At 40.6% G+C, this 122394-nt stretch overlaps 1 protein-coding gene across 1 annotated transcript; it reads left to right on the top strand.

Annotated features, from left to right (window-relative positions):
* Positions 1-23862: 23862 nt before the first annotated feature.
* On the top strand, positions 23863-112286 carry ARHGAP8 (Rho GTPase activating protein 8). The gene is made up of 13 exons (XM_065862590.2): positions 23863-24168; positions 48927-49038; positions 52268-52405; positions 60535-60622; positions 63337-63468; positions 66571-66657; positions 70397-70495; positions 71630-71740; positions 82336-82409; positions 94960-95037; positions 95587-95715; positions 98649-98752; positions 106559-112286. The coding sequence occupies exons 2-13, from the start codon at positions 49002-49004 to the stop codon at positions 106754-106756; spliced, it is 1275 nt and encodes a 424-aa protein (XP_065718662.1). The 5' UTR covers positions 23863-24168; positions 48927-49001; the 3' UTR covers positions 106757-112286.
* Positions 112287-122394: the final 10108 nt, after the last annotated feature.

Consider the following 122394-nt stretch of genomic DNA (forward strand, 5'->3'; position numbering starts at 1 on the left):
TGAACTCACCTGTCCTGGTCCAGCCACCTCCTAGACAGCAGAGTCACCTGCTAGCATGGACAAGGGAGCATTGGGTTGCTGGCAATAAGATGGAGTTATGTTTTATTTTAACTTCTCGGTCCTTGAGATCATTACGCTGGAAGCAATTCCGTGTCTTCAGAAGTTTAGGGACAACTGAGGCAAGTATTGCTGCACTCTGCTTCAACTAGTTGATATGTAGCTGTAAATGCCACAGCCTCTTTTCAAAATCTGCTTCCACTTCAGGCCTCTCTGCAGCCACCTGTGTGTGGTGTCCTTGAGCCACAGTGGGATGTCCTTGAGAACCATGGTTTCTTCTTGGTACTCCTCTGTAAAGCCATACTTCTCCACATCTTCCTGCATGATCTACTTTATTGCAAAGATATCTCGAAGAAATCAGAAGGCCAAAATAAGCTATAATTATTGAGGGCAGATGTTTCCTAAAAAGCCGTGTGAAGACCAAAACTGAAACCACCTTTGGGACAAGAGAGTTACATAGCAGCTAACCTTCAAGACCATTTGATCTTGTTTCCTTTTGTTGTTCTTCTGTTTGTCACTTCTTCACTTTGGCTTCTTGTTATGAATCTAATTTGAGATGATTTGGGGCAGAGTATGGCTGCATGTGAGGGATACTACATACAGCACATTTCTGCTCAGAGCTCTCCTGTACCAGCCTCTTCTTCCCTTCTCTTGTAAGGACAGTTTTTCACTCTTCCAAGATTTCTAAAGAATTGTAATTGACCCTATTTTAAACCTTTTTGGGTTGGTTTGCTTGTTTTTCCCACAGTACTAAAATTATTAGGGTTTCACCAGAAGCCTAGGTGCTAGAAGCATCACCTGATACTTCAGAACGGAGAGGAAATGGCCTTCAATAACTACCATGTTAAGCAAAGAAGCTTTACCTATGAGTGTTCTGCTTCATGCTATACTTGGACAAGAAATATCCGTGCATACCCAGCTCTCTGGAGAGCTCCCCTCCTTGTTCTCAGGCTCCAGCTGCACAGACGCAGCTTTGAGATGCACTCTGCCATGTGGCTCCGTCCTGACTCGCTGGCTTCCAGCTGCAGAGCAAAGCCACCCTATTTCTCACTGCTAAACGATGATGCCCGGTGCCTTGTGCCCCAAGCTCACTGGTGCCTGTCTCTGGGCATTCATCTGCAGAAAATAAAAAGCTGTCTATAAAGATGAAATAGCACTGTCAAGAAGGGACACTGTTGGAGACAGACTGCAGGGAGGAAGAGATATTATCAGAGCTTGATTCCCTTTTGGATTCTTGCCTGCTATGTGCTACACAGCCTTTCCTCCTGCCCATTAAATACTTGGCTGCAAAGTACCATGTGTTTGGATTATACTTCTGTAAGGCCATCTCTTGTGTACAGACTTTTTTTGAATCACTAGTAGACACTGTAAAAGTGGCTTAGTGAGTTTTGACAATGGCTGGGAAGGTGTATTTATTTTCTGCCAGTATTAGATTATATGTCAAGTAACAACCACAAATAACTTACTGACAATTCATCACTTGGAGGATTTGTGGTTTATTTTTTTTTTTCCTCAGTGTGAATTCTGCCCTTTGGGAGGAAGAAGCAAATTAAAATTTCTATCCAGAGAAGAACAACAGTAGAAAGGAAATCTCATTTCTGTTGCCCAAACTGTATCAGTCTAACATGGTGCAACAGACCATTTTTTCCTTTGGTCTCCTTACTAAGGTGGCTCTAGTAGTTTTTGGTTGTGGTTCTTCTAGTATAGATTACAGACTTCTAGAACTGGATTGATGCCAAAAGAGCTAATATTAAATGTGTTTTAATTATCTAGTCAATATCATACTGATTATTTTCGTAGTCCTTAAGCCAAAGCTTTCAGATGCTACAGCTGACGTAACTTTTTAAGATGAGGCAAGTGACTACTGTGTGTTGAAACAATAGATTGATTTACCAGCCAATAGAGCTTCCTATCCAGAGTTGTTATGCTCCCGCAGGTGGTCAGATGAATCACTAGAAATAAAGAAAATGTGGCCTTTGTGGGCTACGGTTAGCTTTTGAGAAAGCATAAGCAGAAACAGAGATGGGCTGAAACCATGATTTTCACAGGCTATGTTGCTCTGTTATGAATAAAAAATAAATTGACATGTTAAGCTGGGAGGAATTCTCACAAAATTTTTTTACTACAGAGTGAAGTCCTAGCCTTGACTCAAAGTGGGCAGTACATTATAAGAAAAAAAAATAATATTTTATGCATTTCTTCAATCACGAACCAGGCCATATTATGATGGAAGTTTCAAAAAAATTTGGGTTTCATCCTGTGTGGATTCTCTGGAAACCAGCAAGATTTCAACGGCCTCTGTGAAGAGGAAGAAAATCTCATTCTTTGATGTTTGCGCAAAGAAGTACGCTAGAAGCCCAGGGCAGAGATGAAATTTGGAAAACTTTGTCTTCTACTCCATTAAGTAATTCCACCTAAGTAGCACTAATAACACACCAGCACTAACATGCGCATACAAGAATCTACTCAAAGGACAAGGCCCCAGTGCTCCTTGCCTGCATGGACCCGTTTCTGTTATTTTCTAAATGGCAGGCCTGGTTTTGATCTCTACATCGAAGCACAGCAATGTTTTGGGTTGTGGGTTTTTTTGTAAAGAAATATTTATCTCTTCTAATATGCTGCTTCCTCTCAAGAAAACTTCTTAAGCTGCATCTCTCTTTCATCACCAAAGCACAAAAGATGCTTTCATCTTCCATCTCTAGTTATACTTCTATCACTCCCATCTAAAAAAAAAAATAAAAATAATCTTTTAGTAGCAATGCTATTCAGAACTTTGTCAAGCAATTCTTTGCCTGTGGTAATCTCTCAGTTTCCTGAAAGGAAACAGGTAAACCCTCTAATTTGAAATGGATGTGATAAAATATCTGTGCTCGGCTTGTGGGAAGCACAAAGATAAATATATACTTTGCAACATCAGTATCAGCCTTCACCACAAATCAACTGCAGAACAGAGGATGCAAACTGCAAAGCAGGGACCCTTTCTAGATAGGGAAGTAACGAAGATTTTCTTAACAACTTCAATAATTATTTTGTTTTATCCCGGAGAGAGAAAGGAAGAAACCACTCAAAATTGTTGGGGAATCTGAAAGCACCTTCACAGCACTGAGGGCTGCTGCACTAGTTCGTATTGCAACAAAGCGGATGTTGCTGATTTCATTTTTCCACATTGAAAGAATAATTTTTAAAATGTCGACGTATAATACGTGCAGATGTTCAACTTCTTCGCCCTAAACGATGCATTTCAGTAAGAACATAAATGCTCTTCTTCTGTATATGCATTGTTGTGGCATTTCTCCTCTGGGGTACATAATACTTGGCTGGTGGTAAATGAAGACAGTGCCCCATTTCCCTAATCACTGTGAAGCACTAAGGGCATCTCAAGGATGCTGCAGTATTGAAAAGAATAGCAAAAGGAATAGCCTATGGTCGTTACTCCTGCAGGGTTCTTTACTTTCAAGAGACAACATTTTTTGACTGTTTATCTACATCTAAACAGCAATTCTACAGGTTGTTTTTTGTTGTTTTTTGCTGTTATCATAGATCCCATATGTAAGAGTTACCTATACAAATAACAGACCTGACTTTTTTCTTAGTATCTTTTTATTGAAGTTTTGTAAACCCGAAGAAAAATGTTACTGGTTTGTAGTGCACACTTTTCTTTTTCTAACACTTAAGATTCTGATTTGGGCTGTACTTCATTATTTTCATTTATACCAGACCAGGACAAACTGTGCAAAACTGTTGGACCAAAATAAACTTGGTTTCAACCGAAACAAGCACCCAGCCAGCCTTTTGCACAGGTTTGACTGAAACTGTTTAAAGTCATACATCTTGGTAGACCTCATTTACATTAAATACTTTAGAGTGAAAGGCCTGATGCTACAGTGGTGGGCTGGTTTTGGCTGGATAGAGTTAATTTTCTTTATAGTAGCTGGTGTGGGGCTGTGATTTGGATTTGTGCTGAGAACAGTGTTGATAGCACAGGGATGTTTTCATTACTGCTGAGCGGTTCTTACGCAGCATCAAGGCCTTTTCTGCTCCTCACTCACCCCACCAGTGCATCAGCTGGGGATGCATGAGAAGCTGGGAAGGGACACAGCAGGGACAGCTAACCCCAGCTGACCAAAGGGATATCCCATACCATATGACATCATGCTCAGCATATAAAACTGGAGGAAGAAGGAGGAATGGGAGATGTTTGGAGTGATGGAGATTGTCTTCCCAAGTAACCGTTTCTTGTGATGGAGCCCTGCTTTCCTGGAGGTGGCTGAACACTGGCCTGCCCATGGGAAGTAGTGAATTAATTCCTTGTTTTGCTTTGCTTGTGTGCACAGCTTTTTCTTCACCTCTTAAACTTTTACCTCAATCTCTCTCACGCATTCCACTGGGGTGGAGTGAATGAGTGGCTGTGTGGTCCTGAGCTGCCAACTGGGGTTAACCTATGATGGACAGTCTTTGGATTTCACTGCAAGAATGAGGGCTGACTACAAACTGAAAAGCTAAAAATGCAAGAGAAAAAAATGGGAAGAAAATTAAGACAGAAAGATCCAGGATCCAGGTTACATATTTATAAACTAAGCAGCGATTAACAGTTATCCTGGTTTTGTTATAAACAAGACCAGTTTCCCTTTTAGTGAATTTTCCTTTCAGCTACATTTTTCTAAGTAACTGCACTTTTCTGAATTTGGCTGCTTGTTTTTGCAGACAGCAGCTGATAACATAGGTATGCAAGGTCGTTGAAAAAAAATCCACATCCCATAAGTGAGAGGGGTGTATTTGCAAGGAGGGTCGAACAGTTGACCAAAATTGACGAACTAAGTATTCCATCCCACACATGTCATACACCCTATAAAAGTGGAAGATCACAAGGGTCTCTCTCTCTTCAACCATGACCAGCATCTGAAGAGGACCCTGCCTGTTGTGCCTGCCATCTGAGGCCTGATTCCAGACCCTGCATCCCTGAATCCAGTTCCAGTTTGCTGTGGGATCCAGCCCAGGACTTTCAGGTGCCTGCCCTGCAGCTACGAGAGCAGCTGGCTCCATTGCTGGGCTATGCCGGCAAATTCAAGATTGGTTTTGTATTATTTTCTCTATTTTATTAGTAGCATTAGTAAAGCATTTTTCACATTTTCAAACTTGCAGGTCCCTTTCTCTTTTCCTCCTATTGTCTTTTCCTTGGTAGGGAGGGTTGGGGAGAGGAGGGTGGGTGACGGAGAGTATCTGCCATGGTTTATTGTTGCCTTGCATTAAACGGTGACAATAGTTTAATTTAAATGTTGTGTTGTTTTATTTTTTTTTTCTTACTAGAGAGTGTTTACTATGTAGTCTTGTCTTGTAATGTTTTTTTTGTTTGTTTTTTCTTTGTTTTTTTTTTTCCTCCTCTGAAGCCACAATGCCTGTGACCTTGTATTCAGGAAATATCAGCTAAGCCTTTTTTAGCCTCACTGTAAACAGCTGAATTCAGTGCTGTTAAACTTTTCTCAACTTTGTTTTACAAGATGTATAAACATTGAAATGTTATGGCATATTTAAACACTGAGATCAGTTCAATTGTCCTTATCTTTTTGTTTAATAAATACACAGTGTTAACTCTGCTTTGTCAAGTTGAGGTATGTGAATGCACATGTGTGAGAGGAAATTCAATGTGCTGCAGTGCAGAGGGCAGCAGATTATTTTTTGTTCTTCTCAAAGCAAATAACTGTGATTACATTCATACACATGCCTACCCCCCAAAATACAGACTGTTAATGCATGTCAGACTCTAGATTTCCAGTCTGCTGCTTTGAAACCTGACATGGGCAGAATTGTGTGGTATTTTTGAGTTTGTATGGTGGACTTTGAGTAATATTCAGAGCCACAGTGATGCTCTCTGCATGCTGTTGTTTGTTAGTGGCTCAGTATCATAACTTGGCATTCACTGAGTGGATCTTGCACAACCAGAGGCAGATATACTGAAGATAAAAATCTGTCCCAAAATGCTAAACCAAAATTTTGTGTATTTTGTAATAATCTCAGACCAGATATAATTTGATGTCATATGAATTGACAGAAAGAATCTTCAATTAATGTGAAAGTTTTGATTCTGAAATAATAATGACATGAAACAAGCTGCATTTTTGAGGCAGAAAAAAACTATTAGAATTTTAGAATTCTAGGTGATATATCTTAGATCTTGAGATACAGGGTACAGTACAAATGCTGTTATCCAATATTTCTTTTTTATTAACACTATATGGTTTTATGGGGAATGTAGTCAGAAAATTGAGATCTAGTTAAATTCCAGGGCTTACCTGGAAGTTCAGGACTACTCAGTAAAACCTTTTATTCCCATTCCTGGAAATGCATGCATTAGCTTCCTAACTCAGTTTTGGAGATTGCTTCCTCATGTATTACCTTAACAGCTGATTGACACTTTTGTTTCTACTGGCCCATTGTAGCATGAGCTGTGTGTAGTCTATTTTATTTGATTACAACGGAGCTGAGATCTGCTTGACTTCTACCTTTATCTGGCTTTGTTTAGTCTAAACCAAAATCCAGCTCAGTCCAGTGAGATGCTGAGCCGTCCCCAGCCAATAAAGGCTATTTAATTTTGAGCGATGCTTTCTACCATGTATTACTGAGACCACCCACCACGTGCTAAAGTGCAACAGTCTGGATGATACGAGGGTGCTGATTTTCAGAGGTTGTCACTCCAGTGTTAGGTGAAACCTCAGAAGCATTACAGCCATCCCTCTGTTATTGTCTCTGCAGCTGCTGTAAAAGACGTGGAGTAAGCATGGCACCAGGGGTGCCACCTCTCTCCAACCAGCCATAGGGAAAGCGGTTTCCTTGCAGTGCTCAGCAGAAATTTAGATCCAACCTTCACACATGTGGCGGTAGAGAAACCAAGCAGCAATTTCCCTATTTCAGCAGAAACAGGGAAAGCAGGAGCCCACAAACACCACCTCTCAGTCAGTTTTCTCTCTTTTCATCCTACCTGGCTGTTGCTCAAACCCTCTCTCCTGTTCTCTTCACACTTATTTCTCCAGTTTTCCCTTTTTTTTTTTTTTTTCTTTCATTTCCACATACCACTTCACCTCCAGAGTAAACCCATGAGAGGAAAAAGCAATAATTGTAGAGTTGGTGCTTACCGTCACCTTGTCTGTTTAGCCCACTGGATTATAAATGTGTTCTGCTGAGTACTTTGGAAGGCAAGGATCTGTCCCTGTGTGTTTGTTATGCACTGCTACCCTAACGTTCATTGTAATAAAACTTTATGCCAGCTGAGGATGTTATTATTAGCACTAATTGGTGTAACTTGGTGTACTTCACTTGACATGAGTGCAAGTGACAGTCTCCAATGCTTAAGGATCCCTCTATTTGTAACAATGCTTCGTGCAACATCTTTGTACGACCTCTCACATCTGCCAGGGGTGTTTGCAATATCATCAAAAAGCCTCCTCTAACTTTTGATCATGGTAATGATGCTGTATGAGTTCCAGCAAAGAAATTGCTTTTCTTAAATAGGCTTCAGAATAATACTGCCTTTCATGGTACACACTTTAATGGTTTTAAAGATTACTTAGCAAAACAAATATCCCTGGAACAGCAATATGTGAACAGAGATTAATGTTTTACATCCTGGGACAAGTTATTTCAACTGTGGCCATGTCTTGCCAAAAAATAACAATTCTAAAATGAAATTGATAGTGTGGAAATGATAGCACTCTCTTCTCATTTCTAGCCCTGTGTACCCTCTCTTACAAGCTACAGAGTCCTCAGCAAATCGCATTTCACCTTAAACATGGAAAAAGAGTTTCAAAGACATGGAGTCTTGTCCTTTTAAAGCATTAATGACAGACAAAGTGTTAACATAAAGGAATGAGACAAACCAAATATTTCACTGAAATCTATGTAATGTATGAAGGATGAATGCACTTCAGCTTTAAATAATTACAGACTCCTTTATGTTCAGCATTACTAAAATTACTTGAAAGATGGGTGAACTCAGTCCAGGGGTTTTTGTCTAAATATAACTGATGAGTGACTTAAATAGGCTTTTGGTCTGTTCTTCAACTTTCAGTGCTTTTCTCAAGGTGACCGATCATAATTTACAGCAATGGAGAGCAGCAGTTCCTAGAAAGCCAGCAGTGCCATTGATTTTGACCTAAGCTTTCAACTGGCAAGCTACCAATTACTTCTATAAAGCTTTCAGCTGCTCAGTGTAGAAGTACACAAGGTGCTGGCTTTTTGGCAATTTGAGATAGCAAGATAGCCAATGTATCAATTCTCCTCTGTTGACAAAGCTCCTGGGCAGTAGCTGCTGTAGTGCTGCTTCTAGGTCTGGAGATTTTTTATCATTTCAGATTTAATGAGTTTCCCAAGCGGAGGGAGGACTCAATGTGCATATATTATTTAGCAGTAATACCCAATTGGCAACAGACACAATAGATACTGATTGATGGGCTTACAGAGATGTGTACTAAGTATACACTGTGCCTAAAAATTCCCCTCTTTTTGTCAAAGATGGATCAAATCTAAAGTATCACAAAGAAAATATATCAAAGCATACTAGGCACATCTTGAATGAAAATCTAATTGAAATTCACCATACAATGCTTGATTATCTATATAGGCTTAGAGATTTTAGTGCAAACTGAAAGGTTTATTTGCACAGGTTTGGAGTCCTGCTTTTTGTTTTGGCCTTTTTTCCTGGGCACTGAGGAGTTTATCTAGCTTTACAGCTTCTAAAGACACTGGATAAAGGGTTCTAAAACTACCTGTAATCCCAATAAGCAGATTTGCAAAATCCTTTCTCTTCTGTGCAAAGATCTTCATCAGACATAGTACTGAACTACTGGGAAGGCTATTTGTTATCTGCTTTCACTAGAAACTCCAGCTATTTTTATTGCTAGAATCAAACTTTAAAAAAACCCAAAACAAAACAACAAACCAACCAACCCCAAACCTGCTATCATACTCTAAAATGCAGGCACACATGATACAGGTTGAGTATTAGTATGACACAAAGATGAGCCTTTCTTTAGACCAAAATGTATTTGCAAGTTACTAGATCATACTTGTATTGGTTTGGAGATTTTTTTGGTAGGTTGAGCTAGAAGATGGTACTTGGCCTGCACTGTTTGGAAGACCTTCTATTATGATAGCCCAGCTCATTGCTGCCCCTGCCTTGCTGCTTGATTTCTGCATGTTTCTTAGACTGTAAGTTCTTGGGGGCCTGGTTCCCTTCTATTCTGCATTTATGAAGATCTAGTGCAGTGAAACCTGAGGCTTGAGTTCCTCTAATGCATATCAAGAAATAAAAGGCTATAGCCCAGAGTTTGAGTAATACCATCTACAGAGTACATAGAATTTCCCTTGTTGTTTGGGGATTTTCTGAAGGAAGTTTCTGTGTAAGTACAGAGATAGTCAAAGAACTTCTAAGCACACACCTTCCTTTTAATTTTTTCCTGCTTTATTCCAAATGGCTTTTGGCTTTTTCATGTGCAGTAGTTGTTCATAGTAATAACCCCTAAGAGAAAAGGCAGTGTAATGCTTCTGAAAATACAACAGATGCTTGCAATATCATTGCCCTTTCTACAGGGACTTCTGTAAACTGATTCCTTGCTACACTCAGCATGTTAACAGCCAGGAGCGGAATATTGTTTGTGGAATTTATAATGGGACCAGGGATTCAAAAAATTGATCCATGGGGTCTTATAACTACAGGAGCTCCAAACTATACATTATCAAGCTGCCTTGACTCTGCTGGTTTTCAAACACAACTCGGTTTGCATTTACAGCCTATTCTGAATAATCTTCACTTGGTACATCCTTACTCAGAGACTGTCAAGGAGAATGATTATCTGCCAAGTACTGATGTGTTTGGGAATATTCAGCACAAGTTTTGATGTGTTATTCAAATGAATGACTTCTTTTGTCACCCTTGAAATATGCATTGTCACTCTGGCAACCTCTGTATCCTGGAAGGTGTGCAGTGCAATGAGATGTATAAATGAACAAGAGGCAGGCAGAACGACATACATGATGAATGAGAAAAATAAGTCATTAGGAAAGCCTGGGATAAAAGCAGAAGGGACAAAAAAAATCTCTTATGCGGGGGTGAGGTGGGAAAATGGGCTTGGTTTCATTTTATTCTGTCTTGGCAGATTTCTGGGAGTGCATACAACGGCTTAGAGTGAAAATATGCATGAAAAATGCAAAAGTCCATTAAAAAACATAAACTCCTCTTTTCCAATGTTCAGTTCTTTTATGGCATCATTTTGTCTTCTCTGACTCTCTGTCATTTTTCACTGATTTCTTAAACCTTTCCATGAATAAAGTGTAAACCCCTACACTGCTCTGCCAGGCTTTGTAGCTGCAATCATTTTTCTGATCCAGAAGCCCCTTCCTCCCCATGAGCTCGTTGGTTATAAAAAATGATTTTCAGCAAATGAAAACTGCAGTGGGTGCCCACAATCTCTGTCACTGTATTCCTACTGCCTCCTCACTCCACTTGCAGACATTGATGAGCATTAGCTGTCAGCAAGCTTATTTCCAGTACATCAGCTCTAATATCCAGCTCTGCTCTAAGCCCCCAACATTGTCTTTCCATACAGCCTCTACCTATTCGATGGAGTATATAACAAACATATTTCCCTCAGGAGCTGAAGCGGAGGCAGGTTTGCATCCTCTCAGCTAGCATTTCCTATTTTTCCTGATCAAAAATATTATTTCATTAAGCGACATGTACTCATATTTTTTTCTCTTATACTTGTTTCCACAGTGGTATCTTTAGATCATGATTAAATGGATGAAATGAAATGCTTTTCATATTAATTTTTATTAAAAACTCTGCTACTGGAAAGTGGGATATTTCTGTAATAGTGTGGAACTTGGACTAAATGTTTTCAAGAAAAATGTGTTATGCTAATTTGCTTTTTAATGAATAATGATTTAAAAATTTACATGCTATAAGCTCCTACAGTCCTGTGATTTGGGAAAATTCAAATCCTAGTGCAAATCTGTGCTATATGTATATTTTTAAAAAAAACTCATCTAGCTTACTAACTTAAATCCGAACTTTCTCCTTTTGGTATATGTGACTACCAATAAGGTTCTTGAATATGTACAGGGACAATACATGACTAGAATAGACTATTTCAGTTGAAAGGGACCTACAATGATCATTTAGTCCAACTGCCTGAGCAATTCAGGGCTGCCCAGAAGTTAAAGCATGTTGTTAAGGGCCTTGTCCAGCACTTCTCAAGTTCTGACAGGCTTGGGGCATTGACCAACTCTCTAGGAAGCCTGTTTCACTGTTTGGCTACCCTCTTGGTAAATACATGCTCCCTAATGTCCAGTCTAAACCTCAGCTGGTGCAGCTTTGAGCCATTCATGCAAATCCTGTCACTGGATACCAGGGAGAAGAGTTCTGCACCTCCCTTTCCACATCCCCTCATCAGGAAGCTGTAGAGAGCCATGAGGTCACCCCTCATCCTCCTTTTCTCCAAGCTAGACAAGCCGAAAGTCCTCAGCCAATGCTCATAGGACATTCCTTCCAGCCCTTCCACCAGCTTTGTTGCCTTCCTCTGGAGATGCTCAAGAACCTTCACATCCTTCTTAAATTAGTGCTCAAAATGAGGTTGCACCAATGCTGAATACAGTGTGATAATCACCTCTTTTGACCGGTTGGTTATGCTGTGTTTGAAGCACCCCAGGATGGGGTTTGCCCTCTTGACTGCCAGAGCACATTGAAAACTCACGTTGAGCCTCCTGTCATCCAGCACCCCCAGGTCCCTTTCTCCCGGGCTGCTCTCCAGCCACTCCTCCCTAAGTTTATATGTACTCGGCGTTACTTCATCCTAGGTGCAGAATCCAGCATTTCAACTTTGTAATTTCATCCCATTCACCATAACCCAATGTTCCAGTCTATCCAGACCTCTCTACAAGGCCTCCTGTCCCTTAAGAGAGTCAACAGCACATCACAGTTTGGTATCATCAGCAAACCTGCTAACGGTGCATTCAACTCCTGTATCCAGGTTGTTGCTAAACATGTGGAACAGAACTGATCCTAGAATTGAACCCTGAGGAACACTGCTGGTGACTGACGATGAGCCAGATGTAGCTTGTTTGCTACAGCCCTTTAAGCTCTGCCCTTCAGCCAGTTCTTCACTCAGCACACTGTAAACCCGCTCATCCCGCAGTTGGACAACTTGTCCAGAAGGATGCTGTGAGGGACAATATCAAAAGCCTTCCTTTCATCAACTAGGCAGGTGACCCTATCATAGAAGGGTATCAAATTAGTTAAACAGGACTTTCGTTTTGTGAATCTACATTGGCTGTGCCTGATGATTGCATTATCCTTTAAATACCAGAAAAGGAGAACTGCCAAAATACCTTAATCATTCCCAAATCTAAAATCTTCTCCAGATTACATTTGCAGAAAGATGTCCCATGGCCAAAACATGTGATAGGATATAGGCATCATACAGATTTAGCACAAATTTATTTGGGAAGACAGTTTATTCTGTTCTTCAGGATTACGGAGTCTATGTTTAGAGACTGGTCTTGTGCTTAGCATGCCAAGTGTTTAAGCATTTCGTCTTCCATGCTCGTGCTCTGACATGTCCTTGTCATGGGATGCTGGAAACTCATCCAGAGCAGAGGGGTGTTGGACAGAATGGGAGTCTGAGTTGTGTCCTTTTATATTATCTTCATTATCTAGATGAGCTACTTTGAGATCTAGGCAATTCACCTTTTAGAAACTTCTGACTAGTGGTTCACATGTTCTCTACAACCACCCCTTAAAACCCCTTTTTAAATTATGGGTTTGACCTTTGTAGTTCCATAGCACTAAAGTATTTAATTTTCTGCGCCTTGATTTGCCCCTTTCCAGGCTGACACTGCAGAGGTAGGAAAACTAGTGCCATGAGTGCAAGCACATTCAGAAAAAAATGCTAACAACCCCCCACCACTGGATAGTGATTTGTCTTTTTGGTTTCTTTTTGGCAAGGCCCTAGGGAATTTGCATAAATCGAGAGACAGGTAGGCATAAAATGGTGACAAATGGCTCCCCTGGCTCAGCAGCAGCTCCACCTTGAGTGATGAACCAAGGGTATACAATGATACTTTTACAACGGTAAGATACGTTTTTGCAGGGTGCTTCTTCAGCACTGACAATTATCTCTGTTAACGATGCATTTGCAGCGAAGCGTGCTGGACTTTTTGGACCCAGCTCAGTCCAACCACAGCACCACCAGTGTCAGCGGAACTCTGCCCATCTAAAGGAAGTGGGAATTTTTTGCACCGTGATTTACAGCACATGTTGCTTGGACGAAAGAGAATTGCAGTTATATGCCGGCTTTTAAAAATATTTTCACTCTTGAAAGAAGCCTGATTGACAAAGGATATGAGCTATTGAATTATAACGCACCAGATTTTACTAAGAACACTCTAAATATGCAAATTTATGGGAGGGGAAGCAATATTTTTACTCCTATTTAAGATGGATATGATAGACAGAAATAATTCTCTTGTCACTTGTTACAGAGAAGAATTATTAATTTTGCTTTGTCTGTAGAAAGGCAAAAACCAGCAATCATGTCACAAAGTAGGTTGCATAAATTGGTTGACTTTCAATGCCTCTTTCCCCATCACATCTTAGGAAGAAGAAAAGATTTCTTAATGGTGCCAGGTTCCATTAGAAGAGTAGCACAACATACTTTTAATTGACACATACCATGTCTTAGAAAAATAACAGGCAAACTCCCTGACCATTCAATTACCATATAAATAAGAATGTGCATATCTCTCCTCATATCAACATTTTGCTTTTTTGTTGTTGTTGTTGATGAAAATATGTTAATGGGTAAAAGCAGCTTTTCATTTGAATAATGATTTAATGCTGCTTTGAATTTCAGATAGTGGATTAAGCTGTTTCTTTAAAAGTTTGCAATTTCCCTATAGTTCACCAGCTGCCTTTGCTCAAAGAAAAAAAAAAGAAAGGCAAATGGGAGACTTCAAACCTCGGCACCTGCTAGGGTGCTGCTGCGGTTTATAAATCTGTTTAAGGAAATGAAGCATGCAGGTCATCTGTTGCTTCTTGTTCAGAAGGTTATCACTAAAGGGAGAAGCCCAGTGGTGTGTGGTTTATGGTGCTGATCAGTTTTCTTTTTTGTGCCTTGCTAGTGGAAGGTGATCCTTTGCATTTACACACTTCAGGTTTACAAGATCACCGAGGAAATCTTCTTCTGACTTGACCATAGGAGAGGCACCAGATCTGAGTCAAAATGAACTACTTGTGGGGCACTAATGTTAATTGTTCAAGTAGATAATTATTTATGGGGAAACAGTACTGGCTGTGGTAGTTGCATGGGATGCCTCCTTCATTCTGCACTGCAGGTCATTCCTGCTGCCAGAATTTCTGTTGTCTCACTTCATTTTTCAGTGGTAGGAGGATGGAAAACCTATTTGCTTGATAGTGGATTCCTGAACAGCAGCTGTCCCATTTTCACTCAATTTTTCCCATGCTTTGGTCACTCGACATCAAACTGGCTTTGACACAGCTGAAAAATCAGTAACACCCCAGACAAAATAAGAAAAACAGTGGGCAACAGCAGTTAAACCAACCATGAGACTTGTGTCCTGTAGTGTGTAAAGATGTGGTTCAACAGCCAGCCTCTAGGCCCTTCTTGATTTCTGGACAGCTCCAAGTTCAAACAGTTATTGCAGTTAATCACTTTCCTATTTTAGGAAGAAAAATAAAGGCAATACCACTATTCCCAGACCTCATTTCTGAAATAATTTAGACTTGAGTACTGATTGCTTAATAGGAGTTTTGGTCATGCCAGAGAAGGTGAGGAAGTGGCTTGAGGCTGGAACGTGTATCAGTAGAGCATCCCAATCTACAGTTATATGCTGTGATATACAGAAGCACAGGGCTCTGCGAGTGGTGATTATTAGAATGACATTGCTACTAAAATTGCAAACAGTTCTGCATCAGCTGTTAAAAAATAAGTTTCCACTAGATGGAAGACTCTTCTTTCTGCTTTCTCTTCATCTGGAGAGCTGCCTGGCAGAGGGATCTAGGGGTGTTGATGGACAGCTGGCTAAATATGAGCCAGCAGTGTGCTCAGGTGGCCAAAAAGGCCAACAGCATCCAGGCTTGTATCAGGAATAGTGTGGCCAGCGGACTAGAGAAGTGATTGTGCCACTGTACTAAGCACTGGTGAGACCACACCTTGAATCCTGTGCTAAGTTTTGGGCCCCTCATCATAAGAAGGACATCGAAGTACCAGAGAGAGTGCAGAGGAGGGTGAGGAAGCTGGTGAGGGGCCTGGAGCACAAGTCTGATGAGGAGCGGCTGAGGGAACTGGGGCTGCTTAGCCTGGAGAAAAGGAGGTTGAGGGGAGACCTTATCACTTTCTACAACTCCCTGAAAGGAGGTTGTAGAATGGAGTGTTGGTCTCTTCTCCCAGGTAGCAAGTGATAGGACAAGAGAAAATGGACTCAAGTTGCACCAGGGGAAGTTTAGATTGGATATTAGGAAAAAATTGTACACAGAAAGGGTTGTCAGGCACTGGAACAGGCTGCCTAGGGAGGTGGTGGACTTACCATCCCTGGAGGTATTTAAAAGGCGTTTAGATGCGGTTCTTAGGGACATGGTTTAGTGCTAAAGTTGGGTTAGGTTATGATTGGACTCGATGATCCTGAGGGTTTCTTCCAACCGAAATAATTCTATGATTCTATGATCTCTTCCCCCTACTTGCTCAGTCTCAGACCTGAAAGCCACTGCACTTTGATTGTACCCCCATGTCACTTGGAAAAGCACTTGCAGAGTGAATTGCCAGTGCAACATAAGGGACATCTTCTGTGTCTGATTTTCAAAAGGTGTACTTAGCACATCTGTCTGAAAAATCCAAGCTGTTAATTTATAGCTCCAAATTATATATATATATATATATATATATATATACAGGCTGAAAGCAGAAAAATCATCAGGCTTTTCACAATAGTGATTTGTTTCTTCCAAGTGAATTCTTCAAAGTATCTAGGTCTTTCTATCCTTTTCAGTGTGGAATAAAAATCTATGTTCAGTTGTCTTGCTGGAGAGGAAAATAATCTGCGTTGCACTGTACACTTAGAACAGTGCAGATAAAGTAATGTGCATTTGCTGCCATCAGCCTTTGTGTTTCTCTCCTAAGGTTCAATATTGCAATAGTAGCGCTATAACAAAAGGATCTGTTTCATTGGTACAGAAGGGGCTCTTCCGATAGTGGAGTAAGATTTAGCTTAACCATCTTCATCAAATAGAAAAATATTAGGTAGACTTCATGAAAGCATGACACTGATATGGAAAAAGAAGTATCTAGTTTATGTTCTTTTTACATATGTTCTGTATTTTGAGGCCACTGATAATACACTTGGATTCCTAATTTCATACACCCATTTTGAAAAGCAAAATATGATATTCCATAATAGTATACAGAGAAGTTTCAGCATAATAGACAGAAGTCAACAGAAGCCATATGGAACATGAGTAGGATTGTCTCGCTTTGTTGCCCATTATCATCTTGGTCTAGTTCCATATGGTAGCTGAGCTCTGTTTACATGACTTTGATGTGTAGGCATCTATGTTATTTGAGTTGTTAACCAATTAATAAAAATGTACTGCCATATGTGCCGATTCTACAGTTCACTGGTTTATTTGCATTGGAAACTGATTTGGGAAGAAATAATTCTGTTCTCATTTCTGTTCTGATGACAATAATGTCTTCTTATACAAAGACTGTAGTCACAGTCCTAATTTGTGCTTATTGAAAGGGAGCTCTTGACGCAATTTCATGAAAAACTTTGGAAGAAATGCAGTTCTAAGCAGCTCATGGCCTGAAACAAGCCGATTCTTCTTGTCCATAACTTGGGAACAAATTCTGATGAATGAATGAATGTCAGAAAGCCAAGTTTAGGTCACAGAATAATAGAATAATTTAGGTTGGAAAAGACCTTTAAGATCATAGAGTCCAACTGTAAACCTGATACTGGCAAGTCCACCACTAAACCACTTCCTTAAACACCACATCTACATGGCTTTTAAATACTTCCAAGGATGGTGAGTCCACCACTTCCCTGGGCAGCCTGTTCCAATGCCTGATAACCCTTTCTGTGTACAATTTTTTCCTAATATCCAATCTAAACCTCACTTGGTGGACCTTGAGGCCATTTCCTCTTGTCCTATCATTTGTTACCTGGGAGAAGAGACCAACCCCCTCCATGCTACAACCTCCTTTCAGGTAGTTGTAGACAGCAATAAGGTCTCCCTTCAGACTCCTTTTCTCCAGGCTGAACAGCCCCAGTTCCCTCAGCCACCCCTCACCAGCTTCGTTGCCCTTCTCTGAACTCTCTCCAGCACCTCAATGTCTTTCTTGTAGTGAGGCGGCCAAAACCGAACATAGTATTTGAGGTGGGGCCTCACTGGCGCTGAGTATAGGGGGGCGATCACTTCCCTAGTCCATCTGGCCACACTATTTTTGACACAAGCCAGGACACTATTGGGCATTTGGCTACTTGGGCACACTGCTGGCTTGTGGCCCAGATCCTTTTCGTCCAGGCAACTTTCCAGCCACTCTTCCCTGAGCCTGTAGCATTGCATGGGTTTGTTGGGACCCAAGTGCAGGACCCGGCACTTGGCCTTGTTGAACCTCAGCCCAACGATCCAACCAGTCCAGATCCCTCTGTATGACCTTCCTACCCTCAAGCAGATCAACACTCCCACCCAACTTGCTGTTGTCTGCAAAGTCACTGAGGGTGCACTCAATCCCCTCATCCAGATCATTGATGAAGACATTAAACAGAACTGGTCCCATTAGTGAGCTCTGGGGAACAGCACTTGTGATTGGCCGCCAACTGGATGTGGTTGCGTTCACCACAACCCTTTGGGCCTGGCCATCCAGCCAGTTCTTTATCCATTGCAGAGTACACCCACCCAGGCCATGAGCTGCCAGCTTCTGCAGGAGAATGCTGTGGGATACGGTGTCATCACCGTGTGTGTAATTCAGATAGGTGCTAAAGATGAGTTAGAAAGAAACTCATTAACAGGTTCCTGGACAAGGACAAAACTGAAAAAAATAACTTGGTTTTGAGATTATTCACAAGTTCTTACAAAACTTAGAAAGGGATTTAAAGTTCACACTTTGGCTGAAGACCAGATCCCTCATGGATTCCATTAAAATCTTAATGAGGGACAGATTTAATCATATCTTCCTACTGGGAAGTTTATGACTATTTTGACATATCTGGTGTTCACTGAGAGACGGGGTCTTGGCTGGGTGGACCACTGCTTGGGGCCAATGTGCTTCTTTCTGAAGTCTGTGGTTGCAGAAGGTATTTCTCAGAAAAATCCATATCTGTAATCTTTCTCCATTGATCCTTACTTATCTCTGCCCTCCAGGAATTACCAGCCAAGCTCACTTTGCCTTTTGTTTACATTATCTACTAAAGCAACAACTATATTTGTATAGCAGTGCTTCAGTAGTACTCCTGGGTCATACACCACACTCTTGTGGTTATTCTGTTCCTCATAATAAGCTTGTTTGGAATGAGTATATGGATGATTTGCCAAAGTAAATTGTTTTGCTGCTAAATTCAGTGACACTAACCCAGCAAAGGAGGATTTGGCCCATATTAGCATTTATTTCCTTTAAAAGGGAATGACTTTGAAAAGAGCCTGTGGATTTGCAGGACTGTTATTACCATAGCTCACTAATGATAATTACTGTGGAATTTCCTGTTTGAGGAAATCCAACTGTGAGTTCATAAACATGTGTGAAAGCAAACAGAGAGGAAAAACAAAATTCAAGCAACTCTTCATGCCATTAAATCTTGCTTTCAATTCACAGCTTTCCTTCAGCATTCAATTCTATTTTGTAGCAATGAAAGGCTCTGACAAGTTGCATGAATGGGGAAAGAATTAAAGAAACAAAACCAGAAAACAATCAATTATTTTTTACTGACATACATTATTTTATGCTCTAAGTTGTATGACAGGAATTTCTTCTCACCTTTTAAATTATATTTTTGCTTTATTATCCATACACTAGTGCCGCACTGCCATTTTAGAAATTACAGACACACTGAAAGAATACTGGAGGCTCCACTGAATCTATGTATTTATGTTGCATTCTTTGTGGTAACTGATACATTATACATCATAAATAACTCTAATACTAAAGGACACGGTGCCCATATTAAGTCATTTTGCATTAGAAGGCTCTCATTCGCAACTTTCTCTAAAGTAAATTTTAACAATAGTGAATTATGTTCCTTAAGTTAACCTGTATATAAATTACAGGTTTAGAGATGACAAATAGCATACATTTGGTTCTTGTTCATATGAAATGAAAGGCTAGAATATACCCACACAATAGAGTCAAATTGCATACAGTTTATTATATAGTACTCTCTTTCAAAAAAAAAAAAAAAAAAAAAACAAATGTTGCATGATTTATCGAGCTTAACCTGGTGAGATGTCACAGCCTTACTCAAAAACATAACCTTGCTGTTTCTGTTGATCTTTCCTCCAGTTTGCATATGGTCAGCTGGCCTCAACGCTGAGTCTTATCTTAGACACCCACCATGCAAACCTATTGCATCCTGAGAGAAAAGAGAGGTGATTTTCTACCAAGTAAAAATCTGCAGCCTGATGTTACTCCACTACTTTATCAGTAAACCTTGCTTTCTGCGACCTAAGTCACATAGCTACACTTAGCTTTAGACCCTACCTACAGAATATCATCTACCAGCACAGTTAAAATAACACAAGTGACACACATCTTGCACAGGTCTTCTGCAAACAGGAGCTGATGAACAGCTGAATTAGCACCAAAGTCTTCCAGCAACGATCCTGCAGTCCTTACGGTCATCGCTGCTCTGATTTAAATTTTGCTACTCAGAAGATCTCAGTGACTGGCAGGTCTTGTCTTCAAAATTTCTAGATAGCCTCTTTCTACAAATTCAGGTCACTGCTGTTGGTTGTGGTCCATGTAAAGATGTCACTAAATAACCCATTTATTCAGACATGCAAAAGGACATACTAGGTACAAAAGGGGAGAGTTTCATGCCGGGTGAACGCTATGGAAGTATGGCGGTCCAGACAAAAATCTGGACTTGCCTGCCCTCCCTCCCATTTTTGCTACTGCTCTGAGGAATTATATGCCTCTCTCAGAAAGGACTTCACCATGGTCTTCACTGTCTGGAAGAAAGCAGCCTGGAGTCTTGTATCAATTGTGAGCTAATTAAGAAAGCAGCAAAGTCCATGGAAAAAGATCTCTTTTAAGACCAAACTGACACTAGAGAAAAAGCTCTCTCTGGGCTCTGTAAGACAAACTTAACACTTCATTTACCCATAAGCTTGACTTCTACATCTGAGGTGGCAGTTGGCTGCAATCAGAGAGGGGAAAAATTATTTTGTTTCAAAATCATAAGGTTTATTCTGAATCCATTGACTGGACATGTTCACAATGAGGAAAGTAGAAGCCGTGTTCTTCAACTTTTTGAGTTGCAGACAAAATTTTAATACAATAAAAATACATCTATAGAGAAACGTATTTGAAATGGAAAAGAGGTAAATGCAAAGCAACGCCCAAGCATTCAGGCTGTGTACATAAAATCCCAAAGGCATGACCGTAAATAAATCCAGAAACTAGGCAATCTGAATGCGTGGTTTTGTGGAGGAAGCCTGTGAAGCAGGCTTCAAAGTAAAAAGATAAAAAAATTGGCTTTTTCAGCCTGAGGGGTTAGTCTAAAATCAATCACAGGCATGCTGTGCCTTAATTTCAGGTCAGACCTAGTGGTCACAGCATCCCAGGAAAGACAATGAAAAGCCTACCAAATTTTGTGGGGGCCTTGTACTTGTTGAGAAAACAGGCTGATCCAAGCAACTGCAGGCTCTTTCATCTGACCTTATTAGTACACAAAGCTTTAGAAAAAAGGCTGAGGGAAAAACTAATTAAAGATGTGGAGGTATATGAAAAACTAGTTAAAATGCAGCAGGACTTCACCAAAGAAGTAACATATCAGACTAAGCCACTATCTTTGTCTGATAAATCATTTTCTCAAACAATTAAGATATGGTAGATCAAATCTATCTGGACTTCAATAAAACATTTGAAAGGATGCCATGCGAGAAAATATTAATTAAGATGGAGAGATGTGAATGAATGTAAGAAATGAAAAGTAAGGACAATAGCGTGTGCTGAAAGAGAAACTCTAGATGGAAGGAGGTTACTAATGCAGTTCCATAGGGACTGGTCTCAGAACTAATCTTAGTTTTATTTCATTAGTGACCTTGGCACAAAAACCATGAGTGTGCTAATGAAATTTGCCGATGACATAAACCCAAGACCTGCTGTTACAACAGAAAAGGACTGGAATGCCCTATGGAAAGAACTGGATGAGTCTGCACACAGGAGAAAGAAATGACATGCAATTTAATAGTAGGAATACAAACTTGTGCATTTAGCAGAAATGCCTGTTAATTCTAGTAAAATGGGGTGAAGAGGTGGCTTCTCCAGATGGACAGAAGAAAGAAAAGATACTGAATGAACTAATCACTCAGAAGCAGGAGTGCATCCACAGTGGGCTGATTTGTTTGGAAGGGGCAGTGCAAGGGGTGTACCATGCAGCCAGAGCAGTAAGGGCAGTCACACTGGGTCAGACCCTGTGTCCCATAACCGTCTTCCTGACAGTAGCCACCAGCAGAGGCTGAGGGAGGCAAGGCTGGAAGGATTTTCCCAGCACAGTGGAAGCATCCAGCTGGTGAGGGGTCTGGAACACAAGTCTGATGAGGGGTGGCTGAGGGAACTGGGGCTGTTTAGCCTGGAGAAATGGAGGCTGAGGGGAAACCTTATCGCTGTCTACAGTTACCTGAAAGGAGGTTGTAGCATGGAGGGGGTTGGTCTCTTCTCCCAGGTAACAAATGATAGGACAAGAGGAAATGGCCTCAAGTTGTGCCAGAGGAGGTTCAGACTAGATATTAGGAAAAAATTCTTCATGGAAAGCATTGTCAGGCTGCCCAGAGAAGTGGTGGAGTCATCACCCCTGGAGGTATTTAAACGGTGTTTAGATGAGGTTCTTGGGGACATGGTTTAGTGCTACAGTTAGGGTATGGTTGGACTCAATTACACTGAGGGTTTCTTCCAACCGAAATGATTTTATGATTCTGTCTTGTGACTTAGTGTGGTAGTTTCCTTGTGCCTCTAATTGTGGGTTTGCCTTTTTTTTTTTTTTTTTAACTTAGCATTGATTATCTCATCTTACTTCCTGCTCCTCTACTGGCAATGACAATTTCCTAGTATGAGTTTGAGGTAGTATAAAGAAAACAGAACAATCCCGGTGAAATTGTGGGACAAAAGATCAACCTGGAGTCTTTTGTCAGGATGATGATGATGGTACTTTGGACCTCTCCTAACTGCATGGGGACACTCAAGTAGACCTTACAGGAGCTACTGATGTCACATGCTTGTAAAAAAGGTGTGTGAGAAGAACAAATGTAGGTCGCAGAGACTGGAAAATGACACTGGGCAGATATTGCCTGTTTGCTTCCTGGGCAGAGGGGCAATGGCACTGAATGCTTGCAGCACAGAACCCACCAGCACGCATGGTCCTTGCAGCGAATGTCTGGCTACTCTACATTACTTAAATGAATTACAAAGGGTGGGTCTCCCCTGGAGTGCTTCGTCACTATATTCATTGCTCCCCGCTGTAGTCAGGTGGTGAAGCTTGAAAACTTATTAACTAATGGGCAGGAACAACCCCAGGTTCCAGTATAAGCTGGGGAATGACCTATTAGAGAGCAGCGTAGGGGAAAGGAACCTGGGGGTCCTGGTGGACAGCAGGATGACCGTGAACCAGCACTGTGCCCTTGTGACCAGGAAAGCCAATGGCATCCTCGGGTGTATTAGAAGCAGGGTGGTTAGTAGGTGGAGAGAGGTTCTCCTTCCCGTCTACTCTGCCCTGGTGAGACTGCATCTGGAATATTGTGTCCAGTTCTGGGCCCCTCAGTTCCAGAAGGACATGGAACTGCTGGAGAGAGCCCAGCGCAGGGCAACAAAGATGATTAAGGGAGTGGAGCATCTTCCTTATGAGGAAAGGCTGAGGGAGCTGGGTCTCTTTAGCTTGGAGGAGACTTAGGGGTGACCTCATTAATGTTTATAAATATATAAAGGGTGAGTACCACGAGGATGGAGCCAGGCTCTTCTCGGTGACAACCAGTGAGAAGACAAGGGGCAATGGGTATAAACTGGAACACAGGAGGTTCCATTTAAATTTGAGAAGAAACTTCTTCTCAGTGAGGGTGCCAGAGCCCTGGAACAGGCTGCCCAGGGGGGTGTGGAGTCTCCTTCTCTGGAGACATTCAAGACCTGCCTGGACACCTTCCTGTGTAACCTCATCCAGGTGTTCCTGCTCCAGCAGGGGAATTGGACTAGGTGATCTTTTGAGGTCCCTTCCAATCCCTAATGTTCTGTGATTCATCCCCTCCCCCCTCCACCCCCAACAATAAAGAGGCAATAAAAAGAGATTAATTGACACATCTTGCTTTTGCATCTGGTTTTTCTCCCCGCTTCAGTCACCAAGCAGGCCTGCGGGACCCGAGCTGCCTCTGTCCCGCTCCTGTGGGAAACGAAACCGAAAGGCTGGGGCCGGACGTCGCCTCTGACACCCGCCGGCAGTCCTGGTAAAAGCTGCCTCCCCTCAGTCCTGGTTCACCTGTGCGGACCGAATTCCTACCACTCCGCCCCACCAGCCCGGGGCAGATATCGAGACCCCCGCTTCGTCTCCCCCGCGGAGCCCCTTCGAGCCCCTCACGCCGCCTCCATCTCGGTCAGCGGGGGCCGTCACCGCCCCGCCCCGGGCCTGAGGTGAGGGCGACCACAGCACGACCCCACCGCCGCCCGCCTTCCCCCACTGCTGCCTGCCAGGGGCGGGAGGCGCTCGCCGTGTCCCGTCCCGCTGCCTCGCCCCTCCTCCGGACGCCCGCAGGTGAGACCAGCCCCGGGGCGGCGCTGCCGCGGCCCGCCCGCCTAGTCTCGGCCCGGAGAAGCACCTGTGGGACCTGCGAGTTCCCACCGCCGCCAGGTACGTGAGGCCGGCCCGGCTGCTCGCCCCGAGGAGTGCAGGGGGCCCAGGCTTGTCTGTCCCCGGAGGCCCGCTCCGCCTCCATATCCTCGGGGACTGCGGTGGTTTCGCCCGGGGCGGCAGCGGTTTCCTCCCGCTGAGGGAAGGTGAAATCAGCTGCCCTGGGAGGGAAGAGAGAAACTCGCAGTCGGTAGGGATTTGAGGGGTGGCTGGGCAGCGCGGCCCGGGTCTCCTCGCAGGGACCCCCGAGGCTCTTCCAGAGAGCGCCTGGGAGATGTGTACAGGTATATGTGGGTATATGGGGCTGTTTAGCCTGGAGAAAAGGAGGCTGAGGGGAGACCTTATCGCTTTCTACAACTACCTGAAAGGAGGTTGTAGCATGGAGGGTGTTGGTCTCTTCTCCCAAGTAGCAAGTGATAGGACAAGAGGAAGTGGCCTCAAGTTGCACCAGGGGAGGATCAGATTAGACATTAGGAAAAAAATTCTTCCTGGAAAGGGTTGTCAGGCAGTGAAACAGCCTGCCCAGGGAAGTGGTGGGGTCACCATCCCTGGAGGTGTTTAAAAGACGTATAGATGAAGCTCTTAGGGACATGGTTTAGTGCTAGAGTTAGGTTAATGGTTGGACTTGATCTTGAGGGTCTCTTCCAACCCAAATGATTCTATGATTCTATGTCAAACCAAGTGTTCTTGTGCTTCTTGTTGTAACAACCTGTTGTGCTGCCCTTTGGGTGAAAGGTGCCCTAAAGGCAAAGCCACGAGTTGTTTGGTCTGCGATTTGCACACCTCCCCTTCCCGCCTCCCCGTTTTGCCCATCAGGTAGTGGCTGTACCAGGCTCACCCCACAGAAGGTGCCCGAGTAGGCAGGCTTTTAGTGTGTGCTTTCCGTGGAATGTTTTAATTTTTATTGTTTCTCACGCTAATAAGATTCAAAGGTCATAACAAGACACAAGTTTATACTGTAATAGGTATTATATGAGGCTCTTGGTTTACACTGGTGCTTACACTTTAGTCTGAGAACTGTCTAGTGATTATTTGCACAAGAATATTACTCAACTGAATAGGCTTCTTTACATAAAGAATATGTGAAATAGTTCGCTGGGCTTGATGGTTGGTAGGTGAATTTGTGTTCTTGTGGTCATCCCCACTGACTTTGTGGGAGAACTTCGTAGGACAAAAAGTTTCTGCCTGTGAGTCCTATTGCAGAAGTGAAGCTTGTGTCAGTGTGAAACATCACAAGAAACGCTTTTCTGTGTCCAGGGTAAAGATTACGGTAAACATTATGTGTTTGAGGTTCAGTACTATAAGCCATAAAACATCTCTTAAATAACATCTCTAGTTATATATTGATATGTTGTGATATGGGGTTCTCTTTAATTTTCTTTGTTACCAGTCCTTTGAAAATTAATTCCTTGTCACCCCCCCTTATAGTAGGTACAGCTATATTCTTTGTTCATTTTTCAGCATTCTTTCTATGTGTGTTGCATCATATTTTTTGGCATGTAGCTAAAATCTGTATTGGTGTGCATGTGCATAAGGAGCTGAATTCATGTTGTATATGAAACTTTTGTTCTGACCTTGCCCAATGTCTGAGTGATGACCTTGTTATTTTGCAGTAAGTTTTCCAGGCAGAAGGTGGCACCACGTTTAGTTAAGGCCGATTTGACTCCTAGTGGGACCGTGGTAGGCTGGGACTACAGATTGGAACCGGTTCCTCTCGTTCTTTGCCATTAGCATTCCTGCAATTCCTCCCATCCAGTCCCCCCTTCCAAGAAGTCATCCACCAAAAGGCTGAAACCCTTTAGGGCAGACAAAAGAAGCTTAGCCTCTCATCCCACACTTGCACAGCAGGTAAGCAGCTCCCCTGACATGCAAGGGAAAGGCCCATTCCCACAAGGGTAACTGAGTGTACAGCTGGGAGTTTCCTGTCCTCGGTGCTGTATGATGTATTGATGGCTTTGCTGGGGTTTGAGCATTTTTTTTTCTCTTTAACACAAATGAGCTATTGGCCTATGACTCAATCTCTGAGCTGAATGATTGCTGAACTTCATTTCATCTGGTCTTTTACTTCTGCAAGTCCAGCCTAGGTGGCTGGATGCAGGAGTAAAGCTCCTCATAGAGCAGTAGTCAGGGCTGCTGAAAGTAGGAGCCTTGCTTCTGACACCAAAGCCTCTTCCAAGAAGGAGTGACCCCTGCTTTAGGGTGGTATTTTGGCATGTAAGTGTGATTTTTGCCACTGGTGTGTTATAGCGTTTGGTAAGCTGCCTAAAAGAGGTAGCCGTGTTAGCCTCAAATCTAGCAGTTTGTTGTGAGGTCTCTGAATAGATCTAAGTCAGGCAGTGATGTTTTTGTAACCAAATAATTTATTTTTTGAAGCTGCTTTTACACAAGTCGCTAATTCCATTGTCATCAGACAAAAATATGGAGTAAATGTAGGTGGAACTAACTTTAGGAAGTGAAACGAACCTAAATTCCCTGTGTGGTTTTCTTCATTGTTAGAGCAGGAATTGAAAAAATAAATAAACATGGAGAGATGTAAACTGTATTTTTGAAGTTCTGGACTGGGTAAATGTTTCATAATAGTACTGCTGAGGAAATCTGTAAACAGTACTTTTTGTACTCCCCATGAAATCTTAAGCTTTTTTTTTTTTAAGAGTATGAATAGAGCCATGAAGTCATTGTGTGACTAAGCTGAGTAGTCTATATCCTACATGGGTATTGGTTTTTATTGGTTTTAACAGGTGTTTTTTCAGATAAATTGTTCAAAGTCAAAACAGTCCTTGGTATAAAGTGTTTGTGTGCAGTATAGCCGTAAGTGTTTATGCCATGCTGGCTGGATTGGTTTAATTTTGAAATTCAGATACAACAGAACAGTCGTTTAATAGTCATTGTGTTACTGAAACTATAATTTGCATTTTTAAACTTACAAACGTTTCAATTATTTTTAATAAGACTTAACAGACTAAGATAAGGGTTCTCCTCCCCTATACCATATAAACCACGGTCCAAGATGTTGCTGTGACTAGGGATGTAGGATGCCTCTCTGAGAGGTGGAATAAGGGGTCTAGGCAGGTAGCTGCTCGGGAATGCTTTCAGATTTATTCCCAGCCTCCACACCATCATCACCCACTGGTTTTAATTGACACCACTTCCTCCCCTTCTCCTCCCCCCCCCAAAAAAAAAGTGTGTGTTGAGGCGAACAACAAAACAAATCTTTAGAATGTGAGTAAAAGTACTGATGATGGTAAAGTTTAAATCAGCAATGTCGAAGACTGAAAAGGAATGAAAGTGCAGAGTAAATGTAAAAGTATTGCCAAAGACCTTTATTTTAGCAACACTGCTGGATATTACTGTAATAAGGCGCAAATTGTGTTTTAGGTATACACTGCTCAAGCCTGACAGCTTAAAAACTGATAACTCAGTTGGTGCCTTTTCAAGGAGACAATTATCAAAAAAGCTTTCTTTGCATCAAATGAGGGGCTGGCAGTTAGTATTACCAGTATACTAAAGAGTGGCTTAGTTGAACCATCAAATTTTCCTTAACCCTAACTAAAATAAGCTCTCTTGTTATGAAATATAAGGCAATTTAAAAAGAGAACTAAATACAGTCATTGACTTGTAATATCTGGTTTAAGCAACAAGAATATTTGAAGGAAGAAAAAATAAAGAAGAAATCATTATTTCTTCTTTGCTTGTAGTAGAAGGCTTACTTTGTTCACACTTACTGAAGCCTTCATCCTTTGTTACTGAATTCACTTTATATGATGTTGATGCAATCCATATTCTTTGAGAGTTGGTTTTTTTTCCTCCTCATGCTCACTCTGTCTTTTGGAAGCGTGAGCTTTGATCTATGATGACAGTAATTTTCACGACATGTGCAGACAGTGGCTGCAGATGGGGAATAAGTAGCATGAGCTGACGAACACGTAAGAAATAACAATCCTCTAATCAAATATGGGATATGATGGGTCAAACCATGCATTTGTAAGAAATTTTGAATCTTGTGAGTGCTGACATTTATTACATCTGGGGCTACAGGTGCTTCTGGGAATCAGGGACTGTGTCCAATGCCAGGCACTCAGCACTGAGTTCCAATGTTATTTGGGTTTTTCTGTAGGTGTGTAGCTATATTCAGTTTGCTTTTATTGTCAAGCCTATTCTATATGTCAGGCTAGTCTCCACATTCTTAGTTCTTTGGAGAGCAAAGCATCTATACATACACAAATGGTTTCAGGGAAACCCAACTATATGTAGGTAATTCCTTTAAGCTATTTTTTCATTATTTTAAACTGTTCCAAAAGTAGGGATTATATTTCTGTTTTCACCATTCAGGGAGCATGGCAGATCTGTCAGTCGGGGGAGCAAGCTAGGATCAGTTATCCTGAGGGAACTGCCCTGTTTATATTATTTACATGTCTCTTGGCAAACTCATAGGTAGTCTTCAAACCATCTAAGAGAAAAGTTTTGTTTAATGACTTGCAAAGTTTCTCACTGGAAGTCACTGGCAGAGGCAAAAGTGGATTCCAGATCATCCATGTTAGCTCTGAGACTATCCCCTATCCATTTTCTTGCGTGCAAGCCTTGCCTCTGTGACTGCATCTGCATTACTTAACGAGAAGGAAAGACAATAATCTTTTCATTAGAAATTAATCTTCAGATCACGTTATCCCGTGCAGAAGGCAAAGAAAGAATTACATGGAAAGAAAAAATACTGTTCTGAGCCTGTAATTAAAAATAAGTCTTTGCACATGTGTGTAGAGACCTATAATCACATTGTTGAGGCAAACTCATCTCTGGCACTCCTGAAGGCTTGTGTGCCAAGCTTAGGGAGCGCATTGAAATTCCTGTAACAAGCTCTGTAACTTTATATCCATATATAAACTTTTAATTGTTAAAAAACATGGTTATTTTATTGTAGGATCGTATTGACACCAGTGTAGGTCATCATCAAGGCTGAATCTCAAGGTTAGCTGTATGGACTTCTGAGTCTCCATGTGATGGAATAGCTGATAGCAATTGTAGTTTGCTATTTCTGAGGCCAAGCAATGTAAGAGGATGTAACAGCTGATGTGATGATAGGAAAAAAATGGTGAGACAGAACAATCTTGAGTTTCATTTCAAGCTACATTAGTGGGCACAGATTTTCTGCTTATTATCCCCAGTTGGGACTCATTCAACTTCTCTCTTATCTCATCTCCTCTCTCTTTATCTTGTTCAAATCCCATTTCTTTCACTTAGCCTTTTCAGTAACCCTTCCTCAACTCCCATCTTACTCTCATGCTTCTTTTGAGGTTGGAAAATTTCAGACCACAAAGAAGAACTGAAAATAGGGTCTCAGAAGTTTCAGGTGATACCAGCTAGACTATGATCCCAGTGCTGACCATAGTAAAGAAAATCCCCAGTAGTGTAACTTCATTGCCTTTCAGCAATGTCTGCCTTAGGGGCTTTTTCTTTGATTTGTTCACTCTAAAAGTCTCTTTTATACTTCTTTACATTAATATATTCTGGGAATAATTCTTCTAACTTAAAATTGTTAGCAAGACTGTAACTGATGTGTGCTGTGCAGGACTTGTATTTCACTAGGTTTTTCTACCTTTGCAAGTAGGTCAGCTGAAAACTTTGGGCTTCTTTATGTCTCCCACAACCATCAGGGAATATGCTGCCTTTGGCATGGTGCTACAGGATCATGGTGATACAGCTGAACATCTGAGCTTCAGGAAGAACTTTCACCAGGAATTAGTTGTTCTGTGACATACAGTGACGTTCTGTGACATATGGTGACACCATAGTGCGATGAAGATAACATAATGAGTTACAATGTATACTGAGTTTCTCTAGATAGACACTTTAAAATGAAATAAAATATTTAAACTAAATTGTAAACTTCTTTCAGAGTTCTCAGGCATTCGCATGCCCTCATGGTAGTCCTCAATGGGCATTTTGCTGGCCATTGCAGGCTTGTGCTGATGAGAAACATGTGGCAGGTGCAAAAAGGGATGCAGAAAAACGTGATATGGTTGTTCACAAGGAAATAGGCCTTGGATGAGGGACTAGAGTGCACTGTCAGCAAGTTTGCTGATGACACCAAGCTGGGAGGAGTGGCTGACACGCCAGAAGGCTGTGCCGCCATCCAGCGAGACCTGGACAGGCTGGAGAGTTGGGCGGGGAAAAATTTGAAATATAACAAGGGCAAATGTAGAGTCTTGCATCTGGGCAGGAACAACTCCAGGTTCCAGTATAAGTTGGGGAATGACCTATTAGAGAGCAGCGTAGGGGAAAGGGACCTGGGGGTCCTGGTGGACAGCAGGATGACCATGAGCCAGCACTGTGCCCTTGTGGCCCGGAAAGCCAATGGCATCCTCGAGTGTATTATAAGGGGGTTAGTTAGTAGGTGGAGAGAGGTTCTCCTTCCCCTCTACTCTGCCCTGGTGAGACCACATCTGGAATATTGTGTCCAGTTCTGGGCCTCTCAGTTCCAGAAGGACAGGGAACTGCTGGAGGGAGTCCAGCGCAACAAAGATGATAAAGGGAGTGGAGCATCTCCCTTATGAGGAAAGGCTGAGGGAGCTGGGTCTCTTTAGCTTGGAGGAGACTGAGGGGCGACCTTGTTAATGGTTATAAATATATAAAGGGTGAGTGTCAGCAGGATGGAACCAGGCTCTTCTCAGTGACAACCAGTGATGGGGCAATGGGTATAAACTGGAACACAGGAGGTTCCATTTAAATTTGAGGAGAAACTTCTTCATGGTGAGGGTGCCAGAGCACTGGAATAGGCTGCCCAGAGGGTCTGTGGAATCTCCTTCTCTGGAGACACTCAAAACCTACCTGGACACATTCCTGTGTAGCCTCATCTAAGTGTTCCTGCTCCGGCAGCGCAATTTGACTAGATGATCTTTTGAGGTCCATTCCAATCCCTAACATTGTTTGATTCTGTGTGTGACTTTTCATATCCATCTTTATTATTAGCACTCAGTATTTTAATCTACCATGTGAGGCAGAAAAAAAAAAAACACCACAAATAATTTTATTTGCTATATAAATAATCTTTCATGTGTTCACTCATACAAAACATGTAAATAAATGGAAACGATTTAAAAAGTAGAGTTTTATGGGCTTTTTTTTTTTTCTCTAAATAGCACTCTCCCTTCTCTTGTGGTAAACGTTACTAATGAAAGCATGGAAGCTGTCCTAATCTTAAGAAGCCCTTTGCTTGTAACTTAAGTTTGAGGCTGAAATTCGAAAGTTTGGAGTGTTCCCTACAAAGCTGACTTTAAAAAAGCCTGTGCGCTAAGGGCTTATCTCTAGCTTCAGAGAATACTGATGCTCCCAGCAGCTCATTTATATTTAACTTCAGTAAGTGGTAGCATGGAAACCATGGTAAATCTAGTTTTAAATCTCAGTTTGATATAACCACACTCTCTTGCATGGATATAGTGCTTATTGTAATGAAACAGGAATGAAAAGGTCACTTTTCTGAAAAATATTCTTTTGGTTTAGGTTTATGGTGTTTGCACCCAGTGTTTTAGAAGTTTAGAACTGGCAGCTTCAACCTACTTGTTGAATGTTAACTGGGGTTCTGTTCATGGTGGGAAGCTGGGGAGTCCCCTGCTGAAGCTGGGTCCTGTGGGGGTGACTTGCCACAGAAGATGGGTAATGCTTGAACTCCTCAGAAGAGAGTTTTTAATATAAACAATGATCCTGTGCTTGGGAGGAAAATATCTGACAGCACAGAAGTGGGATCTTATCCCAACTCAGTCAAGGTCAGTGTGAGTTATGGGGGTTTTCTTGGGCATAGAACCCTATTTTGTGTATGCAAGAATGCTGTTAAACCAGTACATGAGATTTCATGTTAAACTCAGAGGCCAGAAGTAACCAGTGCCTGAAGGCTGAGTATCATTTTCCCTGCTCTGTTATGTCCGCTGTGTCTTGTTTATTTGGCAATATTTTTTTTGATTTTTGCCTAATGGTAGGAAAATTATTTTGTGACAGTGTTCAGGTAGCAGAGTAACGTTTGGTTGTGTTTGCAGCTTTGTCTTTGCATCTGGACTTGTTATACATACCGTTTTACTTGACAGAAGATTAAGCAGACTTGACAAACTTGCAGTTGTAACCTTATCTTTGCAGTCGGAAGTCTACAAGTGAGGGTAAAAGATGTTATTAAGACTTGCAAGGGAAAGTGCTGCAGGAAAAATGAAAAGGAAAAATATTTTTTGTGCTTGATTCAACAGCTGTCTTTGCAAGCAGAGCTTGTATTACTGTGTATTTGTGTTATACAAATGCAAGTGATATTATAGGTCTCTTACGAGTATTGAGTTTAGTTCTGGGTATGGTGGTCTCACTGATTGTTTACTGTGACCTAGTGACATCCCACATATAAATATTTAATGATCTGCTGTGGTTAAAATGGAAAGAAGAGTAACAATGAAAGCTAGTAATTTTAAAGTAATTAATTGTAATTAGATTCACATATTGCATTTCATATTTCCTCTGGCAACCTGGTAACTTTTTTCATCCCTTATTTTTATATCACTTAAAAAAGGCTTCTCTCCCTTTTGCAAAAGACCCATGAAAGGAAACTGGCCATTTACTGAAAAACCTGTGAGGATATCCAAGTATAGAATGGTATTAACTAGGAACCATTAAAAGTACCAACTAAAAGGAATAAATTGTAAACCGTGGAAGAATCTTATCCTTAATTTCTTGTAGTTATCTTTGCTCTTAATTGTACTAACAGAAGGCAAAAGTTTTTTGACAGAAATGCCATTTTAATTGTAAGATGCCTTTGAATGATTAAAATAGCCTCTTGTTCCAGCTATAAACCTAGTAGGACCCAATTATTGTAAATGGCATTATTATAAATTCACCTTTCAGTCTCTTTTATTTCCTCTCTCTTCTTTCTTTCCCAGCAGACAAAAAGTGTGAATGAATTGGCTCTAGAGCCAAATGATCCTTATCTGCCCTTGCAGTAAGTTACTTAAAGCATTTTTTTCGGAGGATTTTTAAGTCAGATGACAAGAAAAAAATTACATTAATGTTTGAGAAGCCTCATGAAAGCCTACAGAAGCCTGACAGGGGGGAATCATTGCAAGTCCTGTACCAAAGACTGGATGAAAAAGTTGTAGTACTTTACTCTCAAATGACACTTTTCAACAGAAGCTCATAAGGAGCTCTGCTGCAATATGGTTACTGACATGGAATAGTACGCTTCTCCTCGAAGAGTCCTGTCTGTTTTCACCAAGTATCTACCAGATGAGCACAGGATGGGGTACAAGGAGGTTTTGGTTGTAGCAGCTGTAGTCAGGGAGAGGGAAACCGAATTTCATTGTAATCCTAGTACTTGTGAAAGTATCTTGAAGCAAAGTACATCTCAGCGTGAACTAAGAGTGGCAAGATCTGATCACGTGAGGAGTGACAGAACTGCCTCCCGATTAATCAAACAGGTAATACTTCTTTGAGGCGTTGATTCATGTAAACCGTGAGCACATAATTCGTTTTAGCTGGACTTCTGTTGAGTGTATATGTGAGCTGGTGCTTTATGACTGTCCAAAATGTTTTCCTTACCCTGGGCCTAATAGGGCTATACACCTATTTACTCTGAGGCATGGCAAGTGTTTGTTCTTAATATGTAAACAGAATTGAAGAAAAGGATAAAAATCCATGTTTGGAAGGAGGCAGAATATGTTGTCAAATGCTTTGTTGCATTGGTGGGATTCTCTGAGTTTACGCTTGAATGTGTCACTGTTCCTAAAAACTAATCTGGTAAGCAATGTGCAAGGTTGTGAGGTTTGTTTGTTTTAGTTTGGGTGTTGTGTGTTTGGTTATGTGTGTGTGTGTGTTTTTTATTTGTGTGGGGTTTTTTTTGTTGTTTGTTTTTGTGTGTGTATGTGTGTGTGTTTGTTTATTCCTGTTGTTTTGGGGTTTTTTTGTGTGGGTGAGTGATGTATAATTTTAATTGACCCTCTGAGAGAACGGCCCTTCATCCTGGACCTGGATTATTTTCAGGGTTTGGCATCTAAGTTACTTAACAAAAAAAAAAAACAAAGAAACAAACAACCACAAACCTCATTTAGTAATAGTCATTCCAGTTGTTTCATATGGCATTTATTGATTATGGCCAACAACTAAGACAAAGACACCACAAAAATATATCAGTCTAAAATAAAGTTTTTCTTGCCAATCACATTAGTAAAACAAGTGTGTTATGTAGAATTTCTGGTGAGGTAAGCTGGGCATTTACATCTTCGGAATGAGTATAAATGTTGTTCAAGAAAAACTAGGTATTTATTTAAAAGGCTAAATTTATGGCAGTTAGAGGGGAAGAGCCTTGTATAACAACCTTATTATTTCTGATAATTGCATTAATGAATAATTTGTATGTTCCTCTCCTCTGCTATATGGCCTTGCTGTTTTCCACAGCTGACTTATGGGTAGCCTGTTCCCTTGCTTTTTTCTCAGACTCTTCACTCTTATGTTTATATGCTGCTTATTAAATATTTATTAAACATATCAAAGGGAATATTGTTGGAAGATGCATAATATGATAAGTTGCTGTATGAACAAGCTTCTCTTTCAGGTTACCTGAATGGCTTGAGTGCCTGAAAACCTATGAGTGTTTATTTTAACCTTGCTTCATTCTTTGGCTTAATAAAACCATTATGTTGCCCTCTGTGCTTTGCTTAAATTCAAACCTTTGTGTTGCTGCTGTTGTAGTAGTACTTCAGCCTTTAACACCAGCAAAGACTACTTCAACATGTAAGTAATATAAAATTTCCGTATGTTTTCCATTTTTTTGATGTAGTGACAGAGAAGAGTCATGAATAAACAATGTGGTCTTGTTAGATGTTAGCATAGGTTGAAGTAAGTGTGTATACAATGGATGCAGTCATATTTTTAGATTTGTGTAGCAATTAGCATACGTATGTTTGAAAGTTCAAAAAGATCTGCATACCAGTGTTGTTAAGTACCTGAAGAGACTTCTAGTAGTGTTTCATGGAGATTAATGGGCTAATATGCATCATTCCTGTGATATGTTACCAGTGTTAGATTTCTTAGGTGGGAAATAGGATTTATTATTTTTCAGATGTTAGAAATTTTGATTCTTTCCTAAGATGAAAATTTATGCCTGTTTGAGGGTGCAGTTAAAGAGAGAAAAGTAATAAACCAGGTGCAATGACAGCAAGTAATTTTACATGACAGCAGGGAATTGGCAGGATTTCTTTTGCAGTTGACTTTTGTTAAGGTATGGAAAGGGTCTGATAGCAGAATGCAGTTAATAATGATAAGTCATCATTTCAGCCATGATGCTGCTGCTACCGCTTCACTTCTTGTTCAACAATCTTTTACCTGAGAACTGCTCTGTAATATGCGTGAGTATAGACAAATACATTTGGATAAGGTGATGAAGTCTTCAGGGTAGAAGGCTTTATAATGGACAGTGGTTCCAAAATCATTATTACCAAATATACGTGCAAGCAGATCACACAGCAATAAAAATTAATGCAGTGATTCACAGTCCCATTTCTGTCAATTTAGTCAAAGTACATCGAGGCAGCAAAAAAGCATAAATCCTGGTATATGTCAGTTTCAGGAGGTCAAGAGATACTTAATACCACATAAATCTTTCTGATAAAAAAGTTAACCTGCCAAAACTGTTTGAACAGATTTGAATTTGTGGAGATCATTTATGTTGTGTCATTTCTTTCTTTCATGTGACCTCAGTTTTTCTGAGTTTTTCTGACAGGAACTTGAAAGTCTCACTTAATATATCACTGAACCATGACACAAGACACCTCTCATGCAGATATTAGCTAGTCTTTTTGGAGCTAGTGTTCTGTAAGAGAATCACAGTTCTAAAAGACATGGGCATAGTGAACATAGGACAGGAAGCTTTTTAACCATATTTCAAACTTTAACTTTAGGGTTGGGTGTGGGGTTTGTCTTTTTTTTTTCTTGGCCTTTACCATTTAGTATGGAAAGGTCTGCCTTTTCCTCCATTTTTCTCTTCTATTTATATTTCTTCTTCTAGTTCCCATTACTCCATAGTCTTGGCTGGCAAATTTATTATTTTAGTCCACAGTTTTGCACGTACAAGAATTCTTTTTGCTCCTTTACAAACATTACCTATCACAAAATTTACTTATAAAAGCCAGCAAAAATGAAATGTGTTGCCGGTGAGTTTTAGTTTTGGTAGGAAGATAAACAAGGAACATTGTGATATGGTCTTTACAATTGTAAAGAAAACAGCTGAAGCTCTTGAAATGTACAATAGTTTTCCAAATTTTTGTTCACTTGTAACTCAAAAGCATCTATAGAGATCTAGTGTGGGATGTGATTTTAGAAATTAAAGATTCTGAGGATGTGATGTGCTCATGTGAACAGAGGGGAAATTTGAGGTGGACTGAATATGGAAGTTGGGTTTAGGTTTAGATGAGATGCAGCTGTTGTTGCTGCTTGATTATATTGATGGTATTGAACATGTGAACCGTTCTGGGCCTTGCTGCACCTCTCGGCACAAGCAGATCAATGACTGAGTTCTCATCTGAAGCACCTACCAGGCAGCCTTGTCAGCTCTGTGGACGTGGTGCGTTGATCTCTGGTAGTAAAATGCTACCAGGCTTCATGGTACTAAATTTCCTGCCTTACACAGTACGTTATGATAACTTACGAATTGTCTGGGTGGAAGAAGTTTAACCTTAGTACTTGTGAATTAATGGAGAAATAATTATTCTGGGCAAATCAACAGCTAACTGTGTCTTCAGTGCAATGATTAAGAAACAGTCCAGTGCAAATGGAGAAACAGTGGAATGATAGGTGCTGTTATCATCATTTAACTCAATTTTGAACTGAGATTTATATCTAAACATGGACTATATGTTTGCCATATAAGATGGCTTTTGAAACTCACCTCCTGTACTTCATAGTACTATTTCATTTTCATGTAGATCAGAGGTGGGAGATGTGATGTGAAGTGTGGGTATTGCTACATCTAGACAAGAAATGGAGACACTGGCCTGTGTTGCATAAATATGAAAAGAATATTAATTTATTTTAAAAGCCGTAATTTATTCCAGCCAGCAGAATCCCCAGTGAATAATTATACAATTAAAACCCCTTTTTTATCATAATACATGAACCCTTTGTCCAGTATCTTGTCAGATTAATTTAATTAAAAACCACAGTCTTAAAAATATACTTGTCTTCAATTGAAAGTGTGTAATCCCTTGGGATAGAAGCGCTAGTTAAACATGAGTTCAACCCAACATAATTCTGCCACATTAGTGTGTGTTACAGTATATTAATTTAGAGAACAAGTTCCATAGATGAGTGATCATTAATGTTTATTAGATTACATTATAGTAATCCTTGTTTAGTCAATAAACATTTACGCTGAATCAGAAAATGATGGTGTAGTGTGTCATTGCAGCTACTTATCCATGTTCAGATAATTTTGTCCTAACGATACAGCAAGCTTACATGCTTTTCTGTTAATTGGTTATACATTAAACGCCTTTTTTTTTTTTTTCCCACGTGCTTACACTGTGCCAGGTGAACAAGTGGATGCGATAAGAAAATAGCTGCACTGTTTCAGACAACAAAAGAGTATTTCCAAAACCTCTTTGCTGGTAATGTGTAGAATTAATCCCTTTACGTTAGTGCTTTCAGAACTGGGAACAGCTGATACGTGAAGATATTTTTAAGCAGCAGGGAAACAATTTTTATTTCACTCTGACATGCGTAATTCTTCCCATAGATAGATTTTATTTTTACTTCTTCCAGCAGAGAAGTTATGGCAGTGCAGGGGAGAGAGACTGTGCTTACATATTGTGTGGTCACTGAATGGCTTCCCAGTAGAGGAGGAAAACAAGTGGTGGGCAGTCTGTAGGTTCAGACTATAACCTGCTCTGTCTACCTGCCTGCTCCAGTGAGGTGATCACAAGCATTATAGAGGTAGGCAAGTTGCAGGACACTTTGAGACTGGATATAGTTTGTACCTGTGGGAAGATGTTTTATGATGTGTGCGAGGTCTGCATGGCAGCCTGCGGTCCAGAGTCAGCTTTCAGAAGAAAGACAGGAGTGGGCAGAGTTGGGCTTATGCATCCCAGGGGGGTTGTTGATGGCCCAGGAGGGCCCATAAAGGACATCTCAAACCAGCACACAGCCCCTGCTGCAGGAAGGGTGTGCTTGTGCTGCACTAGGCAGTAACCCTCTACTTTCCTATCTCTGTCCCACTCCAGCACCTGTACTATTTTAGTTAATTAGGTCATAAATTTTCTTCTATACAAACATGTGTATGTGTAAAAAAAAAAAAAACCCTAATGAATACGTTGCTCTCCCGTAACGTTCTCTCTGAGAGAAAAAGTAATTCTAGCCAACAAAAACTAAACTTCTCATTTCACTAGTGTGCTACACAGTGTTTACCATCCTCCCTGCTGAGAATTGACTTTCTTGCACGGTGTAGAAAATATTGCTGTATCTATTTTATATACAGTAGATGTTTGCTTTAAATGAATGCAGTGCTGTTTAAAAATTACCCATTTGATGGCACCAGAAACTGAAGTCTGTTTTACCATCAGAACAAGTAGCATGTAGGCACCTCTTCCCCTCCCGTCAACATTAATAAATTTTTGTTCCAAACAGCGTTTGAACCAACAGGGGTTAAGGAGATGCTTCAAAATTACATTTATCATCTTTGATAAAAATGCTTACTCTTTCTCTTAAGTTGCTGGTCTCTTCTGGTTTTGCTGCTGTACATTCATGTGGTGAACATAGAGTTTGCTTTCTATTCACACTGAATTCACTCTGTTAACTCAGTGATGAAAATTACTTACCTACCGGGTTATTGAGCCATCAAGCTTCACCAAATATTATACCACAAATGGAAACCGTTGCTTAGAAAATTACAGTTGTGGTTGCCAGTATAATTGTAAGTGCTAAGGGAACACAAATACTTACACTCATTCAGTCAGGTTTCATCATTAACAGTTTAAGTAGAAAAATTAAAGTGGGATGAATTCTTAAGCCTTAGTAATTTAGGAAGTTGTACAAACAAAAGAAGATCTGCCTGTGAGTTTCAGACAGAATTCTGTTCTAACAAATATGAGAGTAATGATAAGAAATGTAGTGCAATAAAGAAATGCTTTTTCTGCAGTTAGGGACCTTTGTTCCCTTTGTTCCTGGAGGGTCTGCAACCTTTATTTATGTGCAGCCTGAAAACTCGAAATCTGATTGTGCTGGGAGTGGAAGAGATGAGAAGAGAGAAAACTTTAGGTAGAAGAACTTGGACATCAGCAAAGCAGAGGTATGTGTTAACCAGCAGATTTGGTGGTGGTAGTTGCAGGTGAAAAATTATGCACAGAGGAACTAAGCCACAGTGAAGGAATGAGGGAGGTGAAAAACAAAAGACTCAGGGTGGAAGGGAAAACAAAGAGATGAACAAAGGGGAAGGCCAGGCAGAAGGAAGGAGAAAGGAAGAACTTGGTAGATGGGAAGACAGGAAGACAAAGTGAGAGGAGTTAAATCAAAGGAGGAATAAAGAGCCACTTGAATGGGCATACAGAAATATGATTAAAAACACATCATGGAGTGAATAGCAAGTAGCAGGTCACTGACTCCCATTCCTTCCCATTGCTGGCAAGGAGCAGTTTTAACAGAGAGTTGGCATTTGACAGAACTAAAGACAGGATTATCCCACCCGATCTTGAAGTGCGAGTGTTAAGAGCACGTCATGGTTTAACCCAAGCTAGCAATACCATGATCACCGCTCACTCACCCCCCCCTCCACCCTCCAACAGGGGAGAGAATCGAAAAGGAAGGGAGAAACTTGAACTGAGATAAACTCAGTTTAATAAAATAACAAAATACTAACATACTACTAGTAAATATATATATATATATATATATATATATATACATATACATATATATAAAAGATACTGAAGGCAATTCCCTGTGAACTTCAAGACCAGAAGCTCCTGACTCTCCTTAAATATGAAGCATGACATTAATGGGGTGCAATACTCTTATTGATCAGTCTGGATGTCAGTCAAGCTCTGCCCCATTTGTGCCCCCATTCTCGATGCCTCACATGTGTGGGCAGGGTGCTCAGAGTGTCCTTGGCTCTCAGACCAGAGCAATTGAAAACATTAATTCTGTGCTGGGGTGTTATCTCTTGTTCTCAAACTAAGTCCGTATAATGACTATGCCAGCTATGGAAAAGAACGGTTTCTAACTGCACTAAGAAAATTAACTGATTTTCAGTCAAACCAGCACAGAGCATAAGCACAAAAAGCCCAGGGTGAGTTTCTGGCAAATATTGACTTCAAAACCAGAGTCCCTAGATCTAAGACAATAATGCTGTGGAGTAAAGAAGTGGGTCTTGGGTTGCAGCCTCTGTAGGGAAGTCCTGCACTGGGGGGGTTTGCACCACAAAAGTGCTAGATACCCACAGCACACTGTCCACAGTAATTGCTCTGCCAACTTGAGACAGCAGACAGGATTTCTGGATGGTGCTGGGCTATGCTGGGTGGCTCTGTCATGGGGAGTTATTTTTTCGTGGCTCAGATTTACAATGCAGATGTGCTCTGAGTGGCCCAGGCACTGCAGGAGCAAAGCCACATTTCTGAGTGGCTTCAAAACACCAAAGAAATAAAGCAATTCAGGTGTTTGGGGCGTTGGGTAATTAAAGAAAAGTGCTTTACTATTTACCCAGGAGTAAATACTGAAAAAACTGCTGCATGAACTTGAGCATCTTTCCAAGTTTAGAACAATATATGTTACCACCAAGTAAACACTGTTTTCCTGCTTTCCAAGCAGTGAATACATGAACCTAGTAGAAAATTGCTTTCAGGGAAACCAGTGCTCTTTGATCAGTGTGTAGTAACTTGGTGTGATAGAGGAACGAGAGTCGTGACAGAGAAACTGTCTTTCTTTCTTTCTGATTTTCAAGGCTGTGTCTAAATCAGTTGCAGGAATCAACCTTTATGTGAGTCCCTCCTGATCATTATTTGAAAAGGAGCTCAAAATCTCCACAAGCTAATGTGATAGAGAAAGGATAAAGTCTTTGGATTCTTTTTAAGGCTACATGCATTTAATTTTTATTTTTACTCTTCCATTTTAACAAAGTATTTTTCATCTTAGCCTTGAAACCAGATAAATTCTTCCATTATTTCTGGGACAGAGCAGCAATGCTACAGCACAGTGTTACTTTATACAGAGTTAGGTAGTTTTTACCATTATAAATTCTTTACTCTTTTTGTGAAGTCTGGAAGAATAGAGGTGTCAAGTTAATATGTAAGAGCTCAAACCATGTTAAAATTTATGCACAGGGTAAATGCTGAACAGTTGCAGGAATATTCTAGCTTTAAATTTTAGCATGACATTATTGTCTGTTAAGTGATATGGAAATCAATTTATATGGACACAATTAAGAATAGTGATTATGCTTTTAAAGTCAATCAAAATACCCATACATAGTTGGATAGCCTTTTGTGAACTTGCACTGAACTTTTCAAAATATTAATTTTCTAATTGTATATTAATTTACTAATCTGTGTATCATCATACTTCAATTTTTTTTTTTCCAATTTGCTGAATTATTTTTTTCCTTTGAAAATGAGTTTTTCATGGAAAGTTTGGTTAAAGATGTTTTGACATTGCAGAGAAATGTGGCCAGTTATGGGAATTTGTGTATATTTATCTTTACTGCACCAAATCAATGGAACTTATTACTGTAGTAAAATTAATTTGGAATTTGAGTGTTTAAATTTTCCTGAATTTCAGGGTTCAATAACAATATTGATGTGTGGAAGTAACCCTACAATATTTACTTTTCCAGGCTTCCCAGTATTTTCATTTTGAAAAGGATATTTCAGTTCTGTGCAAGGCTGGAGAAGCTGCCCTGCAGCTTTGCTTACTGGATGCAAAACCTCATCCTTGCAGAGTATGAGAGGCCAGGCTGTAGGGTGAAGCTGTATTAGTTCCTAGTGTGGAAGGAGAAATCATTGCCACAGACAGGAGACCCACTTTATTTTCAGAATGGTTTCATCTCTCTGTCTGGTGGTTGTTTTTGTTTTGTCTCTTTTTTATTGTTGTTGTTTTGTTTTGTTTTCTTGCATGAAGGCCTGACTTTAGGACCCTGTATACTCCCCAAAAGAAGCAAGCTGCTGTCAGATAAAGCAGAGAGCGTCGCTTTAGGTGTATAGACTCCCTTAGATGAGGTTCTTAGGGACATGATTCAGTGCTAGAGAGAGGTTAGGTTATAGTTGGACTTGATGATCCTGGGGGTCTCTTCCAACTGAAATTATTCTGTGATTCTATGATCCCTTGATGTTGAGTGAAGGTACAGCAGCAAGCAAGGCTGTACTGCATCCCCTCCCTACCTGCAGCCTCTCATTGTGCAGCAGTAGCAGCCCAGTGTCGTGATGCTAGGGCACCAGCTTCTACAGGAAAAGTGGTGGGGTTTTGTTTCTTGTTGGTGCTGTGGGTTTGTGAGTTTTTGTTGGTTGGTTGGTTGTTTTTTTCTTTTTTTTTTTTTTCTCAGCAGAAGTACTGCACCAAATGTCTCCCATATTTTGGGGGAATCTGGGTCCTATGTGTGAACCCTGTAAACCTCTGCTACTTGTTTGGTTACATATACAGTATAAACAGCTGCCTGGCACAAAGAAAGAAGAGAAGCAAGAGAGAGTGGTGGGAGAGAGAGAAATGCAGGTAGCTTAGAAGTGTTAGTAGGGCAGCTACAGATTAAAAAAACAAACAAACAAAAAAAATAACAAACAAACAAACCCACCCCAAACCAAAACCAAACCCCTACTTGCTGCCGAGTGAAACTTAGGAGTTTCTATGGTCCGGTATTTTGCAGAAAGTCCAAAGAAAGTATTTCCTATATTTTCATCTGGATGTGGATCTCAAATAACTCCAATGTTAAAAAGTACTGGTATTTTATAATGAGTCAGTGTGTACTCCGTTCTCTCAGGTTGCCCACCCCCACAGCATTTTTGCATAAAATGGGGAGCAGAAGCCGAGAGAACAAGAAGAGCTGGCCAGGGGATCGGGGACAGGGAGCCCGCTGGAAGCCAAGGCTGCTCTGTGCAGAGGCGGTGAGCAGTGAGAGGGAATGCTGCCATTGCATGCACTGCTCCTGTTCCTTGCTTGGATGTACAACTGCTCTGCTACCGAGCCAGTTGCCTTTTTAAAAGCTAATCCGTGCATTGTATGTGTGGATATATGGTAACCTGCTTGATTTTATTTTCTGACACAAAAATTGGTCTAGGTACCTCAAAGTAGCAAGGCAGGCTTTTGACACTAGTAGAACTAGACCTAGATCAGTCCTTATAATGAAGGGGGCTTAAAGAACCACAGGCCTGTGTACTGGAGAGGAAGCCATATGAGGAGCGGCTGAAGTCACTTGGTTTGTTCAGCCTGGAGGAGACTGAGGAGAGACCTCATAGCAGCTACAGCTTCCTCACAAGGGGAGAAAGACGGGCAGGCACTGATCTCTTCTCTCTGATCATCAATGGCAGATCCCAAAGGAATGTCAGGAAGATGTGCCAGGGGAGGTTTAGGTTGGACATTGGGAAAAGTTTCTTCAAGCAGAGGATGGTGGAGCACTGGAACAGGCTCCCCAGGGAGGTGTCATGGCCCCAAGCCTGACAGTGTTCAGGAAAAGACTGGACAACACCCTCAGACACATGGTATGAATTTTGAAGTCGTCATATGCAGGGACAGGAGTTGTACTTGACGATCCTTGTGGGTCCCTTCCAACTCAGGACATTCTACAGTTATATGATTCTTCCTGGCACTTCATCCTCTGTGTGTCTAATTCCTATACACATTTTATCTGATTTTCACCAACATATTGCCAACAAAGAATGGTAGGTCAATAAAGAATGTGAAAATCAATGATGTCAAATACCTGAAACAAACTGCTGATGAAGAACATGGGATTTTGGTTTGGTAGCCATTGTGTGGGAAATACACCGAGGAAAAATTTATGTTGGTGCAGACAACCTATGGGAAGAAGAGCAGGATGCTTTGAATACGCTTTTCATTAGTATATTGTTCACTCAGCTCATGCGTTGCTGTGTTTATAAATTCCATAGCAAAGTTCCCACAGTACTATAAATAATAATATTCTGAAACCACTTTACCTGGTTTTGTAGACAATACCCCTTAGCACATACTGGCTGTATGTAGAATTCTCATGCTATCAAAATGTAAATTGCAGACTGATGTTACACAGTGAGCTGTGTCACACCTTTTAAGAGTAACAAAGAATATCAGAGGAAGGCAAGAACATCAGGGCAAAAAAAAAAGGAGAAGCACACTATTTAAATTTGAAGTAGAATGTATCTGACAGCTGAACAAACAAAAAGAATAGGCATCAAAGATGTCTGCAACTCTGACAAATGTTGCGAGGAATCCCTGGCCTTTGTTTGGACTATCCGTAGATGCGAGTTCATTATCAAGTAGTTCTGTGTGCGTGTCTGCCTTTATTTTCGATAGCATAATGTTCTTTTAGTGATGTCAGTAAGTAATAACCTTGCCTGTGGAGGGATATAGGATGTGGTATTTTGTAAAATACTTCCAAATTTCTATTATTAATGGAAGGCTTGTAGTTTGGCTCTTTCTGGGGCTTTTTTTTACTGCCTTTTTGGTGGGTTGAGGTGGGGGAAGGCACTAAATCTGACAGTTTACTAGAAACGGCGATACGTGGCATGGAACGCTATTAAGGAGATTATGTTATCTCCTAGGAACAGAGAATGCTGCGGTCAACGGGAAATCAATTTCCGAGGGTGCTACAGTAAATTTGTCTCGTAACTGGAAACTTTCTAATTGCTGCCCCAAGGGAACAGTAAGCTGAAAACCAGGCAGATGGTTTCGTCCTCATTTCCTTTCTTCTTTGATTCCGCCTAAATTATTTCTAGCTTCCTCGTAACTTTGTGCATTAAACATTTGCAAATGTTTTAGCGCTATCATAGTTGCTCTCACTTGTACAGTAACTTTGCTGTTCAAAAGCCAGATGTTTTTCAGCAGGTTTTGGGAGAGATTTAAATCTGTCCTCTTTAGATTGAGCCACTGCTTCTAACTATAGCATTAGCAATTAGTATGAAGGATAAATTAGATACTATTCTATGCTATGCAGCAGAAGGATTGTGTACATATATCTATACATATATTTTTTTAAGTGGGGGCTGAGAGAGCTTTTTTTCCCCTCTTCCATCAGTTCATTGAGACTTTCATTACTCACGTCATCTGAAAAGCATTCTAGTGTCAAGGATATAGGCTAGTTTTTGTGACTTATGATTTTATTTACAACTTGCAGTTAAAATTCAATAGGATGGAAAGGATTGGTGTAAATAGGTACTTTAGAAGGAAGGTGGTGCCCCATTTCCTTACAAGCTCTTTGGGGAATATGTGGTTGGGATGAAGTCTGTGAAGATCAGATACACTGAACATTGGCTTTCTTGGTTCTGAAAGTCTGGCTGAATGCAGGTGGTAGCTGTGGTGGGTTGACCCTGGATGAACACCAGGTACCCACCAGTTACTTAATCTCTCCCCTCCTCAGCTGGACAGGGGAGAGAAAAATATAACAAAAGGCTCGTGGGTTGAGATAAGGACAGGGACAGATCACTCAGCAATTACCATCATGGGCAAAACAGAGTTGACTCAGAAAAGTTAATTTATTACCAATAAATAAAGTCTTGAAACACCTTCCCTGCACCCCTCATGTCTTCCTGGGCTCAACTTCACTCCCAGTTTCTCTGTCTCCTCCCCCCAAGTGGCACAGGGGGACAGGGAATGGGGGTTGCGGTCTGTTCATCACACGTTATCTCTGCTGCTCCTTCCTACTCTTCCCCTGCTCCAGTGTGAGGTCCCTCCCATGGCAGACAGTTCTCTGCAAACTTCTCCAACGTGAGTCCTTCCCATGGGCTACAGTTCTTCATAGACTGCTCAGCATGGGACCTTTCCACAGGGTGCAGCCCTTCAGGAGCAGATTACTCCAGCGTGGATCCCCCACGGGGTCGCAAGTCCTGCCAGCAAACCTGCTCCATCCTGGACTCCTGTCTTCGTGGGGTCACAGGTCCTGCCAGGAACCTGTTCCAGTGTGGGCTTCCCATGAGGTCACAGACTCCTTTGGGCATCCACCTGCGCTGGTGTAGGGTCCTCTGTGGGCTGCAGGTTTAGATCTGCTCCACCATGGATCTCCATGGGCTGCAGGGGGACAGCTGGCCTCACCATGGGCTGCACCACAGGCTGCAGGGGAACCACTGCTCTGGGCCTGGAGCAGCTTCTGCCGCTCCTTCACTGATCTGGCTGTCTACAGGGCTGTTTTCGCTCACGTATTCTCACTCCTCTTTTCCAGCTGCAATTAGGCAGGGTTTTTTTCCCCCCTTCTTATCTCTGTTATCGCAAAGGCATGACCTCCGTCGCTGATGGGCTTGGCCTTGGCCAGCAGCAGGTCCATCTTGAAGCTGGCTGGTATTGTCTCTGTCAGACATGGGGGAAACTTCTAGCAGCTTCTCACAAAAGCCTCCTTTCTACCCCCCACTACCAAAACCTTGCCACGCAAACCCAATACAGTAGTCTATGGAAACTAAACTGACAAACGTAACAGAAAAATAACCTCACAAAGCTTATTATGGTCAAGTTCCAACTTCAGCAAAGAGCTGAAATGCCTGCTTGAAGTACCTAGTGGGTGGTGTTGGAGGCTAAAAGAGGTGTGAATACAAGTGTGAGCTGAAAGGCTGAATTTGGAGGCCCTGGAAAACTTCTTAATATCATTATCTTCCTACAAAATGTAAACATTTTGTTTAGGAAAAATTTGGGAGCAAATTGTTAAATAAAGTTGAAAAAGTCAACTTTCCTTATTTAGCAGCAACATTTTGCTTAAAAACATTTTAATTTTTTTTATTTTTTTTTTTTTTTTTAATTCAAAGCAGATAGGTACCATTTACTCTTGACCATCACAGGTGATCAGATAATTTAGCAAATACTTATGAATAAACTATGTCAACTACTAAATCATGTGCAATACCTGCCACAAATTACTTGTTAAATAAAACATGAATTATCAGACTAGTTGCTAATTGCTGATTTTAGAAATGTTTAAATACGACTCAGAATGATAATAAACAAATTAATTACTGGCTGGAATATCAATCACAAAGGATTTTGTTTGCATCTTAATTTAAAAAACAACAATGGAATTATCATTTTGAATGCCATGTAGTAAAATTTAAATGAAAAGAAATATATCTGGCCCAGAATTGGTTTCGTTTTTTGAGGAAAGTGTTGTTGAGTGAGAAATTGCAAAATTTTCTCTTTTGCACTTAATGGGACTTTTCCCTGTGTATGTGGTTTTACATTGAGAGTTTCCTGTAAATGAAGTTAACTATTTATAAAATAATTGGTGAGCATTTGAAAATCTTCAAAGAGGTAGAGCCATGTTCATATTTTACCTGCAGTGCAGCAAGTTATCAAAATGCATGGCTGCCTTTGATAATTACTACTTAATTAGTATCAGGTCTGTGAAATGTTTTGAAAATTTATGGGAAAATTTCATTAGACATCAGAAGCTCTTTTAGATATTATGAATTTTAACAGGTACTTGTTTAACTGTAGTACCTGGGAATTTTAGTTATATACTAGGATGCAAAGGAAATACTCAAAGGATAGACTTTGCATTAGCTGGTTAGAATTTGTCTCTAATTCATACCTGTAGTATCAAGCTTTGGGATGTGCAAGGTGGGCAGCAGCAAGCTGGCAAACTGTCTGGTCTTTTTTTGGTCCAAAATAACTTCCCAGTTTCAATACTTTGAAGTAGGAATACAAAATCTAACCTCTTGTCGGAGGAGAAAAATCATGCTTGTGTATACCTTTTCTCAACAGCCAAGCCAGGAATTTGTCTGGTTTTATTTTTATTTAACTTGTTTAGCTGAAACCAAACTGGTTTAAAACCATGGTTTTAGATTAAATTAAAAGGAGAGTTACAAAAGCTCAATTTCTTTCTCATCTCCACACGCGAGTTTGGATTTTTAATGTAAAGGAAGTACTTATTTTGCCTTTTGGAGCAGCTGCTTGGGAAAGCAGATCTTCTAAATCATATTCTTTGCTCCTGATGCTCACTTTGGGTGTGTTACTTAGTATTCTGTTTACAAAGCACTCTGCAGAGCCTATGACAAAAAGCAGTGATTACATACAGGATCTGCTGTTTTTTCAGTTCTTTTATATGTTAATGCTCACTTGAAATTTTCATGAACCTCTTTCATGTGAAATGTAAGGTATAGAATGTTTTCTGTAATAAAACTTAAAACTGCTGTAGAATAAGTGACTTTGGTGTGAGGGTATGAAGTATAACTATCTCCTTTACCAAAGATATAAGATTAAGAAAACATTTAAGTTGTTTCCAGAAATAAATTAATCTGCAGTTCTGATGTTTATAATTAAAAATGTGTAATATGTATGTATTTTATAGAACAAATGCACTGGGTGGGGGGGGGGGAACCACAAACAGATCAATTTGTTGAAAGTCTTGCTATTATACATAGCTTTGCTTTTTTATGAACCACTGTTTGAAAATACTTCTATAATACGCTATGTTTTAAGAAAATGGTAACGAAAATCCGATGAGCTGGTTCCTCAACAATAATTGGGCAGTAGGATTTCAGGGGTGTTGTTTCTTTTTTTTTTTTTTCTTTTTATATCTGTATAGTGGGTAAAATATACCACATTGTGATGACAGCTACTTGTGTTTATTTTTGTAGGATTGACCCAAGGACGATTTCATCCTGCAAGAATCAGTTAGCAAGATCTGCATAGACTTGTTCCTAAGAGATAACATGTCTGAGATTGACTATGAGAAGTTAGCTGAAATAGGTAAATATTTTTTTATTATACTTCAAATGACGTCTGTGTAGAGTTACAGGTGATTTAATAGAGCATCTTCAGTAAGTGAGAGGCTTCACCAACATTTGGTAATAGTTCTTCGAGCAATCCAGTATGAGTTACAGCTGCTGTACTGATGTGTACCCTATTAAAGCCATTAGGGTTGAAGGTTAGTTCAATACATTCAGCTTTTATGAATTATTGGTAGATGTTCCTAGTGCAATTCTAGGCTATTGGAATATCACCATCATCACATATTGTGGCACAAATGGGAGTCATTACTCCAAAGAGACAAGTATTGAATGAACATAGAGATTGCTGTATTGCATGATATCTCCAAAGATGTTAGTCGAGCTGAGCAATATGACTGTGGCATGAGGGGCCTCACCATTTGGAAAGATCAGTGTTACATTTTTTTTTCCTGGAGTTTTTGAGGATGCCAGGCTGAACCCCGGAACAAGAGTCTTCCAGAGCTGGTTTTTTTTTTTTCCCCTTGTTATTATTATTTTTTTTTTTAACCTCCACCTTCCATTCCCTGTCCTTCACCTTCATTCGGATTTCTCCATGTCATGCCTTTCAGCAGCAGGCTGGCTTTTTACTTCTACAGCCTGATTTAAAACCCACTGAACGCAATTTTACCCTCAGCCTTGGCGACATGTGGATCAGGCCCCTCCTGTTGTTTCCCAGCCTGGGTTGAGAAGTATTAACAGTGTGCATAGTAACAGATGATCCTCTGCTGTGCCTCATGGAGCAGGACAATAAACTCTATCATTTGCAAGAGAAAAATGGAGCTGAAGTCTCCCTCAGTTTGGAATAATTAATCTTTTTTTTTTTTAATGTTTATTAGGAAGAATCTTTTGAGCTCCAGTCCTTTTGTTCACACATTAAAAACAAACAAACAATTTTCTCTTGCTAGGTTAGGGTTACCTAGCTTTTCTGTATATGTCGGTACTTCTTTAGTCCCTGTGAATAACTGCAGTGCAAATAAGTGTGTGTCCTCTCTAGTTATTTACTACATCTCCAGGCTTTGTTTACAAATCCTTACCTCTGTTTTTTTGGAAATGCATCTATTTTTATGTGTAATACAAACTAATTTTTTACAGAAGGAATTGACCTCTGCCTCTCTGTACCAAAGGCTGCAGTTAGGATACTGGTTGTTTCTGTTGTGTTTAACTTGAATATACGTAGCACTTTTAATAAAGCCTGTTAAGTTTCTGTGAATTCTGGCAAATGGTTCACAGCTCGTGCTTTGCATCCACACAGACTAGCATTTTCTATTTCTTCTTCCCCCTCCCCTTCACAACTTCTTGTTGCTTTAGGTGGTTACTGTGCTCAGACATGAAAAAAAACCACAAACAAACGCTATGAAACAAAATAGTGGTTTTCTTGTTCTGAGTTTTGAGATGAGTTAAATATATAAAAAAGGAAAAAAATGAAATTTATGTCCTGCATTATGTTTGTATTATTCCTCTTGGCTCTTGGCACAAGCACATTCTTCAAAGTGAAAGAATACTTTTCCAGTTAAGGTTAGTGTAGCTTTTTATGTATGTTACACATTTAAAGGGTAGAAAAATAAACGTTTTGGAGATGATAATAAGAATTCTAACTTTTTTGTGTGTGTATAAGGAGGACTCTAATGGCATATTTCTAAAAGCAGGTGTATATTTTTTTTTCCTATAGGACTGCCGATTTATTTTCTGAGGAGGCTATAATGTGAATTCAGACATAAAGAAATGTAGAAGTAGTACACACATTCTTGGCTCCTCTTTGTCTTCAAGAATCCCAGCCACTAGTGGCATTTTTTCATCCTTATGAAACACATTTTTGGTACAAATCACGTTAAAAATAAAAATGAGACAATAAAGCTTTTGTGTGTCTGTTTGTAAGATAGAAAGATACTGGGAAACTGTGAGTGGAAAGCACTCTGAAATACTTAGCAAGTGTTTTTCTCTAACACTTATTAGCTATCGGCACATAAATCTGGTTGAAATCAATACCTAATGTCTTGTGTGCTGGTCAAGCCATATGAAAGATGTGGATGATCAGAAGGCAAAATAGTCTTGAAGTACTTTTTGAAGTGGCACTAATAGTGTTATAGATAAAACTAGTCATTGCTCGTTATTAAAACTTACATGATATAAGTTAATGTACAGTAGGGGGTGGTGCACCTTATCAGACATCAATTTTTCTCTTTACATATACCTTTTCTTGTTTTAACCCACCAAGACATTTGTGTGTTTATGTGTCAATAAAATGTTATTCCAGTCAGTTTCTAGAAAACCATTTGAATAGCATAGAAATGTTTGTAATGGTAATTATCCCAGAATCTGTGTTCATTTGGATATGTAATTGAGATCAGCTCCTTTTGAACCTTACAGTGGTTTGGAAAAAAACTCAGGGGGGGTGGAACCAACAAGAAACAAACCAAACCAAACCCCAAATCTCTGGAACAAGATTGTTTGACCATGTATTGATTATTTCAGTCCGGAGCAGATTTGAACTTGAAGATCCACTCCAGAGTGAACTGAAGTTGAGGGGAGGATGCCCATTGATTTCACTGGGCTTTTGAGCAGACATTTACACCTTAGCTTGGCCTCTAGCTGGAATATATGGCTATGGACATTTGGCTACCATGCCTATTGCAGTTTTGGGAGATGAAAGGATTTCAAGGAAACAGTGGATTTTGGTGGAGGTGAGATGGAAATTTGTTTGCACTTTGCTACCCTTATGCAAAGTAATGAGTCCTCTCTCAGAGAGCGTTCACGAAGGGTGTTAATGTGGAATAGCTGTCAATGCGCACGTTAGTGCACTGAAACTTTGACGCCCCCGTTTGGACAACGTTGAAGTAAGAGACAAGAAGCTGTAGATGGATACAACAAGCAGATTGTGGGAGTGTAGGAAATGATGAGACAAAACCAGGAGTTGTAAATAGCAAGGTCACAGCTAGACAGCTGTCCAGTTATTGTCAAGATTTTTGTGAGCATCACAGCAACAGTAATCTTAAGGAGGATGCGAAAGTAGCTTTGAGGTATTAAAGGGCTGCTTTTCCCACATGTGACAAAGGGAAAAGAACAAGAAAATTATCTGAAACTGCAACAAATGGTGATAAAGGCCTGTGTTTTTGCCAAGTGAGCTAAAATTCAAACCTTCAATAATCTATCAGAGGCAAAAGTTTTTCTTTGTTCATTAGCACTGTAAGCATTCTTGCTTGCTCCTTTAGAACTGCAGAAAGATGAAGCGGAAGATACACAGTCAGAACAGGAAGAAACAAACACGTCTCCGCCACTTGAGGATCCCGAGTTAAATATCAATCACCCTTACTATGACGTTGCGAGACATGGCATCATCCAATTAGCAGGTATGTTTGGAAAAATACTACAGCTTCACAGTTACGAGACTCCTTACCACATTTTTCTTACTCTACTCCTCAAGGTGATGCATACGAATCATGTTGATGCTTTCAGCTTTCATCCTGAAAAGCAGCTGAATAGAATATGTGAACTCAGTGCTTTTCTAAAGATGAATTATGAGCCAAATATTTGAGCTTTATCTTGCTTTAAAATATGACTGTAGCAATATATTATAATCTGAGGTCTAAGTGTGGCTGTAACAGATCTGTACTTTGTTTCACTGGTAAGCTCTTTTGTTTTTTGAACAGCCTGCAGTGTTTTGTAGCCCCACAGAACCATTTTTTTAGTCTGCCCTGGTAAGGGTGTGCAACTGTGAAGAGATATGGGTTACTGTATGATAACTAATAGAAGGCAGAAAGGAAACTGTGGATGTAAATGTTACCTGCATTTATCACCTGACTTTCTGTTGTGACATGGACAGAAGCTATGGGTACATAGCATATTTGAATACTGGATGGTTTAATGTTTCAGTTTATTTATTTTTAAAACATTCTGGCTATGTGTAAGACATGCGGGCACATTTATTATATAAAAGCACCTCTTTGATGTGTGTATTGCATATTTTTTTCCTTTTGGCTTGTTTTTGGCATCAATGTGCTTGTTAAAATAGCATTAATAGTAACAATCCTGTACTAAAGACATGTATACAATAGGAAACAGATAGTTATATTTAACCCTGCTCACCCTAATGAAGTCTAAATTGTGTTGTATTGTGCACACTTTCTGTACCTCATACTTTAGTGAGCCATCCAGGTGAATATAATCTTTAGCAAAGCCAGTCTTCTAGTGAAGTTATGATTGACATCTGAGTATAGTGGGAGGAGGATTTTACCCATAGTAACTTCTCTTCTTGAAGCTACTTATTTACAGGATAATTACCTTTTGTCTGCCTCAAAACTAACCTCCCAACATAAGACTGAAATCCATACACAAGGGAATAACAGATTCACATTCTTATGATTCAAAAGCTACTACCTTCCAACCCACTGGGGTGCTTCTCACTCAAGCACCAGATTTGGGATGGGGGAAATACCAAGATGTGAAGGTTATTAGTGACACCATTGGAATCAAACTGACAAAGTGTGAAATAGATGTGTTAACAGACACACTGGATATACCAGTGTCACTATAACTGCCCACCTAAGAACCTCTTCCATCTGCTGTATTAGGCAGTACTACATGATAATGCTTTAAAAGAGATCTTCAAGACTTTTTGTCTCCTGCTAGTATACTTGACATCAAATGGTGATGGGCCACGTATTTACTGCTTCAACTTTAATCATGCACAGCTATTTAGTGTATGTCTGTTGTTGCTTCTTATTCTTGATTCACTCAAAGCTGCCCTGGAAGTTGTAAACAGTTGGTGTTTGTCTGGTTTAGCTGGTGTTTATTCTAAAGGGTCCTTGAGTGTTTATTTTTCTTGGAGGAACCATCATAATTTTTGCAGCTATGAGCAGAGCTGCTGGGTGCTGAGCTGTGAGACCCCTGAGTCTGTGCTTGGCCAAAGCTCCCTACTGGGGGCAGAGCGGTTAAGCTGGAAATCTTAGTAAGTTCTCCTCAACTGACCAATAAGACATTCCCTGCTGTTTCAAATAAATAAAAGTTTACTGACTACCAAGGCAAACAAAAACTGGAACTTTCATAGTTTCAGAAGGACCCTGTGATTTGACTTGGAATGATGGGGGAACACAAAAAAAGGGGAAGATTTTGGAATGAGAACATGAAATATACTGGAACACCTCTTTTTAAAAATTTGCAGTTTTGTTGATAGTGAAACAGAAAATGTGGTGAGGACAGAATGATAACCAGCCTGGCCTTTCCTGGGCAGTCCCACCTGGCTGCATCTTACACATATGTCTTATTCCTGTGTTAGAGAATGGGAATGTGCTTCAGTATAGTGGAGCAAAAGCCACTGTGTTTTTTAAAGAGATCTTTAAAGTTTCATCTTGGAACTTGCTCCCTATCAGTGTTTGCTTGGAATAAACCCCAAACATTAGGTGTACTGCTGGTTTAAATTCACTGAAGCAAATGGAAGTATTTACAAGATGAATCTTGGCTGTAATGTTGGGTTATCTCTGATGGTTTTGTCCTTAATACTGCAGTCTTTTGTAGGGGAAATGAAGTCCCCTAGCTATTGTTTAAGCTCAGAAAAGAGTCACTTTAGCTACTGTTTCAGCCAGAAATATATGATGGAATTTTGCACGTCTACTGGATGATTTAAATGCAAAGCACAAGCTGGGAGTCGTGCTTCACAAGGCAGCCTGCGCCCTGTGAAACAGCTCTGATAGGAGGGTTTAGCAGGAGAATGCAGAGGTGTGCGTGTGAATGCAGAACACGGGGAAGGTGAAATATGATGGGAAGCTGTGCTTCACCTCCACAAAACAAGACCTCCCTATCCCCAGTGTTAACTGGCGTGGAGTCAGGTTGGAACGTTTTCTGGATTTAGAATCAAATGAGGAAGGGATGAGTCCTTCATATCTTCTTCCCATCTTGGAAAAGACCAGTCCATTTTGAAAAAAAAAAAAAATTAAGTCATTTGTACCTAGTATGTAATGGTTTTAATAATCTTTTTGAATAAGACAAAGCATAACTTCAGTGTTTGGAGTAGCTGTTTTAAAGCAATTCTGAAAGCCTTTCCTTCAGTTTTAATTCTCTGACTGGAAGACAATGAGATGTAATGTTTGAAGTGATTGAAGAAAAAGAAAGCATTTAGGTGAAAATATTTGCAGTAATTTATCCATCTCTTCGAGTGATCTAGGTTCTAACAGTTAGTTTAAAAATAATCTAAAATTCCTTTTTGCATCTCATTTTCCATAACAATACCTTTGACTATGTGCAAATGAGATTTTTGAGGTTATATTTGTACAGTTTGAAAATACAATTAATTAAATAAGCACAGGGGACATCTTAAAAATATGTTAGCTTTAATAATTGTTTATTAATTACAGACTGATTTATGTCACTAGTACTAATATGCAGCTGAATAGTCTAAACATATGTAAATAGACTAATGCTGCAGTACTGGTTCTTTTTATTTCTGTTTTGAAGGAGAAAATCAATCTGTTGCCTAAAAAGAAACTAAAAATTATTTTTCTTTGGGGCAAAAAGGAAGGGACATATAAGCATACATGATGCATCGAGCTTCCGTATTTTCTATAATATGATTGCTGACAACTTTTTGCAGTACTTCGTTTGAATACGTTCTTATTTAGGAGGACTCTGTCTCTGATGCTATTTGTTAACTGCCAGTGACATCCTTTTATGTGTTAGACAAAAATTTTAATGGAATTGAAGTCCATAGTTGTTTTAAATCTATATTTCCCTTCTTAGCCTTTTATGGCTTTCCTAGTTACATGTAAAGATTTTAGGTATCCAGCCTGGGTCTTTGTAGACTGTCCATATTTTTATTCAAGATCCAGTTGATTTCATGCCCCTTTCTGATTTTGAACCAGTGCATTAGAAACTGATTAAAATAGTATTATGTAGATCAGACTCTGAAAGGTAAAGTTGTAATTTAGTTTTTGGAGCATGTAAGGAGAAACTCCAATGAAATACCTAATAAGCCTAAGACACAATTCCTAGTAATTTTCAGTCCATCTCAGTGACAGCTTTGCCACTTCTTGTGATACGTTCAGGAGCAGATCTCTGGTCTGTAAATTGCAGTGCCATCGGGAAGAATGAGCTTTAAAGATATTTTTTTTCCTTAAAATATTTAGATATATAATTTTTTTCTTTTTTCTTTTTTTTTTCCTTTTTAATTCCCGAAGGGTATTCCTGAAATCAGTATCTCCAACGTTGTTTCATGACTACCCTTTTGGGGAAAACAAAAAATCCACTAGAGAGACCTAAGATTTGGCAGCTTTTGAAACAGGAAGCCGAGGGCTCTGGTTCGCAACCTATTTGCAGCACAAGAGCAGATTCTAAGGTGGGCTTTGTGCTTTACAAAGCATGTCCTAACCATTTGAATATTGTCATGTCTTTTTCTCAATTGCTATGAGAGGAGCTCCAAAATAAAGGTTGACATCAATAAAAAATATTCCCTGCTCTAGTGAAGAGGGAACTTACCTGAGTGATAGAAACATGGGTTCAGTTCCTTTAGGCAGGAATTGAACTTCTGTTTTACACATTCTGTACCAGTTTTCCTCCTGCTTCTTTCTCCAATTATTTTCTTCTCAGAATGTGAAAGGAAATAAATCCTTATTTACTGCATTGCTGTCTTCAAACATCCACTTGTAAGTATTAGTGTCTTTTTTAAAGACAAAACTGAGTTAATTATATCAAGATATATAAACGTGCTTTCTTGTTGAATCAGTGGAAATATAACAGGTCTACTTTAAACATCATTTAATAGAGCAACAGGCTTGCTAAAACAAATGATGGCTCAAAATACCAAATTCAAATGTGAATGTGAACTCAATTTTTAGTTTGGGTGTCCTGACAATATACCACTTCATTGTACACCCAAATATACCTTATTAAAAAGAAAAGCCTAGCACTATTTCCCCTTTACCAAGTAAATATAAATAACATTCCCTTTCTGTTTGACTGTTTTGCTGTTTCTTTACTTTCCTTATTTTTTTTTTTTTACACTTTCTGTGAATTATTGGAATACTTAGTTTTGCATCACTGAAAGCAGTTTTGATTTTCAGTGCCCATTTTAAGACTAGAGCATTGCTCTAGTCCAGAGAGTCAGCCAGGTATAAGTATACTGACGTTAGAGAGGTTACTTTCAGGAATAGATTTAACTTGCTCTTGTTTCGACTTACTTCACATGGTTTCAGAGGAACATAGATGAAATGTAAATATTATAATTAATTACATCAAAAAGCAAGCTATGCTTTTGCTTTCAGCTGATCTGAAGAAAATGTGCTATGGCAAAGTATTTTTCCTAGAAAAATTAAAAAGAACAATTGCTCATGGAGGAATCTTTGATGGGCAATCTTTGCTTTCTGAGGGAAATGAACACAGTTCATGTTGTAGGAAATCTCCTGGACATTCACTTATAGTAATTTCTGTTTAGAAAGCCACCTGAGCATGTACTGGATTTTAATTGCAATTTCAGCATTTTCCAGAATTAGCCAGATGCAGTACAGGTGCAATCCTCTCACAGAAAGTCATTTTTTTAAATAAACAGATGGACATGAGTAGAATCCAGAGCAATGAACACAAAAAGGGAAATTTCCGAAATCAAGACAAGTTGACTTGTGGAATTTAGGGTTGGTGTTGTTATCTGTATTTCTTTGGTGGATCCAGTCTCTGTCCCAAAGGGTAAACACTACAATGAATATTTTAATGCTTCATCTTTAAGATGGCTAATATCCATTGTAGTGTATTTCCATAGGATCAGCTGAGGTGATCAATGCCAGGAGAAAGAGAACTTAAATCTCTACAGCCAAAAGTATAATCTTCTCCTGCTAATGTTGAGAGTCAGCTGTGTTATCTTGGCTGTGTATTTCTTAACTGGCTAACAGTTTTGTCATTATGGAGGGGCAGAGACCCATAGTGGATTAGTTGTGAGAATATTTACTGTCCATTACTCAGCCTAAGCGAAACACAGAAACTTCATGGCGCTTTTTTGTGACCCTTTATTTCCCTGAGTTGCAGAGAGTAGGAAGAGGCTCGAAAGCACAGTTAGTCTGGGCATTTAACATAGTGTAATTTAGGTTTAGGCTTACTTTCTCAGGCTTAAAATCTATCAAAGAAATAAAGATGTGAGCAAGTGTTTTCACTGTCAAGCCAAGTCCCCTGGATTTTGACCCTTCTTCTACTCCCATTGAAACCAGTGGCAAAACTTCTGTTGACTTTAGGATGTTGCTTTGCTGTAATGTGATAATGACAAGCCTCAGTGAAGTAAAGTGGTATTTCACTTTTCATTTATAAAATAGCAATGTTTAGTATCTTCAGAACAAAAGCTCTTAAAAAGTCATGCTAAAATGACACCATTCAAAAGATCTAATTTGCAAATTGGAATGAGCTATATCATTAGAAAAAAACGCTCCTCATTTGCAAGAAGCAGTTAAAAAGTGCTGTGCCATCCAAATTGTTAATTAAGAACAATCCCCTTTCCCACTTGCCTTTTCCTGTATCTTACTGTAACTTTTTTTTCTGCTGCAAAGTTTGATCTCAGAAGCGATGTATGATTCATGTCTGTTTCATTGAAGTCCAGACAAATACAACCCCAGCAGATAGTTTGAATTTTAATGTACATAAATCTTATTCTGGACAGCGTACTCTACACACCCCTCTTTACTCACTGAGCATAGAGGAGGAGTCTGGCTTCACCAGGCTGTGCTCCCAGAAGCAGCTCTGTGGCCAGCACAGCTGATAATAATCCTGAGGCTGATAATAATCCTGGCTGATTATAATCCTGAGGCTGCCCAGGAACGTGTCTGCACAATAACAGGTGCCTGATCCAAAGGCAAGAGCCTCGTACCCTTAGGTGTGAGAAGTCCCTCAGACCTTTTCCTGCATGAGGGCTGAGTCTGAGCCAGTGACTTCTAAAAAGGCATGGGTAGGTGGCTAGAGGAGTGTGATTACCCAAGCAGTGAAGGCACTTGGTCTTTGGGAATACCTCCTGAATATCTGGAGCTCAAAACCAGTGCAGAAAGGGGAGAAGTGCGTTTTCCAGGGAGGGTCGAAGTTACTAGCCAAAAAGTGTTTGATGACATTAGACTGTGGATTAAATAGATCAATACAAAGCTATGTTTTTGACCTGAAACCTGTCAGGTGAGGACAGCCACCTCTTCCTGAGTTGGATGAAAGAAAAGATATTACTTACCATCATTGGTGGATTTTCCTGGATAATGTGTGTTTGCAAAGCTGGGGAGTGTTCATTTAGATCAAGTAAGTTGAACCAACATCAGTAATACAAATTAGAACATCTTAAGAAGTGGTCTGAAGCTGTTCTGCCCAGTTTTCATAGAAATGCTCCTATAATTTTATTTATTAAGTGTTTCTGTTACAGATTTAACTTCCCCCATTTTACTTCTTTTTCGATTTGTTTATTCACTACAGCTATTTAGTTAATTAGAGGTGGAAGGGGAACAACAGAATTATAAAAAATGCCCAATTCATAACTTTATTGTACTCCTATTGATATCAAAGCCAAACTTTGATGTTTTAGTGGCAATAGAAGCAAGTATTAAATATAATTTAGTTTGAACATTGAAATTATACCAAAAATGTCTGAAATATGAATTCAATCTCAACGTTTTCTGGGATGTTTCTGTGTTTCTTTAAAAGGTATTTTATCTTTCATGTAGATATATGTTAAAATCCTAGCACCTCACAGGCTCCAGTGCTGAGTTACCTTCAGTACAATCATGACTTAACCTGCGTGCCTGGCTTTCCAGATAGGGGAACTAGGGTGTGGGGTGGTCATGGCATGAACATCAGCCTTGTCTATAGACACGGTGTGGGTGAAGCTATCACGAGTCAAAGAGTAAATGAACTTCAGTGCAGCAGTATGTGCTTAGTCAGAGGAACTAAGGGATGGACACTTAAGGGTCTCCAGGTTATGAAAAACATGTTTATATGCCTTGCTTGTTTTATTTTAATTGTCATCTGAATGTCACGGTGCTTCTGGAAAAGAGTATCTAAGGAAGCTTAAGTTGGTTTAAAAAAAATCTGACTTAGATGTGTGACGAAGGAGATGCCCAAAGTGCTCATAGGCAGAGAGGTATTCTCATAAATTCCAGAAATAAAGCATGAAGAGTTTGAGCACAGGTCACTTCCAAGACTACCAGAGAAAGCAGGCCTATTCTCTTCCACAACTGAATGCTGCAGGTGGGCTTTAGTGTTCCCTGTCAGGAGTTGAGCACCATCAACCACCTCTGAATATGACTTTCTCACCTTGGCTTCCTCATTTGCCCAGCAGCTGCTCCATCTCACTGCAGCCGTGGCCAAGTTGCTTTCTGTAGGCAACACGTGACTTCACAGTGAAGTTTTGCAATGTTTTGAGTAATGATGGGAGATAGTAGCCCCAAATATCAGAAGATACAAGGCATTCCTTCAGATCACTGAGGTCCCATTGCAAAAGTAAATGAGCTTTGTCTTTACTAACTGTTTTCTTCACTAGGTGATGACAATTCTGGAAGGAAGGTGATTACCTTCAGTTGCTGCCGTATGCCCCCCTCCCATCAGCTCAATCACGCCAGATTGCTGGAGTAAGTTTATTTCAGTCTCCTGCATGGACTGCTTTACCTTTTTATAAGTGAACTTCTATTAGCTTGTTTCCAGGTGAATGAGCTTTCAGGGAGGAGAAGCAGGAGGCAAGGAATGAAATGAAAAAAAGGATGTAAGACCTACTAGTGTTACTATTAAGTGAATGAGATGTGGATGGAACTGCCACAGTTACTTCACCTGCAATCTTGACTAGAAGCAGCAATTCACTGTGTACTGAAATTAACTTGTCAACTTGATTTTTATTAACGAATTCTGATCGTATTTTAAAAATCAAATTTATGATGAGGACCAATGAAAGAGAAATTCTAGTATTTTAGTGCTTGGTACATAGGTTCTTATTCATAACTGTGTTTGCCTTAATTTGCTATACTTTATATCCTAAGTCACTCAACAAGAGCGTTGTTTAGTTATTTAAATCTTGGTGGTGTCCTATTTTATAAAAATACCTGTATTATGTATAGTATATTATGTTTAACATTTTATATGTATCTCACTTTGTAATGTTAGGGTTTTTATTTTTAAAGAAGTTATGAATATGTAAAATCACAACATTCTTCCTTATAAACTTGCTGCAGCAAGATACCAGGACATGTAGTTTGTCACTACAGGATCTGTTCTGCTATGAGAGTCCTGTCTGTATAAAGCATTTTAAACCTATTTGGAGTTTTTGTGCAGCCTCCATTGCCAAAATGTGTGAGCACCTTTCAACCAACAGTACCCACTGCCTTTGTGAAGGGCCAAAGTGCTGTTATCTCAACTTTTCAGGAGCAGGGAGGGATTAGAAGGAAGGTTATTTAAGAGATGTGTTGGAGACCATATTGCTTCATTGGTACACTCTTCACACTTAAGAGTGTTTCCGGAGCTGTAAGCCAGAGCTTCCCATGTAGCATAGAGATGGTGTTAACCCCTGGGGGGAAGAGCCGCACCAGTCTAGGAAATGCCAAAGAAAGGAGTGTGACAAACCACATTGCTACCAGATCGAAGGAGCCTTCCTCAGTTCTGCGAGGAGGCACCTTGATGAAACTAGGATTTCCAGCCCTTAGACCCTTCTGGACTGAACACTGACATGTTTTCCTGTATCTGAGCCCACATCAAATTCACTTGGAAAGTCAGTGCTAAGAGAGAACTGAAGTCACATGTCTGGATGTGAAGCTAGCAATGTAACTGTCAAGTGATCTGATTTTGAGTATTTAGACCCAGATTTTGAGTTTTGAGGAAAAACTGCAGACTAGGCCCAGACCAGTAGGTGTTTTGTGATGAAATCACTTAAAGAATTGATTTGGTAAAGCTGTTATAATGTCCCTGCAACTCTGTTACAGCCTTGGAACAGGTAGTAGACCGTACAAAACCACTGGTTATTTTATGCCCACACTCAACTATTTTTAGAAGTACAAGCTTTCCTGTATGCAATGTGCCAATTAATTTACATGTTGTAAAATGTAACGTGAGACACTCTGTATGTAAGAATATCTGCTTAGATGTATTTTAATTTCAGACTCTTTTTTAAAAAGTCTTGAATGACTACTTCTTCTGTTTACATATGGTTAATACTTAAGTCAGGGATCAAAACAGCATTATATTAATTGCAGTGGCAGTCCTTGTCCCAGGCTATTTGCAGTCTAAGGTTTACAGTATGCTGAGGGAATAAGCAGATAAATGAGGCTGAAGAAATAAGCAGATAAGTGAGACTGTGGGAGTAAAGCGTAAGAGTGAAGTTACGGGCTTTTCCATGCAAAGGTGGATAGTCAAAGTGGCCTTGATACTTGCACATAGCCACAGTCTAATAAATGACACATGGAATTATCTATTTCGTTGAATGAAAATCGCTTATATACAATTACGAGCAGTAGCTGGAGCTCTGTTACAGAATAATAAGATAGCATTGAGAATGACATGAGAAAGTTGAAATCTGACACAGCAAGAGATGAGGCCAGACTGTACTCCTCCATCATTGCTTTATTTGAATCATTGAGCTGTGTAATAGGGCATAGAGTGTTCTCAGTTGTAGGAGAAAAGGAAAAGCATCTTAAACTATACCATAACAGAATGAACACACAGAAATCTGCTTATAAAGCATGCAGTATTATTTCAAGATGGGATAAGTAGTGTAGCTCTTTAAATTAGTTTTAAGGGAAATGATCTATGAACACAGTCCCCACAACAAGGGAAAGGCAAATATATTTAAGAAAACAAGTTTACAGTAACAAGTCACTATTGGCAATAATTAGGGCTAATGGATTTTTCAAGAATTTAAAAAGTTTTAAATTGAGAGGAAAACCCAAGATTTATTCTTAATTTTGACAAGTTAAATTGACAGCATTTGCTTGGCAAAAAGGAAAGGATTTATGAAGACCAGAAGAAAGCAAAATATAAATTGCTGTCAGTTAAAATACATCTTTTTAAAAAATTATTGGAAAACACAGTCCCATCTTCATCTCTTAGTGAATCATGAGCACCATAGTTTTTGTAACTAAATGCATTCTTTTCAAATTTCAGGCTTTGCAGTGATGTGGAATTATTTGCAACACTGCCACTAGAGGAAGATTAATTTATTAGATAAATACATTGAAACAAATGTGGCTTTCTAGTCACTAACTTTCTGTGCAAAGATAGCACATTTTGTTTCTCAGTTGCTACTTTAAAAAATCTCGTCCAGTAAACTCTCTTAAAACTAAAATGTTATCTTTCTCCTCAGGTACTTAAAGTATACTCTGGACCAGTATGTAGAGAATGATTATACAGTTGTCTACTTTCACTATGGCCTGAAGAGTCTGAATAAACCATCTCTGAAATGGTTACAAACAGCCTACAAAGAATTTGACAGGAAGTATGTCTCCAAAATATTTGGTTTACCCTTTTGGTTGTGTAATGTCTGTAACTAGCTTCCACAAAGGAAACTTATCTTTCCTGATCTGCCCACAGCTGAGTTCATTTTGCCATTGCAAATTCTTGTGATGATATAACTGTTGCTCGTTTTCTTGTAAGTGTCTTCTGTGAAGTACCAAGGAACGGCCTGACTGCCGTGGTGGTTATCCAAATTTATGAAAAGCCTTGGGAACAAAACCAAGAGCCGTTGCCTTTACTATGCACTATTTAACGAGATACCTGTGACATCTTATTAGTCATCATTCTAGATTATTCCACAGTTGTATTTGAACCTTTGATCATCCCAAGGCTATGTTGTATAAAAAAAAAAAAAAAAAGGAAATATTAGGTTTCAGCAGTCCATATCTCACAACCCTTGCAGCATTTGTTGGTGGTATAGCCCCAAAGCGACCAACATGCTTGTATATGCCTGACCTTTGGAGTAACGAGGGCTACAGCTCATGACTTCATGTTTTAGTTGGCTAGGGTGCAGTCAAGGCCAAAGTTCCTAGGTAAATAGCATTTTAACAATGTAATCTAAAGCTCTGATGTTTATTCTCTGAAAATGCACACTTACCAGTAGAGCTGAAAGTTTGTGTTGAAGTTAGTCTTGTTTGCACGTTGTTAGTTGGTCTCATGTTTATAAACTGGCCTCAAGAGGGCAATGTGACTGAAAGCAAAACCAGACACAAGTAAGTAGCTCTCTCCTGATAGCAAGACTGTATGTGCATGTGCATTTTGGGAGGATGGATCATACGTATCTGATTTTTTTTCAATTTTGGAGCTGGAACAAGAAGCAGATATCATAAAAGATGCTGTGGGAAAGGTTAGTGGATGTTTCTAGAGTGGGATATAAATGCATGAGCTTTTCATAGGACTGTACACCCTGCTTTGAAAATTGAGGTAGAGATGGGCACACCACCTTTTGATGGTCTAGTGGCAGAGCTTGGACTCTCTTGAATCCCACATGATAACCTGTAACTCTAAACCCAGTAAGCAAGAAGATGAGGTTGTGCATAGCAGCCCTCAGAGCTGCGGTGGGAAGCTGTCATCTGAAGCCACAAACTGCTTTCATGAGAGATTGCTCTCCACTCAGCAACAGACTGGGAAAGCCTTTTGGTTTTCCTAGTAGGTTTCTGAATCTGATTAGCACCATGCATCTGGTTCTTTTGGGATTTGGGTAAGGGAGAAGAAAGGTAAAGGATCTTTTCTGTTTGGTCTTTGGTGAGAGATTTGGACTACAATGCTGGTTTTTGATATGCACTGACAATTTCCTGAAAATAAAGCACTATATGGCGTTGGAACCCTACCCTACTGTACTGTTGTCCTTCTAGGCGAATCCCAAGCCAAATTTAAAGTTGCTGTATGGGGAGAGGCATCATGAGGGCAATGTCTTCTTCAGTTTTGTTGCCTTCTGACATGCCTATGTCTCAAGTGCACAGAGTCATTTTCATTTAGGCCAGAAATCTGTTTTCTCTGTTCCTCCACCCTCACCCAGAAAGCAGGAGAACCAGAGAGGGCCAGGGAAGCCCAGGTAGCTGGACAAAACCAGGTGACCGTGCACCCGTCATTTTATTCACAGTTGAGACATCTTAGCACACTGTCCTTGAGAAGCTCGAAGCAATATTCACAGCCCCACATGTATGTTCTGCTGTACTAGCCAGAGGCGGGGGGGGTAAATAGTACCTTTCAGAGTTATTCTGTGTGTGTGTTTTGGGGGTCAAAGGAATTAGAGAACAAAGGAGAGTACAAGGGATGATAGCAATTAGCTAGCATCAGGAAAGCAAGTGTTTAGCAGCAGTAGTTTCAGAAGAATAGTTCTAGCTTTGAAGGTTTACAGCAGGAGCTCAGTGAAGTCTTGTAGGTATTTAATTGTTATCTAGGAAACTATGAAGTACATAGATGTCCATAGAAGCAACTGTTAATGTCAGTTGCTTCCAGGTACAAAACAAACTTGAAATGGAAACTTCAGTAAAGCAACTCAGGTGTTTTGCCTGTTAGTTTTTGTTGTTGATTTCGGTTTCTTATCCGCAGTACTGCCTGTTGCATAGGCATAATTGGCTGCTTGTATATCATGGTGGCTTTTTGAAAATGATGCCTTTTTCATTCAAAGATGTGTGGGCCCAATTAAAAACCAAAAGGAAAAACTGTTGTAATTGCTGAGCTGGTCCCTTTCCCCCTCCTACCATAACATATTACAAGAAAGCTTTTCTTAGGAGTCCACAATAGTTTTTTTCTGTGATCATTGTTTTTCTAACAATGAATGGTTAACAATTGTGAGGGGTGATCCCTACCGGGAAGCAAACTTGGCAAAGTAATAAGCAACAGTTTGTACATAAAAGCAGGATATTTCATTATAAGTTTCTCAGTTTCATTTTGTAATTATGTCGAACAAGAGCAGAGTCTTTTTGTGCAGCCTGGTTTCTGTTTCAGTTTCATCCTACCAGAATCTGTTGTTTGTGTATCATGGTGTGGCTCTGTAGAATCAAGCAATGCTATAATGGAGGAGTGGTTTTGTTTCATACAAAGGGGACCATCCAATATAAACCAGCATGCAGTAGGCTTCACTGTTAGTAACTGCTGGCAAAACAAGACAAAAATAGTGGTAAAAATAAAATATTATGTGAAAAATTTACATCTGAAAATTTAGACATTTTCTCCAACATGAAACTCCTATAAGCAGAAAATAAAGAGAGTTGAAGTAATTTTTAATATCATGGAATTTTTTTTATAGACTCTTCGTTCTCTTATAAATTTATTTTTTTTAAGTTACCTATTTTCCCTTCTCTCCCTCTGATATTAAATCTGTGAGACAGCAGGCATTGGTTAGGAACATAATAGTGTTATCTTTGCCTAGTATTGTATCATCAAAACTGAAGATTTTTTTAAATCAGGGTTTTTTTCATTTTACATTCAGTTTCTTCTGAATTAGGTCTTTTTAATGTATTTGAAAAGAATGCTGTATAATGTTCTGTAATAATACCTCCTATTCAATTGTAGCTATTCAGTTCTACCGTCCGTGATATTCAAAAGTCTTCTAACAATTTCATTTTTCTTTTCCTAGGTATAAGAAAAACCTTAAAGCACTCTATGTTGTACATCCAACCAACTTCATAAAAATACTGTGGAATATCTTTAAGCCTCTTATAAGGTACTTGGCAGTTTATTCAACACATTTTCACATTTCGTTTAAGGATGGTTTGTTCTCTAATAAGTTGCTTTTGAAAAAGCTTGAGGTAAAATATGTCAGGTAACAGCACAATAGCCATTTAAACTGTCTTGAACTAATGAGTAAGGTGAGCTTAAGCTTGGGTATGAATAATAGGGTAGAGTTCTTTTCTTTCTAAGAAAAAGAAGCCTCAGTTCATAGTGGGATTTTTTTGTATGTGAAAGTAAATACCACTTTAAAACATAGTTATTCTGTGGACCATGAATGACTTTTTTGTCCTGTTTGAAAGCACTTAGCACAATAGAACCGAGTCCATGACCGAAGTTACTAGGTGGTATGGTAAAGCAGATGATAAATGGTTAACCTTCAGTCTGATCTCAAGTGCTGAGATGAATAGGAATGATACTACTTGTGTGTTCAAAGTTAATAGATAAGCCCTGAAGTGCCCATAAGAGTTTGAGATGGAGGGTATAGTGGTGAAGATAGATATATTATACTGGTGCACTCTTTGCCTTTGCGTGGTAAAAATTGATGGTGTCTACAAGGAACTGGCAACAATGGGCTGTTACTGCAAGGTGCTGGGATGATTGGGCTTTCTTAGTTTCTGCTCCTGTACTACTGTCACACTCACAAAGTGATTCTAACATTTTGCTGATTATATTAGTAATGTCCTCAGGGCTGAAGGTTGAAAACAGCTTATCTTGAGAAGCCGTGATGAACCAACTGAAAATGTCAATTACAGTAACTTAAAATTGATTCAATTTCTGACTGGTAGAAAGGTAATTATTAGAAAGGGGAAGTCTAACTTCTAGACAGATCAGAACATGTAAAAATGAAAATAATTACAGCTAAAAGTAATTCCAGAACATGCTGTTCTTAAAACAAGAAGATCAACTGTAGATCTTTATTTTAACTGGCAGTAAAATAAATGCCAAAGATCCAGGACATGAACCAATAGTGAAGAAAGTGTGACAGTAGCAGTATGTCCAGTAGCTCATGGTAACTCAGGAATGGGGATCGATTTTTTTGTTGTTGTTCCTGATTTGCTGTAGGATGGGTATGGAGAACTTTGTAGGAAAAAACATAACAATGAAACCAGAAAAACTCTTGATGGACATTACAACACACAGGTGAAACCAACTTCTTTCTCAGAGGCAGCTGAGAGCTCCTCACTAACAGCTCCAGGCAAGTGATTTTGGGACACTGATGGTTTTCAATCTGTGCATGTTAACGCACTCAGTGGAGCCAGCAGCTGGACGACAACTGTGCTCTTTGACTTAGAGTAATAGTTGGCTGCTAATTCTTACAAAATAGAAGTTTACAGGTACCTGTTCCAAATAGTTATTTTTCCTGAATCATACCATGTCTGTGTAAATAAGATCAATACTTTTTTTTCTTGGAACAGTATGATACATCTGTAATTAAATCCTTGTTTACTTTGGATGTGAAAATGAGTGATCCTGTTAAGCTTAAGCATTCATATCTAGCATAGAAAATTCAAACCAGGGCTTGTCATCTTAGATGCATCATCATCTCGACCTTCTGAACACCCTGCTTTCTTCAGGATTAGTTGTTCCTGTTTGTACTCGACTTTTACCACTGTTTAGTGTCTGATTTAGTACAAATCTACTCTGTTCTTAAAATGTGAAAACCAGAAACAAAGATATTTGTACACTGGGACTGACAAAATAATTGAAAGTATGAGTAAACTCTGAAAAGATACATAAGCCAGAAGATGGGAATCAGCTGAAGCTAGGAAGAAACCCTCTTTACTCCTTAAAATGTTTTAATTGCCAAATGCTCACATGGATTTATGCTTTGGGTTCAGTCAAGTTTGGGTTCACTCAAGTAAGGGTATAATTTTAAAACTTAAGTGTGCAGGTCCCCATGTACAGTTTGTCTAAGTTGTACTCTCACTGAAGACTAAAACTCATTAACATTATTTATTTACTGAAGTAGTACAATTTAGAATTTGTTCACAGTACCTTTTCTTTCCAGTTTGGAATACTCTTCTCTTAGCAGACCATGCTTTTATTTAAATGTCAATATTAAACCAAAGTTCACAAAAGAAAGGGATAAAAATCCTCTGGACTTTCCGTTTCCTAGCTTTGCTGAATTACAGGCCAGACTCATTTGTAATTAGTATTTCCAATAAAAATCATAGATGTAAAATAAATTTCATTATCAAGAAACATGTATTTATTTTTTAGAGGTCTGTTAGTACATTTTGTACCTCTTAGTAAATGGCCTAAGTACTTTTACATGAACAATGTGCTTGCTAAGAAGTGGGTGAATAATAGAATTATTAGAGTGAAGAGCAAAGGTAATAAGTATTTTAGCATGATAATATTTGAAAGTATTTAAGAAAATGTAAATACTTAAAATTTTTCATGCTCCAGAAATTGATTGATCTCCTTTCCAGTCCCAAAAGAAATGAGCAAGAAGGTAGTCTCATCACATGTATTTATTCCAAACTGCAAAAAAACTGTAAAAAGAGCACACATTCTATGTCTGAGCTAACAGAAGCCACCCACATGTTAGCAAATTAATACACATTTAGGTGGTGGTGGTGGTGATGTGGCATTTTTAAGGAACAGCAATTTCTAATTGCTCATGACTTAGTAACAAATTATGTGTTCTGTAACATGTCCTGTATTACCAGGGGTGTTTGGTTACAGGGAATTCTGTGCTAGCCAGTGGCTCAAGTAAAGCGCTGAAATTGCTGACTATTTTGGGTAAAAGACACACTGAAAATCTCTGAAGTTGTACGTGTACAGACTGATATCCATCAGTCTCCCAAAATTGCTTGTCTGTTGGCAAAATTGAGCTAATTTCAATTAAAAAGCTTATAAAATGCTGAAGTGACTTATATTTGTACCATCTCCCACTAGAGGGAGTGTGTGTATGTGTATTTGACGTTCCAGGGTTGGATTTATTTATGTGAGAGAATTTTCCTCCAATTTGACTATCAAAAGTAAGTTGCAGCAAAGTACTCTTTTTATCATAAACATCTATTATTTTGATTGACACGTCGTTACAAGACAGATATTTTGTGTTGTGGAAAAAATATCAAATTATTTCAGACCACATGTATAAATGTGTCATTGAACCTTGTTCAAACTCCTCAGGCTGTAAGTAGTGTGTTCTGGCTGAAATGGAAGATCTAACTAGTGATACTTGGTGCTTCAAATTTGGAAGTCTGTTTTGTAAAACTTGTAGAAAAATCTTATTATTCAGGATGTTTCCTAGAAGCTAGGCAGCCTTTTTTCTGACCTGTCACTTGCTAATTTCTAGTTTGTGTCTACAGCTCCATTATTTTGTCTTTTGGCAGGAAGGAATGCCTAAATAGCACAAATACGTTGTTCTGTTGGCTGTGTAACATTTTGTCCAAAATTAACAGTTCTTTTAGTGGGCTTTTTAATGCTGTGTGAAAAGCTGTTTTTCAGTGGCTTTTAAAGCAGCATTTTTCATATCTATGCAAATCACAAAACATTCAGATGGAAGTCAGTTATCTTTATTCAAATCAGACTCTCAGGCATGCACTGTATATGTTTGATCATACGAAATGAAATACATCTTATGTCTCCTGCTGCTTCAATTACAGTCTAATTTTGAGTTGCATCAGCACTTACATTTTTGTAATAAAAACGAAACCCTTCGTAAATTTTCTTCCCATGCTGATTTTTGTACTTCTTTGTGGTTTTTTGTTTGTTTGTTTTAGCCATAAGTTTGGGAAAAAAATCACCTACTTGAACTATTTAAGTGACCTGAGAGAGCATCTCAAATATGACCAGCTAAATATCCCTCAAGAAGTCATCCGGTATGTGGCACATTTAAAATACATTGTCTCACCTTTTCTCGGGCAGAGTTGCATACACTTCACTGTATTCCAAGCAGAATCTAATCCTATTTCTTCAGTGTTTAAAAGTCTAATTTACCTCTTTGTGCTTAGTTGGATTTAATTCTGAAAGCTGCAATGCCATCAAAGGCGTGCTGAAGTGCATCAGCTGTTTAGAGAGAACACTGTATAGTTTTCTACAGATTTGGAACATCATCATCTCAGTTATGGAGCCTTTTCTTAGTATAATTGCAACTTCTGTGTGAGCGTTAAAAAAACCCAATCCATATGTCATTACTACTTGTGAGTATCACATAAAGTTCGTGGGTAAAAATGTAATCCTGACCTCTTTGCTTGCATATTGTAACACATTGACTTCCTTTTGCTGAGAGCATTCCCAGTCAGCAAAGTGTTGATTGATTTTAAACTTTATGGATACATCTATTGTTATCAAATCCGTTACTTCTATATCGTGTGTGTGTGTGTGTGTGTTAGGGAGGAGTATTGGAGAGGGGGCAGGAGAGGAAAAGAAAAAGAAATGCATAGGGCTGGATTTGTCAAGTGCCAGTATTAGTATCAATAACAGTCTTTTCGACACAGCACTTTACATGGAAATGCTTTGATGTACTGACAGGAAGTGATTTTTATGTCACTGCTGAGTGAAAGTAACTGAAAGCTTTGATTATGACTGTTTTTGATGCCTGGTGGGTTTTTACACACCTTTTGTGTAAATATGGAATAACAGAAAATACTTCAGAGCTCTAAGGTTATAAATTGGATAGCATGGCTGCCAAAGAAAGGGGAGTTATATTTTGAGTAACAAATATCTTTGAATTTTGTGGTTAAATTATAGTATGTTCCTATTTTTTGGACACATTTATTACTATACTCTATTGGCTGTGGCAAAAGAGCTCTTCTATGTCTTGCTTAAGTATTCTACTACAAATACTACTTAAAGATTTCCCTGATGCTTAAATTAAATGCAAGTTCTGTAAGACGAGCAGCATATACACTACTGTCAGGAAATCAGCATCATATGCAATACTGGTGGCTGTTCATATATATAGTTTGTCAACTGTGGTGCACAGAAAGTCAGTGATTTCTTGATTTTTGCAGACATGATGAAAATCTTCGGAGGAAACAGAAGGGAAAACTGCCACCTGTGATTAAGGTTCCTCCACCACGGCCACCTCTACCTACTCAGCAATTTGGAGTCAGCCTGCAATAGTAAGCTATGAGATTTCTATACTCTGCAGCCTTCACCGGAGCGCAGGTTCACCAGACAAAATGTCTGCAAATACTTTGTTTGTTGTATGTTTAGTTTCTCATTCTCTTTGAAAGCCATGCAACAATGAGGCTAGAGAATGGGTTTTATGAATTCAGGACAAGTGTCTTGGTCCCTGTGACCTACCTGGTCTTCATGTTTACAGTATCTTTGTGGTAGTTAGTGCCACCATGGCTGCAAAACTTTTCTCCCAGTGAACAGAAGTTTGCCAACATATGACAGAGCCCCAGGCTAATCTGGAACTGGTGGATGCTGACAGTATCATAGTGTTTTGGAGATATTTACATGACGGATAGCAAAGCCAAAACAAAGCTTCAGGCTCCAAAATGGCTGCATAAAGCTAAAATGGATGCTTGAGCTTTTATATGTTGTTGGTTTGTTGCTCCAGATTGTTCTGATCAGAGTTTTATGGAATGAATAAAATCACTCTCTTCCAGAAATGCCCTGACAGCTGTTTACGTAGATTACAGCACTGTATGTGGTATAAAAAATGATTTACTTTGCACAAGGAATGTGATGGCAAGATTCAATTTTGGTAAAACACAACAAAAAAAGCCACAAAACCTTCTCGCTTCCTACCCACAGTCATTTCTGTCATCTTTCTATGGCATCTTTCTCAGAAACAGCTGAAGAATATGGTTCATATTCAGCAAAGGCAATTTAAGCTGTCTGATACATGGACATTTGTCATATCTCCTCCCACCCTCAGTCTACTTTTCTGGTTCTAATGATTCAGCTGTAAATGAGATATAAAATATAATTTTCCCCTGGTTAAATGTTAAACATTAGTCCTCTCTGGAAGGCCTGAAATTAGTACAATCAATATCTATTGTGTAAGAGCTACTGTGACATTAACTTTTATGGTATCTCTTTAGAGTTCACCCTAACACTTGAAACATGGATAACTCACTTCTCTAATTCAGAGAATATCTTTTAGGTGGGCTCCACTGGGTCATTAAGAAGAACAATGTTTTATGCCGCCACTTCAGTAGTAAAACCGAGACTGTTTGCAGGGATGAGGGCACACTCCGTCACTTGCCTCCAGCCCAGCCTGGCTGCTCAGGCAGCTCTATCAAACTTCTCACAGGCTTATGCGATCAGACAGCATGTTGTGTGCCACTCTTACCATCTGCTGGTCATATTTTATTTCTCTGACCGTGCCTGAACACTAAACAGTGTCTTTCACTGGGCTGCACATAGTGAGGATGTGGTGGCCACCCTTCCTGGTTCTACTGCTTTCCAGGTCCGTTACCATCAGCAAAATACAACCTTAGCTTTCCCAAGTATAGTATAAAACGGATGTCTACTTATAAAGAGCTTTTCTGTGGAAGATCTTTTGGTGGAGAAACACAGAGCAAGGCAATTACTGTAACTTGTCGGTCTCTTCTCCCAAGTAACAAGTGATAGGACGAGAGGAAATGGCCTCAAGTTGCACCAGGGGAGTTTTAGTTTGGATATTAGGAAAAATTTCTTCACAGAAGGGTTTGTCAGGCACTGGAACAGCATGCCAAGGGAAGTGGTTGAGTCACCATTGCTGGAGGTGTCTAAAAGACACATAGACGAGGTTCTTAGGGACTTGGTTTAGAGGTGGACTTGGCAGTGTTAGATTAGCAGATGGGGCTGATGATTCTAAAGGTCTTTTCTAAACAAAATGATTCTATGATATTTGACCCACAGGGTTCCAGTGCTTGTGCTGATGTACAGATGCCCTTCCTGTGTGGGTGCAGCTCACAGCACTCAGGTGTCTGAAGTAGATGCACATGGGGATATTCATTCCTTCTGTCTGTCTACCCTTGCCCAAATTCCCTCTTGTACAAATTAAAAAAACGCTCTGTGACTTCTAAATTAGAGAGACAGGATTTAATTGAGACCGTGTTTGTGAAGAAGAGTAAACTTAACAAAGGAGAGGGAATGATATGTGTGGAGAGCTTCTAAAAACCGAACTAAGAAAAGTATCAATGTTCACCTTGATGAATGAGTTGCTTTTGCTAATTCCCTTTCCTTTCATGAGCTCTGTAGATTGTAATGGCAAACTGACAGGGACCTCCCCACCTGTCTAGCAAAAAGGTGGGTTTGAAGTCTTCTCCTGGGTGAATCTCTTCCACTTCCCTAAAGAGAGCTGTGGGGAGACCCTGATTTTATTTTGTATAGGCTAATGGGAATATGTGTGCTGTGTATTTTATTACACTTAGTAAAAATTGTACTGTCAGGGATGCTGCTGAGAGAAAGCTACTGTCATAAAAGGACTGTTTCTCTGTGGAGTCTTTGTTTAGTTTAAGAAATTATACGGCACATAGGCCTGAAGTTTCATCAGATTCAGTACTTCTGGGTTGGTTCTGTGTGATTCAGTCAGTAAGAGGTTCGTGAATGGGATTTATTCAAAGCTCTCATAGGTAATCTAATTTTAATAAGATGCTTGATAATAGTGTCCCGATGTCTTTGGGGTGTGGAAGGTGGTAAAGCCGTACGCTTTGGAATGTGCCTTCCTAAAAGTGGTGGGCAATGCTGCTTCTGGTAGCACTTCCTCATTTAACTTTTTTCTCAGTTTATATTAGTTAATACATTTGCTTTCCAGAGCTATAATGAAAAACTAGAACAGCAAAAAGTGACTAAATGGTTCAAAATATCTCACTTTTGTCCAGCAGGTGGGACGAGGCGGCGGGGGGGGGAACCTGTTTTGTTAGGAGAGCAAAACAAAGACGGAGGAAGTTGCCATCTAGACACTGAAAAATGACTCTCTGGGACCAGTGTCTCAACTTGGAGGAATCTGTTAACTCACGAAGACATTTTTAACCTCATGAAGTCAGATTTTCAAAATGACATAAGGCAACTGGACATTTAAAAATCATGGAAGGTCTGTGAGAGCTGGCAGTAAAGTTCTTTGAAATGCGATCTGTGCTGAATTGGGTTAATTTACGAGTGAGCTGAAGGGCTTATTATCAGGTTAGTTCAAATATTTTCTTTCTGATGTTACCCCTGTCTACTCAGGATCCAAAATGTGAAATTAAAATGGCAACATTTGATCTCTTTAACCCCTCAGTGTCACTCTAAGCTCTTTGTAGGGAGGAAAACATAAACACACACCAAGCTGTGTTCATCTTAACTGTTCATCCATCTTTATTTACATTTACTTGTGGGGGATTTAATTGTGTACTTTATGTTAGGCACAGATGTGAAGTGGAAAACCTTCCTCACTGTGAGGACTCAGTAATTGGGTCTTTGCAGCTAGAACTTGAATCTAGTACCAAGTTGTCCTGCAGCTTCCACTGAAACTACACTAATTCAAACAATTATAAATGAGCTCTAGTAAAGGCAGGTAAATCATCCAAAAGTGGCTTATAGGATGTCTTTAGAATAAAGTAGGGGGGGACCAAAAAAGATTGTCTGTCTCCCTCCTTAATTCTTTATGCCTACATGTACAGAGCAGATTTGCCCAGTTTACTGAGTGATAGTCTCTCTGTGGCATTTCTGATCCCCAGCCTGATTGCCTGGTTGCCAAATTGCACATTTGAAGGTTCAAACTCATGATGAAAGCTATGTGGTTTTCTTGAAAATACAGAATAACACAACTGAAACTAAGGTTCATCTTCATGGGGATATCAGACAGAGCAGTCGTCCTGAGGAAGTTTGTCCCCACTTAAATTTCCATTATAATTTAATGGGAATCCGTGCTCAGATTTGGCTAGTCCTTAAGAATGTACACATTCTCATCCCACCCCACACAGAGTGGGTGTGATGGCTTGCATGTTTACTGTTATTGTGTCCTTCTCTAGCTTGCTATTTCAGGCTTCTTATGTGCAGGTAGAATGAGGAGAATAACAGCCGTAATGAGCTGGTTTAAAGCTTTATCGAGCCTCATGTCATGTCTCAATAGAGGGCAACAGCAGATGTTAGCAGGGAGTGGTATTAGAGCAGGGCAAGTGTCCAACAATACTTTCTCAGATATAATGTCCCAGCTTGTAGTGATCCAATGCTGACAGTGCTATGAAAATGACTTTCTGTTACTCACCAGTAGCTATTGCTTTTATAAATCCAGACATTTCAAATAATGTTCACATATTGTGTTGATATAGCAAGACTATTCTTCTGTTCATTCGACAATTCTACCTTCGCACACAAAATGTAGTGCAGAAGGAATTAGCTATTCAGAATACATCCTCGCTAGTTTCCACTGCGTGTCAGGGTGAAAAATGGGATTTTTATTCTAAAAGCCATTAGTAAAGATTTTATGTTTAAAAAGCAAGGAAAAATTTGGGGAACCCTCTGCTTATATTAATCAAATAAATACAGTTAAAATGCACAAATAAAGCTTCCTGAATTTGCAACACTTTAAAGGAATTAATAATTAACTATCTGGGACAAGTGGCATCATTGTCCTCTGCTGTATGTTCAGCAAGCTCCTATAAACCCCTGGTGCTGCACCCGATTGCCTCTATAATCAAGGAAAGCTACAGATGAGCTCTGGCACAGAGCACAGAGTTGACCTTGACTAGCTATTGACATTGTTCTGTTTTCTCCAATTGGTTTTAAAATCTAAAACTAAATATCTTTTGTGGGAAGACAGGAAATGTTTTGTTTTTCCATCTATTGCCATGGATGGGGAGAGAGAGCAGAGAAAATGTACAAAACTGCCAAAACTGTACAGCTTTTGCTTGTTGAATTGTTATCATAAACATTTCAGGGTGCTTTCCTTTTGGTCATAATCTTTCCGCTTGTGCATGCGTGACCAGGGAGGAAGAATGTATTCTAAACCAGATCTCAGCATGTCTCAGCAGGGAAAAAATGAAAAGGGGAGGAAAAGCAGAGAGAGAGAATGATTATCAGCCAAGAATACTTAATGACACTTCAGAACAATGTGTAAAGGCCTTTTGTGATAACTGTCCACTGTCTAGAAACGAATCATTGGGTATATAATGTGTTGCAGTAACTAATATATCCTATAGTGAGGAGTACTCATTCTCCCTGGCCACTGTGTTTACTGGAATAGATCCCTCTTGAATCTGACGTGTTGTGGCAATACAATCACATTCGTGAGTCAGTTGCAGAAAACTATACTGTGCCCTGAAATGCTCTGTTAAGCTCATCTCCTAAGCAGAAAGTGTAAGAGATCTCTCATTTCAAATTGCCTATAGTAGTTCCTGATCTTCAATGTCAGTTTGCATTGTCCATCATAAAGCACAGCTGCTCATCACACCATCCTGAACAAGGCAAGAAAAATGCAGATTACTTGACAAGATTCACTGAGAGAGGTCAGAGGTGTAATTTCATTGACCTCTGAGCCGGTCTGATTTACATTAGCTGAGGTAATGTCCCTATTATTTTCTGTTACCTTCGGTCCAGTAAACTGAGCACTATGTCCCACATTGTGAAATGCTATGAAAATATCCAGCCCAGCTTTCCCCAGTGTTGGAAAAACAGAAAAAAACCTTTCAGTGAATATCCTACTCTATTTTAGAATAACATCTATCTTGAGGACCTCTTTCATTGTACTGGGCATGAAACCTTTCCTTCAAGGGAAACAGGAATCCTCTAGAAAATGGTAGATGTGCAGAAACTCTATCTTTTTTCCTGGAAGAAGAAAAATGATGTGTAGGTTTTATTATTACAAATTATAGCCCAGTTATTTGTCTCACCTCTCTGACAGATAAACTAGTGCTCAGCAGGAGCAAGTGCTGTAAATAATCAGTTTGCTATTTATACACTGAAATGGGGAACACATTTATGGGTAACAATAATAATTAGATAACATTTATAAAAAGCTGCTGGGTAGCTATTTGGTGCCTCTGGAGTGAGCAGCTGTAAGAAAGCAAAAACAATCAGTGGAACTTCAGAGGGACTGAGAATGGATTCCATGAGCTTAAATCATCAATAATAAAGATGTAACAACTTCCAAGCAAATTAAAGTCTTGATGATGTTCCCATTCAAGTGAATTAGGCTTTCAACTAATTTTAATAAAAGTTGCCCGAAATGTGTAAGGTGCTGCTCTGAATACACAAAATTGTTTGGCACACAAGGACTGTCTTATAACTCCCCTATTAGAAAGCCTAAAATAAATGTATTGTTTTGGTTTTGGTCTTTTTCCCCTTAACTTGATTTGCTGCAGGCTCTTCAAGATTGACCTTGGTACTGACCTCATCTCCCACACCCTTTTCTTCTTTAGTCCCTTACCAAGGGATATAATTTCACCAGGAATTTCAACTTTGCATGCTGTGCAAAGAACCCCTAGAACTTCCTTCCCCATGTGGTTTATTAGCAAGGCTAATTTATTAACAGAGCTGCACAGTCACTACCTGATTTTGTTCTATATTCTTGCAGCAGAGTTGTTATACAACACTGATCTGCTGTGAGAGAAAATAATTCAGATACAGAAGCTGCCTTTCAGAGCAGGGTAGGGGGTTCATGTGTTCTGTGTTTGCATGGCTCTGTTCCTTTTGCTGTGACCAGCTTTTGCAGGGGCTGATATGAGAGCTCATGCTATTGAAGCAAATTTACTTATAAATTTTGCCTCTCCAGGGTCTAGGTGGAAGGTGGGGGGAAGGGGAGAACTACCTGTGTCTTGGAGCTGGTTTGAGAGCACTGCAAAGGCAAGTGGAGGGTCCTGCACCCAGGAAGGAATAACCCCAGGCACCAGTACAGTTTAGGGGTGACCTGCTGGAAAGCAACAACACAGAGAAGGACTTGAGACTTCTGGTGGGCAACAGCTTGACCATGAGCCAGCAATGGGCCCTTGCAGCCCAAAAAGCAAATGGTATCCAGGGGTGCATTAGGAAAAGCATAACCAGCACATCGAGGAAGGTTTATCCTTCCTCTCTACTCTGCCCTGGTGAGACCGCATCTGGAGTACTGCGTCCAGTTCTGGGCTCCCCAGTTTAAGAAGGACAAGGAACTTCTGGAGAGAGTCCAGCAGTGGGCTACAAAGATGATTAGGGGCCTGGAGCATCTTTCTTATGAGGAGAGACTGAGAGAGCTGGGTCTGTTCAGCCTGGAGATGACTGAGAAGGGATCTTATCAATGTTTACAAATATCTGAAGGGTGGGTGTTAAGAGGATGGGATGAGACTCTCTTCAGTGGTGCCCAAGGACAGGATAAGGGGCAATGGGCACAAACTAAAGCACAGGAGGTTCCATCTGAATATGAGGAGAAACTTCTTTACTCTGAGGATGCCAGGGCACTGGAACAGGCTGCCCGGAGAGGTTGTGGAGTCTTCTTCTCTGGAGACATTCCAAACCCACCTGAACACACTCCTGTGCCATCTGCTCTAGGTGAACCTGCTTTAGCGGGTGGGTTGGACTAGGTGATCTCCAGAGGTCTCTTCCAACCCCAACCAGTCTGTGATTCCATGATAACTTCTGCATGGTTGTAACACTAACACTGACTTTCCTTAGTTCAGTGTCAGCAGCATGCCTGACTCTGCCGTAAGGTTATTGAAGAGACTAGAAGTGACAGGATACGTATCATGAAAGAGGTTGAGAGGATTTTGCTGCTAGGAAGGCTGTTTTATGGGGGTGCCTGATTGTCACTGTGGGTAAGAAGAGGCTGTTGCTCCGAGGACTATGTCATAAACTTGGTCCTCGTAGCTTTTCAAACCATGGCCTTCTCTTGTCAATGAGGTTTTTTTTTTTGTGAAGTACTTAATGGCCTCTGGTTTAGCTCTCGTAAGATGTCTCTGACAGTGGGGAAGATTGAGGTTGGATTGGTCTTACAAGTCAGGTCATAAATCTTTCTTCTGGCCATTATCATGTTGTTATGATACTACAGAGAATGATTACTCCAGCAAGTCCAGTACCATTTCATATTGAAATTAATGGTATCAATTTCTAAGGACCAGAAGTTGTGTCATTTCATCTAAAGATCATACTTGCAAGCAGCAGCAAATGATGAGAATTACTAACATATAAAGGATCATACTTTAGGATTATCTGAATTAAACTCGTTCCTTGTTGTTAGTCTCTCTTTCTGCAAATGCGTTGCATACATTATAGAATTTATTTGGTCAAATGTCTAAAATTGTCATGTTATGAACATGGTTTTGTGAAACTTGGCTATATTTTTAATCAAAATTCTTATGTTTGTTTACATTAAGGAAAGTTCCCATTTCCTAAACAGTTCCTGTTAGATATAGATACAGTAGCATCCACACAGTAGTATTAACCCATACATAGAGCAGTATTGAATTTTTTACATTTTACATTCTGGTATGGATACTTTGTTGAAAAAGGGCAGGAAAAAATTGTTCAGTGGATTGATTTCTAGTTAGGTTCGCAGAAGAGCTATGGGCTTAGGTCAACCAAATTTGACGGAAGAGTGGAGCTCTCACAAATACTACAAGCTTTTAAAAATCAGTGTCTGGAAGGAGAGAATCTAGAGCAAGAATTCAGTTTTCTGTTGTCTTTGGTACTCTGGTACACCAGTTTGTGTTTAGATGGGCATTAATTATGAGATACTCCTTACCTTATCAGGAAAACAAGGTGGGGTGGGGAATGAAAATATTGTGTAAGGGAAGTGAGGTTTTAGAAGATGAAAGGAAATTATCTAGGATTACTATGATGAGGAACCAGGTAGGACATAGGATACAAATCTGTAGCAGATCAACTTCATTAACTCTGCAGCTGAAGGAAGGAACAATTGATTTCCTTCCAGCAGCAGGGTGGTCTAGGTATTTGAAAGAGTAGAAGGAGCTCTGGGAGCTGGATTAAGAAGTTTGTTGCAATCGTATAACAAGTTGTATTGTTTATATGGCACTGGGGGAAGCAATGCACAAAATGTGAAGGAGGAAAAATAGGACAAAGGAAGAATAGGACTGGGTGGGCAACAAAAGTGTAACTGGAAGAAATGCCACTGTTGGCTCAGCATTGTGTCCCTGGAATGATGAATGACATCAAAATGTTTGATGTGTGAATGACAGAATAGCATGAAGTGTGTTTTCCTGTCAGTTTATCAGTAAGAGAAGCAAAACCACAGGGTGATTCAGTACTAAAGTCAGGACCCTGTTCTGAGTCCTCCCCTTGGAGGAACAGCCCCACTGCCCCCCTATCTGAAGCTGAGGGTGACCAGCCTCCTTGAGCTTGGAAGTCTAAAATTGACTAGTCTACCTGTCCTCTTCTAACTCCCTTCATAGGGAAAACAGATATAAGGAGGAGGAGAGGATTTGACAATTCCCCTACCCCTCCATGATTTTAAAGTAGTTTTAATGTGTAGTTTAAACACATAATATTGGATTACTTGTCCCTTGCAGCACTGTTACAGAAGTTGTATCAAATACAGTCCAATTATTATCAGATGTTTTATGTTAGAAAGTAATACACAAGCCTAGACAGAAAGAGAAGAAATCACAGTACTTGGAAAAGAAAAAGACTCTAAGAATCATTGTCTTCGGCAGGTGCAACCGCAGCTAGCAGCACAAGGTTAAGGCTGTGTTATGTATTGTATAAACATATCTTGCATTTTCTGTGGATGAGCCGTAGCATTTGCAGTCTCTCATGATACAGGCACAGATCTCTGCGCTGTTTTGTGTGGGTGCTTTAGAAGTTGTCAGTAAAGCTAGTCACCTTTTAAATATCAAATATGAAATTGTACACATAAATATATATTACATCTACTTTAAAATCTGAGATTGGTCCTTTATTTTGTTACTGTTTACTATAAAAACATAGCAGAATACTCAGCAGATACTGACCATCTCTTTTGTTATACTTCTTAAACTGCCAAAGACTTTTTTATTTTTAATAAGGAAGATAATTGCAGAATTTTCTGCACTGTCTAGATCAATAAAACGCTACGTTTATTTTTTTTGCCTCAACTGTTCACTCATGAAAGAGAAAGAAATCTCATTTCATGGGAATCATTCAAAGCGTTAATAATCTTGCTGCATCACTTTGCCTTCAAAATAAATAGTACAATATCCTTTTAATTATACATACCCTGTGGCTTAAAAAGAGACAAATGACAAAGAAAAATCTGCATGATAAAAGGCTCCTTAACTTGCAGCATCCCTTGATCAAGACTCATTATGAAGCATTCGTGGCAAACTCCTTCTTCACCGGCCTCTGAGCTGCCTTGAAGTCCTGTTCCATTGACAGCGTCCGACCAGATCGCCTCAGAGCCGCCACCACCACTGTCACCACGTTATGGTTAAACACAGACTAGCTGGCGCATGTCAAGCAAGGGCAACAAAACTAGAGCAAAACGAATCTTGAGCAGGGGCAAAGTTAGCCTGGAACATCGTTCTGCTGCTCTGTCCTTGGCTGCCCTTCAGTGTAGTAAATAGCACTTATTTATTACTTGATGGCGTTGAGGTTATAGAAAGAAGAAAATGTTTAGGAATCGCTCTTTGAGTAGAAGCCACTTGTTTCAGTGGCTCAGTCAGCACCTGTTAGATTAATGAAGTACTCTTGTGTTCCGTGCAGGCTCCTTAATTTGTGGAATTTAATATATTTTCTCAGATATCTCTCGAGTTTTGCTGAGAGTTCTGACTTGGTTTTAACTTTTTGTCTAGAAATGCTATTTAAATGCTGTTACTTCTTTTTTTCTTAACAGTATCATGGACAAAAATAAAGGTGAACTAATCCCCCCAGTAATGAAGGAAACTGTATCCTACCTAAAAAGAAAAGGTGAGTTTTTTGTCAAAAAAGGAAGTGCCTTTCAGAACAAGGATAATAGTATGAAACTGTATAACGTGCAGTGCCTGATTCTCCATTTATATCCTGAAAACCTGAGTGGCAGTTGGGCACTGCCTTGAGAGATTTGATGGGTAGGGAATACTCGTTACCAGATTACTGTACCACTGTTAAAAAAATTCCTTTAGGATTAATTAGGGAATAGCAAATGAGATAAGATGTCTTGAAATACACATCATCAACCCATATCATATTGTTTGTTTTAAGCAGAACTCCCAGAAAAATCAAGATGAAGTTCTGTTTTTATAGAGCCAGTAGGCATAAAAACCCATTGAAAAAATGTGTTTTGCAGGAGTAAGCCTTAAGTCCTCCCTTCACAAAATATTCTTATTGGCATTTACAGACCCTTTGACTGCAGTTTGTGTATCAATAGTTATATTATATAGAGATAAAGATTACAAAAACCCATATTTAAAATGTAAGTGCCCAAATCTGAGTTCCCTATATCACCTTCATGTGCAGGGCAAAGAGAAGGTAGGCTTTAAGCCGCTGGCTATATAACTGAGCTCCCCAGTGCATGCCTGACCAACATAAAGGACCAAATACCAGTTGCTATCTGTAGGATAAGTGCACTGTATTCCCTACATAGGGACAAAGCTGCGTGCAGAGAGAAAGTCAGAGATAAGGTTGCAGTCTTGACATTCCTTTTCCCAGTATAATGTGATTTTACGTTTTGATCCCTGATTTTTTAAGGCAATCACAGCAATGTTTCCATAGCCCTTTTTGCTCCAAGACCTCAGAGTTTCACAAATGTTTGCTATAATAAATCTTATAATACTAAATCTATAGCCTAGGTGCATTATCTTACAGGTGACAGAACAGAAACAGAGCATAACACAGTCTTGTGACTGTGGTAGACAGTGGTAGAACTGGGCATGATTCATAAGAACCCAACAAGAAGGGTGTGAAATTTTAATAGGTATGTCAAGTGAAGAAAATCAAAATGTGTTTGGTTAGTTTTGTTTTGTGTTTTTTGTTTGTTTGTTTGTTTGGGGGTTTTTTTGCCATTAAGTTTGCTTAATGTTTGAACAAATTTTGAGGATCAGCATCATTTTTGTCAAGAAAAAAAAACAGATTCAGATCTCTGTATTGCTGTTGAATGAGTTTTGTCTAAGATCTTCCTCATTTAAAAAGCTATTTGTTTCGACAGCACACAATTAATATAAAGTATGAATTTTGAGTAGATTATATTCTTCTGTAGACAGGCTCACCCAAAACCTATACCCCACAATAATCCCAATTCTTAATTTGCATCCTTGAGCTGTCATTCTGAACAAGGTAAATTTTTCATTCAGTACTCAAATAGTATGTGTCATTGATCTCTGTTCATTTTAACTATTGCCACTAGGGTTTGACCTAAGTTTGAGTTTATTTGAACAATGCATGAGAAATTTCAAACTTGTAAAAAACTTGTACTGAATAGGCTTCGCATTTGTGAAGACAAAAGGGGGGAGTGAGGCAAGAAAAATGTTACTCCTCAGCTTGATTGCTGTTTCTCAAGAGAAATCCTGACTTCATTTAAATCGGTGCAAGCTCATACTGATTTAAATGAGGACAAACTAGATACTTAGTGTCTTGCCTTCATTGCTAGGCTATGCTTCTTCGTATTTTACCTTCCCCTATGGTAAGTATTATAAGAACTTTCAATAAGTGCCTGTTTTATTTTGGTTTGGGTTTCATACCTTGAGTGAAGCTGATTAATGGCATGCATAGGAGAATGAGAGAGATATCCACAGCAGTGGATACCAGCTTACAGTTTGCAAGCAGTGGAGCAGAGCATCTATAGGGATGCTCCTTGCCTCCTAAAATAGCTGGTTGATCTTCAAAATTCCTGCAGCAGCCAAGGCCAAGTGCTGGAGTGGGGCCAGTTCTGCTATTAAAGGTTATCTGCTGATCTGCAGTAGATGAAGAGTTCCTAGTAAACTTCCTTGAAAGACTCTTGGTACAAATTCAGGATTTCCACTATAAAGCTGTTTGGATGTGCTGTTTCCAGGCTGGTGCTAATGAGGAAAACTTTGCAGGTGTAGCTTGCATCAAGTATTGTGGTTGGATAAAGGGAATGTAAGTAGTTCACTGCTAAGACTGCCGAGGGCAAGTGACTGGCAGCTTGACACAATCCTTTTAATTATAATTGTAAGTGGATAATGAGAGCTTGTGTAGTGTATCAGTGCATGCCCCATCTGCAGATGAAAGCCAGACTTTTTTTCATGTTTTAAATTGTTACAAAACAATCATCCTTACATATATTTCGCTTATCTTAATAGGCAAATACCTCTTCCTAAGCAATCACAGGAGTCAAGAGAGTTAAAATGAGGATAAATGTGTACTAACATCTTTACTTCTCACAGCTGTTATTATTTAGAAATTGAGTGAAAATTTAGTCACTAAAATGTTAATTGATTTGAAATTTTGGCTGTGCTTGGGAGGAGAGCTTTGCATATCTGGCACTTCCTTGGACCTATTTAAAGATTTTAAAGAAAGAGGAGGTTTATGCCCATCATTATATTGTGCTGATGACCAGTAACTAATAATTCTTACACTGATGTGACACAAAACCTCCTCCATATCTTGCTTTTGTTCTTTCTGAGTGTTTTGTCCCGTCACTATTGCACCAGTCTCATATTCATCCCCCTCACCAGTTCCTGAGTCCAGCTCAGATGCCCACAGCTTTCTGAAGCAGCAATGCCAACTGCGCAGTACAGGGAAAAACCCCCAAATTTAGGTCTTGTGGTTGTGGTAAAAGAAAGAGTTGGCTCAACCTTATCATTGCAGAATTTCTCCTAGATAAAATGTTTGTTATTCTGAAAGCAGTAGTCATCCTTGGGTTTTCTCCAAACTTCATCATTTTTTTGGCTAACAATTCATCTGTTCAGTGCAGTATCAGCACAGTTTGTAAAGAATTGTGTCTGAGGAAATGTGATGATACTCCCCAACAAAGCCCTTGTCCTACTTTGTGCATCTACGCAAGTCAGTGGCTTGGTAATGCTGACCACTGACTCGTAGCCCAGCCCATGCACTTGCCAGCTGTCTCATTTTTACCCCAGCTCTCTGTCCTTCTGTGCCCCCAGGAAAGAAGGACATGGGCTATGTCAACAAGGATATTTTCCAACCAAGCCCAGTTTGCTTGGAGCTGTCATATTCCCCCTCATAAGGAGATCTCCACAAATCAGATTTCTAAGGAGAGATGGCTTGTCAGGTAGAGTGTTTTCTGACATTCTCAGCCAGCTGATGCTTGAAAGCCAAGTACCTGCCATGGCACGGCTGTTAAGCAGTAGGTGATAGACATGCATTTTTTTTGCACTTGATTATAAGTGTGCAGGTATCTGTTGTACCTGCTGTCTGCTATGATTTTAACTCTAAATCTGGAATATCTCAATTCTGCCATCAGCGTCAGCAAGTGTCGGTTCCCGTGCTGACAGCCCCGGGAGGCTGACTGGCAGCGTTCTTTGCACTCCAGACGTGGCCGTGAGCACAGAGAAAGCTTCAGTTCATCATCCGGAAGTGACAAAAATTCACTGTCATTACCCTGTTCCATTTGATTTTGGCATAGTTTCCAACCTTACAGGATTAGCAAGGAGAAGGTTTTGGTTTTCACCCTAGATGTGGTATTTCCACTCTTTCTTCCCATTGCTACATTCTTGTGTCTAAGTACCTGAAATCAGTTTCTGAAACTCTGACTTAGATCACAGAAGCTCCTGCAAAATCATGCTTCATCGACAGGGCTAAGATTTCTTGAAACATCAGAGACCCTCTGACACCTGTTAAGTGCATTCTGTACTGCTCAGGCTTTTATTTCTTGAACAGATCTGATGCAGGAGCTGTGGTGGTATTCAAGCTAAGCACCAACCTGCAATAGTGTGCTAGCAGGCTAAGGAAACTTTTAGTCTCTAAGGTTCATCCAGCCTTTTTCACCTTAGTGACTCCAATCCCTCTGGCAGATTGCTTTATGTCACATTTCTCTGGCTTGATGTTTGCATTTTCTGCCCCAGTTTCAGAGACCACTGTTGGCAGAAGTGTTCTTCCCAGCGCAGAGACATCCTCATCTGTACAAATGAGCCAAAACTCCCCCTTCTTGTACTGAGTTATTGAGTGGGCTCTGACAGTAGCAAGCATGTCCTCATCTCCAGCAGCCAAATCTGCATTATGACAGTGAGTGTGGGTTTCTTCCTCATGTACTTATCTGACTGCATATTTAGATAGCTGTTTCTGAGCAAGATGACTCTCACTGTGTCCAGTAAGAAAGTCACCCAGTACCTTAACAGAGAATAAAGAATCTGCCATAAGCAGAGATTACTCTACATCCATTTGCATTATATACATGAGATCTGTTATGGCTGATGGCTCAGATACTATTACAATAAACACAATAAACTGAGTTTCTATAATAATTTTCATGTTATTTTGTCAACAAAGGAAGAGAAAGCAGCCATTCTACCACTTTCATTCTAGCTCCACTTTAGAGTGAAAAATGTTTTTGAAGTTTTTAATACTGAATTTTTTAAATGCTTAATTTCAGCTCCTGCTAGCTTTCACAGGGAAGAATTCGTTGCCTAAAATGAGTTCTGAGTGTTTAAGAAGATCATCAGCTCATTAAGACTAAGTCCTGGAGTTCATCCTCTGGACTAAACCAGAGAAGTGCTCTTTATTTTGGAAATAATGTGTCAGTAGCATCCTGAACCCACCTGATGATTTAGTCAGGCTGAAAAGGAAGGGTATGTTTACCACAGCACATCTGTGACTATCTTCTTATAATAGTAACCAACAAACCAGAGGACTTTTTTTTTTTCTATGCTCAGCCTAAAACAACCACCTGTTCATCTGTCTAGTTTATAAATGGAAGGCTTGACTTGCACTAAATAAGATGCTTTTTTTATATATATATAGTACCTTATTTCTACCATGCCATGAGAAATTACCTTTCTTAATTAAATATTCACTCTCTTGTCAGAACAATTCTTACGTGTTTCTAACCTGGTGTCATTCCTTTGGCAGTAATGATCTAAATGCTTTGCTCACAGGCCCTTTCCTCCAAAAAGCCCAGTTTATGCCACAGGGCAGTAATTTTCTTTCTCTGGTAAATATGCCCCCACGTGTCCTCAGCAACCTGTTCAGTGCTGAAGGGAGACTGCAAATGGGGGCTGTCACTTTGTGCTGGTTTGACTGAAAATGAGTTAATTTTCTTCATGCAGTTAGAAACGTTCCTTTTTTATAGCTAGCATGGTCATTATTTGGACTTCGTTTGAGAACAAGCAGATAACACCCCAGCACAGAGTTAATGTTTTTAATTGCTCTGGTCTGAGAGCCAAGGACACTCTGAGCGCTCTGCCCACAGGTGTGAGGCAGCAAGGAAGGCCGGCAGGAATGGGACAGAGCTTGACTGACATCCACGCTGATCAATAAGAGTATTCCATCCCATTAGCATCATGCTTCAGATATAAGGAGAGTTGGGATCTTCTGGTCTCTTCTCTCACATTGTCTTCACTCACATTCTCTTCACCCATTTTGTCAGAGCTGGGGGAGTTCAGTTCAGAGCATTTAATTAGGTCTTTTGCCATCCTGCAGAGGCCTCTGGGCCTTTCTGCGTTTTTCCTCTTCTCTCTCTGAGATGAGCTTTGGGACCAGGTGCTGTTTCCTGGGACTGGCTGCTCGATGTGGACAGAGTTCATGAGGAATTGCATTGACTGTCTTTTATTTTACATTCTATTTCTATTTTATAAATATATTTACTAGTACTGTATTATAATTTTATTTTATTTTATTAAAGTGTGTTTATCTCAGTCCAGGTTTCTCCCTTCCCTTTTGATTCCTCTTTTTGGGGGGTGGGGAGGGGGATGAGTGAGCAGCTATCCTGGTTGTATTGCTACCGTGGGTTAGACCACGGCACGCTTCTAACCAAACATTTTGGTAACCAGGGATATAAGTAATGCCACACTACAGAGGATGCATCTTTGTGTGTATGGCTTCCATAGTGCCCAGTGACAGGGTTTTGCCAGTGTCTGAAGCTGCTGGTGATGCTCAGACCAGTGCTTCAGAGCTGCACAACCTCCACAGCAGTTTTATCCCTCCTAGGCTTCAGGATTCAGAAGTGCACTTCTGCTCTTGCACTCTAATAAGATGTCACAGCAGAAGTTGCCTTTCATGTCTTTTACTTGCATGTCGTTTTTTTCTAGAAAAGCAGGTTACAAACTGAATATAAGGTATTGTAATAAATGAAAAGTTTGGTGGTGTGCGGATGGTGATTTTGGTGTTTATTTTGGTCTATATTAGTACAAGTCACCACAGTCTCTTAGTTTTTGAACTCTGACCTGCAGTTTGAGTGTACTAACTGGTACACACTAAAAATGAAACTGCATGGCAAAATCCATATTTTGATTGCAAATTCCCCAGCATCTGGAGGTCAGGCAATAGCTTGAAGGGGAATTTTTGATTCATTATAGCAGGTATAAGTGTCACTGTTCAATCCTGCATCAAGATACTGGATAGGTTACAAAGGACAGGAATGTTGCTCAAGCTTATCTTTAATATTAATATACTGCTATTTGTATCGGTCTTATGCAAAATAGCAGTTGAAATATTTAGGTAGGATCATTAATGTGTTTTGTTTTAGAGAGCATGGTTGTCTGTGTTTTAAACAATTTAAAACCCAAGATAACCTACTGGGATTACTACTAAAATTTCCAAAATTTGTTAACAGTTGCATTCCATAGAATGACCATATAAGGAAACAGCTACAAAAAATTGCACAGAGAACTGATCACTAAAGAGACCATGTGAGATCAGCAGTGGCTTCAAAGTGATTGAACCATAAACTCACAGTGAAGGAATCACACTACAGAATTATAAAGCAGAAAAGATAACTGTGCCCTATAGGAAAATTATGTCACAGTAGCTCATGTTGCTTGGCCTTTCTCTCTTACCTCATCTCTTTTGTTGACTGGAAGTGCTTTGCAGCACAAAGTTTTTGTTCAGTGTTGGCTCATGATACCACAGGAGAGTGGTAGGGTTCTGGGTGATGACTAAGACTTCTAAATGAAATGGTAATAACCATGCTATAGAAGTTTAATGATAAAGTAATAAATGTGCTATGGTATGATTATAGTGACAACTAAACCTGTACTTTATCTGCTCAATAGCAGAAGCAGTGATAAACAGTGATTGATCTTTCCTCCTCATCCCTTCCATGAAGCACAACAAATCTTGCTGACGGAGAAAGTTTTGGATCCATTTTTTAATGTGAATGAATACATCCTGGTGGTGGTTGTCAGAATGGGTAGAGATGGATGGTTATGTATTCTGAATACGTTTGGATTTCAGCAGCTTAGCGAGTTTGCCTGCTGGCCTCCACTTCTTGTGATCAATCAAATATCTTTTAAAAATGCAACACCAGGAAAGCTTGACATTGACCATATAAACATTTCTGAGTTCTTGGCTCTTTTGTTTTCATGTGAATGTTTTTACCTAGGGTTTGTGGAGATTAGATAGATCTCAAGACTGGTTTGTGTGCCATCAACTAAAAATGAACCTTGTAATAAGCACAGTTTGTGGTTTTGGTGCTGAGGCATTGTAAATAAATTATGTTCTGAGGTGCCAAGTGTAGACTGAGAATATTCATTCATAAATCCAAAGGCTAGACGCTATGCTGTTCAAAACTGTGAAGACACAAATACACTTTGAGTTCTGGGGGGGATGCACAGTTCTACATTCTTGCTGCTGCTGCTTTTCGGGGGGCGGGGGCTGGAACTGTCCCTGCTCTTGCCCTCTGCCCTTGATCTGCTGGGCACCTTCCTGCTGTGCAAATCATCTTCACAAACTGCAGACATCACACTCACTTGTTCTATATTTGTTGCACAGAGTACAAGTGAAAGGAAGGCTGTGCAATCTCCTCCTCAAACTTGTACTGTATCCTACCCTTAAACAAAAAAAATCTCAAGTTTGTCTTAAGTAGAAAAGTTCACAATTGCCACCCCTTTGGGCATTTAAGACGTTACACTGAAAATTGTTAGAAATAATTAAAATATGCTATAAACTCATCAGTCCTCATATTAGAAATAAATTCGTTCTAATTTTTAAAAGAGAATCTTACTAAAATTAGATGATCTGCCAGAAGATGTCTAGATCAGTTGTATTAATGATAATGAAAACTGCTTCCAAATCGGGATGGACGCTTCCTGAGATTTGGCAGGACCCCAGACTAAATAAATAAATAAATAAATTCCAAACTCAAATTGGGACAGAAGGAATTCAGATGCTCACTCTTTGCTATTTCTCTTCTGAAAGCAGACAAATTAACAAAGAATTTTGATGCCAGCAACCCTCAAATCAATGATGATTGAAAGAAAAAGAATGTAATTTTCTCATCTCTCTTCCTTTGACAAGTTTTCGGTGATGTGACTGCATGTGTTGCTTTAATTTCTCTTTATCAGTTTTGATTTTCTGTGTCTTTCCTGTGGGACAAGTGATTGGGGAGGTAGAAGAGGGTGAAGTATTTTTAGCAACAGTTTATTAATTCGGAATGTGACACAGTTGTGTCATTGCGTTGTGAAATTTTGTTGACTGTGGTAAAAGCCAGCTTATTTCAATGTGGAATGAAGTGCCTGCCTGTTTTCATTTATGATTACTGACAAATAATTACTCAGTTAAGTTCTCAATCGCAGAATCACTTTTCATTGAATACAGATGGTTCCTTCACTAGTCACATATTGTGTCTTTCTGTATAATACTTAATATTTAAAATAAAAATTCCCTCTCTTTGGTCTGGAGAGTTTAGTGCACGGCAGCAAAAGTCCACTGATCTCTGTATCTATTTATATGTTTTGGTGAGGGGCCGGGAGCAGTTTGTGCTGAGTTATCTCAACAGAGGCTCTGCGGCATTGATGGGATATGTGAGTGACATGCAGCTGCGTGTTTATCAGAACTGGAAAACCCAGGCTGGCTGCTCGTGTCAATCATCCCCCAGCAGTGTTCTGGCAAGCGCTGCTGCTCCAGGGCTGGTGTTCTTTATGAACTGTGCTACCCATGCTATTAATGGCAAAATAGTACAACTTGTACACACACACACAAAAATTCTCTTTAAAGACACAGCTGACATGAGTCACGCTGTAAATTGGATTTGATTGAAGAACACTACTAGCAAAAGTCAAATAGGCTGTTTTAAAAGGACAAAAAGGAATGCTTTGAGCTGCAATGACCAGGGTTGTCTTCAGCCAGTTTTGTTTCCTCATCCTGTAACTCTGGTGGCTCTGGCATGTATTTTGTCTGGGAAAAGAAGACCAAAGTGATTGATTTTATTTTAGTGTGGGCACCTTGTGTTAGTTTAATTATAGTAGTTCCAAGAACTGGAGCTTTTTTCCTCTCGTATCTGAAAAGGAAGAGGCAGGTTTGGAGAAAGTATTACCTGACTGTGTATAAGGCTGTGTATTTATCCCTCACAGTAGAATAACGAATGAGAGGCTTCAGGTCATTTTCCTCCCTCCCCATCCCTTATTATGAGACTCCGGTTGGGCACCTCCGCTAATACTGTTCAGGTTATGTGACGTGGGAAACACCATAATTCAAACCATGTTTCCAGTCAGCTTTTCTCTGCCCTGCCTAAACACAGAAAACACTGAGAGCAATTAATAGGCTTACAGACTTTAAAAAAAAAAATCATCCTGCTCAGTTCATATGCTTCACGGAAGTCAGAAAAATATGTTGCGAAAGGGCTGTCTCTGTACCCAGGCTCATCATTTTTACCCTTCAATAGCATAATTATTGTTGCCTCGTATTTCTGTTTACTAGTAGGCTGAAGTTATGACCCATACTTCATTTAAAGATTGCTATATTATTTTCTGGTGTGAGCATCTTTTATGGAAAAGAAAAAGTCTCTTTACTGTTGCAGCTCTTTTACTTTAGAAGGAGACTATAGCTTTTTCTTTTTTCCTAACAATTGCACTAACATACATTTAATTAGTGTCATGTCATTTGGATAGGTTACCCACAAATATAAGAAGCATTGGAGATATCTGCTTTGGTAGTTGGCTTATTGCCACCTGTGATCAAACGTATTCCTGTATATTGATTCAGTTTCAGCTGACCTGGAAAATGAGTTCTGGTAGAAGCACAGATATCACCTGTATCTCACGTTTCTGCAGATGAGGATAAAAGTTGCTATTTTCCCTCTCAGACCTCTAAGAAACATATCCAGTAAGAGCTTAGTGTTATGTGCTATTACGATAACATTGATGGGATGCAGTACAGCTGCTGTCTGCACTACAGATTAATGTCTTTAATTAGACTCTTGAAAGCTTAGCCAATAAAGGCATAAACATGTTAAAAATTGATATTTATTACTTTGTAGTTTATACAGTGAGATTCATATCAGATTAAAGCATTAACTATTAAACCAATTCCTGCAAACTGAATTGCAAGCATTTATGATGCCCATTTTCTGAAAGACTTGTTTCTAAGGAAAACCTCTTGTCCACTGACAGCCAGCAGAATATTCTACAGATTCTCAAGAAATTATTGTATTTCTTGTTTGCTGGGGGCAATGCCTTGATGAAACAGATGTTCACAGCTGCCGCTTCCAAAACCGCGTCTTTAGACAGGTTATGCTATAAATCTAATGGAACAGTTTTACTACAGTGATGCCATTTGCTCTAACTTTATCCAACTGAAACATGACGTGGTTGGGAATAAAGCAAGCAGTCAAATAGATCATAATTATTGTCTGTTTGGTTCCTTTAGTAACCACACATGTCCTTCTTGAATATTGTAGTTTGAGATGGCGTACTCCCTCAGAACTGAGTACGTGGGCTAAAGTTTTAATATCCAACCTGGAATTTAAGAGGCAAGGGGATAAATGCTTAGAAAGTAGCGAGGAGATGTGTTCAGCTGAACTCCAGCTTAGCCTCTAACTCTGGTCAGTGGAGCACTTTGAAGTAGAGTTTGGGATTCTTTGCAAAAGCCTCAGAAATGTATCTATGAAAATTTACTTCAATAGTACGTAATGATTTTAGTATACTGATCTAAATTCATATGAACAATGAGACATTATTCTGTAAGGAATGAGTTCATTAAGAAATTTTGTATCAATTTAGTAGTTTCACCTGTATAAAACATGCATGCAACCTGGGTGAATTTACAAGAATGACTAGGTAGCTTTTATTAATGTATGAATCAGCATTTTTCTAGAACACTATAAAGTTTTCTTGGTCATGCAAATAGATGCATGTGTGCTTTAGTTGAAATACACAAACATTGATTTCAGTCTGACTACTTACCTTCTGAAAGATAAGCATGAAAAAATAAAGTCAATCTGATCTTCCAACACGCACATAAAGACACATGGAGCGTTCCCTCCAAGTCAGTGGGCAGTCTGCCACTCTTCTCAAAACATCAGCAATTTTGTGTTGCATCAGACCAGCAGAGGATGATATTTTAGATTACTCTGCTTCCAGCAACAATCTCCAAGTGAGACTATATGTGAGCCAGATTGCATTACCTGCTGGGTGGAAGGAACAGCACAAACTGGAGAAAATAAAAGAGAGAGAGACATGATGATTTTACCAAATCCAAAAGCAAAAACTGCTACAAGTTTCAAGAGAAGTAACACTTCTTGTCCTCATCCTGGTTTGCAAAGTAAGTCAGATAAATAACTTATCTTGAAAGCTGTGATCCAAATTAGATCCTTGATCGGATGCGTTTTACTGAAGTTTTTCCTCTCTAGCTGAAGTCAGATTTCAGTTACTCCAAGACATGAAAGCAAATTAGATAGATGCCCTTCAGGAGATGTACGATAAATATTTCAGAAGTGCCTCAAGACTAGAATCTGGCGTTTCAAAATACCGCGGGCAGGCAGAGTGTTAAGTCTCACTGACTCTCAGAGAGAGGTGGAAGGAGCAGCCGTCTGCCCCAAAATACCCTTAGGCTGGGGAGGCCAGGATCCCTCCAGTGCTCAAAAACAGGCTCCTCCATCCAAAGATCCTGTGAAACATTCCTCAGCCTAATGGGTGGCCTCACCCACTGACAGAAGGGGGAGCTTAGGGAGTCTTTGCAAATATCCTCTTTAGCTTGCTAAAGGTTTAAATCTTTAGTTTAAAAGAATAACAGATTTACAGGCATGGTTCGGGGCCCAGTTTTCAGGTAGGCTTAGTTGAGAGTGGGTGCATAAGCAGCCTGGTAAATCTAAATCTCCTGCTTCCGTGTCATTGTGTGCAATTGAAAGCTACTTTTAAAGAAAAAATATAGTTAGCAAGGCACTCTAAAACACTTAAGGAAGGGTGGCAGTATTTCTAAGAGACATGTTAAAGAAAGTGCTGTCGGATGCTGAAACATTATTCGATCTTCCATTCCATTCTATTCCCAAGGACTTAATTTCCAAAACATGTGTGTATCAAGTGGCTTTGTTCCCAAACCCAGTGTTCTGTTTTTGACTGAACCTATACAGAAAAACAAGAAAGTGACAACTTTTACAGGTGAGACCTGCATTAATTGTTTTTCTCAGGACTACAAGTAGAGGGCCTCTTCAGAAGGTCAGCCAGCATCCAGACTATCAAAGATGTTCAGAAACTCTACAATCAGGGTAAGCCTATATTATAATTAGTTAATCATAAAACCCATTTGTAACATAAAATAATAAGAGCGCTAGTACAGAAACCTGAAAGATAGCAACAGGCACTGAATGCTTACTGAGTTGCAAGTCATCAGTTGATGTCAGACCAGAGCTTACAAAATCCATAGCAGTTAATGAACAACAAGGTTTGAGTCAAAAATGGTCTCTTTTTTCGTAACGTTTGTATTACCTGTATGTGCTTTACTGCAGTTACAAAGTATAATGTCTCTGTGTCATTTTGCCATGGTTATGGCAAAGAAATATTATTTTACCTATAATTTATGAAATGTAGTGAAGCAATTTTGAAAGTCACTTATTTCCCTGTGAAGTCATTTTATGAAATGTCTTTATGGGGAGAATCTCTTATAGCAAGATTAATAAAATGCCAGGAATTACTGGCAGCAGAAAGCCAAGAGATTTTCTGCTCAAAATGTATTGTGAAATGGTTTTTAAGCAGTAGTTTAAAGAAAAAGTAAAACATATGATTGAACACCTTTTTTCTTCTTTTTCTCCTTTTAGGCAAGTCTGTGAATTTTGATGATTATCATGATATCCATATTCCTGCTGTTATCCTAAAGACTTTCCTTAGGGAACTCCCTCAGCCATTACTAACGTTTGAGTGTTACGATCATGTCCTTGGAATCACCAGTGAGTATAAATTTTAGAAAAAATTATACAGCGAGTTGAACAGACCTGGCTAATTCATAATCACTGCTCTTTGGTAACCATGGCACATTTGTGGGTATGTAATATTGTTAGTGCCTCACTGCAACCATGGTTGGACGACCTCATCATCTGTATCAGAGCAAGGTAGTCAGGGTTACCAAGACCCGTATTTTTACAAGGTTTACTGGTTTACCTACATATCATACTGTATTATTAAGAACTGGGTCAGAGTTCTCACTTCATTTTTGTGTCATGGCACAGCAATGAGGCAGTTGCAGTGATACAAGTTACATTAAAGCAGCTTTAGTTTTAGCAGCAGAATTGGCAAAATTGTGGAAACAAAATTTAGTTGGTCATTTGTATGCTTCTTCCCCTTTTTTTTTTTTTTTTGTTTTTGTTGTGGGGAGGGGATTGTTTTTATTGCAACAATTCCCATGTGATAAAATATTGGGGAAGAAAGTATCTAAAGCCATGAGAAAACATTGATTGTCTAAAGATCTGATATCACATAGAACTATGAATTATAAAATTTGAATTATGTGGCCTTTTTCAGGAAGTAGAAGTTTATAATGCTGGTAAGGCAACATTCTAATATATGGGGCTCAAATATCTGAGGTCCCAGGATATATGGGAGTTGGTACCCAGTACTTGTACAGTCTGCTATTTTGCCACCCATAGGGCTTCCAGCCATAAGCACACATTTTTCCAGGAAATTGTCTAAATGCAGTATGGCTTCCAACAGAGTTTGTTAGCATACCTCGATTAACCATGGGCTGATGCTGTTGCAAAGTGTAGGTTATCATCACTATAATGACCGTTGCTGTTGGGGTAGGGCACTAAAATACTTCAGACTGCAGATAAATCTCAATTGCTACATGTTTCCAAGGTGTAGAAATACAGTGAGTTTGCTGTACCTAGATATTCTGTATTGTAGGTAAAATTCTTATACTGTGCCCATCACTAGCATCTGCACATACTGTTTCATATCATTAACTTTATTCACGTATTTCCATTAAAATACTTAATTAGGTTAAGTTCAGAATCCTCTGAAGTTCTGTACTGTTTTGCTCTTTGCAAGATCACCGCCTTCCAAATAAAGGATTCATCTGTTCACTCAATAAATATCTCAGGGTATTGAGAAAAACAGGTCTATTCACAGGAAGGTGATAGAAATGGAGGGACTAAGGATAGTCATTCAGAAAAGGAAATAATAGGGGAAATTTGGAAAAAGGATGTATAAACACTAATTTTTACTGGATTAATCTTGTGCTGACTTTTTGGACATGATAATATTATTGCTTTGTGATAAAGCAAAGTGAAAAATGAGAATAAGTCTGAAAAGAATCTGAGAGCACTGCTTTGTCCTGGGAAACACTGGCAGGTTTTGCTTAGCAAAGCGCCTATGAAATGTTAATTCCGTGTCATTTTTGTTTCCCGATGTTTTAAATATTGACAAAATACATTGAAAAGTGGAGTTTTAAGAGAATTTCTCCTTGAGCTTTCTTGTTCTGCAGCATGATGTCCACTGTCTCGTCTTGTTGCTGTGGTGATATCCTGATTTTAAAAGATCTTAAGCTTGAGAGCCAAGCTGGACTGCAGCAAAGGCATATTCTCTGCAGAGGCAGTGCGAAAGGGAGCTTTGAGGAGGTGTGATTGCAGACAGCTGTCTTGGGATGATTTGAAAATTTTCATTCTGTCTTCTGGAAGACACCAGAGCAGTGTGTGATGTATCTATTACATCTCTCAACCTGCAAACGCAGAAATACAGTAACTCTGCTTTACAGTACTTCGAAATTATAGTGAAACTTTTATTTTCAGTGTCTCATCTGAAACGTATTTTTAAAGAGTTATTGATGGGAGCTGTGAAATAAATGAGCTGAGTGACTGGCTGAAAAAAATAATAAAACCTTGAAGCTTATAATTGGCAAAGAACTTCTTTGGTCATGAAAAGTGCTAATAAGAGTTCCTTTACCCAATATTGCTACACTTCCTGCATTATGTGCTAGGCAGAAGGCTGACAAAAAAATTCTTTGGATTTGGATTATTGTGTTTTATGGGAACTGGTAGCTTTGTGGTAGGAAAAATGTTAGCTCAGCACAGTATAGCTTCATGTATTTAATTCAACTTAAGGGAATGTTTGACGTGCTGGAATTTTGTGCATGCACACATACTTACGCGCACTTCTGGCTGTGTCAGGGAGAGAGAGAAAAGGAACATGTACAAAAAGCATCATCACAAATGGGCTGGTTAAATCTGGCATGGTGGTACAATATTCCCCTCCCCCAAAAAACAGTCACTTGGAACAGCATTTGAAATACAATCCAGTGTTAGTGCAACTTTCACCCAGGCTGTCCAGATGATGCAAGGAGCTTGGGGTCCAGTTCTGGCTTTGCCCATCTGTAAAAATGAGTTAATGAACCTGCTTAGGTTCATCTCCAGAAAATTCTCACCCACCTAAGTAGCCATCTCAAGTCTTTGCTGAGACAAAAGAGTATCCTGCAGAAGTGTTTTTGAAGTTAGTAGAATGCCAGAAGAGCATTTTGAACAGGACTGTGTCTGAGCAAGAACAAAATTAGGGCATAAAATGTAGATGTCTGGATTCAGTGCGTGGAGAATGAGATTCAAATCAAGACCTTTGAAAATCCTCTCTAGCAAAAAAAGTTATTTTGGCTATTTCCCTGAATTGAGAAAACCCTCTGAATGTTAGTCTTAGCCATATATATACTAATAGAAAATATGGTAGAGTCTTTTAAAAAGATAACCCTGTTACGTTGGTGATAGAGGTTAGTAGAGCAGAATGTTGTGCCTAGTTTTACAGATGGATATCCAAATTCCAGCAGATAAAAATAAGGGGTTATTTCTTGGCAATATTTTGATGGTTTTGAGTGAAATTAATATTGACTTTGATATTGCAGGTGTGGAGAGCAGTTTACGAGTCACCAGATGTAAACAAATTGTTCAAGGACTTCCTGAACACAATTACGTTGTTCTGAAATACCTGATATGCTTTCTCCATATGGTGAGTATAGACAAAAATTTCCAAAGTAGGGCCAGTCTTTTCTTTCTAAATCTGTTCCTGGTAATCCAGCATTGAAAATCTCCACAGAAAATAACACTGAAGAGTTCTAAAAATGTGGTAAGGTTGTCGTGCAGTACATGCCAGTGGAGTGAGTTCAGGATGCAGAATCTTCCAGTTCTAATGGAAGTCAGTGCTAAATGGTGATCTGGCCATCCCTTCACCTTGAAATTCTTTACATCTAATGAAAACTGTGTAAACTTAAATGGAACTATGCCTGTATTGGAATATTTAAAAGTCCGTTCCCTTGACTCCATATTCATACCCCATTCTAAAAAATTATTTAGTATTGATTTAGTCTGGTTTTTTGTTTTTTGGTGTTTTGTTTTTGGTTTTTTTTCTTATTTTGGAGTGAAGAAGAGCCTGAAGATAGTGGTTGTGTAATTTTCAGTGCCAGAGAAAAACTAGGTGTAATCACCTTTTTTCTCCAAAGTATAAATCTTGGGCAACTAAAACACCAAATTCGTGTCAGTTTAGAAAATTATAGAAATATTAATAAGCTTTAGAACAACACTCAGCAAAACATTTTATATTAAATCTTACAAATAACATTTTCTGTTTAAAATAGCCTTTCATGCAGTAATTTACTACAGTGTTAAAGTAAAAACCTTGACATCATTTTGCAAGGTTTTTGGTATGCTTCAGGATTAATGAAGTCTTGTGGTTTTTGTCCTGCTTTTCAATTTGCTGTTTGTTTTGTTTTTTTTTTTAACCCACTTCTGGAAATCTCGATAGTGTGGGGGTTTGGGGGACATCCATTACAAATAGTTCTACAGTCAGCCTAGTGACATCCTTTGGTTGCCAGTTTGTATGCAGGAGAAGACAGCAACAGGAGTGTAAATTTCCCTCCCTTCTGCATTGTCCAATGCATTGCCTTTCCCAGATTGCATTTTTCAAACCAGGGGGCCTAAAATTGAGGATCATGGGGTAGTTGACACCTAAATAAAGTGATCACAAAATCATGGAATAGTACGGGTCAGAAGGGACTTTTAAAGGTCATCTGATCTAACCCTGCTGGAGTCTAGCCCTCAGAAGACCTAAGAGCCCACCAAAGCTATCATGTATGTGGAATGATGCTGATTTTCACCAGTGGGGGAATTAGCCCTCAATTACTGTTCTTGGGCGACATATTCTAGCCAGTAGCGTATTTCAGAAAGAAGTACATTTAATCCCTTCTAGTTTTGATAGATCAAAACACTAGAGAAAAGCAAGATTAAAGGAAACACATTGATCTGACCCTCACTCAGAGAGCACTTGCAAGGTTCTTCTAATACTCACATGTTCATTTACTGTTGCTTAGCTGAACTCTAAAGCTATTAAGGAAATCCGCACCTCGTTTGCTATTATTTTAGCAACTGATATCTCTTCTCAGCGTTATGAATCGTGTAAGTGACTTTGTTCCAATAATAGATGCACCATCTCAACGCACTTCTTAAGAGCGGTGCACTTGAGGTGTTAATGAGGTGTGCAAAAGTATTACATAGTGTTTTCTGTAATTGGGCACCAAAACATAGCATTATTTTTGAGTATGCTTTGTTATGTAGAGCACAGCGTCAAGTTGATACTAATGCTCAGATCTGCAATTTTTGCTGATCCATGGCTTTACACACTTAATGTCTCAGGGAATATTTGCATTTGGAAAGGTCAAGGGAACATGAAACAATCTAGGAGCTAGAGATTTCTATTCATTGCAGATCGGTGTGCTGCACAAGCTGCCACAATTCAAACTTTAACAGAGCACTCTACCAATAATCCTAGTTTTTACCTGCAAGCATCAACCTTCTTAGATGTAAGAGGCAATTTAATTCTTCCATGAGCTCAGTCTTGAGTAGTGCAAGAGGTACTTGTGGTAATTTCATGAAGTGGGATGAATTGTAATGACTAGATATGGGTTTTGAACACTCCAGGTTTGATACAGGCTTGTGGAAGAAGAAAAAAAAATTCCCCATTTTCTCTGCAGTCTCAACCCCCTTACTTAATGAAACAGCTCCTTCTAGTCCAAGGGTGCTACAGCAAGACAGTGCAACTCCTGCAGAAGTCAAAGACTCGAATTTTATAAATGGACCCAAATTCTTTAACTGTAGATTAGCAGTGATTTTCCCAGTAATGAGCCCAATGTGTTGTGAAAGGTCCAGGCTGTCTATCTCCACTTGGCAGCCCGTCTGGCCACTAGAGAGGGATTGCCAGAATCCCCTGGAGTTGCAGTGGACTGGGGTCCCTGGGCAGAATTAGGGAACCAGGTGCAAGAGGGAAAACAAAGATCGGTTTTCACAAGTCGGTCCCTGAATTATATCTGTAAAAAATGTCCATTCTTGCTCAGCTGATTTCCCAAGACATGAGCGTGCACAAACGTGTTTGTGTTCTACAAGCCTCATGTTGGACATGCAGTGAAGCAGATTTACAAACATGCATGCAGACCTAAAGGGCTCAAGGAAGACTTCTTTCAAATTACTTGGCAAAGCATGCTGAGGGACACAGTTAACGAGTTCTGAAGCCAGAAACCATTCAGTAGAAAACTGTAATTGTAGTTTTCCATGACACTCTACAGCTAAACAATCAGCAAAGTTTGTAGAGGCAATAATACTATCTAGATTGTGCTTCTGCAACCATGTATTTGATTTTGATACCAGCTGACACAGCCCCCTCTCTGTGCTGACACCCTCTACCTCTCTGCTACGTGGTTCTGTCCTTACAGTTGCGCCTGTTGCAGGGGAAGGGTGGCTGACTTGGCTGGAAGAACCATTGCAAAAACCTGCCGAATTCAAAACATCAAACTTGAACCAACTAGAAAAAATGGACAAGGTTTGGGAGCCCGTGTGTTGTGCTTCAGATATGTAAACAAAGCAGCAAAGTTAAACCCAAGTACCAGCTGGAAGAAAAATACTCTGAATTAATATTTTGTCTCAATTGCTTGTCCAATTGAAAAGTGTAATTAGCAACAGGAAAGCTTGGGGGTGGCTGGAGATGGTGAGGCACATTGGGAAGGATTAGATGACTAAGTCTTATGAGCAGATACAAGCAGTTGGCACGTCTGCACAGCAGCTGAGAGTGGGGGATAGAAACTTATATTTCCAGTCAGTTTGTGGGGGCATTTTAATATCTAGTAATTTTCTTTTGAAAATGTTTAGTGGAGTTCCTTTCAGCATTGCGACTGAGAAGCCAAAGAGATGGTGATGTCCTTATGTTTTTAAAACGTAGTGGTAGTTGGCTGTTTCTACCCTCTGTATTTCAGTGTTTAAGTTCTTTAGGTAGTGTGGTGGCTGTCTGATTTCACTCCTGCAGTATCCACGAGGGTGCTGGGATACAAGTATATAGAATCCAAAAATCGTCACAATTTTGCTGGGGGGAGCTGGGTGTTTATTGTGAGATACTGAAGATGTATATTTTGCATTTGTTGATATGGCACTACATCTTCTGTGTTTATTCCCAGTTATGAGTTTTGCAATGTACAAGTTTTATCTTTCTAGGTGACTTTCACTATAGGCTGTCATTATTTAATGATTTTTCTATATATGTTTCAATGAAAGGGGGAAAAAAACCAACAAACTGGAGCTGTGTAATGCTTTGTTGCAGTACTTTTATGTGATGTTCAGAGGATTCCTTCAAAGATACGATCTGGGTCCTCAGAGAAATGTCTTTTATTATCTTGTCAGATTGACAGAGCAAGTGTATTTTCACTTGAAACAGAGTTGACGGTTACTAACTTTGTGAGGGAATCAAAGAAGGAGTCAAGGGGGTTAGTCCAAATGCTAAAGATGTTGTTTGTATTTCTTAGCTAGAACCTAGCTTTGGAGTGCAGTTATTCAGAGGGGTAGCCCATGAAGAGGTTGGCTGAATGCATGCTGCCCTTACATGGTCTAGTGTTGGGAGAAAACATCAGCTCCTTGTGATAGTCTTGTAGACGAAGTGGGTGCGTTCGTGTTGTTTGAGAAAGAAGTCTGGCATTGGAGTAGCGAGGGGGCTGAGAGGATGTGAAACCTGATCCCCTAGGGGATGAATGAAGCCATTATGACTGGTGTGACAAGGTTTCCTCGCTTGCAGCCCTTGATAAGCCAGCAAAGGTTATTGTGGAGAGAGTTGGATTCAGCTGCACACTTTTTCTTGTATCTGCTGAGGAAGGGATTGCTTTGCATTTTGGAGTGAAGAAATGTGTCTCCCTTGGATTCCTAAGTGTCAGCTTGATTGATGACTCAGAGGTAAGGCTCAGTGTAGCTCTGCCTCAGATGACATACATTTTATCTTAAGGATTTTCTCTCCCAGGGGAGAGCCTGTGTCTTGGGTAGTTATGTTAATCATTTCAACATTGACCATCGCCTTGAGTTGTTCACAGAGTGGTGGCAGGTGGGAATCATAGAATCATTTCAGTTGGAAGAGACCCTCAGGATCATTGAGTCCAACCATAACGTAATTCTGGCACTAAACCATGGCCATAGGAACCTTGTCTAAATGCCTTTTAAACACCTCCAGGGATGGTGACTCCACCACCTCCCTGGGCAGCCTGTTCCAATGTCTGACAACTTTTCATGTAGAATTTTTTCCTAATATCCAATGTAAACCTCCCCTAGCACAACTTTAGGCCATTTCCTCTTGTCCTATCACTTATTACTTGGGAGAAGAGACCAACACTCTCCATGTTACAACCGCCTTTCAGGGAGTAGTAGAGAGCAATAAGGGAAGAAATTCTTTCATCTCGGAGTTGGAAGCATTGTTTGAAATAGTTGACTTAAAGAGAAAAAACAAATCTAGCTCTACCAGCAAATGTCAGTGCTGTTGCTTTGGGCTGAAATGTTGCCATTCAAAGGCAACAGCTGGGTTAAGCTGCATGCATTTCAACTAGTGCTTGAAGACAGCACCTGTACCTGACTTTCTGGGTGGAGTGTGTTAGGGAGCACTCCCAAAAACTGAGGAAAGACAACCACAGTAGGTTTGGCTCCTTCCACCCTCCACTGTCATCTAGGACTACACTACATGCTTCTGTGCCATCACAGAGTACCTGCCCTGTATAAATTTAAGGTACTTGCCTTAGGATATACAGTACATATCTTTGGCTTTGTGCTATAGAAAACACAGTGTGATGGGCTGTAGCTCCTTAAAGATTTCCAACTGAATGAAACACCAAAAAATAATTTGTCCTCGATCTACAGGGGTTTCACAGTACAACATTACACAGCGTGGATACAGCCATTGTGAACTCCTTGACTCAAGGGCTGGAACGCAGTCCCTAACATTGTTGTATTTAGCAGCATCCAAACACCAGCTTCATTGTCCAGCTACCTTCAGGGTAATGCCTAGGTCTCTGTCTCCTTATTAACAGGGTACTCGTTGTTGTCCTAATTGTTTTCCCTCACCAGTTATTTTGATAGTACCTTAGCTTTTGCTATACTGCTGCAGTATAATGAACTTGTGTTGGAGCTAACCTCGTCTGAAGCAGATTAAATGAACAAGATGGGCTTGTTGTTTTTTCTGTGTAGTTAAATAGTGCATTGAGAGCAGTATGTGAAGGTCAGCAGGCTGTATGTGGTTCGTACTCCAGAGAGAATGATGTGTGTTTTGCATAAGGTCATGAGGCAGGCATTGCCGTTCAATCTGACGACTTTTTATTCTCAAGTTGTGAAGTCAATCCTCTGAAACAGTGCTTATGGTACTGATATCTCCTTATTAATGCCTCTTCCTTTATCCAGCCCTGCTTCATGACCTTAAAAACAGTTGAAGCCTTTAATATTTGTAGCAGCAGTAGCATCACAGAGGGAAAAAGAATTCCTATTATTGGAAAAATTAATACAGTTAGGAAGAAAATACTACATTTTTGGGCATGTAAGTTGCTTCTTCATGTCCCCCAAGTAAAAGACTTCCATCCTGTGCATGTCTAAAGGATGTTATATCCCCTCATGGCTGAGCAAACAAGCTCCTTGCTAGGTAGAACACCAAGGAGGTTGGGACTGTGCTCTAGGAGATAGAGGGGAATGAAACCTGCATTACTGGATAGAAGCAACTGGAGTTTATGCATATGGTAAGAAGTTTTCACATAATCATAGTGTTTCTTAGGTTTTCCTCTAGCGCCCTCAGGCTTTTTGCAGTACTACAGAGCTGCCTTTTCAGGAGGCCTCATGGCAAGACAGAAATGGAGGAGCACTGAGAAATGAAGTTTTAGCTTTCCTGTTCCACTTGAAATTGTAGCCAGAAAGACTACGCAGGAGATTTTGCCCCATAATTCAAATTCCCCATAATATCAAATTCTGTGCTGAGATGACAGCTTCAGAGGAACCTGACTATGTGGTCTTCCCATTATAGATTATTGATCAACAACTGCAACCATCAGCCTGAGAAGAACTGGCTGAATGGTCAGGAGGATTCAAGAACACTTTCAGCTTTTTGGCTCTTTACAATAACAGAGAACTTGTCAGATATGACACCCAGACTGTATGGATCTTCAGATATGAGCTATACAATGCAAGACAGCAAAACCATGAGCCAGCACTGTGCCCTTGTGGCCAGGAAGGCCAATGGCATCCTCGGGTGTATTACAAGGAGGGGGTGGTTAGTAGATCGAGAGAGGTCCTCCTTCCCCTCTACTCCGCCCTGGTGAGACCCCATCTGGAATATTGTGTCCAGTTCTGGGCCCCTCAGTTCAAGAAGGACAGGGAACTGCTGGAGAGAGTCCAGCGTAGGGCAACAAAGATGATGAAGGGAGTGGAGCATCTCCCTTATGAAGAAAGGCTGAGGGAGCTGGGTCTCTTTAGTTTGGAGAAGAGGAGACTGAGGGGTGACCTTACTAATGTTTATAAATATATTTAAAGAGTGAGTGCCACGAGGATGGAGCCAGGCTCTTCTCGGTGGCAAACAATGATAGGACGAGGGGTAACGGGATCTAGCTGGAACAGAAGAGGTTCCACTTAAATTTGAGAAAAAACTTCTTCTCAGTGAGGGTGCCAGAGCACTGGAACAGGCTACCCAGGGAGGTTGTGGGGTCTCCTTCCCTGGAGACATTCAAAACCCACCTGGACACGTTCCTGTGCGACCTCACCTCGGCGTTCCTGCTCCAGCAGGGGGATTGGACTAGATGATCTTTTGAGGTCCCTTCCAATCCCAAACATACTGTGATACTGTAAAACACACACAAATTCCCTGCCAAGCTCACACAGAGAGAAAAAAATATTCCTGGTACCCAGTTCTGGACTCACATCCACAGACAGAAGTAGGACACATCATCCAGGTGCAGAACAGATTTCAGTGCTGTGTTTTACTTACAGTCTGTTTTCACCTCTGTTGCTTCAGAATAATTGGGTGGATGTGGAGGTGCTTGGAAGTGATGTGTCAGTGGGGGGAAAAAAAATCCTTCTAAACCCTTGCAAACAACTTCAGAAGTCCTCAAGGTTTATTCTGTAGAGGACTTTGTACCCAAGCAGATGGAACAGCTGTTTGCATCTGCTGTCCTTCCCTGCCCCCCAACAGAGATAACAATAGATTTCATATAGAAGGATTGAAAACAGTTGGTTTGCCTACCATAAGGAAACAATTCAGCCTTTTTGCTTGACTTACCGATACCTTGTCTTGTACTTGAGAGACACAGATTCCAGTGGCTCCCGTAGCTCTTGGCTGCATGGTTGGCCTTGAGGCTGTGAAGAAGCCAACGTGATTTACTGTGGCCAGGCTCTACTCCCATCATTGCTTCATCCTCCATACAGGGTCATGTCTTGTCTCTTACTCTCTGGGGCGCGTGTCTGCATGTAACTGTTTATGTTTTTCCAGGTTTCACAGGAGAGCATATATAACAGAATGACAGCATCCAGCCTGGCTTGTGTCTTTGGTTTGAATCTGATCTGGCCGTCGAAAGGAACAGCCTCCCTGAGTGCTCTGGTACCTCTGAATCTCTTCACTGAACTACTGATAGATTTCTACACTAATATATTCAACTCCCGAACAGTGCCTGGTGAGATCTTGCCTTAATGCTCCAAGAAAGGAAAATGGAGTAGAATATGAAATCCTGAGGGAAAGAAAGGCCTCTGTGCCTCAACTGGTGGGAGCTTTATATTCAGGGCTCTCTCCTGCCAAGAAAACTGTCAATACAGAGTAAAGTTTCTATAGCTTTCCAAATACCAAAGATGTTGGGAGAAGCACACTGCCCCATATATTCTCATCACATGGGGAAGAAGGGAGTATATGTACAGGAACATTCAAAGACCAATAGGTCAATGTGAATCCCCTTGTTAAACTCGAGCAGCTAACAAAAACTAGTATGTTAAAAAATCATGACACCACGTACCAGTCTGTCATTTCTTCGGGAATCTGGAGACCTTATGTGTGGCATTATTTTCTGGGACCATGCACAGCTAAGTTTTGGACCACTCCTGAATTTACAGCTTTTTTTTTTTTTTTTTTTTTTTTAATTTGAATACAGGTTCGTTAGAATATTCTCTATAAAGTTGATAAAGATGGAATCAATTTTTAAGCTTCTGACTATTTTTCCACATATTTGAGTGTCTGGTTTTACACAAAAAGGTGTGGGCAGCTGTGGCACATCAGGTTTGCAATTACCATGGAGAATCAAGTGTTTCCTGGGTAATTTGAGTTGTGCAGACAGCTAACTAATTAAGCTTGCAAATATCTAATATATGCAGCTAATCACTGTAGCTGCACATGCAAAGTGTGTGGAAGTTTTTTTCTCATTATAAGTTCAAATGGGGAGCAATAATCTTATGGGGTTCTTTTCTCTGAGTACTTGGAATTTAATCAGTGCATTATATCAGTAAGTGCGTAATACAGAATATAGACTAACTTTGAGAAGAGTACCCCTGATGTTTGGGCTGCATACTTTTGCAGTTTGAGTTGATAGAAATCTGCTCTTCAAATCAGTTTCTCTAGAAAACAATAAGAGCAACAACTTAGATAATAAACCTAATATCATTTTTATACATTGAAAGTCTATTATTAGTCCCAATGTGAATAATTAGGCAACACAAAAGGAGAATTTTCAGTGTTTTCTTTCTAACTGTGCCATTAATATTGCTTGTATTTGATGAACTCCAACACACTGCTTCTTTCATTTTTCAACACTGATTGGTAATGCGGTGCTGTAACGAAGTTATCATTATAGTTGCCTGACAAAAAAAAGAAAATTAACCAGCGGTAAGAAAAAGTAAATGGTATTGTCCCTAATGTTCTGGTCTTCCTGCGTCTCTACAAAGCTTACAAAACAGAGGGACTATTTAGACTTCAATAAATGTAATAGTCTCAGGAGGGCAATTGAGGCATCCCTTGCTCTACGAACACAAAGCCACTTTTTATCCTGTAGGTTTTAGCGAGTTGAGGGTTTGTACTTTTGGCCTTTCTCTTAGCAGTTACAAATTGCCTGCCTGTGTAAGGGGTGCAACAAAATCTGATTGCAGAGAGTGAAGAGGATTTGTTCCTGTCAGCAGTTTAGGGAAATAACTAAGTATTCAGAAGGCTGTGGAATGCTGGATGTGCCAGGGCTTCATTTGCCCAGTAGGTGTCGTCTATAGCATTAGGCAATGATTTAAATTTGAAAAATACAGAGGCTTTAGAACAAGATGTATTAGGACCAACTTCTCACATCACTCTCGTGTGTTTTCCCCAGTTCCTCAAATGTCTTAAGTACAACTTCTTGGCTTTTGAATATCTGTAAGTAGTAACCACCTATGACTCCTGTTTGAGTACAAAGTCGTGCATAATACAAAGAGAATAATTAACAAGGATTCAGGATTGTTGTATTTCAGCAAAATGAGAATACCAAGGGTAAAGCTGTCATAGTTTTGTATTGCAGCTAATCAGTTTTATACCCGAGTTCTCAGTGGCAGCACCATAGCCTGTTGTATTAAGGAAAACAAACGCAATTACACTTGTTGCAGGTCAGTGACTTGGCAGCATGGTTTAGTGAATCAGCACCCTGTTCTTACAGGAGAGGAATTTGGCCTCATTGGCTGGGAATCAGCAAAACCTGAGTATTTTGCTACTCTCTGACCTTGCTCGTAAGACATACACCTTAGTTTTGCTGTCTGTAAAAGGAAGGAGCACCTGGCATTAGAAAAGAGCTTTGGGATTACATGCTGAGAAGTCCTGTAAAAGGGTTGTTTTCCATTTCCCTCTGTCCTCTTCCAAAAATCTGGCAACGTCAAATGGCATTTGGTCTTCAGGCGACGTTGTGTAATGGGAATGTGAGTCCTGCATAGTTTTAGCACAGTAACACACCAGAGCCCTGTGGGGTGAAATCCTGAGTTCATGGAAGTCAGCTTTGCTCAAAAAGTCCCCGGAGCCTGAGTGATACCTCATAGATTTAGTTCTCCAACTCATCCTAGGCTGGGAGAGAGTGGGAATTTGGCAGCAGCAGTCATGCTGGTCCAGCAAGCCCTTGGGCACCGCTGCCTCTGACCACTTTACTATTACAAGTAAAAAGTAGATGCAAGGAGCATCCCTTTAGATAATGTGCCTGCCTGTAGATACACAAAATGGTAGTTAAAACCAGACTCGGTCTTGTGGTCTTGGTCACATGCCAAACTGCAGGTCTTCCTGTCAGTACTTTGTAAACTACCGTTTTTCCGGCAATTTATAGCTCCTCTCATTTAGGGAATGAAGAACAAAATGGCGTTTTCTCATGTCGAGGTGTCTTCTTCCTTGACAGAGTAGATCATGTCTGTTATGTGCCTGTGGGAGTAATGTGATGCTGCCTACGAAAGGTAGAGGCTCTGGTTCTGATTGCCATTAGTGCTGGTGGGGCAGAGGGACAGGGGGCTCACGCTCCCCTTTACTTTCCTGCCTTCCAGCAGGCAGCCTGAAACAGAAGGTAAGCACCCAACTCCTCTACAACCTTTCCCTGCAAGCCTGCCTGTCACGGAGACTTTCACAAATCAAAGGCAACCTGGGTAGCAAATCCCTCCTAGTGATGAGGCCCCAGCTCTGTCCCTGCTACCCCAAAGGAGCTGACGAAATCCTCCATCTGCGGCAGAAGCCCCCAATCTCTGTCCTGAGTGCCAGACTTAACTATGACATTAAATCAGCTCTCATGAATTATTCAGAAGGGTTTGGAGTGAAATTCATGTTAGAGAAATATATGTTTCAAATTTCCCGACTCTAAGAGGAGTCCTGGAGGTGTCCCCTGCAGTTACTTTGATAACAGTTTCTCTTTACAAATGATAATTGCATGATTCGAGCTTTTGTACAGTGTGGCCTTGTGAACTCTTTTCTCATATCAAAGAACAATTTTCAGATCATTTCCATAGCAAAAAGAAAGTGATTATGGAGATAATCTGTTGGAAACACACATGCTGGATTTCAGTTTAAAACAATAAAATGCAGTCATGGAATGAGAAATCAAGTGTTACCTAGCTGACAATATACAGAGAATAAATTGCCTAAGCATTTTAGTTTACTGAGCTGTTAGGAGTTGAAAATTGGTCCCAAGATTAGTCTGATTATCAGGATGCCTCTAGCAACAAGCTCCAAAGGGGGAAGGGAATACTTTTCTACCCTGAATCCATGAAGAAATGGAAGAAGATTGAACAATGTCATTAACCGAGGGGGGTCTTTACAGTTCTTACAAAAAACTTCCATAAATGAATATCACTTAGATGTGTGCAGATGATCTGTCTCTGTGTGCTGCACTCCTCCAGCAGCATCCATCGCAGAATCTTTCAGAGCTTTATAAGCTCTAATATATTCATTGACTCGTGAGGAGACTAATGACAGAAAAGCCCCACATATTTTATTCACATGTTCAATGTGTACTTAGGTAGCAAGTTGAACTTTTCGTGGGATTGACAGTACAGTCAACCCCTTCTCCATTTCCTGAATACTTTGTCTTCACAGCCCTGGAAAATGTAGGTTTGCCAACACTCCCACTTTTCAAGTGGCCATGGGGTGGGTTACTACCTGTGATTTGTGAAGTGAGAAGCTCATGTTCTGTTGATGCTCTGCTGGTCAGTCATGTTCCTGCTCATGCTCACTTCGTTTCTAACTTTTTTTACCTGCAAAGAGAAGTCAGAAGCAAACACATCTCTGTTGAAGCCAAAGGTGTGGCTGTGAGATGTAAAGCGTGTGTTAAATGATACACATGGCTGTCATGTGAAATGTGTTCTGCCTTTGCCAGTGAAATAATACTCGTTTTCACCATCTGAAGGGTTTAATTTTTATCTTTATTCATGCACATCCTGGAAAGCCATTTTGGTGGAATATACCTGATGCAGCAAAGGATCCCAGTGTCCTCCAATATAATCTGAGAGTGGGGTGGTACAAATGCTGTTTTCTTTCTTGCAAACTGGTCAGTTTGAGGAGGGATGACCTGAAACGTTGAGATTTCTTCGGGGTTAGTCTGGTGATTTGGACAGTGAACGGGCCTGGAGACTGAGAAGGAAATTGTCCTATACAACCAGGAAAAAAGCCTGTCAACACTTAAAAAATATTACCCAGAATTGTCAATCTGAGGGAAAATATTGTTGGATTACCTCTCCGAGCTGCAGATAGACAAACACATGATAGTACACAAGTAGGGGGTCTGTTGCCTGTAGTGCTAGGAAAGCCACAGTAATTGTACATAGAAGGCCCATAGTCCTACCATCCTGGCTGTTCCTCTCCGGAATAGCTGGCAGAAGTTCAGCCTTAAAAATAACTGTTTGGAAAAAATATTTCTGCTGGAATGTGCCAAATAGAAACAAAAGTATTTTCTTAAAAGGCTCGGTTTTGGTGCTGTTCTTGCAGAAATCATTACATTCTTCCAGACAGCTGCCGACATGCCTCTGAGCCATGGACCCCCAGGGTCACCCTGGGCCCGACTCTGGTTCTGCCGGCCACTGTGGTGCTCTGGAGCAGGGAAACGAACATCGTCACTTCCCTTTCACTGTCTCTTTTCAGACGGCATCACCTTTCTGCACACAGCATTGCAATTATCGCCAGAAGTAAGGAGGGAATTCCACTGGAGCCAGGGGAGTCGACACACATAGCTGACTGATCATTAAAACTGACTTTTTTTTTCCACGGCCCTGATTTCTCCACGGTGCAATCATTGTGCAGTAACTGCTTTCCTGACTGGCAGCCTCTCTGTGGTCCCCAGAGCACAAGCGTGTCACTCACTCACAGGGTTAGGATTTGTGCCTGTGGTTGGGAGCAGCTGGATCTGATGCCTGACCCAAATGTTTGGGGAGTGACACTGCAGACTGCAAAATGGAAACAGGCTTCTCCGAAACACAGACAGGTCTACAACTCGCTTGATTTTGCTTCGATCCTCAAAAACTTACTCATTTAAGGTACTGCTAGGCCAGGTGCTGATGCCAACCTCTTCAAGCCTAATATGAAATCAGGACTTCTGTCTTTCTAGGTTTTTGTCTCTATTACATGGGTTGTGTTCCCCAATACTGAATTGTATTCTCAGATTATTTCTGTACTTCAACCTTTAATTACCCACAAAACCAGTTTACAGCCTCTTGCTCTTCTGCCATGAAAATTGTGCTCTTAATTAATGGGACAATAAAAAGCAACTGTAAAATGCACCAAACTGCATCATCTTTAGTGTCTGAACTGGATTTCTGCAGCAGTCATGGAAGAGTCTTCAGGTGGGTGAATTTTTGATGCTTCATCTAAGAATTTCTTGACTCAAAGCTCTAAAAATAATAAGAGCTGTAGTAAGGTACTCAGTTTTTGTGTTTCAAAAGCTTCCAAAGAAACATGTTCTCCCCTTCTTCACCTGCCAGTGTTGTCCCTCTTTTTTTTTGCCTATTTCCTACCCCTTCAAAGCTTCATCCTCTGCCTATTCCCTTTTACATCCTTCCTCATCTGCAGTCTGTCAGCAGTCTGCACAAGTTGGGAGCTGGTGTTCATGCTCACACACACACACCCTGCACTGCCTTTTGTGGGACAGGAATGGTCCTTGGCCCTCGGGGCTGTTCTGTGGCTACATAAACTGAACTCAAACCACAAGGGGTTTCATTGTGCGGGGAAGTTTCAGGTTGCAGTGTTTGAGTGAGTGAAATTGCCCAAATCGCGTTTCCCCCATCTCTGAAGCAGAAAATGCTTATGCTTTTGATAACTAAATTGAGCTTTTATGCTTAATAACCCAACACTTGTGCTTAAGGGGGAAAAAGTTAGGAAGATCTTTTCCTTTCTGTATTTCCCACCACCTCCACTCCCCCTCATCAGCCTGTTGTCTTCTGAGAACTCTGCTATACTGGTGCATACATGCGATGCAACCACAGCTGATCTATAGTAAATCTAATATTGTATTTAATAACGATGACCAGAATAGAAAGAGCATCTTGCCAGGCAGCATTGCTTTCCCCTCTGAACACATCCATAGAGCTGAGCAAGGCACAGGCTTGTGTTGGTGTCTGCCTTGTTCCACGTTAAGGGTCCTAGAGAGAACTTGACTTCCTCCTCCCTTTCCATCTGGGTACAGGAGCTCCCTCACTCTCACTGGGCTACCAAACAGCAGCAGCCACTAGCCCTTCTGTGCTTTTATGTTAGTCCTTTCTGCATGGAGTTTTGCTGCTGCAAAACAACTATGCAAGAAAAATGTTGAGCTATCACAAACCATTTCCACCTTTGCAGAAGGATTAGCAGACCTCTGCTATTCTGAAGCTCGAATATTTTTGTTTTCCTTATGGCTGACCTCCCAAGTCATGGTGCAGCAAAAGTCTTCCAGGGTCTAGAGTGCACGCTGCCAGCCCTGATGGGTAAGTGGCTGCGGCACAAGGACAAAACAAATCCATTCATTATGAAATAACATTAAAATTCAGTAAGATGATATCGCTGTCTTCTGCGCCTAAAGAGCTTTTATGAAGTAACAGAAATGGGAGGATGAAAATAAAGAGAGGCTTTGCAGAGCTCACTTGCAAGCCCTGACACCCGGCATGCTCCCGCCAGGAAGGCAATAAACACCACATTCTCTGCATGTCACAGCATCACAACTTCTCCATATAATTGCCACTTGAAAGTTAATAGGACTCAGCTCCCAGCATGATGGCTGTATTTTCTATAGTCGCTGCATGTCCTGCGTCCATGCCCGTCACTGAGGACTCCACTGTGGCAGCACTGTCTTGGAGTTCAAGTTGTTTGAGGCTACCTAAGAAATCAAGTGATTTCCCTATAGCAGGGGTGTCAAACTCATTTTCACTGGGGGCCACGTGAGCCTCGCAGTTGCCTTCAAAGGGCCAAATGTAATTCCAGGACTGGATAAATGTAGGAGTAGTAGTGAAAATGAGTTTGACACCTTTGCCCTGCAGGAAAGCACTGAGGCATTGAAGACGATGGGCAGTGCAGAGATGGAGGGGCAGTTCCTCCCCCTTGTGAGAGCCATGATGGACGGCACCAGTGAAGAGCAGGAAAGGACAGGACAGCTAAGGAAACAGATGCTACCTGGCTACCATTACAGCCAGGGTGATAAACACACCAGTGGCAAACCCCTCAAGCTGCTGAAACTCAGCCCAGCACCTCCTCACTGCTCCATGCACCTAACGAAAGGCACAGCACCTTTTTCATTCTTCTACATCACCAATGTTTTCGTCAATAGGTGCAGTGAAAACAGAATAAATGGGTAGAGGTCAGCCAAGGCAGATTACAGCAGGCCAGATATGTCTCTTAATGACCCTGTAATTCGGCCTTATCACAACTGCTGCAAAAATGTGTTTTGGCCTAATAATGAATCTCTTGTGTGTCCAACTAAATTTAACAAAATGCAGTAAAATTGTACATGAGAAATGTCACCTGTAAGTCATCACAGCAATCATTAGAGGACAAGAAAGGAGGTGCCACAGAAGTGGATTGCTTGGGTAGGGATCCCTGGGTGTCTGCTCCTGGTTAGCCTGGTAAATCAACTGGAGCTGGTGCCAAGCACACACCGCTTATGTGCTGTGATCATACTGGTTTGAGTTGTGGAGGTTATAGACTAAACATGACTTGGACAGAAAGCATTTCAATAGTAATGCATTAAATCATTCTTAACCTGTTTAAATACGATCATTAGACTGAGTATCCAGATAGATATGTGTCCATCTGCCACAGCAGACAGCCAGAGCTGCTCTGCTTGAATTGACCGTCGCCAAATCTGAGTATCAACCATGTGTCAAGTATGAGTGGGTTGACATTACATTTGGTATGTCCAGCTCTTCCTGTGATGCATCTTGCATCACATCTCTTTCGGTATATTCTCATTAGGGGGTCCCAAAGTTCAACAGCAGAAGAAAGACACCATTAACCTCGTGACGTGTATGAGAAGAGGTACCATACACTTTTACATACCCAATGCACATTCGTTTTGTCTTTGTGCACATGAGTATAGCCAAGTGCAAATTAACTGCTGATTTGATTATCATGAGCAAATGATTAGCTGCTAGAGAGAGGATTTTTCAAAGGCGCTTCTCGTTGTCCTTCATGCCAGCAAACTTCCCTATATAACAGTACGAGGTTTGTTGTACCCTGCCCTCCCTCTCGCCAACAAGAGCCCCAAAACTGGCCATGGGCTGTTCTTGCTGCTTGCAGCCCCAGGCTGCTTCAACTTCTAAAGGAGAGAAGAAGATTAAATGGGAAAGGGAAAGCACCTGGGCAGACACATTTCTCATGAATACTCACTAAACATAACCTTTTTCCTGTGGCTACTTAGGTACCTCCATCTGTGCAGTGACAGATTTGGTCTCCCGCACACTGGAACATCCTGCTTCTTGCCTTCATCACAGTCATTGCCAACCTCCTCATCATGAAGTCATCCTTGGTTTTTAAACCAGGTGCTTTGTCTGGTCCTGATCTATTTTGCTCCCTTCCTTGTCCATGGAGAGCAAGGCTGGCTGATAAGCTAATATGAGCACGTTGGGAAAATTTTCATTCCCGCATCCTCCCTTGCCCAGGACTTTGACAATCAATTTACTTGCCAAAGACTTCCTCCTTCATGTTATGCAGAGAGAACTTAAAAAGACAACTGAAAATACCCAGAAATCATCTAGTAAAGAGAGTCAAATTAATTATTAAAAAAAAAATGGAATTCCCTTTGTGGCTGGTTTTTTTCCTCCAGCTGTGCTATCAAAAATGAGCTATCAAAGGAAACTATCATTAGTTTTTAATCCAGGATGACTTCAGAGAGCGGCTCCAGCACAGTGGCTGACGCCTGCCTGACATCCTTCTCCTCTCTGCTTGCCAGGTGCCGTGGCTCTGGTGTACACTGGGAGCAGAGCTCAGAGCCGGGGCAGCAGCACCTTGGGGAAGGACTACTGCTGCATGGTGGGATGTTTTCTCTGCATGTTTGTTGAGAAGAGGGAGTGAGGCTCCGATGGAAGGGTCCCCCATGCATTTCTCTTCACCAGAAGCCTTGGAGCCCACTCAGCACAAGGTCCCTCCGCCAGCCCAGCATTGTGTAGAGCAGCTGCCGGCAGCAGGATGGTGCTGACAGCCAAAGGTCGGGAGTCAAATCCCATCTCCAAGCAGGAGCATCTGAACTCAGTGGTCAGAATTTAGTATTTGTTACACAGGTCCAACTGAGACAAAACAACTTTACATTCAGAGTGCCAGAGCACTAGAACAGGCTGCCCAGAGAGGTTGTGGAGTCTCCTTCTCTGGAGACATTCAAAGCCCACCTGGGCACATTCCTGTGTGATCTGCTCTGGGTGAACCTGCTTTAGCAGGTGTGTTGGACTAGATGATCCCCAGAGGTCCCTTCCAACCCCAACCACTCTGTGATTCTGTAACAGCATGGTAGCTCAGGCCAGCACCTACAAGACAAAGACGTGCACCCGCACACACTGCTTAAGTGCTCCCTGGGCCTGGGAGGGGCAGGACACAAAAGCTTTATAACACCCCAGGCATCTGCCTGGCAGTGATCCGTGTGTGCCATGGCCATGGTGCCTTGCCAGCTGGCTGGGCTTCAGTGGGCATTTCTCAGGCTGAAACCTCTGCAGAGGGCAGCCTTGATACTTTGATACCAAGAGCCGATCCCTCAGGGTCAATGCCAACACCAGTCCCAGGGTGACCCTGAGAAGTTCTTGCACCTCTGGTCCCTGCTGATCACATCATGCTGCAGACACCGAAGGAAACCAGGGTTTAAATTTATTTTTAAGTGTGGTGTAATTGTGATGATGTGGGGACAGTGATTTTTTTCTGTCTGGACAGAAGAAAAGCAAGTCTCCAGCCTTTCTGTAGCTTTTCCCAGAGGTCAAAGTGTTTACTCAGAGCTTTTAAAGGAGAAGCATAAAGCTCTTATGACCCACTCCAACACATGGCTGGTCATCCCCAGCTCCTGGCACTGGAGCATAGTGCTCTGTCGGTCAGGTTGTAATAAGGCAGATGTTCTCCTCCAGCTGTGCTAACAGCTGTCAAACAAGTCTCTTTAGTTCAGGAAGAGTCAGCTTCAGTCTTGATGCTTTAAAACCTGCCTGAATCTAAAAACCTGATGTTCATAATGAGCTTAGATCAGCAGGGCTGTGGGGAGACACCACTTGGAAGCAGTGCTCAAGCTGGGGAGCAGCACCCTAAAAGCAGCACTGACATGCGCAACCTCATCTTCCAAAATCCAGAAAAGCAAAACCCCATGGTGTACTCAGCTATTCTTGCAGCTGTGCGGAATTCCACCACCACTCAGGCATCTCCTAGGGGCTGTGACAGCTTAGGGTGGGCAAACCAGTGGTCCAGCTCCAGTGAGGGTCAGAGGAAGAGCCTCCTCTTCTGCCCACTGGTGAAGGAAGTGTGTGGAGCCATCCATCCATCCATCCATCCATCCATCCATCCATCCATCCATCTACCCACCCATCCATCCTCAGCCCTTTCTGCTCCCACCAACACCCTGGTTAGTTACAGACAGGCCAGCACTAGCATAGCTATAATGTGACCTTTGCATATTCACATTAACGGCCACCTTAGCAAGTTTCTCCTGCGAGTGAGTGGTGCCCACACATCAACAGCCCTTTAAGATTGAGAGCCACATACACTTGGCACAGCCACAGCAGCTTCTGCTTCTCTGGACACATGATGTTTTCATGCTCCCTAGTGATGCTGTTGCATTTACACCACCTTCGCAGAGGCCACCAGTCCAGCTGACCAAGCCAGGACAAGACTGGGGGATTTCAAGGGGAAATATCCCAAATTCAGGGTGGTCCCTGCTCCTGCATTGCCATTTCAATGTCAGTTCCACTAAACTTGTATCTCTCATTAAGCGAGGTTTTGACTGAGGAATGAAGTTTGATGACCGAGGGATAAAAGAGAAAACCAGACAAACCACCTCATCTGAAGGCTCAGAAATGCCCACCTCTGCAGAAAAAGGGACTAACACAGGCCAAGCACCACAGGAGTGGATGCCCAGACCACTGTATGGCGACACTGGGAGCACGTTTTGTTTATAAACCTCATGAACCCACTCTTGCCTAATATACAGCCCAAAAAGGAAGGCCTGGGCTAGCATTTTACCTAAGAAATAAACAGTTAAGTTATTTGATAATACTTCATCTTACCAGTATGTGGAGGACTGATGGCATTTGTACAGGGTTTTATTTGTATTTACAATTATACAGCCCTGAATCAGCGCTGGAAAGTGTTACGCAGCTCTGTGGTGCTTTAAATTTCAGTGTGTGGTTTCACCACAGCAAAACCCACCACTACTATTGCACCACAGGTCTCCAGTTTTGAAAGCGAATTTGTGGAGTCAATGCAAATCAGGAACTGCTGAGTTGAGCCCCCTGGAGGCAGTGACATCTGCCTGTCTTTGATAAGAATTTCTGAGAGTGAGAGTAAAGTACTTAGAATGAAATTAAAAGCTTTGATCTGTTTTTTTGTTTCATTATTATTTCATGTCTGAGGCCTTTACAAGTGCTTTTCAATTCTTATTAAGCTGCGGTATTTAGTTACTGCTCCAGCGCTACATGGGGAGGGCAGGAGCCAGCAGGTGATGGGCATTGCCGGGTCTGACCTCCCGGCTCTGGTCTGAGTCCAGTTAAGTGAAACAGGTCACAGATAGACACCCAGAGCAGCATGGCCTAAAAAAGTGCCGCTGTGACCCCAGGGCACTGGATTCCCCTGTGCAAGGCAGCCTCCTGGCAGCCCTAAATGCCCAGGGTGCGGGGGAAAGGTGATAGAATATAATCTAAGTTGGAAAAGACCTTTAAGATCATGAAGTCCAACCATTAACCTAACACTGCCAAGTCTGCCATTAAACCATGTCCCTAAGCAACACATTCACACATCTTTTAAACACCTCCAGGAATGATGACTCCACCACTTCCCTGGGCAGCCTGTTCCAATGCCTGACAACCCTTTCCATGAATAAATGTTTCCTAATATGCAATCTGAACCTTCACTGGCACAACTTAAGGCCATTTCCACTCATCCTATATTTTGCTACTTGGGAGAAGATACCAACACCCTCCATGTTACAACCTCCTTTCAGGTAGTTGTAGACAGTGAGAAGTTCTCCCCTCATCCTCCTTTTCTCCGGCTGAACAGCCCCAGTGCCCTCAGCTGCTCCTCATCAAACTTGTGCTCCAGGCCCCTCACCAGCTTCCTCACCAGCTTCCTCACCCTCCTCTGTACTCTCTCTGGTACTTCAATGTCCTTCTTATCATGAGGAGCCCAAAACTGAACACAGGATTCAAGGTGCGGCCTCACCGGTGCCGAGTACAGGGGGAAAATCATTTCTCTAGTCCTGCTGGCCACACTATTTCTGATACAAGCCAGGATACTGTTGCTGTTTTTGGCCACCTAGGCACACTGCTGCTCATGTTCAGCCAGCACCCACAGATCCCTTTCTGCCAGGCAGCTTTAAAGCCACTCTTCCCTGAGCCTGTAGCAATGCCTGGGGTTATGACCCGAGCGCAGGACCGGCACTTGGCCTCGTTAAGCCACATACAATTGGCCTCAACCCAATGATCCAGCCGGTCCAGATCCCTCTGGATGGCCTTCCTACTCTCCAGCAGATCAACACTCCCAGCCGATTTGGTGTCATCTGCAAACTTATTGATAAGCACGGATGGACACCTCGTGAAAGGGGCAACGAGAAACTGGTGACCAAGAAACTGACCAACTGTGTATAACATTCCATTCACGTGAATACTTCATGTAAAAGTGGGAGATCACGAGGATCTCGTCCCTTTTTTCCCTTTTTCCTTATGGCCGACATTAGGAGAGGACCGTGCTCGCCGTCCCCGCGAACCCAGGCCTAGTGAGAGAATGAATCCAGCTCCGGTTGGCTGCAGAGTCCAATCCAGGACTTTGGGTGCCGGCTCTGCAGTTGTCGAGACTTTCAAGATTGGTTTTGTATATTTTGTATTACTTTGTCTATTCTTCTTAGTAGCATTAGTAAAACATCTTTAATTTTTTCCAGCTCTCTTCTCTCTGTCCTTCTTTCCCTCCCAATCCCCTGTCCTTAGTGGGAGGGGGGGAGAGGGAGGAGCAAAAGGGGGAAGTGGGAGGGAGAGGAGGTTAACAATACATCTGCCAGGGTTTGATCGTCACCCCGCAATCTAAACCCTCGACAGCTCACTAACCAGCTGTGTCAGGAGGTTGTCTTCCATGCAGTGCAGGAGCCTCCTAGGCTGCTTCCTTTCTGCTGTCTTGGATTTCTAGCAGACAGCTGATACGTTGATGTCCCCCATAAGAACAAGGGCTAGTGATCGGGAGACTTCTCCTAGCTACACGCAACATACTTGATCTGCCTCTTCATGCCGGTTGGGTGGTCTGTAACAGACCCCCACCAGGATGTCTGCCTTGTTGCTCCCAGGTCTTTGGGGCCTGGAGGTGGGAGTGGGTTCAGTCGGAGGTGCACCCTTGCTCTGTTGGCTAGTATGAAGGTAAAGGACAAAAGCTTCTCATGGTTTGTCCTCAAGCAGAGGAGCCAAGTCGTACTCATGTCAAACCCGAGTACATGGCACTTCTGCTGAAGTGGGTAGAGTTCCTCAGACTTCTCTGGCTGGCCGTAGCCACAAGTATCTGCTAGAACTGGCATCTGAGTTTCAACAAAGTCAAGTAATAGTAAGGGAGAGTGAAGGGGTGTCTACGTGTGTGCGTATGGGTAGGGGAGAGGCGGGTGGACAGTCATTCTGAGCACGCTTGCTTTGGGAGGTATTCAGAAACGATGAACTGTGCACATTCCAATGTATTCGATCCTCATGCCGTGGTCAATCTCTGAGGCTCGGTATTCAGTCAGGCATTGACCAAAATGGTGTTCTAGAAAGTCGTGACCAGTAGAGATGGCACGAACCACTCCAGCACTAGGGAAATGTAGATTTGGATTGCTGTTTTTCAACTGGCCTCTATCCAGTCAGGCAGCAAAAAGCTTTGTGAAGAAAGCCTAAGGTGGCCGAGAAACTTCCAGGATGGTGCCCTGGCATCTGTCAGGAACCAGAGAGCCCTGAAGTTCTGTGGGAGTCCAGCACCCTGGTCATGCGGGCATGATCGCTTGTCTTAGCAACACGAGTATGTGTCCCTGCAAAGGCACGAGTGGGACCATCTCACTAGCTAGTTAGATCTCCAGGGTACAGTGATAGCTACTGGCCCTGAGATAGGATTGATAGTTTGGAATCCAGAAATTCCTAGGGTTCAGTGCTATTTCCAGGAGAATTTGACTCCCTTTAAAAAAACTATTATCCAGTTCTGCCAGGGATTATGACCCGAGGGCAGGACTCGGCACTTGGCCTTGTTAAGCCACATACAGTTGGCCTCAGCCCAACGATCCAGCTGGTCCAGATCCCTCTGGATGGCCTTCCTACTCTCCAGCAGATCAACACTCCCAGCCGATTTGGTGTCATCTGCACACTTACTAAGGGTGCACTCAGTCCCCTCATCTAGATCACTGATAAAGAGATTAAACAGAACTGGTCCCAGTAGTGAGCTCTGGGGAACACCACTTGTGGCCGGCCACCAACTGCATTTGGTTCCCATCACCACACCTCTTTGCGCCCAGCCATCCAGCCAGTTCTTTATCCTTTTCTTGTGTGAGCCGTGTGATGTCACTCAGGATGATCTGCTCCATGATCCTCCCCAGCACCAAAGTCAGACTGGGAGGTCTCTAGCTCCCCGCATCCTCCTTCCAGCCCTTCTTGGAGATGGGCGTGAAGTTTGCCAGCTTCCAGTCAAGTGGTACCTCCCCAGTTAGCCAGGATTGCTGAGACATAATGGAAAGTGTCTAAGTGATCCCTTTCGCCAGCTCCCTCAGCATCCCTGGATGTATCCCATCTGGTCCCATAGACTAGTGGACGTCCAATTGGAGCTTCATTCTACTCGCCACGTCTGTCTTCTGGCTCAGGGGGCTCGGTACCTGGAATACAACTGTTCTGACGATGAAAGACTGAGGCAAATAATTACCCAGTTCTTGATGTTGCAGCCTTCAAAAGCCACCCAGAATGTAAGGCAACACCAAAGTAGGAAGGCGGGCAAGGAAATGGAAGGTGTCTAGGTGTCTAGGTGTCTAGGTGTCTTTGACTAGGAGGCCCTTTTTAAAGGGCCTCCTAGTCAAAGACAGGGACCAAGAGGTGTCACAGGAGTGCAGACACAGTTGCCAAGGTGCTGAAGAAGAGAGAAGAAAAGCATTTTTATTGATTATTTTTGTTTGGTGGCTGGGCCGCCAGCAGGGGGACAGCTGAGCGCTCCTGCGACGCTGTTTGCCGCCGTGTCAC

The sequence above is a fragment of the Patagioenas fasciata genome, chromosome 1 (genome assembly GCF_037038585.1).
Source record: "Patagioenas fasciata isolate bPatFas1 chromosome 1, bPatFas1.hap1, whole genome shotgun sequence".
NCBI lineage: Eukaryota > Metazoa > Chordata > Aves > Columbiformes > Columbidae > Patagioenas > Patagioenas fasciata.

What these genes read in the sequence shown, in the direction of transcription:
- ARHGAP8 (XM_065862590.2), top strand. Translation starts at nt 49,002, where the DNA reads ATGTCTGAGATTGACTATGAGAAGTTAGCTGAAATAG. An exon ending in AATCACGCCAGATTGCTGGA is followed by an intron (nt 60,623 to 63,336) that starts GTAAGTTTATTT and finishes CTTTCTCCTCAG; the next exon opens with GTACTTAAAGTATACTCTGG. An exon ending in ATCTTTAAGCCTCTTATAAG is followed by an intron (nt 66,658 to 70,396) that starts GTACTTGGCAGT and finishes TGTTTGTTTTAG; the next exon opens with CCATAAGTTTGGGAAAAAAA.